Below are 127,734 nucleotides of genomic sequence, written 5' to 3'. Positions count from 1 at the left end.
CCTGAGGGGCCTGCCCGCCCACTCGCTTCCGTCTGTCCTTCTGCTGTACACCTCTGCCCGTCTGCCTCTCACTGAAGCATTCCGATGGCAAAGCTGAGCCCTGGCTGAGGGAGGACAGGCTGGGGAAGGCCAACCTGGGGCAGAGGCATCTGAGCTATGCATCTGGGGCTGGGCCCGGGGAGGAGGTTGTAGGGCAACTGATCGAGTCAGGGGCAAGTCCCTCCTGAGAGAGGGAGGTGCTGGGCTGGGCCTCACTAATAATAATAAGGATAACATAATTTATTAAGGACCTGGGTTCTAATCCTGGCTCTGCTGCTTGTCTACTATGGGACCTTTGACAAGTCACTAAACTTACATGCGCTTCATTTACTTCATCTGTAAATTAGAGATTAAGTCTATGAGTCCCATGTGGGACATGGACTGTGTCCGTCCTAATTAGCTTGAATCTACCCCAGTGCTTAGTACAATGCCTAGCACATAATAAGAGCTTAAATACCATCTTTTTAACAAGTGCTTACTGTGGGTTAAGTGTTGGATAAAAACAAGATAATCGGGTCCGACAGTCTCCGTCCCTCACAGGGTTCAGGCTCACAGTGTTTGGGGGTGGGAGGACAGGTCTTGAGAGGAAACTGAGGCCCACAGCAGTGAAGTGAGTCACCCAATGTCTCACAGCAGGTGAGTGGCAGAGCCAGGATGAGAAGTGAAGTCCTCTGGCTCACAGGGCCGAGCCCTTTTCACGGGCCCCCACTTCTTTCCCTACGGTGGGGAGGGTCTGCCCGACCCCCTGTTTGCCTCGGCCTGGGCTCAGGATGACTTTTGCCACGCATCTCATCTGCGCGTCACTTGTGACTCCACCACGCCCCTGGGATGGCTCAGGGCCCCACCCCATGTGATCGCCAGCCGGAGAAGGGACCCTGCCGGAGCCCCTGACCCATTCCTGCCTGGCCAGAGCCTCAGGCACAATCTATACGCAGACCTGGACTCTGGCCCTGGCTCCACCCTTTAATTGCTGTGTGACCCGAGGAAAGGCACGTAACCGCTTTAGGCCTGTTTCTCTACCAGCGGCTGTCCGAATGAAAGCAGTCAGAGAAGCAGCATGGCTCAGTGGAAAGAGCACGGGCTTTGGAGTCAGGGCTCATGAGTTCGAATCCCAGCTCTGCCACTTGTCGGCTGTGTGACTGTGGGCAAGTCACTTAACTTCTCTGTGCCTCAGTTCCCTCATCTGTAAAATGGGGATTAAGACTGTGAGCCCCACGTGGGACAACCTGATTCCCCTATGTCTACCCCAGCGCTTAGAACAGTGCTCGGCACATAGTAAGCGCTTAACAAATACCAACATTATTATTATTATTATTAGAGCTGGAGGTTGCCGTCTTTAATCACACAATCTGCTGGGGAGAGGGAAGAGGAAAGGCCTAGGAGTTAAAGCAGCTTGCAGAGGGGTTGCCACGGGGGCGGGCTCAACCCGGCTCAACATCTTTTCTCCCTTACCGTCACCTGAGACCCCATCCCCTCCAGAGGGATCTGAAGAAAGGAAGCGGGATTTGGGACCCCTTGGCCCCCTTCCCTCTGTATGCCCGCAGGACCGCTGGATGCTCTCTGACCTTTTAGGGGCAGGAGCGAGGTTGTACTCACCCCACCCAGACACTTGCCCCAGGCATGCCAAATCAGCCACCTGCCTCTCAGGATGTCGGGGAGGCAGGTTGGCTGGGTGGGCATCAGTGGGTTCGGCAGAGGGTCCAGTAGCAGGAAGGGTCCTCTCCCGCCCTCCCCCCCATCAGGGGTGGTCAGAGAAGTGGCTTCCATCCTTTTCAGTGCAGGGAGAGGGGTTCTCTCCCATGGGGTTGAGCAGCACCCTTCTTCCTGACGAGGAGCGGCATGAGGCTCTTAGCCAGGGTGATGGCTGCTGAGTGAGCGTGTTTGTTTGGGGGTGTGTGCGTGCTATCGGCAAGTGATCATGAGTGTTCACATATATGGGTCCAGGCATCTGCTAAGAGGGAGGAGGCAGGCTGGAATGGGGAGAGAATGCAGTCGGGGGTAGGAAAGACAGCAGAGGATTCCCACTTCACTGTGCCCGGGAGAGGGGCTGGCCTATGCCAGACTGTAGCGTCAGGACCCTCAGCAGTGCCTGGCCCTGGAGCCGCAGGCTTGGGCAGCGAGGAGAGCAGCGGGTGACTCCAAATGCCTGTGAACCCCCTGCCAGCCCAGGCCAGCCACTGCAGCTTAGGGGAGTGGAGACAGGGGGCTTGCCATCCCGGGGGGTATCAGTTGCCCTCTTCGAGGACCCTGAGGGTGGCGGGAAGAAGTGTGATGGTGCTACCAGGCATCTCCCTCCTCCACTTGGCCCTCCACCGGGTTCCATCTTTTGGGGGTGGTGGGAAGGGGTCAAGGGGAGGCCCAAGAGCCTTAACTTTCCTTCTGTGCGTTGGGTGGAGCAGCAGGGCCCTCGCTCCTGCTGTCCTCCTGCTCCCCCGTGGGCAGGAACAGAGCCGGGCTGGGGCTGGAATAACGCGGTTTCCTCATGAACGGGAACACTCTGTGGGCAAGAGGAGGGGTGCTGGGGGCTGGGCAGACTGGCAGGCAGGCCCAGCTCCCCGACATCCCGGGGGTGCATGATCCAGGCCCAGGGCTGGGCGCAGGGTGGGAGGAGGGCAGAGTGACCCTTCGCTACAACTCCTGCCCTGGGCTCCCCATCATGGGCTCACTTCCCCTCGTGGTGAGGACAGGTCAGTGATCTCGAGGGGCCACAGTTCCCAGCTGGGGGAGACCCATTTCCCCGTAGACCTCGGCGGGAACTAAGATGGCCAAGGAGAATGGCAGATGGTGAGAGCCACCTGATGGAGCTCGTCGTGGGTCCCCAGACGCCCAGCTGATGGGTGCTGCCCTCACCCCACCTCAGAGCAGAAATGAGCCAAGTGGGTCCCTCAAGCCCAGGCCTCACCGTTTCTTTGCCTCTGGGGGGATGACGGCATCGGCCAGGAGGGTCTTGTACATCTCAGATTTGAGGAACCTGGGATACGAGTCCTGGAAGAGAGCGTGGGCTTGCACGGGCGACGAGAGTCTGGGTTGGGCAGAGGGGAGGGGCAGCGGGGTGGGGTAGGACTCCGCGCTCACGGCAAAAAACTTACTGCCTCGTGGGGTGAGCTTGGAGGTGTCGCCCAGAAAGCTGGGCTCTAGTCCAGGCTCTGCCAGTTGGCCTGCTGTGGGGCCTTGAGCCAGTCGCCTACCTTCCCTGAGACTCAGTTTCCTCCCCTGCGATTTGGGGTGGGGTGAGGGAGGGAGTCCTACCCGAGGTCGGGAAGGAGAACCTATGTGAGGGTGTATGCCGGCCTCGGAGGGGGGCACCCACCTTTTTCATGAGCATGTAAATGTGCATCTGAGCGTCATCCATGACGTAGCGATGTGGGCGCTGGATTCCTTCTAGGGTTCTCTCCATTGTGCGGCTGTCGATATTTACCCAGCGCGTGGCCCCAGGCGCAAGGAATTTCCTGGACCCCAGAAGGGGAAGGGGAGAAGGGAGCGGATCTTGCTCATCTTTCAGAGGGATCGGCCTGAGCCCCTTTGGGGGGACCCCGGGGGAACTTGCTTTCCTGGGAGAGGGCGGGGATGAACTGTTGACGTGGCCTGACCCCAAATTTGCTCTGCCCTGGACGTGGTGTTTTAGTTCCGGGCCGGGGGGCACGTCCTCCCCGTGGGCACAAGGCCAATGGGAAAATTGGTGTCTTGGGGCAGGTGTCGGAGAGGCAGGGTGCTATCCGGGGGCCCTCGGAAACCTTGCTGGAAAGTTGGGTGTGTGCACTTTGGTCCCTCCTGCCTCCACCCCACCCCTCTTCCTCTCTGCTTCTGGCTCTGCCCTCGCCTCCAGGGCCCTTGAGAGGTCAACAAGTCCACAATCCTGCCTTAGTGCCGGGAATTTCAGCAGTTCATTGCCCCTTGCTCAACCTGGACCGAGATTGGGCTGGAAGAGGAGACAGAGGGGAATTGGGACAGGGTGACAGAGGACGTGGTTCAGGCAGTGGGGCATAGAGGAAAGAGTCTGAGACTCAGGGGACCTGGGTTCTAATCCCAAGTCTGCAACCTGCCTGCTGTGTGACCTTGGGCAAGTCACTTGTCTGAGCTGGTTTCCTCATCTGAAGAATGGGAATTAAATACCCATTTTCCCTCTCATTTAAACTGTGAGCCCATGTTGTAAAGGGGAGGTGGCTAATCTGATTATTTTTCATTCAGTCATATTTTTTGAGCGCTTACTGTGGCAGAGCACTGTACTAAGTGCTTGGAAAGAACAATTCAGCATTTGTATCGTACCCTCGTGTTTAGTACAGTCTCTGGCAAATGGCTTAGTGGAAAGAGCATAGGTTTAAGAGTGAGAGGTTGTGGGTTATAATCCCGACTCTGCCACTTGTCAGATGTGTGACTTTGGGTGAGTCATTTCACTTCTCGGTGCCTCAGTTACCTCATCTGGAAAATGGGGATGAAGACTGTGAGCCCCACCTGGGACAACCTGATAATCTTGTATCCCCCCCAGCACATAGAACAGCGCTTGGAGCATATTAAGCGCTTAACAAGTACCGTCGTCGTAGTTATTATTATATAGTAAGTGCTTAACGTATACTACTGTTATTCTAAGCCCAGAGAAGAAGCCTCAGGGCATGGCGCAGGTTAGAACGTAGGCATCCGGATTGTTCCCCAGGATTGGCCTTTCCTCAGTGGCATTTGGTGCCCTGTCCAGCCCCGCCTGGCAGGACTGGTGGAGCCCCCAGGAGGGGTAGTTCCCTGGGGGCTGGAACGGCTGCTCTCTGGAGTGGAGATTAGAGAAGGTCGGGGCCCCAGCCCTTTACCTTGAGTAGAGGTGCAAGCTGTTGGGGGGGGGGGGGAAAAGAGGGCAGCGATCATAAGGTGGCAAAGGGCCGGGAAAGGATGGGCTTCGAAGGACAGGCTGCATAGTTGTCATTTGGGGCCTATTCAGCCCCGCTGGGAAACTCGAATCCTCTCAGAAGCCTTGGGGTGAGCGGGTCCGGCCCAGAGAGCTGTGGGAGCCATCGCCTGCCTTGTGCCCCCACCATCCGTGCCTCTGCACCCGGGAGGGGATGGGCAACTGCTCTGCGGCAGCGGGATAGAGGTGTCTGCCCGATGTGTCTCGGTGGTCCCCCTTCGCCCCCAGCCCGGTCGGCTCACCGGTACACCGAGTCCACAGTCTCGGCAATCCTGGCCTGCTTGCCATAGCGCAGCTCCTCGCAGGCTTCCCAGAAGATCAGGTTCTCAGCTAGCCGCCGCGGGGGAAGGGCCGGGGGTTACCGGGCGGCCAGGCCCCCGCGCCCACCACGGGACTGCCCGGTAGTTGTGCCAATGGCCTGGCCTGGTGGGGCGGACAAGCCTGACCCACGGGGAATCCTGTCATCCACCGACGTGCGACCCTGGGTCCTGGAGGGGTTGGGGATGACCGACCTGCCCCTCGTGTCCCCCGCCTTCCCCCTCCGAGGTCTTGGGCTGAATGGGGGACGGGGGAGACGTGGTGGGGAGGGCCGGGTTTCCTCACCGCTGAACTCCTTCTTGAGAAACTCCATGAGCTGGCAACGTCCCAGCGGGTCTCCCAGGAGCTCCCTGAAGCCGAAAGCCCACCGTTCCACCCGCAGCTTGGTCGGCTTGGGCACCCTGGGGGCAGAGGAGAGGTGGGGGGGAGGGAGCCGATACCCCCCCCAACCCTGCCTGCGCTCCCGCCACCCACCTCCTGTGCCCAGCCGAGCCTCAGCTTACACGGGCGCATTCATGGCCCAGTAGGTGGCATCGTCCGTGATCCAGGGATTGCTGGGAAGGCAGCCAGACATGATGGGATCGTGGGGCATGTACTGCTCGTTGAACTTGAGGTACCTGGGCCGGGAAGAGGCGGACGGGGAGGAGGATGGAAGGGCCAGCCTCCCAATCAATTTTATATATATATCAAGCACTTACTGGGTACAGAGCACTCGACTAAGCGCTTGGGAGAGTGCAGTGTTGATAGATGTATTCCCTGCCCACAAAGAGCTCACAGTCTAGAGTGGGAGACAGACATGAGTAGAAATAAATAAAGGATACTTACAAAGTGCTGTGGGGAGGAGGGAGGAGTGAACAAAGGTTACAAATCCAAGTGCCAGGGCGACACAGAAGGGAATGGGAGAAGAGGAAATGAGGGCTTAGTCGGGCAAGGTCTCTTGGAGGAGATGGGCCTTTGAAAGTGGAGCGAGTAGGATATGAAAGGGGAGGGAGTTCCAGGCCAGAGACAGGATACAGTGTAGGGGAGGGACAGAACGGCAGCTGCGGCTGGCAAGGGAACCAGGGGAGCCCCCTTCTGCCCGAATTTCCACCTGCTTATGCAGGGCAGGGATGGAGTCGTCTTCCTCTATCGCGCTCTCCCAAGGGCTAAGAACAGGGCTCCACACACAGTAGATGTTTGATGGGTTCCAGACCTGGGCTTAGATCTCAGACCAAGGCTCCCCCTCCTCCTCAACCCCAATCAGACAACCGTGGCCCCAGAGACAGATGTCTCTCCCCACCCACTGGCCCACCCACCGACCCTCCTGTGTCCACCACCATCACCAGTGGATCAGGATCAGCGTCGTCCTGCCAGGCTCAGGGAGCAGTGCCTGGTGGGCGGGGAGGGGGTGGCCTTCTGACCCAGGTCTGTCTCCAGTCATAGCCCACTTCCAGCCCACCTCAGGGGGAGGCCTTCAGTGGCAGCGGGGAGCTCTGCGGGCTAAGGCAGAGCGGTCGTGAAGAGCTCCCAGTGGATGGAAGCTACAGGGGAGTGTGGATGATGCTCCAGTGGCTGTCCCCACTATGACCCACTATCCTCAGGGGAGTTTGGCAGCCTCAGAGTTGCAGGGCAGATGGGGGACTCACCCTTCCAGGCAGATGGACGATTTCATGCGCGTTCTCCCCATGGCCTTCTGGCAGTATTCGATCTGGGCCCAGGGGCAGAGTCTGGTGTCCTGTCAGCCCTGGCCCTCGGGCTCCCGGGCACCCCGCCCCTGGAATCCCCACCCCTGCCTCCAGTGCCACCGGACCCATCCTCACCCTGTCTCCAGCCCCCTGCCCTTCCGGTCCGATGGCATTGCCTCTCCTCACCCTCCCTGGGGCTGGGGGCACAGACCCCCTGCACTCACCTCCTGCTTGTAGAAATCCCTGCTCTTGTTCTGGAAAGAAGTGGCCAAGGAGGCAGATCCCAGCAGGAGTTGGCGAAGGGGGAAGATGCCAAGAGGGTAAGCCAGGGATACTCTCTACATCCCCCAGCTATGCCCCTTGATCTGCGGGCAACCAGCTACCAGGGACTAAGGCTCAGAGCGGTCTGGGTCCCGGGGGTGGGGCCTTCAGAGAGAAGACCCCTGCCTCCTGATCAGTGACCCCAGCTCCCTAAGGCAGGAGGCTTCTGCCCCTCTCAGGGATGGGCCATTGGGGACCTCATAGCCTCCCCACGCCAGGCCCCCCAGGGTCGGAGGGGAGTGGCCCACCCTCTTATTTAGGGGAGGGAACCTGGGGAACAGAGAAATGCCCGGGATGGCTTGTCGGGCAGATAGGTTAGTGCCACGTAGGGAAAGGAGAAAGGGGCTGACTCCAACCCCTGCTTGTGGTGTCATGTCATTAGATTAATCAAACGTTGGTCTTTATTGTGTGCAGAGCATTGTACTAAGGGTGCAGGCCAAGAGCTGCCATGCAGGGCCCTGAGGGGTGGCACAGACAACCCATCCCCAACCTTGGGGACAAGGGTCACAAGCCAAGTGTAGGCCACCAAGGGCACTGGCAAGAGATGGGCATGCCCCAGGTACCCCCTGGCATGCTCAGGTACCCGCTAGGCTGAGCAGGGATGGGGGCCGGCAAAGATTAGCTGGACCTTCTCGAATCAGGGACGCCCAAATCTCGCTGGGTTTTCTTCTGGTAGAACCTCCCCGTTTCCTCTCCCCACCAGTGACCCTTGCCGTCAGAATGTCCTTTAAGTCTGACCTAAATCCCTCCTGCTGCAGTTTCAGCCCCTGCTTTGCCAGTTCTGAGCTCTCCATCTCCACCCCGTGGGTGGAGCAGGGCGAGAATTAGTGTGTCTGCTTGCCTGTCTGCCCTTTCCCCCAGTACCCAGACCCCCGGCACTCCCCAGGAGGCCAGTAAGGGGGAGGGGTCCGGTGAGGCAGAGGTGGGGGACTGCGCCCTTTGACCTGATGCAGAGGAGGGCAGACTTCGTGGAGCAGAATACTAGATGGGCTTCCCGTTTCCCATTCCACAGCCTTAGGTGCATTTTAGGGCCACAGCAGCCGGATGGAAGGTGGGGGCGGGAAAGGCTGCTGGGGCCCAAGTGGGTAAGGTGAGGCCATGGGCCCAAACCGAGACCCTCATCTCCCAGAGACAGGCAGGTAGGCAAGCCGGGGTGGGCACCACCCTTACCACGTGCACCCAACCGGTTTGGCAGTTCCCCCTCTCTGGGCCGGTGTCCAACACACTCAAGGTTCCGGGCTGCAAGGGAAGAGGAGTGAGGGTCCCGGATCCCATTGCCAGAGGCTGCCCCTCCCACCACGTTGGAGGGCTGGACCCTTTCCCAGGGCCTCAGCCACGGCTCCACCAGCTCCTTGTGGTCAGGGAACGTGTCTGTTTATTGTTATATTGCCTCTCCCATGCACTTACTACAGTGCTCTGCACTGTAGTAAGCGCTCAATTAATACGATGGAACGAATGACTTCACCAGCTCCTGGCGGAGTTTTGGCTCCGGGGCAGCAGTTCCTGTGCTTATTGTTCTACTGTTCTCTCCCAAGCGTGTAGTACAGTGCTCAGCACATAGTAAGCCCTCGTTAAGGACTGTTGGCTGACTGACTTCACCAGCTCCTGATGATGTACATTCCAAGCGCTTAGTACAGTGCTCTGCACATAGTAAGCGCTCAATAAATACTGTTGAATGAATGAATGAGTTTTGGCTCCTGGGCTGCAGTTCCTCTGGGCTCCAGCAGAGGGAGCATGGGAGTGGGTTTGCGGCTCTGCTTGGTGGGGGGCGGGGGGGGGCAGAGTCCCCATTCTATAATAATAATATTAATAATCGTGGTATTTTAGTGCTTACTCTGTGCCAGGCACTGTATTAAGCCCTGGGGTGGATACCAGAAAATCAGGTTGGACACAGTCCCCGTCCCTCTCGAGGCTCACAATCTTAATCCCCATTTTACAGATGGGGTAACTGAGGCCCAGAGAAGCGAAGTGACTTGCCCAAGGCCACACAGCAGACAAGTGGGAGAGCCGGGATTAGAACTCAAGACCTTCTGACTCCCAGGCCCGTTCTCTAGCCACTACTCCATGCCGCTTCCCCGTGGCGGGTGGGGGAGCTGGGGCCCTCTGACTGACACCCTTCACCTCGTTTCCTGTCAGCCTAGGGTATGAGAAGCCGCATAGCTTAATAGGTAGAGCACGGGTCTGGAAGTGAGAAGGACCTGGGTTTTAATCCCACTTCACCCACATGTTTGCTGTGTGACCTTGGGCAAGTCACTTCACTTCTCTGTGCCTCAGTCACCTCATCTGTAAAATGGAGATTAAGAATGTGAGCCCCATGTGGAACAGGGACTGTGTCCGACCTGCTAAACTTGTATCGACCCAGAGCTTAGAACAGTGCTTGGCGCATAGTTAGCTCTTAACAAGTACCACAGTTATTATAATATGGTGGGAGGGGGCAGGCCAGCGACACAGAGTGATGACCCGTCCGCCTGTCGTAGCCCCCCGACTCCCCCGTAAACGGGGTATGTGACTTGGTCCCGAACTCATCCTGGCACCTACTTTTTTATTGGTCAGACCCAGGAACTTGTGGGTTGGGGGGAGTCATGTGCTGCTGCCCCTCGTGCTGCTGAGAGTTGTGGTCTCAGAGAGTCCCCAGACTGTGGGTTTGCATGGGTCAATCTCCCCAGCCCAAAGGGTCCAGAAAGGGGCGAGGAAGGACCGGGCTTGGAGGTGTCCCAGCCCTCCCTGTCCCCCGCCATCCTAATCGTAATAATAATGTGGTTTTGTTAAGTGCTTACTATGTGCCAGGCACTGTACTAAGCGCTGGGGTGGATACAGGTAAATCAGGTTGGACACAGTCCCTGACCCATGTGGGGCTCACAGTCTCCCCATTTTACAGGTGAGGTAACTGAGACACAGAGAAGTGACTTAACAATGGTCACACAGCAGACAAGTAGTGGAGCAGAGATTAGAACCCATGACCTTCTGACTCCCAGGCCCGTACTCTATCCATTATGCTGTGCTGCTTCGAGGAGAACACCAGGCTGTACCAAACTGGGTAGAGAGAGACTTGCCCAAGCAAGGTGGGCTTAGTGCCTCTGCCTGGAGTTTGCCCGCCATCAGGCCAGCTCCAGTCCAGCAGTTTCTAGGGCTGGGAGCCAATGGGGAGGAAGGGGCAGAAAGGGCTTGGCACTCAATCCCATTAAGGATCAATCCAGATCAAGAAGTCAAATCCTCCCTCCCCCCGATGCCCTGTCCTTCCCATCTCATTTCCTGTGCCAGAATGGAGAACCATATGAGCTGGGCAGGAGCAGTGTGAACCTGGGGAGGGGGCAGAATTGGAGGGGAATTAGGGTGGGGACTTGGTCTGAGGGGTTTCTGCCGCCCTTCGTCTCCCTCAGTGCTGAGGTTGGATGTGGAAGAGATAGGCAGAGAAGTCCCGGGATCTTGGAGGCTGTGGCAGGAAGGTGGAAGTTAGGGGACATTCCCCCATCAGGCTGAGAACAAACCTACTTCCCCTCTTGGACACCCCCAATCACCCCTCAAGAGCCCCAGTACGTTCCCCTCACCTTCACAGATGGTTCTGACGACAATAATAATAATAATGATAGTTGTGATATTCGTTAAGCACTTCATATGTGCCAGGCACTCTACTAAGTGCTGGAGCAGATGCAAAGTAATCGGGTGGGACAAAGTCCCATCCCACATAGGGCTCCCTGTCTTAATCCCCATTTTACAGATGAGGGAACTGAGAGGTCACACGCCAGGAAAGCGGCAAAGCTGGCATTAGAACCTAGGTCCCATGTTTTAGCCAATAGGCCACACTGCTTCTCTTCTGTCTAACCTATTCCTGCTTGCTGCAAAGAATCTTCCTTCCACTTCCCGGGGGCCTCTCGTTCTGCCCTCAGAGAATAAGCCTTCTTATTTAGGATGGCCCCCTCGCCATGTGGGAAGGGCAGAAGGGGAGCCCCAAAACTCTGGTCATCCCGCGGTTTGAACTGAACTACGCCGTAGAGGGAGTGGAGAGGGACACAGTGGGCTGGGCGTTAACACTCACCGGGGGCCTGTTGACCAGCCAGTAGGCCTGCTCCTGGCACTCAATGACTATTCGCTCCCCTTTCCGGCGCTGCTTCGTGGCCCTGTGAAGGAGACAGGGCCTGGATGGCTCAAAGTAACTCTGGGGCTTGAGAGACCGGAGCGGGTTGTGGTGTGAGGGGGAGGTTCCCCTACAGTGATCCCCATCCTTCAATTTCCTTCCTTTCTCCCCTAGGTCCCCAGATGCTAAATCAGGTTAGATGCTAGATTAAATGGATTAGTTTCTTAATAATAACAATAGTAATTGTGGCATTTGTTAAGCTCCTACTAAGTGCTGAGCACTGTTCTAAATGCTGGGGTGGATGCAAGCAAATCAGGTTGGACACAGTTCCTGTCCCACTTGGGGCTCGCAGTCTCAATCCCCATTTTACAGATGAGGGAACTGAGGCCCAGAGAAGTGAATCAACTTGCTCAAGTTCACACAGCAGGCAAGTGCCTGAGAAGCAGCATGGTGTAATGGATGGAGCACAAGCCTGGAAGTCAGAAGGTCATGGTTTCTAATCCTGGCTCCACCGCTTGTCTGCTGTTTGAACTTGGGCAAGTTACTTAACTTCTCTGTGCTTCGGTTCCTCATCTGTAAAAAAGGGGGATTAAGAGTGTGGGGCCAAAGTGGGATGGGGACTATGTCCAATCCGATTAACTTGTATCTAGCCCTGCACTGCTTGGCGGAGTAAGTGCTTAGCAAGTACCATTGTTATGATTACTACTAAGTGGTAGAGCTGGGATTTAAACTCGATCTCCCAAGTGCATAGTAAAGTGTTCTCCTACCACTAAGCGCTCAATATATAGGATTGAATGAACGAATGACTTGTTTATCACAGCGTGGGGCAGGGGCTGTGGGAGAGCAGAGCTGAGATAAATACGGATTAGTTTCAGCAGAGAGCTAAAAATACCCAAGGCCTGGCTTCTCGAGGCAGGCCCCAGCCCAGGGAGCAGCTGGCCAGGCAGCCATCCAGCCCTGCCCCCGGGCATCTACCGCTCCGTCTCCCAGAACACCCCAAGAAAAGGCCCGGCCACCCAACCCAACCCCATCCCGATGTCAGAGCTGTCCTGGAGGCCCAGGAGACCCCTCAGGCCTGATGGCCCCTGCCCCCGTGGGTCTCCGGCTCGCCCCTGAGCTGGCCGCATCCCGGTCACCGCAGACCTCTGGCAATGGTCCGGCCCCTTCCTCCCGCCAACCCACATCCCCTTGGGCAGCGGGAGCCGGCTGGGGTAAGTGGATGGGAGGGCGGATGGGCGGTGGGGGCCTGCTCGGCTCCTGCTCCAGTCTTCCTTGAGTGTTTACGGCAAGGACAGACTCCCGGCTCCAGCCGGACCGAGCGCCGGGCTCCAAGGCCTCCCAGGATTCCAGGGCAGGCAGCCAAAGGGGCCCGCGGCAGAGCCTCCGCTGCCCACACCCCACGCTCCCGAGAGAACCCTGGCCAGTGTAGCTTCCCCCCCCCCCACACACACCCAAGGTTTCCTCAGCAGGGGACGCTCTCTTCCCCAACTGGGCCACCAGCTCCCGGCACCTTTCCGGGGCAGAGCCCAGTGTGGTGCCCATGAAGGTGGGGGGCATAAGAACCCTAAGGAGAGGGGCGGGGAGGACCAGGCTGCCCTGCTCCTACCCCACGGCTGAGCCACTGCAGACGCTGCTTGTCTCTCTAGAAACCAAACCCCTCACCAGCCCGGCAATGACCAAGGCGGAAAGAATTCTCGAACCTGAATGAAATTCCCTTGGCTCATGGGGAGATTTGCAGAGAGGACCGGAGGAGGGGCTGGGAATGGGGCAAAGAAGACCGGAGAGCGGGCAGAGCTGGTCCAGGGCAGAGAGGGTCGTGGCCAGGGTTGGGGCAGGACAGGGAAGACCTGAGACAGGCCTGGGGTAGGGCAGGGAGGACCTGGGATGGGGGTGGGGGTGGGGCTTGGACTGGGGCAGGGCAGGGAAGACCTGGGGCTGGGCTGGGGGAGGGCATCACCTCAGCTGTTCCCGGGCCTGCATCACCACAAAGTCCCACGTGTGGTTGATCTTCTTGTGCAGCCGATTATAATAATCCTGAAATGCACAGGAGGCGAAGAGAAATCTGCTCAAATCCACCTGCTTTGGTCCCAGGCCGGAGCACTTAGTGGGCAGTACTGAGCTGAGCACCCTCCCCCACCCCACCCAGCGGCCCTGCGGAGACTCAGAAAAGCTGATCCTGCCAGTGTCGTGGGAGAGAGGCATATGGTGCCTTTCGTCCTGCCTCAGAAGGGGGTTCTGAGCGATTTCTGCCCACCTCAATCTTCCCCGGTTCCTGGCTGGCCCCCTTCCTCTGCTTCTTCAGGCCCTTCAGCTCCCCTTCTCCCCCTTGGGAGTTGAGGCCATGTGTTTCTCCACCCACCTCTCTTTGGGTGCACTGAGGCCATTCCCCCCTCCCCCCGCCATGCCTTTCTCCTGACTCTCCTCCCTCAGGGAGGTGCCATCCACTGGGGGGCTGAATCCCCTCTTACCTTCTCATGGTCCACCAGGTCTCCCTGTTTGCGTATATTCTTCTTGGTCAGGTAGATGGCTAAAATGGAGAATTACTGCCCCTCTCAATCAGTGAATCAATTCGATTGATTGATTGATTGGGAAAAAGACCACCCCTCTCAGTGAGGCATTGGGCCAGTAGGGCCCAGGGTCTGTTGCCAGGAGACCAATTATTCTCCCTGCCCCACGCGACCCCCAGCCTCACTGAAAGCACATCTCCAAGAGACCTTCCCTGACTAAGCCCTCATTTCCTCTTCTCCCACTCTCTTCTGTGTCACCCTGTCCTGCTCCCTTCATTCATCTCCCCCTCCTACCCCCACAGCACTTACGTCCACATCTGTAATTTATTTTTATTGATGCCTGTTCCCCTCCTCTAGACTGTATATTCCCTGTGGGCAGGGAATGTATCTGTTATCTTTTTGTATTGTCTCCCAAGTGCTTAAACAGTGCTGTGCACACAGTAAGTGCTCAATAAATACGATTAACTGACTGACCACATAACTGGGGCTGCGGTGAGGCCCAGGAGCTCCCAGTGGGCCAGGGAGGGGGACAGGTCCACTTGTCTTAAAGGTCTGCAGCCCCCCGGGGGAGAGCCCCACCCCGTCTGGCTCACCGTAGTCCAGCTCAGCCGCCGGCCACTTGGTGCTCATCCAGAAGTAGGGTGTCTGGAGGAGAGAGGGGGGTCCGGGGGAAGTTGGGGTGGGACAAAACACAGGTCAAAGAGAACCCACCGGATGGGATCCCCTTCTCCCAGCCCCAAACCGCAGTACTCTGCACCCAGTAAGTGCTCAAGGAATACGACTGAACAAACAATTGAATGAACAGAAAGAAACCGACTCTGGGGATCCGGAGACCTGGGTCCTGGTCTTGGCTCCCCCTTCCTCCCCAGACTGTACCATCAGTAATGAAGGCTCAGGCTCTATTCCTGCCTTCTGCGTAACCTTGGACAAGTCACTTAACTTCTCTGTGCCTCAGTTACCTCACCTGTAAAATGGGGATCGAGACTGTGAGCCCCATATGGGACAAGGACTGTGTCCAACCTGATTTGCTTGTATTCACCACAGCACTTAGAACACCACCTGGCACATAGTAAGCACTTAACAAATACCATAATTACTATTATTATTAAAGTTTCTGAGTGAAGATCCTCCTTGGGGGGGCGGGGTTTGCGAGGTGGACAGGCCCAGGGGGTATTCAGAAAACCAACTGGCTAATGGGTGCAGCCAAGGCCACAGAAGCTACCAAGGCAACACCCTGCTGGGTCAAGGTATTACAGCACTGGGCTGTGGTCACTTGGGCTAGTAAGGGGTCCTGCATGGAAAGAAAAGTGCCTGGCAATGGGCAGCAGCCCTGCTGGTGGCCTCCTTTGGGCTCTGAGCCCCAGCACCTGGGCAAAACGGGAGGGAACAAGTACAGGCATCTGGCACTGGGCAAACCATTAAAACTAGAGTCCATCTCTTCAATCAGTCAATGGGACATAATGAGCGCTTATTGTCTGCAGAGTTCTGTTCTAAGTCCTTGGGAGAGGACAATATAACGGAGCTGGTAGGCACATTCCCTGCCCACAACAGGCTTGCAGTCTAGAGACGAACTTAGTCTTCCCACAGATTCTCAGACCTGAGGAATCTGCCATCTTCGACAGGAGGGTCCTAAGGGATGCTTGCCCTGCGTCCCCTCCTCCACTTTCGAACTCAGCTCTGTTATAATTCACACATCCATCTTTGCATTATCTTTTCCTCCTGTCCCACTTCTGGCCTGGGACTCCCTCCCCCTTGGTATCCAACAGACCACCGCTCTCTCCACCGCTGAACCCCTTATTAAGGGCCTCCCTCAACTAAACCCTTCATCTTCCCTCCTCCCTCTCCCTCCCACTCACCCTTGCATACAGTAAGCGCTCAATAAATACGACTGATTGACTTGGATTTGCATTCTTTATTCATCCCACCCTCAGCCCCGCAGCGGTCCCTGTGGGCAGGGAATGTCTCTGCCCACTCTGTTGCATTATCCTCTCCCAAGCATTTAGTGTAAATGCTTAATAAATATGATTGGTTGATCTAGTTCTCCCATAAGACTGATGGGGAAGCCTGGAACATAGTTTGTAATGCCAGAATAATGAGAGGAGTGAGAGAGAGAGAAAGAGTGTGTGTGTGTGTGTGTGTGTGTCGGTCCTGCGTGCTTTGGGTTTCTTATAATAATAATAATAATAATAATGGCATTTGTCAAGTGCTTACTATGTGCAAAGCAGTTTTAAGTGGTGGGCACTGTCCTAAGCTCTTATATGTCTGTCTCCGATGAGACTAAACTCCCTGAGGGAGGGAGGGGTTTGGGTCTTTTAATTCTGTAATCCTCTCCCAGACACTTAGTAAAGCCTATCTTGTCTCCCCCCTTAAGCTGGGAGCAGCCTTGTCTTCCTCCCACCTTGACCATGCAAGGCTTCTGGGACAGACTGGGAAAGTCGGACTTTTCCAAGCCGTATTTGGGAGTTGACATCCGCTCACTGATGGGTGTCAGCCCCTGCCAACCTTCCTGGGGTGCAGTCCGTCCTCTCCATCCTCCTCCCTCTGCTCCACCATCCCTGTCTGAGATGGGGAGTCCACATCATTCATTAGCCGGGTGTTCCACCCGGCTGCTCCTGGCCTTGCTAATAATATTAATAATTATGGTATCTGTTAAATGCTTAGTATGTGCCAAGCACTGTACTAAGCCCTGGGGTGGACACAAAGTATTCAGATTGGACACAGTTCCTGCCCCAACCACGGTTGATATTCTAAGTATGAGGGAGAACAGGTATTGAGTCCCCATTTTACTGAGGAGGAAATGGGGGGCACAGAAGTGAAATAATTGTGGTATTCGTTAAGCGCTTTCTATGTGCCAGGCACTGTACTAAGCGCCGTGAAGTGAAGTGACTTGCCCAAGGTCCCACAGCAGACATGTGGCGAAGCCGGACTTAGAACTCGTTAGCTTCTCTCAGGCCTGTGCTCTATCTACTGGGCCACGTTGAAATGACTTGTCCAGGGTCACACAGAGTGCAAGCGATGGGGTCAGGATTAGAACCCAGGTCCTCTCCCAGGCCACCTGCCTAGTGGGGAAGGGGGCAAGGCACCTCACCCTGCACCCGGTGCTCACCTGGAACCGGTAGGGGGATTCATCGGCTCGGAGGACCAGGCTCTGAGGGTCTTTCAGCGGGTAGATGTAGCCATATTTGACAATGAGGTTGCCCAGGTGCAGGGACTCTGTGGTGGGGGAGACTCAGGAGCCGGGGCGAGGGCAATGGGCACCCTTTCTGGCGACCCTGTGGCCTCTTCCCCTTCAGCCCCAACCGTGCCCTCCCTGCAGCCTCTGGCCCTCCTCCAGTCTTCCTACCCTCCCTCCTGCTGCAAGCCTCCTCTGTTTCAGTTATTCGGCTCTCCTGGGACCTTCTGACTCGGGCTCCATCCTCTCGCTGCCAGGATGAGCCAAAAGAGAGAGTAAGGGGAAGCCCACCGGGTCTTTAGCCGGAGTCAAACTCTTGGGCTGAGCCTGCTGCTCCTCACGAACCTCCAGGGTCCGGGCAAACCTCAGAGTTCATTCCTCCACACCCTTGTCCCGAGCAGACCCCGATTCTGACTACCCAAGAGTAAGCCCCTCCCAATTCTAGCTTCAGTCCTGCCTGCTGCAAGACAAGGCAGGCCGAGGACGGCTGCTCCCTACTTTCCGATGGAGCTCGCGTCCTTAGCGGAACTGCAAACACATTCTGGCAGGGTGGAAATGGGAGGAGGAGGGGAAGAGAAGGGAAGGGTGAGGGAAAAGGGCAAAGGTGAGGTGGGGGCCATGTTGGCATGGGGAGAAAAAACAGCTTGAACCGCTCTTCCACGGTGGCATCTTTGCCCTCCAGGAAGGGCAGGGGGAGCAGGCTGGAGTCTGGTGGGGAGGGGGCAGAAGAGAGGGCGAGGGGTGCCCCACCTGCTTCTCCTCTGCTGGGAACCCCGCCAGAAGTTGGGAAATTCCAGGAAAAGACTGGAAGGCCTCCTGCGCCTTCCCTCCAGTGCCCAAGGGACCACTTTTTCCCTACATCTCCCACACCAAAACTCCTACCCCAGGAGGGCCCTGCAGGACCTCAGCCCACGAGCATGGGGATGCAGCCCCTTTCCTCCCTGTGCCCCCTTCCTCACCTCCCGGGACAAGGTCATCTCTTCCAGAAAGCCCACCCTGATTAACCCCACCGCACTGAAGCCAGGCAGCATCGCCCACACTCCTTCTCCACGCTCTGGCCCCTCGTGCCCCTCTAAGGACTGACGGGCTCGGCGTCCTCTGTGCCCATGCCATTGCCCCTATGTGAGGGCAGCACCTGAGGCTGTCCCGGAGGCTCCAGGGGCACAAGGGGGGAGGCTCTACCACCCCCTGCCTGGGGCAAAATCTGATGAGGGAGGGGTGGCGGGCACTACCCCACGGCAGAAGTCCAGAGCGGGCTGGGAGGGGCAGGGGGAGGCCGGGGTCAGCGGGGGTCAGCCGGGGCTCCCTCTCACCTTCCTCCGAGATGGAGAACTTCTGGATCAGCCAGTCCACGATGTCATTACCTGTGAGGGAGGGGCCGGGGGGGGTGGACAAACATCAGTCGGGGGGTGGAGCGGAGGGGTTGGGCATGACTGAGCCCGGGGCAGGGCTGAGGGTGGGGAGGGGTGGATGGCGGGGGAGGGGTGTTTTGGGGAAGGGGGGCTTCCCCACCTCTGCCCAGGGAGAAGCAGCCTTCGCCAGCCCGATCCCGCGCCCCTCTCCCCATCCCCCTCCACCCGGAACCTGCACTTGATGCATAATTGATGGCCAAACCCATTATTGGAGGAGTCTGGCCAGGGAGGGGGATGGATTGGATGGGGACGGGGAAGAGGGGGGAATGGAAGGAGGGAGGGGGAGGAGCAGCTAACAGGCTGGACTGGGCTGGGCTGGGCTGGGGGGACCCAGGAGATCAGGGCTCTTCGCCCCCTGCCCCCTCCCCCACCATCCCCCTAGATTTCTGCCCTCCAAATTCCTAACCCTCAAGTTCCTCCCACAACCCGATTCCTGCCCTCAAATTTCCTGTCCCCCAGGCTTCTGCCCCCACCCCCTCTTGCCCTCCAGGCTTCTGTTCCCCCTTCCCCCAGCCTCTTGCCCCAAAGATTCCTCCCCCCCCAGCCTCTTGCCCCCAGGCTTCTACCCCCACCCCAGCCTCTTGCCCCCCCAAGATTCCTGACCCTCAAGTTGTGTCCCCGACCCGATTCCTTGCCCTCCAGATTCCTCCCCTCCCAGATTTCTCCTACTCGGGTTCCTGCCTCGGTAGGCTCTTTCCCCAGGCTCCTGTCCCCCAGATTCTTGCTTCCCAGATTCCTGCCCCCCCACACAACAAGTTCATGACCCCCAGGCTCCTGCCCTTCATTGCCGCCCCCCAAGATTCCTCCCCTCCCCACACCAGGCTCCGGTTTCACCCTAAAGCAGAGTTGAATAAGAGGAGCAGATGCCAGCGGGCACCAGATTGTAAAATCCACTGAACTCCAAGCTCTTGGTGGGCAGGGAACTTATCTACCAACTCTTTTGAATTGGACTCTTCCAGGAGTTTAGCTCAGTGCTCTGCACATAATAAGAGCCCAATAAATACCATTAATTGATTGCTGGTCTAGAAGCTGCTGGAAGCCAGGCATCCCTTCCTGTACTCCCTCTCTCAGACCCCCTGGAGACTCCAGCCCAACGTCCTGAACACTGTAGGGGCTCAGCACAGCTATTTAAAATGGGAGGTGTCCAGCACAGTACCTAGCAAGTGGCAGGTGATGCTGAGTCCAGGGGGGTGGGAAGTGGGGGGAAGGAGGGGTGGCAACAATCCCCCTTGGAGGTCCAAGGGAGGGGCATCCGCTGTTTGGGGAGAGGGGACCCCCTCCCTCCCATCTCCTCGAGTCCTGGCAGGAGCCCCCTCACCCGTCATGGCGTGGGGGATGACCGTGATCAGCAGCCGCTGGTTCCGCATCAGGATGCCCGTGTGTGGATCCTGCATGCCCATTACCACACGTTCCATCTGGGGAGGCAGAGGGGAGGATCCTGCAGGCTGCAGTCTTCCCCGTCCAGCCCAGCCCAGCCCAGGGGTCACTCATCCATCCCTTCTACTTCTACCCACACCTGCCCAGCCCGGAGACTCGCCTCCCCCCTCCCCTGGAGATGTCAGTAATAATAATAAATATGATAATAATGGTATTTGTTAAGCATTTACTATGTGTCAAGCACTCTTCTAAGCACTGAGGTAGATACAAGTGAATCAGGTTGGAGAGCATCCCTGTCCCAAATGGGGTTCACAGTCTTAATCCCCATTTTGCAGATGAGGTAACGGAGCCCTAGAGAAGTGCAGTGACTTGCTCAAGGTCACGCAACAGTCATGTGGCGGAGCCGAGATTACAAAGCAGATCCTTCTGACCTCTGGGCCCATGCTCTATCCACTAGGCCATACTGCTTCTCTATAATTATGGCATTTAAGCGCTTACTATGCATTGGGCAGTTTACTACCCACTGAGATGAATACAAGCAAATTGGGTTGGACTGTGTCTCACGTGGGGCTCACAGATTCAATCCCCATTTTCCAGATGAGGTAACTGAGACAGAGAAGTGAAGTGAACTGCCCAGAGTCACAAGGCAGATGAGTGGCGGAGCCAGAATTAGAACCCCTGATCTTCTGATTTCCAGGCCTGTGCTCTATCCACTACACCAGGCTGCTACTTATTTTGAACAACAATTACTTTAATATCCACAGGACTCTGAGCACCTTCCCCTGGTCCTCCAACCTTGCTCCCAAACTCCTTACACAAACATCCCAAACATCCAGCACAAACCCAGACCCGAGACCCCCTTCAGGGCCCAAGCCTGTGCAGCCTGCTCAATCCCACCCAGAGCCTGTTCTGTGGCGGGACTCGGGCGAGGGCTAATGCCACTCATGGATCATCACAAACAGGCACACACAAACACTCACACAACAGCCCTCATTCCCAAACATTCCCCCCCACACACACGAGGCAGATACGCATATGAACCCCCCACAAACGAGCACACAGACGCTCATTTGTGAGGAAGCAGCAAAGCACACTGAATAGAGACCGGGCCTAGGAGTCAGAAGGTCCTGGGTTCTAATCCCATTCTGCCACTTGTCTGCTGTGTCACCTTGGACAAGTCACTTCACTTCTCTTTGCCTCAGTGACCTCATCTGTAAAATGAGGATTGAGACTGTGAGCCCCACTTGGGATGGCGACTGTGTCCAATCCAATTTGCTTGTATCCACCCCAGCACTCAGTACAGTGTCTGGCACATAGTAAGCGCTTAACAAATACCAGAATTATTATTATTAATTTACAAGACATGCTGTGATCTTGTGAATGCTCTTTCTCACACACACATACACACAAACACTCAGCCACCATCAATTGAGGGACCCTTTCTCCTCAAGTTCCCCAAATGCCAAGTGCGAGTGTGCCGGTCACCCCTCGGGGCTCTCAAGAGGTGGGCAGACAGACAGGCGGACAGGGAGTGGGTGGACGGTGGATGAGGAGCAGGCAGGGCCCCCTTCCAGCCTCCGCTTCCCCAAACACCCCAACACTGCAGATGGACCCAGGGCAGAGGGTCAGGGTGGCATCTCCCTTGCCCCAAACCGGTGACATGGGTGAGGAAGGGGCGCCTCTAGACCCACCGCCCCCTCCCTCACAGCCCCTCGGGAAGCCCAGTCAGGCTCGGCCTGGTGACCTGCCAAGTCCCATGGCTGCTGGATGGGAAGAAACCGGGCAACAGGATGGGGCACTCAAGGGAGATAGGAAAATAAATGCAAATGACACGCAAAGGAACCTCTTTTCCCAGGGACGTGAACAGTGGGGAAAGGGAAAGGTCCCGCCCCGCCCAGCCAACATCCAGCACAGAGTTGTCCAAGTGGCCAGCCCCCACTCAAGTGCAGAAGGCGACGCTGGCCCCGAGCTCAGCCCAGCCATAATCCCAGCCCAGGCCTCGAGCACCCCCTCTCTAGCCAGGGCCCAGAGGGCAGAGGCTGGGCTGCCCTTACCTTGGTCAGGCATGGCATCTGGACCTTGTAGCAGCCTCCCTGGTGGAGAGTGTTGATGGTCATGGCGGGCGGAATGGAGGGTCTCCGAGGAGTCCTAGCAGATGCTGCGCTCCTCCCTGCCGGCCTCAGCCCGGTCTGGGCGTGGGGGGCTGGACGAAGTGGGGTGGTCTCCTCTCTCTGCCACCCAGCCCGGCCCTGGACCGGCCTTTCAGGATGCTGCTGCCACCTGCCGGGCACCTCTGGGGCACAACGTTGGGGAAGGGGAGGACCGGTAGGGAGGGGGGGTCTCCCTGGGAACTTAACTCTCTCACGACCGTCGCCGTCCTAGTAATAATAATAATGATGGGATAGAAGTAGCATGGCGTAGTGGATAGAGGGTGGGCCCAAGAATTAGAAGGTCATGGGTCCTAATTCCATCTCCACCACTTATCTGCTGTGTGACCTTGGGCAAGTCACTTCCTAACTTCTCTGGGCCTCAGTTACCTCATCTGTGAAAGGGGAATGGAGACTGTGAGCCCCACTTGGGACAGAGACCGTCTCCAACCTGATTTGCTTGTATCCACCCCACTGCTTAGTAACTTATCCACCCTGGCACGTAGTAAATGCCTAACAAATACCAATGATTATTTATTATGTGACAGGCACTGTATTAAGCTCTGGGGTGGATACAAGCAAATTGGGTTGACACAGTCCCTGTCCCACGTGGGGCTCGTAGTCTCAATCCCCATTTTACAGGTGAGGTAGCTGAGGCACAGAGAAGTGATTTGCCCAAGGTAAGTGGCAGAAGCAGAGCTAAGATTAGAACCCATGACCTTCTGACTCCCAGGCCCGTGTGCTATCCACTAGGCCATACTTCTCTATCCATCCCCCTCCCTTTTTTTTATGGTATTTGTTAATTTTACTTACTACCCCTCAAGTGCTGTTCTAAGCGCTGTTACAAGATAATCCGATTGGACACAGTCTCTGCCCCACTTGGGGCTCATAGTCTTAATGGAAGGGAAGAAGATTTAATCCCTATTTTAGGGATGAGGAAACTGAGGCACAGAGAAGTTAAGTGACTTGCCGAAGGTCACATGGCAAGCAACTGGCAGAACCGGGATTAGAACCAAGGTCCTCTGACTCCCAGACCTGGGCTCTTTCCACTAGGCCACACTACTTCTAGCCACCCACCTAACTCACCCTGGAGTGATGAAAGTCTTCCTGGTACTTAAGCTTGTTATAGGCAGAGAACGTGTCTCCCAACTCTGTCATATTGTACCCTCTCTAGAGCTGGGCACAGTGCTCTACACAGAGTAAGTGCTTAATAAGTACTACTGATTATGATAGTGACTTCAAGTACAAGAGTAGCAGCTTGCCCTATTGATGTCTGTCTTCCCCACTCTAGACTGTGGGCTCACTCATTCATTCAATCGTATTTATTGAGTGCTGACTGTATGCAGAGCACTGTTCTAAACGTTTGGAAAGTACAATTGAGCAACAAACAACTGGTTGTGGGCAGGGGATGTGTCTGTTTATTGTATTGTACTCCCCCAAGCGTTTAGTACAGTGCTCTGAACACAGTAAGCTCTCAATAAATATGATTGAATGAACACAGTTCCTATCCCACATTGGACCCATAAAGGGAGGGGGAACAGGTATTTAACTTCATTTGTAGATAAGGAAGCTCCTTGTATTGTTCTCTCCCAAGCACTTAGACAATAAGCATTCAATCAATGTCAAGCGTATTTATTAAGCACTTACTCTGTGCAGAGCACTTGGGAGAGCACAATATAACAGAGTTGGTAGACGTGTCCCCGGCCCACGAGGAACTTACAGTCTGGAGTGGGGAGAAAGATATGAAAATCAATTCTAGATATGTATGAAATTCTGTGGGGCTGAGGGAGGGTTGAATCCACATCAAGGTTGATTAAATAAATACCTGAAAAATAGCAATGATTGAGAGACAGAGGAGTAAAGTGATTTGCCCAAGGTCACACAGAAGACAAGGGGCCAGAACGGAGATTAAAGCCCAGGTCCTCTCACTCCCAAGCCCAGGCTATTTCCACTAGACCAAGCTGTCTCCCCACAGGGGAGGGGTCCACTGGGAAAAACTTTTGGCTTGGGGGGGATCATCTGCTTGCCAAGGGGAGTCACCAGGGAGAACGGGCCTGTCCATTTTAAATAGCATGGTGTAATGGATAGCGCCTGGGCCTGGGAGTCAGAAGGTGCTGGGTTCTAATCCTGGCTCCACCACTTGTCTGCTGTGTGACCTTGGGCAAATCACTTCCCTTCTCTAGGCCTCAGTCACCTCATCTGTAAAATGGGGATTGTGAGCCCCGAGTGGAACAGGGACTGTGTCCAACCCGATTTGCTTGTATCCACCCCAGCGCTTAGTACAGTGCCTGATACACTGTAAGTACTTAACAAACACTACCCCTTCTGTTGAAATGAAAATCGCCTACCCTGTCATGGAACCTCTCTGACGCGATTTGTAGCACTATCACTCATCTAGAATTGATCGAGACCCCAGTTCCGGGTCATTTTGATAAAAACGAAATGTCTGACCTAGGCGAAATGGACTCCCACTTAAAATATTTCAACTTGGATGGAGTTTTCAAGAACCCATTGCATCCTAAAGTGGAGACTGCCTGTAAATGCTGTTGATTGATTTATGGAATGATTGATTCTGGGAAGAGTAATGCTGAGGAGCCGGTTGGGGGAGGGGAAGGGATGGGGGTGGGAGGGCCTGGACACAGGGGTCTGTGTGACCTCAGATGCCTGGGTTTAAGTAGCCCCTCACCCTCCCCACCCTGGCAGGGCTAATGGAGGCCAACGAGCGAGTCAGCAGAGCCCCCTGCTTGTCTCCATGGAAGCAACACGGCCCAGCGAATAGGGCACGGGCCTGGGAGTCAGAAGGTCCTGGGTTCTAATTCTCACTCTGCCACTTCGGCTCTGTGACCTTGGGCAAATCACTTCACTTCCCTGAGCCTCGGTGACCTCATCTGTAAAATGAGGACGGAAGCTGTGAGCTCCATGAGGGACAGGGCGATTTGCTTTGTATCCACCCCAGCGCTTAGTTCAGGACAAAAACCATAATTATTATTGATTATTATTATTATTATCTTCCCAGCCTATCCCAGAACCGCACGCCAGAGCCACAAGAAGGGAGAAGGGTGGGGGCAAAAGGACAGGATGACCTCCCCCCCCCCCCCGCCCAGCTCCTTGGCCCTTCCTCCCATGAAGGAGGAAGGAGTGCAAGCTGGGGCCAGGCACCTGAGTTCCGATTCTGGTTCCTCTTTGGTCTGCCCTCCCGGCAGTCTCTCTGGCTGCTCCCCTGCCTGGAGGCTCGTCCTTCCAGGTCCTGCCTGGTTCTTGGGGTCTCCAAGGCCATGGGTTCTAATGCCGGCTCCGCCACTTGTCCACTGCGTGACCTTGGGCAAATCAGTTAACTCCTCTGTGCCTCAGTTACCTCATCTGTAAATTGGGAATTGAGACTGTGAGCCCCACATGGGACAAGGAACTGTGTCCAACCCGACTTGTTTGTATCCGCCCCAGCATTTAGTATGGTGCCTGGCACAAAATAAGCGTTTAACAAATACCCTAATTATTATTAATTATTATTCCCAGATGAATTCTAGAATCAATTCTGTAGCCTCAGGATCAGTCCTCTCTTCCCGGACCCTCGCATTCCTTGGTCCAGTGGCCTCTCTGGGCTCAGCGCTCCTTCCCTTTTAAATGGTATTAATTAATCAATTCATTTATTCAATTAATTCAATCGTATTTATTGAGTGCTTACTGTGTTTTGTACTAAGTGCTTGGGAAAGTACAATACAACAATAGACAGTGACAGTCTCTGCGCAGTATGTGTCAGACACTGTAATAATCCACTCTCAGGGTCCCACCTGGAGAGTTTCCAGGATTCCACCAGTCTTGACTACGGGAGGGAGAGTCAAGCAGAGGCCTGCGCATTCCATTCTTAGCTTGGGCAGTGGCTAGCAAGTGGCAGGCCACCTGCTACAAATCAAAACTCCCCCGTGCTGGGCAGCAGCGGCATGGGGAGAGTCGAGGGCGGAAACTCAAGTCGACTGCGTGGAAGGAGGCGATGGTAAACCACTTCCGGATTTTTATGAGGAAAACTCTATGGTCACACTACCGGAATGATTGCAGATGCAGGCGGGGGGGTTCTGGGATCGATGTGTCCGTGGCGTCGCTCTCGGTCGGAGATGACTCGTCAGCATAAGACAAAACAGACTGTAATAATAACGATGGTATCCGTTAAGCGCGTACTGTGTGCCAAGCACTGTACTAAGTGCTGCGGTGGATACAGGCAAATCAGGTTGGACATAGTCCCTGTCCCCCGTGGGGCTCCCAGTTTGAATCCCCATTTTACAGATGAGATAATTGAGACACAGAGAAATGAAGCAACTCGCCCAAGGTCACCCAACAGACGTGTGGTGGCAGAGTCGGGATTAGAACCCGTGCCTTTTGACTCCCAGGCCAGTGCTCTATGAAGCAGTGTGGCTCAGTGGAAAGAGCCCGGGCTTGGGAGTCAGAGGTCATGGGTTCGAATCCAGGATCTGCCACTTGTCAGCTGTGTGACTGTGGGCAAGTCACTTCACTTCTCAGTACCTCAGTGGCCTCATCTGTCAAATGGGGATGAAGACTGTGAGCCTCACGTGGGACAACCTGATTACCCTGTATCTCCCCCAGCGCTTAGAACAGTGCTCTGCACATAGTAAGCGCTTAACAGATACCAACATTATCATTACACCATGCCGTACCAAGCGCTGGGGCAGATACAAGCTAATCAGGGTTGGTCAGTCTGTGTCCCACGTGCGGTTCACAGTCTTAATTCCCATTTTACAGGTGAGATAACTGAGGCCCGGAGAATTCAAGTGGCTTGCCTAAAGTCACACAGCGGACAACGTTCCGGGCAGGGAAAGTGTCTGCTAATTTTGTGGCATTGGACCCTCCCGAGCGCTTAATACGGGGCTCTGCACATAGTTAGGGTTCAATAAATACCATTGTTCGATTGACAAGTGGAGGAGCCGGGGCTAGATCAGTTTTCGCTGATCCCGGCTGTCCCCGACGGTGGCGGGGGGGAGAGGGTCGGGTCGGTGGGACCTGCCCGACAGGTCGGGGTGGGCGGGGGTCCCGGGGTGGGCGGGGGTCCCGGGGCCGGGGAGCCCTCTGATTGGCTGGAAGTTAGCAACTCTCCTCCCCGGCCCCGCCCAGGGCGAAGAGACGACACTTCGGTCCGAGCCGACGGCCCCGCTGCTCCTCGTCCCGCCCTCGTCCGCTCCTCGTCCGCTCCTCCGCAGCACAGCAGGTCAGCAAAGCCCGAAGGGGGCCGGGGCGGCCGGGGGCCAAGCGGGAGGAAGAGGGAGGGAGGGAGGGAGGAAGAGGAGGGGAGGGAGAGACAGAGAGACGGGGAGGGTTGTGCGTGGGAGGACCTGGGATGGAGGGAAAAGTGGCCGTGGGTTGGAAGGGGAGAGTGTCCGTGGATTGGAGGGAGAGAGTGTCCGTGGGATAGAGGGGGAGAGTGTCCGTGGGAAAAGGTGAGTTTAAATCCGTGACTCTCTGCCTGCGCGCCGGCTGACACTGAGGGTGGGATGTGTGACGGTGGGGCCTTTGACGAGCTGTATTGTGTGTGTGTTTGTGTTTTGGGGATCGGGGGAGGCCGCGGCGTCGAGGCTGTAGGTGTGACGGTGTGTGAGTGAGGGAAGGACCTGAGGGGTAACCGCGCTTTTGTGTGTGCACGCCGGAGGGGGCAGGGGGCCACCAGTGGAGTATGTGCGTGTGTGTGTGTGTACACGGGGGAACACAATGAGTGGCTGCGTTTGTGTGCGCGTGAGGGGTCGGTGGAGGGGGCTACAACTATGGGTGACACCCCACGGAGGGTCACGCGGGGTGACTGGTTTTGTGTGTGTGTGCGCGCATGCCAGGGGAGGGGGCACTAGGGAGGACTGTGTGTGTGTGTGTGTCTGTGCGCCACTTTCCCAAGTCTGGGCTTCCCTTCCCCCTCCATCCTGGTTGCCCACCCCAGTCCCCACACCCCCGGCCCAGGTACAGGGCCCCCCTCCACCACCACCTCCCCTTCACCCAAACCCCCAAATCAAACTTCGTGTCCTTTTTTTGTGCTTGATTTACCCCTCCCCACCACCTGCTTTCACCCCCTCACTGCCTGATTTCCTATCCCTCTTTGCCAGAGGGAGCTGCCTGACTCCCAATCCCCCTCACCCCCACCCCACCACCCCTGTTTGCTCCTCACCCCTTGTTTCTTGGCTAGTAACATTAGCTGGCCTTGGTCCTCCCCTCTCCCTGGGCCCAATTCTGTTTCCACATAAATCATCCGAAGCTCCATGTGTCCGGGGGTTGGGCAAGGAGTCGGGCGCCCGGGTTCTTTCCTGCTGCTTCCTTGGGTCATCTCGAGCCGCTGCAGTGTGGTTTTCAAGCCTGGCCCTCTGCAGCCCAGCCGTGGGAAGGGGAAGGAGGAGGAGGAGGAGTTGGAGGAGGAAGAGAAAGAGGAGAAGGATTAGGAGGTTCCTAAAAGGCCCTAAAGAAGGCAGCATGGCCTAGTGGATAGCACATGGACCTGCCAGTCAAAAGGATCTGGTTGACCCAAGATCAGGGTTCTAATCCCAGCTCTTCCATTTGTCTGCTGTGTGACCTTGGAAAGGCACTTCACTTCTCTGTGCCTCAGTTACCTCATCTTTAAAATGAGGATTAAGATAGAGAGTCCCAAGTGGGAGGGACTGTGTCCAACCTGATTAACTTGTATCTATCCTAAGGCTTAGTACAGTGCCTGGCACAAAGTAAATGCTTAATAAATACCATAAAAAGGAGGGAGCCATGTACAAGAGTCTCTCCAGGAGTGGCTGCTTCCTTTCCTCCCTCCCTGGGCCTGGCCTCCGCCCCCGCACGGCTCGGCGGCTCAGCCCGGAACCCATCCGCCCGATCCGGATTGCTCCACCCTCCCCCGATCCCCAGGCCTGCCCTGTCCCCCGGGACCAGGTCACCCTCCTCCTGGTTGCGGTTGGGGCCAGTCCGCCTGGGAGTCAGAAGGATCTGCATTCTAGTGCTGGTTCTGGCGCGTCAGCTTTGTGACCTTGGGCAAGTCACTTCACTTCTCTGGGCCTCACATCTCATCTGGAAAATGGGGATTAAGACAGCATCATGTGGGGCAGGGACTGTGTCCAACCCATTAACTTGTACCTACCCCAGCGCTTAGAACAATGCCTGGCCCACACTAAGCACTTAAGAAATACCATTATATATAATAGTATTATATATGTATATATATGTCTCCCAAGCCACCCCTCACTACTTCTGTGGCCTCTCCTGGGGATCCCACCCCTGACCTGCTGCCCACTGCTCTGTCAGAGGAGTCAGTCACACCTAGGGAAGGATGGCTGTGGGTCTGCAAAGAGTGCACCTTTATGCATGCATGGGTATGGCTGTGTGTGCATGTGTGTACTTGCACGTGTACGCACATTGCTAGGACAAGGTGTCTGTGTGTGCATGCATGCATTGGTCTGGCCAGGGGCGCTTGGGTGTTTGCATTAAATAGGGTGGATGAGTTTTGTATGTATGGGTGTATCAGTAAGGTTTAGTGTGTGGTGTGTGTGTGTGTGAGCATTGGTAGGATTGTATGGCTGTATGCATTGGTAAGGCTGTATATGTGTGCATCAGTAGAGCTCTGTGGGTGGGTGTGCGTGCGTGTGCCTCAGGTGAAGCTGGGGCTCAGCAGTCTCTCGGCCCAGGGCAACGCCGCCCTGCGGCTAGTGGGTGCTCAGCCAGCCCTGGTGATGTGGGTGGTGACGATGGACACGGCGAATCACACTCGGAGCCATGTGGCGTAGTGACAGAGTGTGCCGGGGACCCAAGCACGCCCCGATAGTATGGCCAAACAGGTGTGGCTCCCCCCACCCCTTGTCCAACCCACAGAGGGAGCCGAGGTGTTCTGTGGGTGTTTATGTGTGCTCGCGGGCATTTACGTCCCCCCGCAGACATGCTGGGGGATTCACCGAGGCCTGAGCTGTGGAAGCCGTTTGTATTTGTGGTGGGTGTGGAGTGGGGATGGGGACCGCTGCCCGCCGGGCACTATGGCCGTCACATTTCGGGGTGCCCATGGCCACGGACTCTATTTTTGAGGGGGCTCTTCAGTTGGTATAATTAGTTGTTTTCCAAGTGGCCCCGTTGGGGCTGAGGCTAAATGTCTTCAACTGCAATTCTGGGCTGGCTAACTCAGTTACTGGGGGTCTGTGGGCTGGGCATGGCAACTATCTCAACCACCCAGAGCCGAGCTGGTGCTCCAACCTAATAATAATAATAATAGTAATAATAATAATAATATTTAAGCACTTACTATCTGCCAAGCACTGTTTTGAGCCCTTGGAGTAGATAACAATAATAATAATAATTGTGGTCTTTGTTAAGCACTTTACTGGGGTGGATACGAGCCATTCGAGTTGGGCACATACAAGGTAATCAGGTTGGACACAGTCCCTGACCCACATAAGGTTCAAAGACTTCATCCCCATTTTCCAAATGAGACCCAGAGGAGTGAAGTGACTTATCCAAGGTCACCCAGCAACGAGTGGCAGAGCATGGATTAGAACTCACGTCCTCTGTCTCCCAAGCTCGACCCCACCACCACCTCCTTTCCTTCCAGGTGTCCGGGCCCGGGTATTTGGGAGGGGTGTTTTCTGTGGAGAGGCAGGAAAGGGTGGGTGATAGTTGGAGAGGTTTGAGCAATGCCGGTGTAGCCCCTTGGGACCCTCCCCTCGGCCCCTTCCCCGGTCTTGTGCCCCACTCCTCTTCCCGGGTTTGGGGTCAGAAACTCCCACCCGATTGCTGTGTGCCACGGGGAAGGTCTGTGGCCCTCTCTGGGCCCTGGGCGTGGGAGACACTGAACTCTTCCCTGCTCCCAGTTGAGAGGTTTTGCCTTAGACCCTGCTGTCTTAACACGCTTCCCCCACCCCCCTGGAAGAAATCAGGTGAGTCCAAAAGAAAATAAGGTGGCAGACCCAGGTAGTACTAAGTAACAACTGAGTCCCATCCAGGTTCCAGGCCACTTCTGCCCGGCTTTTGTTGTGGCGGGAGGGGGTCTCTGGGTGGGAGGAGGGAAGGAATAAGCCGGGCATGGTGGGGGCACCCCCAGCTGGAAGTGTCAGCACCTTCTCCCGTTTCCTCCACGGGTCCCTGGGTTTTGGGAGAATGATGGGGAGAGGACGGGCTGGGGGGCTCTGAGTTCGGATTCCGCCGGGCTCCGGCCCCGTAGCCCCATGCACACATTCCTCCTCCTCTGACTCAGCGGGCGCGGCCCAGGGCCTAGCGCCAGGCAGGAAACCCAGGTCTCCTGGGCACGTCTGGCACCGTCTCTGGCCTTGGGCTTGGTTTCCTGGCACCCGCCAGGGACCGAGCTCTTTAGCACTTTAGCATTCTCTCTCCCCGTCTCTGCCTCTCTCTCCCCCTGTCTTTTCCTCTCTCTCTGTCTCTCTGCCACTCTCTGTCTCCGTCTCTCCCCCGACCCACTGCGGGCAGGCAGGAGATGTGTATGTTCTAACATGCTCTCCTTGGCCTGGCACCTGAGCTAGGAAGAGGAGGGGGCGATGGCCTTCATGAACTATGGCCCTGCTGCCCCACTGAAGGCAGTGACCTTGCAACTGCCAGCCTGTGCCTTCCCTCCAGATGGCCTGACATCGCCGGGCAGGTGAAGGCGGGCATGTCGGGCTGGGGTAAGGCATGGCCAGGGGCCGAGCTGAGGGGGTGCTAAGGCTGCTGAGAAGGAGCATGGCTTAGTGAATAGGGCACGGGCCTGGGGGTCAGAAAGTCATGGGTTCTAATCCCGGCTCTGCCACTTGTCTGCTGTGTGACCTCGAGCAAGTCACTTCACATCTCTGTGCCTCAGTGACCTCACCTGTAAAATGGGGATTGAGACTATGAGCCCCATGTGGACTGTGTCCAACCTGATTTGCTTGTATCCACCCCAGCGCTTTAGTACAGTGCCAAGTGCATAGTAAGAACTTCACAAATTTAACAAATACCATTATTATTATTGTCTGCTGTGTGACGTTGGGCAAGTCGCTTCACTTCTCTGGGCCTCATTTACCTCATCTGTAAAATGGGGATGGAGACTGTGAACCCCATGCGGGACAGGGACTGTGTCCAACCTGATTTATTTGTACCCACCCCAGTGCCTAGTATAGTGCCTGGCACATAGTGAGCGTGTTACAAATACCACTATTATTATCATTATTATTATTATTTTTCAACTTGCCCAAGGCCAAACAGCAGGCAAGTAGCAAAATCAGGATTAGATCCCAGGTCCTCTGACTCACAGACCCAGGCTCTTTCCACTAGGCCATGTGGGCAGCCAGATTGGTACGGGGCTGGAGCCCGGGAGGCTCCTCAAGAGGAGGAACGTGATCCCAAACAACTCCCTTCGTGACCCTGTATAACCTACTTGACCGCAAACATTGCTTCTGAGCCAGCCAACGGTTATCCCATATTCCTGAATCCGTTGGAGAGCCATCGTGCCCACCCACACCTGCCCGCATCCCCTGGGGATAATGCCTGGACCTCCCCGGCCTCCACCTCCTCTCCCCAGCTGAGGGGGTCGCCTTCCCCCAGCACGAGGGTGCGGAGCACGTTTTAATAATAATTGTGGTATCTGTTAACCACTTACTATGTGCCAGGCACTGTTCTAAGCGCTGGGGTAGATTCAAGTTTGGTTGGACACAGTACCTGTCCCACATAGTACCCACACTCTTAATTCCCCTTCTACAGATGAGGTCACTGAGGCCCAGAGAAGTGAATGGACTTGCCCAAGGCCACACAGCAGACAAATAGGAGAGCAGGGGTTAGAACCTTCTGACTGCCAGGCCTGTGCTCTGTCCACTCCGCCAGGCTGCTTCCCCATTATGGTTTCCAAAAAGAGGTGGCAGGGCAGGGTGGAAAGGGTGGCCCTCTACGTGGGCAGAGAGGTGGAGGAGGGCAGATGCCCCACCGGGTGCCAGGGCCAAAGACAGGCACCTCGATGGCTGCCAGCTGCCCATCCTGCCACTCGGCTCATCACTGCTGTTGCTCTCGAGTGCCGGACTCCAGCGGGGTCACCCTAAGATTTGGCCTGGGGCCGGACCTTCCCCGGGGGCTGGATCTTTCCCCTGCTGCCCAGCGGCCGGACCTTTCCCCTGATGCCAGGACCCTCCCCTAGGGCCGGGCCTTCCCCCGATGCCCAGCGACCTCCCCCCGGGGCCAGAGTGCCCCTACACCCGGTAGCCACCCCTGGGGGCTGGACCATCCCCGGACAAGCAGCCTCCCCCAAGCCCGGACTTTCCACTTGTGGCCCAGCAGCTTCCCCCAGGGCTGGACTGTCCTGCCTCCCATCAGCCTCCCTTGGGGCTGGACAGTCTCAGTGTGCAGCAGCCTCCCCCAGGGCCCAACTGTCCTATCACCTCCCAGCGGCCTCCTCCGGGGCCGGACGGTCCCCCTGTTGTCCAGCGGCCTCCCCCAGGGCCGGACGTTCCCCGTGATGTCCAGCGGCCTCCCCCGGGGCCGGACGGTCCCCCTGTTGTCCAGGGGCCTCCCCCAGGGCCGGACGTTCCCCCGATGTCCAGCGGCCTCCCCCGGGCACGGCCGGTCCCCCAGCCGCCCAGCGGATGTCGTTGCGCCCAGCCCGGCGTGGGGCGGGAGGGGGGGCGGGAGGGGGGCCGGGGGGGTGGCCGGGGGTGGCCGGGGGTGGCCGGTCCCGTGCGGTGCCCGGGCCTCCGGCGGCGGTCTGCAGGGGCAGGGCAGACATGAGCTCACTGCAGTCTGGCTCTGGCGGATGATGGGGCGGGGGGCGGCGGGAGGAGCCGGCAAATGGGCCTCGTCCCCGGCAGGACCCCGCCCCCCGGCCCGGCCCGGCCCGCCCCCCGGCAGCCAGTCGCGGGGGGCGCCGCCCTGTCCGTCCATGGGCCTCTGAGGAGGAGGGGGCGGCCGGCCGGCCGAGGGGCGCCATGCTCGGCTCGGACCTCTGCGAACTGGGCGGCCAGCTGCTCGACTTCGTGCGCCTCACCGTCTGCGCGCGAGGTGAGCCCCCCCACCGGGAGACCCCCATCCCACCCCACCCCGAGGACATTCCCCACCCTCGACCGGCCCCGAGGAGGACCCCCGGGCCCGCCAGGACCGGCCCCGGCCCAGCCCCGGGCCGGGAGGGGGCCTGCCCGGCCTGTCAGAGCTCTGGGCGGCTCCCTCCACCCCTGGGACCCCCCCCCCCTCCCGCCCCCCACCCCAACCCCGGCCATGTGTTGGGCGCCATCCCCGACCCAGGAAGGGTCCCCTCCTCCCCCGCTCGCCCCCGATCCGGTCCGGTCCGGTCCGGCCCTGCCCAGGTCGGTCGTGCCAACCCGGCTTCCCTCCGTGGGAAGGGTCTGGGCATCCCCGGGCGCCGCCCCGGGTGGGGGCGGGGGACCCTCCTGGCGCGCCCCGAAACGAGAACGGGGCGCGGGCCCCGGCGGGGGGATGGTCTGGCCCCGCTGCTACCCTGGCAGCGCCCTGACAGCGCCCTGGCAGCACCTTCTGGGCTCTTTGTCTCTGGGTGGGAAGCCCGCCGGGCCTCCTCGTGGGCATTGATGTCCTCACCCTAGGGCGGGCCGGCTCGGGGTGGAGGCCGGGGGCACCGCTCAGGAGGGGCTCACTCGGGGTGGGGGGGGGAATTGGGGGGCGAGACGCCCCCTCCCCACCTCAGCCCCCGAGATCTAGGGCTGCCCCGGTGACGGCTGCTGATCTTCACTGACCACCCTCCTCCGCCCGGCCCGGATAATAATTATGATATTTGTTAAGCGCTTACTATGTGCCAAGCACTGTTCTAAGCGCTGGAGTGCTGATGGAAGGAGTGTGAACGGGGGACGGGGAGAGAGGATCCTGAGACTCAGATGTGTGGGGCTCGGGGTTCCCCCATATGCCCCACCGTGGCCAGGGGCCAAGCAGTCATCACCCCTCCCCCGGGATTTGGAGGCCCGGGTCCACCCCCAACATTGTTTGGGGGGATTTGGGGGATCTAGGCGCGACCCCCAACCCGGTAAGTGTCCCCCCACACACACTCCCGTACGGCTGGCCTCCTGTCCGGTCCTGTCCAGGGGATCGTGTCAGGGGTATCTAGAGGGGCATGCATGCCCCCCAGGATTTAGAGGCCCAGCTCCAACCCCAGCAGTGTTTGGGGGGATTTGGGGGAATCTAGAGGGGCTTGCTGCTCAGTCCCCCAGAAGAGTCATGGAGGCTCTGATGGGCTGAGGCGGTTTCCCTTCTTCTAAGCCTCTCCCCAAACCCCGGGGAGAGTCCGGGGAGACGGTTGGGGGGCGCCGAGAGGAGGGAGGAGATGGGGAGTCATCTCTCCGCCGGGCCCCAGGCCTGCCCAGCCAGGGGAGGGACTGGGGATAGTGGGGGTAGAACCCTGATCCCAAACTGGGTGCCTCTGCTCAGTGGGAAGGGTCCTGGGGGATATGGAGGTTGCCCACCTCTCACTATTGTCTGCCCTGGGGTCCCTGGGGCTTCCTGCTTGCCTGTGACCCCCCTCCCGACTGCTTCAGTAGTTGTTGAGACTTGCTGTTCCCAAACAGGGAGTAAGGGTTACTGGGGGGTGGGGGTCCGGGCCCCCTGACCTCCCCCCCGCCGTGGCCGGAGCTGGGGTCGGGACCTACTGGAAAGGGGGCACCCCCTCTCCGAACCCCGCAAATACACCCGATCCTTGTTCTTGGGGAATTTCGGGGAGCGCCCTCCGGGCCCCCCAGTGGGGAAGATGAGTGCCCAGTCGTGCCACCCTCCAGGTCGGGGCGCCGGATGCCCCGCGGCCTGGAGAATGGGTACACCCCCCCCCCCAGGCCCCACCATCCTGTAGACATCTGCCGGGAGTTCTGTTGTGACCCCAGGGGGGTGGTCTTCCTTCCCACCCGCCGACCCCCGACGAGTCTTCTCTCACCCTATTGCATCAGCCACCCACCCACCTGCTCCCTCATTAGCATAGCCAGGTGCCGTTGCCAAGCAACCGAGGCACCGCCCCCGCACAGCCAGGCAGGTGCCCCGTGATTAACTCTGCAGGTGCTGGTTCCAGCGCCCATCTTTCCTCCAGGCGGGTCGTATCCTGTACCGGGGGGGGGGGGGGGGGGGGGAGGTCGGTGGGCCCCCAGCTGGAAGCCAGGGGAAGTGGGGGTGAACTGGGGCCGAGGAATGCAGTGGAAATTGTCATCTCGGTTGCCAAGCACTGCCCTAAGCGTTGGGGTCGATGAAAGATAACAAGGTCCAACACAGACCCCGCCCCGACCTCCCACGTGAGAAAGCTGAGGCCTAGAGAAGTGAAGCGATTTGCCCGTGGTAACAGGGTAGGCAAGAGGCAAATCGGGATTAGAACCCAGGCCTGGGCTCTTTCTACTAAGGCACGCTGCTTCTCAGTGTTTTTGGCCCAGCAGCTGGGGACCTGAAAAGGTACCAGCTGGAGGCCTGTATTTGGGGGGGGAGGTGTCTTCTGGGGGAGACATCAGGCTGTGATTGCCACTTCCCCTTCTCCTTCCCCCTCCCCGCTCACTGGGCTCAGGTGACGGAGGAGAGGTTGAGCTTCTGGCTCACTTCAACCCCCTAGGGCCTAGTGGAAAGAGACTGGTCGGGACTCAGGGGACCTGGGTTCTAATACCGACTCCATCATTTACCTGCTACGTGCCTGTGGATAAGTCACTTCTTGAGGCCTCGGTTTCCTCCCCCGTAAAACGGTAAGATTTGCATCCCTGTTCTCCCTCCCCTTTAGATTGTGAGCCCCTCCTGTTCTCCCTCCCCCTTAGATTGTGAGCCCCACGTGGGTCAGGGACTGTGTCCCACTTCATTTTTTTTTTTTAATCCACCCCGGAGCTTGGTAAAGTGCTTGGCGCGTGGTTAACACTTAACAAATGCCACCCCCCAAAAAAAGGTGTGGAGAGAAAGGCGGAGTGCCTTGGATTGGAAGCAGCAGGCGAGAGGGGCAGTCGACTGCCATTTCGGGTGAGGGAATGGCACAGGTGCCAATTTCCACAGCTGTTTAGGCTGAACCCCCAGGCTTGCTTCCCTCAGGTCCCCTCCCTGACCTGACCGGAGAACTTCCCCCCAGGACTGGAAGCCCCTTCGATCGACTGCTTCCTGCCCTCCTCAACCCTCTCCCTGCTCCGAGTTCCACCCCTCCCCTGCAGTGGAAATTGTCATCTCGGTTGCCAAGCACTGCCCTAAGCGCTGGGGTAAAGGATAATAAGGTTCAACTCAGATAACCTGACCCGCACAGGGCTCCCTCGTGAGGAAACTGAGGCCCAGAGAAGTGAAGTGACTTGCCACGGTCACACGGCAGGCAAGAGGCAAGCCGGGATTAGAACCCAGGCCTGGGCTCTTTCTGCTAGGCCGTGCTGTTTCTTAGTGGCTTTAGCCCAGCATCTGGGGATCTGGGGGGTCACCAGCCCCTTTGCTCCCAGGGAACTGGTGCCCTAAGGGAGCTAGTCACCTGGTGTGGGGGGAGGAGAAGTGTGTGTGTAGGGGGGGAGGAGGGGCACACCCTTGGGCCTTCCCCCAACCCCTTCTGCCAGTCAACCAGGGAATGGGGCAGGAGTCTCCACTGGAAGTTTTTTTTGTTTGATTGTTTTTTTATTAAACACTTATGTGCCAGGCACTGCAATAATAGTAATAATGGTGGTATTTGTTAAGTGCCAGGCACTAAGTGCTCGGTGGATATAGACTAAGCCCCCTCTTCCTCAGCTCCCCTTCCCTTCTGTGTCAACTCGACTCTCTCCTCTTGCTCTTCCCCCGCTCCCCACCCTATATCTATAATTCTTTTTATTTATATTGATGCCTGATTACTTGTTTTGATGTCCGTGCCACCCCCTCCCAGACTGAAAGCCCACTGTGGGCAGGGATTGTCTTTCTTTATTGCCGTATTGTCTTTTCCAAGTGCTTAGTACAGTGTTCTGAACACAGTAAGCGCTCAATAAGTACAAGTGAATGAGTGAATGAATTAATATAAGCAAATTGGGTTGGAAACAATCCCTGTCCCACATGGGGCTCACAGTCTCTATCCCCATTTTACAAATGAGGTAACTGAGGTCCAGAGAAATGAAGTGACTTGCCCAAGGTCCCATATCAGACAAGGGGTGGAGCCGGGATTAGCACCCGTGACTTTGACTCCCAGGCCTGTGCTTTATCCACCAAATCATGCTGCTTCTCTACTTTTGTACTAAGTACTGGAATGGGTACAAGCTTGGACACAGTCCATGTCCTGCATGGGGTTCACTGTCTCGATCCCCATTTTACAGGGGAGGTAAACTGAGCACCAGAGTAGTGAAGTGGCTCATCCAAGGTCACGTAGCAGACAAGTGTCGGAGCCGTGATGAGAACCCAGGTCTTCTGACCCCCAGGTCCGGGCTCTTTCTACTACGTTGTGCCAGTTCTCTATTGGGTCAGACTCCAGAGGGTCCCGACCCAGCCCCTCAACCTCCCCGCCCTTATCTGCCCCCCTTAACCCTCTCGTCCCCTCTCTCCGGGCAGGTTTCATGGCCGACAAGGAGGGGGTGCGAGCGGCCCTGGAGGAGGAAGAGGAGGAGGGGGACGAGGTGGAGCTGGCCTACCAGGCCCCCGAAAAGAAGAGCCTTCAGGAGATTCAACAGCTGGACAAGGACGATGAGAGCCTCACCAAGTATAAGCAGGCGCTGCTGGGGCCCGTGCCCGAGGTCGTAGGTAGGAACCCGGGACCCTGTGGCGGGGTGGAGGCAAAGAGGGGCGGCAGGGGGACCCCCAACCCCACAACCAAGCCATCACCATCACTCAGTGGGATCTGTTGAACACTTACTGTGTGCTGAGCACTGGACTAAATGCTTGGGAAAGGGCCATGCAACAGAGTTGGTAGGTGTGATCCTGGCCTGTAAGGAGCTTACAGTCTATAATCTACAGGAGACAGACGTAATAATAATAATAACTGTGGTATTTGTTAAACACTTACTGCGTGTCAGGCACTTTGCTGAGCGCTGGGGTGGGTACAAGCAAATCGAGGTAAACGTGGTCCCTGTGCCACATGGGGCTCACAGTCTCAATCCCCATTTTACAGATGAGGTCACTGAAGCCCAGAGAAGTGAAGCAACTTGCCCAAGCTCACACAGCAGTCAAGGGGCGGAGCTGGGATTAGAACCCTAGGGTGACTATCAGAGTGTTTAAGGGGGACACAGTCAAATGCGTAGAGGGCAGGGCAGACAGGACCAAGCACACAAACAAGCGATCTAACTTCCTGATTGCCTGCTGTGTGCAGAGCACTGTACTGAGCGCTCGGGAGAATCCGGCAAAGTTAGGAGAGATTATCCCTGCCTTCGAGCTGACTCCCCTAATGGGGTTCTGGGATGTTCCCAGCACTAGGGTGCCTCCCCACCCCTCCATCTGTCTGGGGGATCGGGGTCTTCCCACAGAGCTGCAACCCTGGGGTGACCCCCACCTCCAGCTCTTGGGGCTTCCTGTTTCTCCCCAGCTTGCTGGTTGAGTCCTTTGGCCAACTGGCCCGCCCTCCAACCCCTTCTCCCCGGAGAGCGTGGCAGCCCGGGTGCCTGGCACGGGGTCAGGAGGTCGGGGAGGGCGGCTCTAGGGGAGGACCACCAGGGCCGTTGGGAGATGGTCTGCATCCGGTTCACACCGCTGCCTGCCTCTGTCCCCAGACCCCAGCCTACCTGGCGTGCAGGTGATCCGTCTGACCCTGGTGTGCGAAGAGGCCCCTGGACCCATCACCATGGACCTGGCAGGTAACCCCCACCACCCCAAGGGACCCCCAGGACCCTCTCCTTGGGGTTCCATCCTCTTGAGCCCACCCTACCTCCTTTTTTATGGTGTTTGCTAAGTACTTACTAAGTGCCAGCAGGCACTGTACAAAGTGCTGGAATAGATAATAATCATCATCACCATGGTATTTAAGTGCTTACTACCTTCCAGGCACTGTACTAAGCACTGGAGTAGATCATCATCATCATCATGGTATTTGTTATGTGTTTACTATCTGCCAGGCACTGTACTAAGTGCTAGAATATATAATAATGATCATGGCATTTATTGCACTCTTACTATCTGCCAGGCACTGTACTAAGCACTGAAATAGATAATATAATAATAATAATCATGGTATTTAAGTGCTTACTATCTGCCAGGCATTGTACTAAGCGCTTAAGTGGTTACAAACTAATCAGGTTGGACCCAATCCATGTCCCACATGGGGCTCACACTCTTAATCCCCATTTTACAGATAAAGGGACTGGGACCCAGAAAAGTGAAGTGGTTTGCCCAGGGTCACACAGCAGACCAGTGGTGGAGCAGGGATTAGAACCCTGGTCCTTTTGACTTGCAGGCCTGGCCTCTATCTACTAGGCCACGCTGCTTCTCCTCCCTTCCTCTCCCTATTCCCTCTAGGTTGGGCTTCTTCCCTAAGCCAAGGCTGAAGGCCCGGACGGTGCTGGAGTCCCCAGAGGCTCTGGGCTCTTCCCCTCCCTGCCCTCTGTCCCGGGAAGCGGACGGTTTAGACTGGTGGCAGGGCCAGGTGGAGGAAGTGTCACTTCCCTTCTCCCCCAATCCCATTCCTGGTGTTCCCTGTCGTGGCAGGTGACTTGGAGGCTCTGAAGAACCAGGCTTTTGTGCTGAAGGAGGGGGTGGATTACAGAGTGAAGATTTCCTTCAAGGTGGGTGCCTCTTCGGCCCTTTCCCTCCACCATAAAAGTTGAAATTTGCATATCATTGAAAGCCTAAATTGGCTTATCATTTGCATCCCCCAAACGCAGTCTCTCCCCAGAGTCTCAGTCCCTGCTGGCCCGGATTAGGGGCCCACTTGGATCCCAGTTGGATCTCCAGTTGGGATCGTCATCGGTGACAATGGCGGTCCATACTGACTACCCAGAATCCACTGTGGCTCCCCCTGGGCTGGCAGGCGTGTGACTGTTTCCAGGGCACTGTTAATCCCCCCGTCCCCATTGCCACCTTCCACCCCCAGGTGAACAAAGAGATCGTCTGCGGCCTGAAATATCTGCACCACACGTACCGCAAGGGACTGCGTGGTGAGTTAGCTGGCACGAGGACGGGGAACAGATGGGGAAGAAAGAAAGGGGGGCAAGGGGGTGGGGAGGGATCCCCGGGGTAGCCACCCTCATGTCCAGGGCTCCAGGGTTCTAGACCCCCATCCTCAGTGGAGCAATCTGCCTGCTGTAGGGGGCGCTAGGGGAGGAGCAGAGGGAGGAGGGGGCCACCGTCCTTTTCCCAGAGGGGCTGCCAGGCTGTGGGGAGCACACACGCATGCACACATGCATGCACACAAGCACACTCATGGACCACCCTCCCCCCGGGCCTCTCCCCGCCCGATCTGGTGTCTCTCCCGGCTGGGCGCCTGCAGTGGACAAGGCGGTGTACATGGTGGGCAGCTACGGGCCGCGGGCGGAGGAGTACGAGTACCAGACCCCTCTGGAGGAGGCGCCCAGGGGGGTGCTGGTCCGGGGCCACTACCGCATCAAATCCTTCTTCACCGACGACGACAAGACGGACCACCTCTCCTGGGAGTGGCTCCTCCACATAAAGAAGGACTGGAAAGACTAACCCTGTCCCCCTCCCCCACCTCGCCCGTCCCCCGCGCCCCGCACCAGACCCCCCGGCTCCCCCGAGCGGGAGGGGCCCTTCTGGGGGCGGGGGCGTCCACTCCCCTGGCCTGCGCTCGGGTCCACTCCGCTGGCCTGCGCTCGGGCAGGGAGCGAGGTGACGTGAGGGAGCCCGCCCCTGCCCACCCCGCTCTCTGCCCAGCCCCCGCAGGGACCAACGGCGGGAGGGGGCCCTCACGCCCCTTGTGCTGCCCAGTTATGCAAACCCTGTCTTCTGTGTCCCGGCCCCGGGCCGCCCGTGGGGCAGAGCTGGCCCAAGTGACCAGCCGGTGCCCCTGCCCACTCCCTGCTGCTGCCCGGTGCCTGGTGCCCAGTGGCCCGTGGCACCTGGTGTGGCGGGGTTGGAGGGAAGGCCCTCCCCCTGCCCCTGCAGCCCATTTCCTCTGTACCAAAGTTCCTTTGAGTTGCCTTGTGTGGTTTCTGTCAGGCCCCAGTCCCTTCTCGTCCGCTGCTGCCCAGCTGGCGGGCCGGGGGGCGGGGGGGAGCGGACACGCCAGTGCTGTGTGCGAATGCCATGGGGGCGCTGGCCCCCATTGGGGAGGGTGTCGGGGCCCAGCTCCGGGGCACTGCGTTTCTCCCCCACCCAACCCCTCGCCCACCCGCTGCCCCCCACCCACCCCATCACCGCGCCTGTCTGTGCTCACGTCCACCCCATTAAACTCGATCGGGTTCTGTCTCGTGGCTGCGCTGTCCTTCTCTGAGGCCGCTGCTCAAAGGCCCCTCACCCAGAGCCTCTGTCCTGGAGCTGGTGCCCAGCGGAGCCGAGTGCCCAGCAGGGCTGCGGGCACCTCTCCCAGTCTCTAGTCCCCCCCGACCTGGGCGAGCCTGGACCCCGGATCCTTGTCCTGCATTGCTGCCGGGGCGTGCACCCCTGCTGGGCTGCCCCACTTCCTGCCCCCCAAGACTGGGCCCCCTCCTGCTGCAGTAGCCACGATGGCATGTCCTGATTGCTTGCTGCATGCAGAGGTCACTGTTCTGACTGTCTGGGGGAGACTTCAGACACACACGCATGTTCCTCGCCCACAGGGAGCTTCCATTAATGGGGGTTTTGGTTTCCTGGGTCTGGCCAGAGCAGCCTTTCCCTCCCCTTCTTCCCTCCCTCCCTCTCTTCCTCCTTCCCTCTCTTTCTCCCTGCCCTGCTTGAAGATGGTTCCAGCAGAGGCCACCTCACCGGCTGGAGGGTCTGAGCCGGGCACAGTTGCCAGGGCGGGGCCGAACCCCCTGTTCCTGCAGGTCGGGTCAGCCCAGGGGCTGGTGGAGGTCGGGGTGAGGTGTGCGGGGTCAGGGAGCCGGTGGACAGAAAGCAGGTGGCAGCTACAACTGAGGTAAACCAAGTGTGTGGGGGAGGCCTCCTGCCCGCTAATGCCCCCCAAACCCTCCAAGGCTAGCCAGGGGTCAGGGGAGGGGATGGCACGTGGCCCTGGGCAAGGGCTCAGACCCGCCTCACTGTCAAGGCCAGGGAGAAGAGCGGTCCAGGGCTTCCCACCCTACCCCCGGGGATTCTGTGGCCCGTGGCCCCTCTGCTAGCCTTACCTCCCCACGCCCGCCCCAGGCAGGACCAGCTGCCACGTGGCGCCCAGGGGTTGGTACCAGGCTCCCCTCCCCCCCCGGCCCACCCCCTGGCCTGGCTCTTTCTCCCTGAGAGCGGAGCAGTCCTCCCCACCCGCCTTGCACCTTCACACCATGCACCGTCCCGGGCTCCTGTCGCTGTTGCTGCTGGTGCTGGTGGGGGTCTTGGCCCCTGGAGGGGCGGGCGAGGAGGCCGTGGGAGCGGGAGGACCCCCGGCAGACGAGGAGGCCACCGGGCCGGGGAGACCCCCTGCGGACAAGGTCCTGGAAGAGGGTGACATCCTCGTTCTGCACCGCCACAACTTTGATCTGGCCCTGAGGGCACACCCGTACCTGCTGGTGGAGTTCTGTGAGTGGCGGGGGGGTGGGCAGGGCGGGCGGTGGCTGGGCTGGGGTCTCTACTGCCTCCCTGGGGACCAGAGGGGGCTCCCTGTGGTCGGGAGAGCGTCCATGTGGTCTGGGAGGCTGGGGGGCTGGTCATCGGAGGAAGCATCTGGTCTGGGGGGGCGGGGGGAGCGGCACTCCTTTGCCCGACCCCAACCAGCTGCTACTTTCCCAGAGGTCCAGCTCCTGCCAGGAGAGAACTGGTCACCTCCGCACACCCACCGTCACGTGCACATTCTCACCTAGGCCCTGCAACACAATCACACATCTGCTTGCACAAGCTTGTCAGTCACACGCACTCACACTCCAGCAGTCCCACTTGTTCCCAGAACTTGCGGAGATTGGGTGCAGGGGGTTGAGAGTACATTGAGGAGAGGAGACCCTCAGTGGCAGAGGCCCCCTTGCCCTGTGACCTCATTGGCCAGACACACAGATATGTGCACAGACACTGTACACATCCTGCAGAAAATACATACACCGCAGATAGGGATCTGATGGAAGAGGGGGATTCCCGGACCAGTTCCCACCCCCTGGCCCGGAGGGCGTTGCCTGTGCCCCTTTCCCAGCTTCTCCCACAATCTAGCTTCTCACTTGCCAAAGCAGCGGCCCTCGGCCTGTCAGTGTCCCTCTGTCCTGAGGGCCTGGCATCCCTGGTGGGAGAGACCAGATAACACAAGCCCATGTGTACACCTATGCTTCTGGTGCTTAGAACAGTGCTTGGCACGTAGTAAGCGCTTAACAAATCCCATCATTGTTACTATTATTATTATTTGCCCATGCATCAGTGCAAATGCAGCCATGGGGCTCATGAGTGGAGGCGGAGACAGACGGGTGCGTCCGAGTGGCAGAAACCAGAAAGGGCAGCGATGATGGGAGGGTTGGCTGTTGAAGCTTGAGTCCTCACAGGGCCTGGGCCGGTCCGGAGCTAATCAGGGTGGGTTTCAGGGAGGAGGCGAGTGCTCAGTCCTGTTGCGGAAGAAGAGAGGGATGTGTTTCGGTACTTGTTTGCCACCGGGAAGCGAGGTGTGATCCAGTGTATGCGGTCTAGAGGGGACTTCCCAAGGGCCCCTGGCATGTCCCTGGAGGCCCTGTTGGGGAAAAGGGGCTGGGGCGAGTCCCTCCCACAGGGGCGGAGCGGGGACGGGGCAGCCTGTGGCCAACGTGCTTGGCTTGGCCCCCCAGATGCCCCGGGGTGCAGGCACTGCCAGGCGCTGGCCCCCGAGTTCTCCAAGGCGGCCGCCCTGCTGAAGAACGTTTCGTCCGAGCTGCGCCTGGCTAAGGTGGACGGTGTGGTGGAGAAGGAGCTGAGCGAGGAGTTTGCCGTCGGCGGCTTCCCAGCTCTTAAACTCTTCAAACTCGGCAACAGATCGGACCCCGTGGACTATTTGGGTGAGAGACTGGGGGTGGGCCACCTGGGAGCTGGCTGCCACTGGGGTCAGAGCTGGGGCTCTGAGGCAGGTTGAGCTTAGGCGGGCTGGGATAGGTTGGGGGAGGGCTGGAGTTAAGGCTGGGACTCTGAGGCAGGTTTAGGACTATTTGATTCAATCCAATCGTATTTACTGAGTATTTACTCTGTGCAAAACACGGTACTAAGTGCTTAGGAGAACAGTAGAACAAAAATAGGCTCTAAGCTGAGGATGGGCTAAGTTGGGGGAGAGTTGGGGCTAGGGTCTGTCTCTGGGCAGGTGGGCCTGGGGCTGGGTGAGGCTCGGGGAGGGCTGGGGCTGGAAGGTTGGATTTAGGCTTGCGGCTGGGCCGGGCTCGGGTCCGGGCTGGGGTTCTGGGACATGTTTGGTCTCGGGCAGGGGCTGGACTAGGCTGTCCCAGGCTGGGAGCAGGCTGTCTCTGGCGGTAGAGCCGGGGCTGGGCTAGGCTGGCGGACGGTTGGAGTTGAGGTCAGAGACCCAGGGGGTCTAGGGTAGAACCGTGGTCTGAGCTGGGGCCGGGCTAGGGCTGGGGTCCGAGCTGAGGCTGTCGGTCAGGGCCGGGGCGGACCCGAGCGGGCGTGGGCCGGGGCTGAACGAGGTGGTGACGGGCTCCCTTAGGGCGCCGGGAGGCGGGGGCCATCGTGCGCTGGCTGCTGCGCAAAGCCGGGCCCAGCACCACCCTCCTGGAGGACGAGGCTGCGGCCACCCGCTTCATCGACTCGCAGGACCCCGTCGTGGTCCTCGGATTCTTCTCGGTGAGAGGAGCCACCGCCCCTAGACGTCGGCCGGACCCGCCGCTGGGGCCCCTGGCCAGCCCCTCCCCTCCTCCCCCGGCATCCTCCCTCCTCCTTACTGCTCTCTGCCCCTCACACCTCCTCCCTTCCCCTCTGCTTCCTGTCCTCACACCGTCCCCTCCCCTCCTTCATAATAATAATAATGATGATGGCATTTGTTAAGCGCTTACTCTCTGCCAAGCACTGTTTTAAGCACTGGGGTAGATACAAGGTAATCAGGTTGTCCCACGTGGGGCTCACAGTCTTAATCCCCATTTTACCGAGGAGGTGACTGAGGCACAGAGAAACGAAGTGGCTTGCCCAAGGTCCCACAGCAGACAAATGGCGGAGCTGGGGTCCTTCTGACTCCTAGGCCTGTGCTTTCTTCCACTAAGCCGTGCTGCTTCTCATCCTCCCCTCCCCTCCCCTGGCCTCGGACTCCTGCCCCCTCCCCACCTCTCATCTCTCCCTCGCCCCTCCCCCTGCTTCCCTTCGTTACCATCAGTGGTATTTATTGAGCACTTACTCTGTGCCCAGCACTGTACTAAAGGCTTGGGAGAATACACTTTAACAGAGTTGGTAGACATATTCTGTGCCCACGGTAAGATCCCTCACCACACCCCCTCCACCTCTCATCCTTCACCCGACTCCTCGGTCTTGCTAGCCAAAGGGATTGGGGGGCTCCCCTCGGCCTGACGTGGGGAAAGGCCCAGGTGTTTCTAGAACATTCTGTGCCGTCCCACCGGTTTGCATAGCATGCCGATCCCTCACCTGGTGACCTCGGCTTCAGCACAGCCAATCCCAGGGAAGGATTCTGGGAAGGAGGAGGGAGGCCGGCCAGGTCGGGAGGAAACCCAGACCCGTCCAAGCTCGGTGGAGCCCGGCGGTCCCGAACCCGACGCAGAGGGTCGGCCTCCGTCTCGGGATCTGAGGGGGAGAGGGTAGAAGCGAGGGGTCTGGGGGTCCCCTGGGGCCGGGGGCGGCCCCTCTCCGCCCCCGTACTCAGGCCATGGTCCCGGGGCAGGATCTGCAAGGCGACAACGCAGCCGTGGTCACCACCATAGCGGAGGACGCCGTGGACTTCTCCTTTGGCCTCACCGACCGGCCCGAGCTCTTCCAGAAATATGGGGTCTCCCGGGACACCGTGGTGCTGTTCAAGAAGGTGGGCGTGAGGGAGAGGCTGGGGCAGGTTGGATTCTGGGGGCCCAGAAAACCTGACTCCTCCTTAATGCATTAGGTGAATTTAAGCAAGTCTCCTCCATCTCTGGGCCTTGGGGTGGTTGCAGAGTGTGTATGTGTGTAGAGGGGAAGGTTGGGGGTGGGGGGAGATTCCCCGCCTCCCCTCCTCAGTAATTCTCTCCTCTCCCTCCCCACAGTTCGATGAGGGCCGAGTGGACTTCCCGGTGGACGGGGACCTGGACCTGGAGGAGTTTTCCCACTTCCTGCTGATGCACAGCCTGGAGCTGGTCATGGAGTTCAACAGCCAAGTGAGACCCCTCCCCTCGACCCACGCCCACCTGGCCTCCCAACCCTGTACCCCCAACCCCTCCACCCCCTCTCCTCACCTGGTCTTGCCCCAACGGGGCCCTCCCCATCTGCCCTCCCCTCCTGGCCCCGCCCCGACCACGCCCTGGTGCCCATCCTGACCCCGAGTAGCCTCCCAGGTCCCCCCAAACCTTTCCCTGTTCCTCCCCCTCAGCCCCCCATGAGGGGAGGATCTTGGGATTAAGTTCGGGGTTGGTGGAGGGGCTTGAGCCAGGGTTGGGGACGTGGGTGGGAGGAAAGTAGTGAAAAGAGCCTGGACCTGGGAGTCAGAAGACGTGGGTTCTAATTCCCGCTCCGCCACAGGTCTGCTGTGTGACCTAGGTAGTTGGGAGCTGGAACCCCAGCCCCCTTTAACTCTGTTTGCCTGTGCTCAGACGTCCTCCAAGATCTTTGAGGCAAAGGTTCTCAACCACCTGCTGCTCTTCGTCAACCAGACGCTGGAAGCCCATCGGGCTCTGCGGCCGGCCTTCTACGAGGCTGCCGCGCCCTTCCGCGGGCAGGTATGGCACACCTGGGGGGCCCTCCCCGCCACGCTGGTCTCCCAACAGTCTCTGCGGCCTGCTGCTGTCCATCTCCCCCAGGCAGCGGTGCTCTTTCCCTGCCACGTACCTGGGGACGACATCCTTCTCCCCATGGCACCTATGGTCGGTCTCCCCCAAGCACCTATGGTTCCCCCACATCTACAGACTGGAAGAGGATAGAGCACTTGGGAGGAGAGACCTCCCCTGCCCCGCCCTTGCTCATCTATACTCTGCCCCCCCCCGCAGGCCTCTCTTCCAATCCCGGCGTCCCCTCTGGGGCCTTGCGAGGGGGCTGGGGACGGGGGCAGGGTTGGGAGGGGATGCCGAGACCCCGGTTGGCCCAGGTGCTGTTTGTGGTGGTGGACGTGGCAGGGGACAACGACCACGTGCTGCAGTACTTTGGCCTGAACGCCACGGCCGTCCCCACCCTGCGCTTCATCAACGTCGAGACCACCAGGAAGTACATGCCCCAGCCGGGCCCTGTCACCGCCGCTTCGGTCACCGCCTTCTGCCAGGATGTGCTCGGGGGCAAAATCAAGGTGGGCACTGGGGGGGTGGGCCCCGAATCCCAGCTGTCCGCCTCTCCCCGGGGCTACGACCACGGCTTACCCTGGGTCCCCGGATGGGGGTGGGGGGTACCACCGCTGCCCTGCGGCCGAGAGGGGGGCTACCGGCTCCTGCTCCTAACCCTGACCTCCGACCCTTGGCTCCTCCCACTCAGCCTTACCTCAAGAGTCAGGAGATCCCCCCGGATTGGGACCAACGGCCAGTCAAGGTTCTGGTGGGCAAGAACTTCGAGCAGGTGGCCTTCGACGAGACCAAGAACGTGTTTGTGAAGTTCTGTGAGTGAAGTTCTGTGGTGAAGTTCTGTGGTGAAGTGGGGAAGTTTCTCGGGGTGCAGAAGCAGTAAAATGCCCACGGCAGGACACCGCACCGAAGAGATTAAGGGCTGGGGAAAGTACCATAAGACCACAACATCTGTTCCCTACTTAGCCACAACGTGCTTTCACTCTAACCAGAGAGGAGGCGTGGCTTAGTAGAAGGAGCACGGGCTTGGGAGTCAGAGGATGTGAGTTCTAATCCTGACTCCGCCACTTGTCTGCTGTGTGTCCTTGGGCAAGCCACTTCTCTGTGCCTCAGTTACCTCATCTGTAAAATGGGGATTAAGACTGTGAGCCCCACGTGGGACAACCTTCTATCTCCCCCAGCGCTTAGAACAGTGCTTGGCACATAGTAAGCGCTTAACAAACACCATCATTATTATTGTTATTATTATCAGAATAATAATTATAAGAAGTATTGTATCTGGCAAGCGCTTACTATGTGCCAAGCACTGTACTAAACACTGGAGTAGATCCAAATTAATCAGATTGGACACAGTCCCTGTCCCACATGAGGCTCACAGTCGAAGCAGGAGGGAATAGGATTTATTCCCCATTTTATAGATGAGGACCCCAAAGCACAGAGAAGCCAAATGACTTGCCCAAGGTCACACAGCAGACAAGTGTCGAAGGTAGGATTAGAACCCAGGTCTTCTGACTCCCAGACCTAGATCTTTTCACTAAGCCACAGTTTCATAGAAGCAGATCGTTGTTGAATTATTCCCCAGATCTGTGGAGTAGGAAAACAGAAATTGATAGATGGATTATATTGATGTACACGAGTGCTGAATGCAAGTGCTGGAGGTCACTGTTGGGTTGACTCTGATAATAATCATAATACTAAAAATAATGATAATAACTGTGGCATCTGTGAGAGGGCTTCCTTGACCCAAGCATTCATTCATTCAGTAGTATTTATTGAGCGCTGACTATGTGCACAGCACCGTAGTAAGCGCTTGGAATGTACACTGTACTAAGCGCTGGGACAGGTACAACTTAAGGCAGACACGGTCTCTGTCCCACTCAGTCTAGGGAAGAGGGAGCATAGGTATTCAATTTCCACTGTACACAAGGAAACAGGCTCAGAGAATCAATCAGTGGAATTTATTGAATGCTGTTTGTGTGCAGAGCACTGTATTAAGCGCTTGGGAGAGTATAGTGAAACAGAGTGGAAGATATGGTTCCCTGCCCACAGAGAATTTACATTCTAAAGGGGAAGTGAAGTGTTGTCCAAAGTCACGGAACAGGCAAGTGGCAGAGCCAGGATTAGAACACAGGTCCTTTGACTCCCAGGCTGCTAAGACTCGGGCGTTGATGAGGTGGTGGTTGGAACCAAGGGAATATATAAGCCCCTTGAGGGAGTGGGTTTAGATGGAGACTGTGAGCCCGTCATTGGGCAGGGATTGTCTCTGTTGCCGAATTGTACATTCCAAGCGCTTAGTACAGTGCTCTACACATAGTAAGCACTCAATAGATACTACTGAATGAATGAATGGAGACTAAAAGGGGCAGAGGAGAAGCGATCAGAGAGATGGGAGGAGAAGCAGGAAGGGGTGAGGGGAGGGCTTAGGAGGGAAGATGAGCAGGTCAGCTTCGGGCATCGGGGGTTTGAGGGGCCGGTGGGACATCCTTAGTGCGGCAGAGTGCTCAGTACGGTGCTCTGACTACAATAAGCGCTCAATATTTATCAGTGATTGGTGGATCCGGATGGAGTTTGGTACGTGTTCTGCCCCCGGTAAGCGCTCAGTAAATAGCACTGATTGGTTGATTGGGATAGTAGCGTTGGTGGCACAAGCCGGCCGGCTCAGAGGGTGGCAGGGAGTGACGGGAGCCGCACGCTAACTCTCCCCCTGCCCCTCCCTTCCCCCCGCCCCACTCAACGAGCCTGTCCGCAGATGCCCCGTGGTGCACCCACTGCCGGGAGATGGCCCCGGCCTGGGAGGAGCTGGCGGACAAGTACCGGGAGCAGGAGGACATCCTCATCGCCGAGCTCGACTCCACCGCCAATGAGCTGGAAGACTTTACTATCTCTGGCTTCCCGACCCTCAAGTATTTCCCTGCCGGGCCGGGGAGGAAGGTAGAGGTCCGGGCCAGGGTCCGCGGGGGGCAGAGGGAGGCGTGACGGAAGGTGGGGACCCAGGCTGGGGCCAGGGAGGAAAGTGGATGCCCAGGCTGAGGGTGGGAGGGTGCAGAGGAAGGTGGGGGCCCAGGTGAGGGCCAGAGGCGGGGTCACCTCCTTCAGGAAGCCTTCTCTACTTTCCTCTAAAAGAAGGAACGTGCAGAAAGGCTGTGGGTGTGTTCTGGGGTGCGGGGAAGTTGGGAGTCATGACCTGCAGGAAAAGAGACATTTAATCAGGGATGGCCTCCTGGAGGAGGTGCAATTTCAGGAAGGGTTTGAAGAGGGGGAGAGTGATGGTCTGTGGAGGGATGAAGAGGGCAGGAGTTCCAGGCAGGGGGAAAGGTGTGAGCAAGGCAACCACAGTTAGGGGGTGGGAGGCAGAGGAGGAGCCCGCGAAAGAGACTGAGAAGGAGAGGCCAGAGAGAGGATAAACGGGGAGAGGACGGTGTTGGTGAAGCCAAGGTTGGGTAATGTTTCCAGAACTCCTCTTAGGTCCGTAAGTGTCCTGGGATCGGCAGGGGACGGGGCTGGGGGCGGGGACCACCCACCTGCCACCCTCTGCCCACTCCCCATCCCGCCCTGCAGGTGGTGGAGTATAAAGGTGCCCGGGACCTGGATGCCTTCTCCAAATTCCTGGACAACGGTGGCGTCCTGCCAGCTGAGGAGCCCGAGTCCTCGGTGCGTCGCGTCGCGTCCCTCTTCCTCCTCCTGCCACTCTCCCATCCTTCACTGTCCCGGGGCTCCTCGGGGGTGGGGCAGGCTGGGTCGGGGGTCCCACCCCGGGACACTGAGTGATCCAGGCACTTTGCTGTTTCAGGAATTGGGGACTAACAGCTCGGATGGGAGCAAAGATGAACTGTGAAGAACCCTCCCCCCCCCCCCACCTCCGGCCCCCCGAGGAAGTCCTCCCCTTCTCCTTTGGGGTGACCCTCTCTGACGGGGTCCTCCCTAGGACGGGTGGGGGCTGCATCTGGCAAATAAATCATTCCAATCACTCACAGCTGCTGCTGCTGTCTTGGAGGAAGTGGACGGATGACCCGTTGACGAGGCGACCAGCCCCAGCCTGCCCATCCCCATCCCAGGGGCTCATGGAAAAAGGATCTCAGTGCTTAGGGTGGAGCACGGCATGGAGTAAGTGCTCACAACTCACCGTTATACTAATTAATTATGGGGGGGCTCCAAGAGGGGAGGAACTCAATGCCATGACCTGGGGTAGAGAGGTCCCCAAGGCCGGTCCAGTTCTTGGGGGAGGGGTACAGCCCACCCACTTATGGACGCTGAGAGGGCAGGGCCCTACTTGGGAGCCTGGCGGGGGGTTGGGGGGGGGTTCCTGCCCATTGTGGCCCCGGCCAGCCGGGTCCTGCCGCCTCCCCACCAACGCCTGCCTCGGCAACCCCCGGGATGGGCCTACCGCCCTCCCCACCGGGTGCCCAGGCAGAACAGCAGCCAGGGGGAGGGGTTTCCAAATTTTATTTGATTTTATTATTCTCCAAGTACCTTTGAAAAGATCATTGTACAAGTCATCAGCGCATGAAAAACGGGAAGGGGGAGCCAGGCCCCCCCATCCCCCAAATGTACATATTTACAGCGGCTTCTCCGGCCAGGGTCGGGGGGAGTTGGGGGCGGAGACTCGGACACCCTGCTGGGCCCAGGCCCACTGGCCCAGCCCAACTGGGGCCTCTCGCCACCCTGCTCCCGGGGGAGTGGGGGTTCCCGGTGGGGGACTGCGGGGGGCTGGCGGCCGGGTCAAGGCACTCTGTGACACACGGGATGGACGGACAGGGGCCCGGCTTGCCCGCCTGCCCGCCCGCTCTCCCTAGGTGGGGAGGCGGGGGCCGGGGGGGGTCGGAGCCTGCCAGATCCGGGGGCAGCAGAGAGCAGAGCCCGTGCCCACCCATCTGCCCTCTGGGGAAGGAAGGGCCGGCAACCAAGCCCCGAAACCGGGCAGGGCCTCGCCCTCCTCCGGGGCGCCCCCGTCCGCAGCCGGCTGGGAAGCGGGGGGCGGGAAGGAGGGAGGGGTCAGTGGCTCCAGCCCGGGCACCGCCACTCGACCGACCCCGGCCCCGGGCTCCGGCTCCTCAGCGGTCCAGGCCGGGCGGGGGTCCTGGCCCAGCTCGGGGCGGGGGAAGGGGGTGGAGGGGCAGAGAGCTGTACACATTTGGTGGCTTGCGCGGGCCTGAGCCGGCGAGTCTTCCCTTTACATAAGAGCACTGGGACCCAGGAAACCCCCCTGCCCCGTGTATTACAATATATCAAAAATATGAGCTTTAGTAAACAAGGCCATATTATACTTTCTAATACAACTGTACAGTGCTACATTACAGTGAGCCCCCTTCGGGGAGCACCCTCCTCCCTGCGAAAGGCTGCCCGGGGGCGACCGGGCGAGGCGGGGGTTGTGGGGAGAAGGGGTTGACCACCCAGGGACCACCCGGGCTCCTCGGCCCCCACCCCGTGACCTGGGCCGTCGGAAGGGTCAATCCACCTTCTCCACCTTCCCGATGATCTTCTCCTTGAAGACCGGCAGGGCGGCCTGGTCTTCCCGCACCTCCTCAAACACCACGCAGCAGTCAAACTCGTTGCTCACTTTCTTGAAGAAATACCTGTGGGGGCAGGGAGGGAGAGGTGGGGCCTGACACGAGGCGGTGGGGGCCGGGGAGATCCCCACCCCCAACGTCTCCGCCCTCTAGTCGGGTCAGTGAGGGGAGAATGGATAGAGGCCAGTGGGAAGGGGAGAGGTGTGGACGGTTTGGGAGAGGATGGTGAGGCTGGAGCCACCTGAGAAGAAGACCAAAGGGTCGGAGGGCAGGGCCTCACCTACCTGTAGTTGCCCTTCTTGGTCAGGAGCTCCTTGAACTGGCCCAGGGTGACCACCCGGCCCTTAACGAGTGTCCGGTACGGGATGGGTTCTCCACAGAAGTAATAGGCGACCACGATGCCGTCACAGGGCTGGGAACCTCCCCCGCTCCCGCTGGCCCTCTTCTGCAGCTTCGCCCTGGAACGCAAATGGCGGCCGGGCCGTCGGTCATTCTCCCCGGGGAAGGCCGGTCGGCCCGGGCCCAGACGGTGGCCCTCAGGGACCCGGCTCCTCCCCGCCGAGGCCCTGCGGGTGAAAGTAAGAGGCGGCCGGCCCCCACGCGGGCCTCCGAGCCCTCGGGATCTCCCAGTTTCCCACCGGGCCCGCCGACAGCTATAGACAGGCGGACCTTTTCCTCTTCCTCCTCCTCTCCCTCTCCACAGCAGCCCTTAGCAGCCGTGAGGGGAAGCTCCCACCTCCACCACCCATACCTCGTTATACCGCTCCCTGGCTCGGGGCGGGGAGGTGGCCACAGCAATAGCGGCGGAGCATTCTGATGGCCTGACACGCTCCCAGACAGAGCCGTCCCGGGCAGGGCCAGTGCCTAAGTGCGCCAAGAGGTCTCTCTCAGCTCCCGGCTAGCCTCAGGACCCTCGGGGTCCTCCCAACGTCTGAGCTGGGATTTGGTGTAGGTGAGGTCGCCACGACCCCGGGGAACCCCTCCGGACCTCACCTTGCAGCTGTCCCTGAATCAGGGTTTGGCCTTTTTCTCTGGCTATGAACTGGCACAAGGAGACGGCCAATTCACTAGCTGCTCGCCCTATGCCCCGAGAGCAGTGGAAAAGGGGGCGGGAGGACCTGGACACCAGAAGTCCCACGGCCCCAAGATGTCATCGGGGTGTCCCCGTGGGAGCCTTGTGGTTGGGGGTGGGGAGGGAAGTCCCCCATTCCTCCCCACCCCATCCCGCCCCTCCCCTACCTCTGTTTGGCAGGCAGCTTCCCGGCCCTCTTCTCTTCCTCCTCCAGCCTCCTGCGTGCCTCCTCCAGCTGTGTGAGAGGGTTGGGGGCGGGGTTGGGGGGCATCGTGGGGTCCTGGATGAAGGGGTGGGAAGGCTGGACCACATTCCGCAGCTGGGCAGTGACCCAGGGGTGGACGGCTCCTGGCCGCTCGATTGACAGGGGTCTGGACCCGTCGTGGCTCATCTGCTTCTTTGCTCCCGATGACCTAGAGTCAAAGAGGTGGCAGCTCGATGACCCCGGCCCCTCCGGACCCCTCACCACACCCTCCATGGACCCGGGCTGAGGCACTGGACACCAGGCTCCCGCCAGGCCTGCGAGAAGTGACTTGGGCCAAGAGCCGGGCCAGTTCCCAAACGGGATGACCCTCCCTTTGGGGCGGGGAGTCCTTGGGGGCCTCATCCCGGAAAACTGCTGCCGGTCTGATCCTGACGCTCAGGGCCCAGGGGTCAGGGGACAAACCAGAACCCGCTTAGAGCTTCCAGAGGGAGGGCGACCTTCCCGGTTGCCTTCGTGTTGTAGGAAAAACACATTCTACTGTACATATCGTGGGCAGGGACTGTGTTATATTGTACTCTCCCAAGCGCTTATTACAGTATTCTGCCTACTTCATTCACTCATATTTATTGAGCGTATACTCTGTGCAGAGCACTGTCCATTCCCTTCCCGCAACAAGCTTACAGTCTAGAGAGGGGAGTTTAGAGTCTAGAGGGGCATAGTCTAATAATAATAACAATGATATTATTTGTTAAGCACTTCCTATGTGCCAAGCACTGTTCTAAGCGCTGGGGGGAGATACAAGGTCATCAGGTTGTCTCACGTGAGGCTCACAGTCTTAATTCCCATTTTACAGATGAGGCAACTGAGGCACACAGAAGTTTAGTGACTTGCCCAAAGTCACACACCTGATAAGTGGCGGAGCTGGGATTAGAAATCACGACTTCCGACTCCCAAGCCCGGGGTCTTTCCACTAAGCCACGCTGCTCCTGTCTACACAGTAAGCACTCAATAAGTACCACTGATTGATTGATTTTGGGGGTCTGAGGAAACAAGGGAGGGCCCAGGGGCTTGGTCACTGATGGGGTTCAGGACGAATCCCCCTCTCTCCGTTGGTCTTGCCTCAAGCCTAACGCTTCCTCCCAACCCCAGCCACGTGCTGCCATTTCACAGTACTCAACGGCACATAGTTGCAAAACCGGAAGGAAGACTGAAGGTTAGACAGGAAGACTGAGGCAGAGTCAGGACGGGGAAGCAGTCCAGAGCCCAGGCATCTGATGCCACACACACACGCACACCGCCACGTCCATGTACCCGAAGTGGTGGCCACAGGCCTGAGGCTATGCCCACAGGCCAGACCCTTCTTCCTTGGTCTAATCTCCTGGGACCCCCGCGGGGATCGTGGTCTACCAGAAGAAGCTGATGTGGTGGGAAGAAGGTCCCCTAGCTCTCCTGTCGGGTTCTAGCAAAAGAGAGTGCCAGTCCCGGCAGAGTTGGACCCTCCCAGACTGACTACCAGAGCGTGAAGGGGTGAGGCGGCGGGATGGTTTGGAGAACCCACAGGGAGTGGGCCGGGGCCCCAGGGGGAGGGCAGATCGGGTGACTCAACCCGTTCCATCCCCTGCCTGGCCCTCTGGGAAGAGGGCCTCGGTCTTTCGCTCAACACCACTGCTATCTCACGGCACCTGCTGTAGGTTGGGCCCTGGGCCCCCCTCCGTCCCCCAAGAGAAACGGTGACTCCCGTGTTCTGCTAAGTGACGTCTCGCCCCCCAAGTCACGTGAGGCTGGGGTCGGGGTGGGACTAGCCACTGGCCCAGGAAGCCCTGGATGGTTACCGGATCCCTACCCGTGGACAGTCTTCTTGTGCCTGCTGATCTCCTTCTCGCCCTCTATGATCCACTGCAGGATCTTCTGGTTCCTCTCAGCATCCTCGGGGAAGGCCGGCATCTCGTAGCCTGCCCCGTCGCTCTTTCCCGTATCCGTCTTCTTCGAGTTCCTCTTTGACAGCAAACCCGCTTTCCCGCTGAAAGGGCAAGGACAGAAGAGGGTCACTTCCTCATGTCCCCGGCCCGGGAACCCGGGAATCCCTAGAAATGTTACCCCCTAAAGTCCCAATCTGGGACACCGGGAGCCCTGAGAGACGTCACCCCGGCTCTCCACCGGTATGGGACATTAAGAACTCCCAGAGAGGTCATCCCCCTGAGCCCCCTGGCCTGGGATGGAAGCCCTGAGAGCTATCACCTCCTGCTCTTCCCAGTCCCCAGCCTCCCCCGCCCACCAACCCTGGCCTGGAAGACCAGGAGCTCCCAGAGACCAGGGGGGAGCACCTGACATTCAATCTGGCCCCCGTGCTGCCCTCTCCGCTCAAGGGGAGCTCTGTGGAGGGGTCTAAGGTTTGGGCCGATGGTGTGTGACCCCTGGATCACTGGTGAGTTCCGGGAGAGCACTAGGGGGCCTTAGGGGAACCAGCCCTGGGGACCCGGGGCTGCGACCAGCCGTGTTGGGGGGCAGAGCTGCCTGCCTTTACAAGCCTCCCTGAGGACAAGTTCCTTCGTGTTCGGCAGAACCAGCTCTGGCTGCAGGGGGTCGGGAGGGCGGGATGGAGATGGGACACAGGGGCCGGGGGGAGAAGCGGAGATAGGGGAGGGGGCAGAGAAGGAAGCCAGGATCAGGAGGGCTGGGAAGGAGATGGGGTCGGGGCAGGGGAACACGGTGGAGACAGGAGAGAGGGATAGAGAGGGATAGGGTCTCGGCGTGGTGACGGACGGTGGGCGGCGCAGAGATGGGAAGGATCGGGGCTAAAGGGGGAGATGACAGGGCCAGGGGACGGGGTGCAGAGTTGAAAGGCGTAGAGATGAGAGACAGGAGCAGGGGCTGGAGGGGGAATATAATATTGATAATAATAATTCTGGTATTTGTTGAGCGCTTACAATGTGCGAGGGACCGCATTAAGCACTGGGGTGGATACAGCAGTCTGAGAGGCAGCATGGCCTAATGGCTAGAGCATGGGCCTGGGAGTCAGGAGGTCATGGGTTCTAATCCCAGTTCCACCTCTTGTCTGCCGTACAACCTTAGGCAAGTCACCTAACTTCTCTGTGTCCAACCCGATTATCTTGTATTTAACCCAGTGCTTAGAACAGTGCCTGCCATATAGTAAATGCTTAACAAATACCATAATTATAATTATACAAGCAAATTGGGTTGGACACAATCCCTGTCCTATGTGGGACTCAGTCTCAAAACTCATTTAATAGATGAGGTAACTGAGGCCCAGAGAAGTGAATTGACTTGCCCAATGTCACACACACAGCAACGTGGCTTTGTGGCAAGAGCACAGGCTTGGGAGTCAGAGGTCATGGATTCTAATCCCAACTCTGCCACCTACCAGCTGTGTGACTCGGGGCAGGTAACTTGACTTCTCTGGGCCTCAGTTACCTCATCTAGAAAATGGGGATTAGGCCTGTAAGCCCCACATGGGACAACCTGATTACCTTGTCTCTCTCCCAGTGCTTAGAACAGTGCTTGGCACACAGGAAGAACTTAACAAATACCAGTATTAAAAGCGCTTAGCACAGTGCTCTGCACAAAGTAAGAGCTCAATAAATACAATTGGATGAAGTGGCGGAGCCGGAATTGGAACCCATTACCTTCTGACTTCTGGGCCCATGCTCTATCCACTACACCGCGCTGGGGGAGAGAGTTGGGAGACGGGGCATAGATTGGAAAGAGGAATGGGGCCCAGCGGGGTGGAGAAGGACAGTGCGGAGATGGGAAGCAGGAGCAGGGGCTGAGAGGGGAAAAGGGGGATGGGGCTGGGGGATGGAGGGGCAAGACAGGAACAGGGCAAACTCTCCCCACCAGGGGCACCGACCTGTAGCCCAGCAGCCCGTCCCCGGGCCCGGGGCCCCCCGGGCAGCCCCCGCCCTCGGCGCAGTTGCGAGCCTTGCCGGCGTAGACGTGGGAGTCAGCATTCCAGCCGAAGCCGCCCTGGACCCTCTGGGCGGCCTCGGCCTCGACCTGCTCCTTCGGCTTCAGGGGGCCATGGTGGTGCACGTGGTGGTACACATGCTTGTGGTGGTACGCGCCGGCGGCCTCCGGCTTCGGGCCCGCCTTGCCGCTCGGCTTGCCGTGTCCGGGCGGGCCGGAGCCCGTGGTCCCAGGGCACTTGGAGGTGTGGGCGGCGTCGGGGGAGCGGGGCTTGGGGGAGTGTCGGCCGGGCCCCGGGGACTGGCAGCCCGGCGTCTTCATGACCCGCTGCACGTGCTCGTCGAGGATGCTCTCCGGGTTCTCCTCGTGCACGTCGCGGACCTGCGCCCCGACGCCGCCCGCTTCCGCCGACCGCACCGGGGGGAAGTGGGGTGCCGCCGGGCCCGGGGGCAGCTTGTGGCCGACACCCTGGGGGCCCAGAGACAAGGGAGTGTCCCTGCCTTCTTCTTCCTGCCGGGAGGACAAGAGCAGAGACGTGGAGTCCGTCAGGCCTCCGCCCCTCCCAGGCCGCTGCTCGGGGACCCCGGGGTGGGATTGGCGGGCAGGTCCCTCCCGCAGGTCCTCTACCCCCAGATCCCCCGGCCCACCTCTCCTCCCTCCTCCGTCCCCTCCCTCCTCTTCCGCCCGCCGGAGCTGCCCAGATTGGCCCTCTCCGTTCTTGGGTCTGGGCGGGTGGGGGCTAACCGCCCCCTCTAGTGACCACAAGCACGGCCACAGGGGAGAAGAGCTCCCGGGCACAGGGCTTCGCAAACCCAGGCGTCCCCAGTTCCCCATCTCTCTGGCCCGTCCCCGCCCGGTCTTTCGCTTGGCAGTGGCGAGGGCTGGGTGGCCGAGCCCCAGAGCGGCCGGGGTGGGCCGCTCTTGAGCTGCCTTCGGAGGGCGGCCTCCCTGGAACTCCCACTCCCGAGTCATCCCGCCGCAGAGAGGGCAGCTGGCCGCCTGGGCGGGTGGTGGGGGCGTCAACCGGGCCACGGCGGGCGGTCCCGGAGGGCCGATCCGGCCCGGGGACGCCAGCTCAGCCCTAAGCCCTCCTCGCCTGCTCGGAAGGGAATTCCCAGCCGGGGACGGAGGCATTTCCCAGCAGTCTGGAGCCTGGAATTCCTTCTGGGGGCCGTGCCACCAACCGGAGGAGGCGGAAGGGGTTTCAAAGGTCCTGCTCCTCCCTGAGGCGTGGGTTGGTCCTGAGACTGCCAGGCCCTGGGGCCACTGTCCCCAACTCTAGACGGTGAGCTCTCTGTGGGCGGGGAATGTCACTGTTTATTGTTGTACTGTACTTTCCTAAGCATTTAGTAGAGTGCTCTGCACACAGTAATGCTTAATAAACACAATTGAATGAATGAACCTGCCCTTCCCACCCAGGGAATAATAATAATAATAACAGAAGCAGCATGGCGCCGCGGCTAGAGCCTGCGCCTGGGAGTCCAGAGGTCATGGATTCTAATCCCGGCTCCGCCACTTGGCTGCTGTGTGACCTTGGGTAAGTCACTTCACTTCTCTGGGCCCCAGTTACCTCATCTGGAAAACAGGGATTGAGACCGCGAGCCCCACCACGGGACAGGGACCGTGTCCAACACGATCTACTGGTACCCACCCCAGCGCTTAGTACAGTGCCTGGCACGTAGTAAGTGCTTAACAAATACCATCATTATCATTATTATTACTGTCACCGCTACTCCAGCCACCATCCCTGCAGCTACTACTAGTGGAAAGAGGTTGGGCTTGGGAGTCAGAGGAAGTGGGTTCTAAATCCGGCAACTCCACCTGTCTGCTCTGTGACCTTGGGCAAGCCACTTCACTTCTCTGTGCCTCAGTTTCTTCATCCGTAAAAGGGGGATTCAAACTGTGAGCCCCACGCGGGACAACCTGATGACCCTGTATCTGCCCCAGCGCTTAGAACGGTGCTCTGCACATAGTAAGCGCTTAACAAATACCAACATTATTATTATTATTGCTCGGCACTTAGTAAGTGCTTAACAAATGCCAGGATTATTTTACTTCTATCACCACCACTGCTGTTATTACCACCACCGCTGCTCCTATTTCTATTTCTGGGGGACCCCTTCAGCCAAGGGTTGGTCAGGACTAGCTTTTGGAGGCAGGGAGGACAGAGGTGGCAGGTGAATTGGAAAATATGCCTCTCTTCCCCTTTCTTCCTGGACTCCAGGTTTCAATGTTTCACCATAAATGTGGGGGCAAAGAGGCGGTGGGAGCTTTACAGGGCGGGGTGGGGAAGTGCTGAGGATTGGGAAGGGGCGGCTTCGTAGAGTGATCGGGCCAGGGAGTGGCACTTTTGGGTTTTTTCATCCCTCATGGTCAACTCTCAGATCTGGTCAGAGGGCCGGGCTGAGTGAGGGTGGGTGTCCGACTCAAGACAGCCATGGGGACCACTGCCCGTGATGCCTTCTGGAGTGGGCGCCTGTGCCCGCTGCCACGTGGACCTGGCACTCGGAAGGTGCGTTCCATGCCCTCAGATCTGTGCCCTTTGGGCATTTAGTATTGGCCTCACCCTCGACCCTACAGCACCCACGTAGACATTGATCAATTTATGTTATAAATACTTCTATTAATGGCTGCCTCCACTCTCTAGACCGTAAGCTCCTTGTGGGCGGGGAACGTGACTACTGGCTCTGTTGTACTGCACTCTCCCAAATGATCAGTCCAGTGCTCTGTGCTTAATACACTGCACTGATGGACCGAGAGATCGAGTGATCTCCTGACTGGGAGGCTGCAACTGGCCTGCAGCCTCACCCGCACAGGCGCCAGGCTCTAGGATCTGGGCTCCGGTCCCCGCTGGACAGGGCAGGGCTGACTCACCGCGCGGACCCTCTTCAGGCGCTCCTCCAGCTTCTCCTCTGCTTCCCGAGTCCGCTGGACTTCCTCCAGACGGTTGATGAGCATGGCGGCAAACTTCTGGGGTTCCACGTGGATATCCTTTGGCAACTGGTATTTGCGCTGCAGGCAGAGAAGGTGGACCCAGGCAGGTGAGCAGACGGCGGTGGACAGAGGCAGCCCACCAGGGGCTTCGAGAGGCATCCAGGAGAGAACGAGCACCTTGCTACCTTGCCGGACTGAGGTAGGTCACCCAGTGGAAAACAGTTTATTAACCGCATACTATAATAATAATTGTGGTATGTTAAGTGGTTATGTGCCAAGCACTGTCCTAAGCACTAGGGTACATACAGGATAATGGGGTTGTGCTAAGCACTGGGGAAAAGCTAGGCTAATCAGAGTGGACACAGTTCCACATGGGATGCACAATCTTAGATGGGGGAGAGTAGGTACCTTATCTCCATTTTCTGGATGGAGAAATTTGGGCCCGGAGAGGTCAAGTGACTTATCTGAGGTCACACGGCAGGCCCGTGGCAGAGCTGGGATGAGAACCCAGGTCTCCTGAACCCCAGCCCTGTGCTCTTTCAATCAATCGGTTGTATTTATGGAGCATCTACTGTGAGCCGAGCACTGATCTAAGCATTTGGGAAGGTATTAAAGAGTAAGGAGACACAATTACTGCCTGCTAGGAGGTAAGGCTAGAGAGGGAGACTGACTCTCAAATAAATTAAAAATAGCAGGAGTAATAGAGAATCAAGAGTACAAACAGAGGTTGATATGGTATCTGTAAAGGACCTACTGTGTGCCAGGCACTCTCCTCAGCGCTGGGGTAGAGACAACATAATCAGGTTGGACACAGTTCATGTCCCATATGGAGCTCGCAGCTTTAATCCCCATTTTGCAGATAAGGGAACCGAGGCACAGAGAATAATAATTATGGTATTTGTTAAGTACTATGTGCCAAGCACTGTTCTAAGCACTGGGGCAGATACAAGGTCATCAGGTTGTCCCACGTGGGGCTCACAAGTATTAATCCCCATTTTACAGATGAGGGAACTGAGGCACAGAGAGGTTAAGTGGCCTGCCCAAGGTCACAAAGCAGATACATACTTCACTTCTTCCCAGAGAAGTGAAGTATCTTGCCCAAAGTCACCCAGAAGGTACATGGTGGAGCCAGGCTCAGAACCCAAGTCCTCTGTCTCCCAGGCCCATGAGCTTCCCGCTAGGCCATGCCGCTTCTCAAGTGTAATGACCTCGTGCTCTGTCCTTCTCTCCCTCCTTGCTCCCAAGCCTTCGCTCCCCTCTGCCCCCAAACCAACTCCTGCCTCTCTATACCCACCCATGGACCAGGTCGCTCATCTCCGGGGAGAGATTACTCGGGGGTGGGGGAGCCTTGGAGGCTACCACCTGCAGAACGGTGGGGCTCTCTCCTCCCGGCACCCTGACCGTTCTCATCGGAGCCGGGAAGCTGCCGCCCGGCTCTGAACTCAAGGGATGATCTTGGGGTTGGTCCCGACGCGTTTGACTATAGCGATAGGCCACAACTCACGGCTACTGTCCAACAAGCAAGTAGCATTTCCAGGAAAAATCCCGGAGCTGACAGGGAGAGGAGGGTAGGAGGGAGCCCCAGGCAGCCTCTCCAACCACCCCTACCCCAGGAGAAGAATTTAGAGATGGGAGAAGGGGCCAACCAGTTCCCTCTGCCCAACGATCAAAGCTCCGGGACACCTCTCCAATCGCAAGAAACACTGCTGAATTGTGCAGGCAAAGGGAAATGTGGAAAAAAAACAGGTGAAGGAAAAAGAAGGAAGAGGAAAACAAGGGCCAGGCAGAGAGGAGGGGCCTGTCTCGTTTGGGAAGGGGCGGAAAGTGTCCTTCTTACTGGACATACTGGGGCGTGGCAGACCAGAGAAGACAGGGACCATCTCTAACCACTGCCAAACACCGAAGTCACCCGTGCTGCTCAATGCCGGGCTGTGGGAGCCGGGAGAGGCCTGAGGCTTGCCGAATCTTATCCATGAACCTATTTCTTCTCTCCGGGAATTATTATATTATTATTATTATAATAATGGTATTTGTTAAGCGGTTTCCATGTGCCAGGCACTGTACTAAGCGCTGGGATGGATACAAGCAAATCCGGTTGGACACAGTCACTGTCCCACATGGAACTCACAGACTCAATCCCCACTTTATAGATGAGGTAACTGAGGCCAGGGGAAGTGAAGTGACTTCCTCAAGGTTACAAAGCAGACAATTGGCTTAGAACCCATGACCTTCTGACTCCCAGGTCCTAGCCATTACACCATGCTGCTTACAGTGGGTCAGTCTCCACGGCCAGAAGGAAAACTGCCTGAAGGCATGGATCAGGACTATTCCTTCCATGGGACTCTGCCCAGCGCAAAGTACAGTTCTAGGCACATGAGAGTCACTCCAGAAATACCACTGATGACAGATGCTTCCACAAAATGTCAGGAAAGGCGACCCGTCTCCAAGCTCCTTGTGGGCAGGGACAGTGTCTACCGACTCTATTTTACTGGATTCTCCCAAGCGGTTTGTCCAGTGCTCCGCACCCAGGTAGTGCTCACTAAATACCACCGATGGATAGATGGATTGAATCCAGTATGATTCTGAGAAGGAACGGCAAATGAAGTACGCTAGTTCCCGTATCCATCAACTCTTGCATTTTCTTCTCCCAAGTGCTTAGACCGGTGCTCTGCTTGTGGGCAGACTGTGCCTGTTATATTGTTACACCGTCCTCTCCCAAGTGCTTAGTACAGTGCCCTACACACAGTAAGCATTCGATAAATACAACTGACTGACACACAGAAAGTGCTCACTAAAAACCACTGATCGATTGATCGATCGGCTACAAGATTTAGTCTTATAAAACAGGTAGAGATGGTCCTGACCTTGGATTCCATGTGGTGGGAATTGACCAGGTGGATTCCACCTGTGCTCTTTCAATAGCTTTGGAAACATCTCCCGCCCACGCCCCCGTCCGCCCCCCTCAGCTCCCTTTGAAAGGGCTGGCGACTCCATACCATTTTAGCAGCAACCTCCATGCTGCTGAAAGGTTCTGTTCGCAGCCCTTCCCCTTGTGCCATTCCCAGGATTTGTCAATCTTTTTGGTAACACCTATCCTCCCTTAAGGGCAGGGGCTGGAGCTTTTCCTTTACTGGACCCTCCCAGGGGTTGAGTTCAGTGAGCTGCACACAGTAGGAGCTCAATATATACTACTGGCCAGGATGATGATGACGATGACTGAGAAGGTACTGTATGCTGGGCCACTGTACTGAGCATTTACTGGGTGCGGGACAGCGAGCTGAACATCTACTGTGTGCAGGGTACCTGAGTGCCTCCTATGTGCAGGGCACCAATGGGTGTGTTGTGTCCAGGGCACTATACTGGGTGCCTACTGTATGCAGAGCACCATAATGAGGGCCTCCTGGGTGCAGGGCACTGTACTGAGCACTGATTGGGTGTGGGGCATAGTTCGGGGTGCCTCCTAAGTGCCGACCACTTTAAGAGAAGCAACGGGGCCTGGTGGAAAGAGCTTGGGTCTGGGAGTCAAAGGACTTGGGTTCCAATCCTGGCTCTGCCAGTCGCCTGCTTGTATGACCTAGGGCAAGTCACTTCACTTCTCTGTGCCTCAGTGATGTCATTTGTAAAATGGGGATTGAGACTGTGAACCCTATGTGGAACAGGGACTACATTCAACCCAATTTGCTTGTACCCAGCGCCTGGCACATAGTAAGCGCTTAACTAATACCATAATTATTATTAATTATAGTTCTCTGTACCTCAGTTTTCTCATCTGTAAATTTGGGATTAAATGCAACTCGCTCCTACCTAGACTGCGAGTCCTCTGAGGGACAGAGACTGTGTCCAAACCGATAACCTTGTATGGGCTTGGCATACGATAAGGGCTCTCCCTCCTACTTAGATTGTGAGCCCCATGCAGGACAGGGACTCTGTCCAACCTAATTAATCGGTACCTACCCTAGCGCTTAGAACAGCATCTGACGCACAGTGAGCGCTGAACCCCCAAGTACCATCCTCATTATTAGTCGTCCCTTGGGAGCACTTAAAAACCGGAGACTCAGTCTCTGGCCTCAAGAAGCTCCCGGCTGAAGGGAAGCTGGAAGGCTGAGTGGGGGAAGCGGCGGGGGCGGCTACTTACAGGGATGTGAGGTAGGGGCACCCGCCCGTTCGCTTTGGCGCTCTCCTGCATCTCTCTGCGATATTGCTTTCGGATCCGGTAGGGCGGAATCCCGTCTCTGTTGGGAGAAACAAACAGCGAGCCTGCTTACCTGAGCTCAGAATGAAAGTCGTACGGTGTGAGCTGCTGCCATGGCCGGGGTGGAGATCCGGAATGGTGTGTTTTGTTGCTCCGGCCTCCCTCCTCTGGCAGGGAGGGCCATGCACACGTCTGTAAGCGGGGCCTGGTGGATAGAGTCGGGAGGATCTGGGTTCTGATCCCGGTTCTACCACTTGTCTGCTGTGTGACCTTGGACAGGTCACCTCACTTCTCTGGGCCTCTGTTACCTCATCTTTAAAATGGGGATTAAAGGTGTGAGCCTTACGTGGGACAGGGACTGTGATCAGCCTAACTTGTATCTAACCCCGTGCTTAGAACAGTGCTTGGCACAGAGTAAGCATTTAAAGTACATTTATTATTATTATTATCATTTTCCTGTTAAATGCCCAGGGGCCTCCACCCAAGCTGAGCATAATGCCAAGCAGCTGGGTCTAGAGGAAGGAGCCTTGGCCTGGGACCGAGAGGACCTGGGTTTTCATCCCAGCTCCGCCACTGGTCTGCTGTGTAGACCTTGGGCAAGTCATTTCACTTTGTTGTGCCTGGGAAATTTAAAAATAATTAATAATTATGGTATTTGTTAAGTACTTACTATGTGCCATGTACTATTCTAAGTGCTGAGGTAGATACAAGGTAATCAGGTTGTCCCATGTGGGGCTCACAGTCTTAATCCCCATTTTACAGAGGAGGAAACTGAAGCACAGAAAAGTAAACTTAAAGTTAAGGTCACACAGCAGACAAGTGGCGGAGCTGGGATTAGAACGCATGACCTTCTGACTCCCAGGCTCGTGCTCTACCCACTACGTCACTGTATTCTCCCAAGTGTAGTACAGTCCCAAGTAGTACAGTGCTCTACACACAATAGGTGCTCAAAAAATACCACTGACTGGTGGACTGATTGAGTGATTAGTAGCAGTAGTTGTAAAGTGCCGTGTGCATGTTTGGGTGAGAATGAGACTGGGCAGTTGAAAATCTTTGTAGCTCAGTGAAAGGTATTTGTGTTAAGTGATTACTATGTTCCAGGCACTGTAATAAATGCTGGGGTAGAGAGAAGAAAACCAGACTGAACGCAGTCCATGTCCCACATGGAGCTGACAGTCTTCATCCCCATTTTACAGATGAGGAAACTGAAGCCGGAGAAGTGAAGTGACTTGCCCAGAGTCACACAGCAGACAAGTGGTGGGGCTGGGATGAGAACCCAGGGCCTCTGACTCCCAGATCTGTGCCCTGCCCACGAGGCCTCGCTGTCTCCTAAGGCTTGGCCAAACCTACAAGTCGTTCAGGATGGTCAGCTCTCCCCTTCTCACTTAAGCTCAGTGGCAATCCGGTCAGGGCACTTTTGACAGTCCAGGTTTCACATTATGCCTGCCTGTTGCTGTTTTTTGGGTTGTTTTTTTTTTGGGTTGGCTTTTTTTTTTTTTTTTAAGAAACTGACAGCCGAAAGGAGTTTCTTTTGCAAATCTTTTCTGTACTTTGCTGGATGACAGAATGAGGAATGCAATGCAAGCTTACAGAGCCCCAGCGGGGCTACCCAGGCCTGCTCCCATCCTTTGAGAGGTGGCACCCAGGAATCCTGCAATGGGGATTAGTCTCCCCCATTACAGTAGGAGCTCGTGGTGGGCAGGGAATACGACACTTCTCTGTATGGTACTTCCCAAGTGTCTAATACACTGAGGGCCCTGCGTCCAGAGGACACTCAATAAATAGCATTACTACTACTGTAACAACAGTAGATGAATCCTTCGAAAGACGTTAAAAGAACTTGTCGGAAAAAACATCATAAGGGTCCTCTGGAAAGAGACTGTGAGGTGGGTTTGTTTAGAAATGGGTCCTCTAGACTGTATGCTCGTTATCGGCAGGGAATGTGTTGCTCATTCTGTTGCATTATTCTCTCCCAAGCTCTTAGTACAGTGCTCTGCGCACAGTAAGCGCTCAATAAATACAACTGAATGAACGAATGCATGCAGTGTACCAAGTGCTCGGAAAAGCGCGACAATCCAGCGCCACGTTCCCTGCCTACAGGGAGCTCCCATTCTGCAGGACTTTGTGGGATGCCAGTTAGAGTTATAATAACTGTGATATTTGTGAAGTGTTCACTGTTTTAAGTGCTGGGGAAGATACAGAATCATCAGATCAGACATAGTCGCTATCCCACCGGGGGCTCACAGTCTATGTCATCCCTGCCTCCTTTTCTCAGCCACTGAGGCATTGGGGCCCCTCTCTCTCAGCCCAGCTGGACCCCCATGGTCCTACCTGGTTTCCAGGGCCATTAAGCACACAGACTCTCAGGTCTGGAAAACCGTGAGAGCGCCAGGGTGGACCCCACCGTCCACACAATACTCTCAGGGGCTGGGGTGGTGGTGTACTAGACGGGAAGCTCTTGGATGGCAGGGATCGTGTCTATCGCCTCTATTGCACCGGGCGCTCCCAAACGCTTAGTCCAGTGCTCAGGACCCAGGAAGTGCTTGATAAATACCACTGGCCTTTGGCTGAGCCCACCAGTGGGTGGTGAGTGCCCTCCAGGGGCAAGCACTCTCCCAAGCACTTAGTACGGTGCTCTGCACACACTAAGCACTCAGTGAATATGACTGACTGATTCTCTGTCATCCACATGAGATGGCAATCTTCAAGATTCCTGTTGGGGCTATCCGACCAGCAAAATGCGAGGGAAACCCTCCAAAATGTGCACTGAACCCAATGCCGGAGGTCTGAGAGGGTGAAGATAATAATATTTATAATAATAATTATATTTGTTAAGCGGTTACTATGTGCCAGGCACTATACTAAGCACTGGGGTAGATACTAGTTAATCAGGTTGGACCCTGTCCCTGCTCCACATGGGGCTCTTGTCTTAGTCCCCATTTACAGATGAGGTAAATGATGCTCAGCACTGAAGTGACTTGCCCAGGTCACACAGCAAACATGTGTGGCGGAGCGAGGATTACAACTCAGGTCCTTCTGACTCCCAAGCCCGGAGCTCTATCCACTAGGCCACCCCGAGTCAACACATCCCCATGGTTCTTGTTCTATCAAAGTGGCAGGCCGGAGGCTGGCTCCAAGGGAATGGCCTGGGCTGACAGTGCCATAGCTATGGATTACAAGGGCAAGACCAACAAGCAATCCCTGCGCAGGCAGCCCCTGACACTGGCATCTGGATTTCTTTCCTACCATTTCCCTGAGCGCTGAGGTGGCTACCTGAGAATCGTGTCGGACACGGTCCCACCCAGAGCTCACCAGCTCACAGAGAGGGAGGGTAGGTCTCTTGTCCCCAGTTTTTTTTGTCTTGTCTTGTTTCTGACCCATGGTGACTCCCTGGACACATCTCTCCCAGAATGTCCCACCTCCACCTGCAATCTTTCTGGTACTAGTCCCAGAGTTTTCTTGATAAAAACATGGAAGTGGTTTACCATTGCTTCCTTCCACATACCAAACAGAGGGTCGCACCCGAGGGTGGCTTCCCACAACAGCTTTTCCCCCACCTAAGACTACGCCCCAACCGGAGGTCGGAGGACTCACACGCTGCTGTCTGTGAGGGACATCGTGTCGGCATCACTGGACATGCTCTGCTGCTCGCTGTCGTTGGCGCTGGTGGCGGGCGCGAGGGCGTACCCTGTGTTCACATAGTAGGGGTTCACTGGCTCTCTCCAGGACCCGGGCCTGCAAAACACAGAGATACCCCAGAATCAGTCCTCTGATCTCCTCCTTCAGACGGCTTACAGACCCTGCTGGGTCTTGTCCGAGGGTCTACGGCTTCTGGGGTGAGGCTCGAAGGGTTCAAGCTGGCTTCTTTGATTGGAAACGGGGGTGAGGGAGAGAGTTCTGACAAGGTAAAATGCACTGATCATTCATTCATATTTACTGAGAGCTCATTGTGTGTAGAGCACTGTACTAAGCGCTTGGGAGATTACGATACAACAATAGACAGAGAAGCAGCGTGGCTCAGTGGAAAGAGCACGGGCTTTGGAGTCAGGGCTCATGAGTTCGAATCCCAGCTCTGCCACTTGTCGGCTGTGTGACTGTGGGCAAGTCACTTAACTTCTCTGTGCCTCAGTTCCCTCATCTGTAAAATGGGGATTAAGGCTGTGAGCCCCACGTGGGACAACCTGATTCCCCTATATCTACCCCAGCGCTTAGAACAGTGCTCGGCACATAGTAAGCACTTAACAAATACCAACATTATTATTATTATTACGTTCCCTGCCCACAACGAGCTGACAGTCTAGATGAGGGGGGAGCCAGACCTGAATACAAATAAATAAAATTACAGATGTTGGTATTTGTTGGTATTTGTTAAGCGCTTACTATGTGCCGAGCACTGTTCTAAGCGCTGGGGTAGACATAGGGGAATCAGGTTGTCCCACGTGGGGCTCACAGTCTTAATCCCCATTTTACAGATGAGGGAACTGAGGCACAGAGAAGTTAAGTGACTTGCCCACAGCCACACAGCCGACAAGTGGCAGAGCTGGGATTCGAACTCATGAGCCCTAACTCCAAAGCCCGTGCTCTTTCCACTGAGCCACGCTGCTTCTCCTACAGATACGTACTTAAGTGCTGTGGGGATGGAAGGGGGGAAGAGCAGAGGGAACAAGTCAGAGCAACGCAGAAGGGAGTGGGAGATTAAGAAAGGTGATAATGATGATGATGATTATGATGATAATGCTTACTGTATTTGTGAAGTGCCTGGCACATAATAAAGCAGTTACAAGATAATCAGGCCAACAGAGTCCCTATCCCATGTAGGGCTCACATTCTAAGCAGAAGGAGTGGGTTTAAATCCTCATTTTACAGAGCAGGGATCTGAGGCCCAGAGAAGTGAAGAGACTTGCCCAGGGTCACACAGGAGGCAAGTGGCGGAGTCGGGATTAGAAGCCAGGTCCTCTGATTCCCAGGCCCAGGCTTCTTCCACCAGGGCCAGCTGGAGATGGATCCAAACAGTATATTTTTAAAGTGGCACAGGATCCAGGTGCCATACAAATGTGCAACAAAAATAAGGTATTTCATTCAATTTTTCAAAATATGTACCTATGCAAGTATTTGATTTTCAATAGTTGGGCTCAGGGATTGGAGAGATTGTTATCTATGCCATATTGATCTGCCCATAAGGGTGCAAAATTTAAATGGGCTTTAATCACTCAAGTCAATTTCGGGCAAAATATTTCCAGGGCCGAGGAGGCCAGGAGGAGAGATACTAAAACCAACATAGTCTCTTGAAGGGACAGCTAGAATGACAAAATGTCAACCCTTAAAACTCGATGACTCTAATAATAACAGTATTTGCTAAGTCCTTACTATGTGCTTCCTATGCGCTAAGCACTGGGGTCGATACCGGCTGACGAGATGCCCCATGTGGGGCTCGCCGTTGATTTTATCCCCGCTTTACGGAAGGGGAAACTGAGGCCCAGAGAGGTGAAGCGACTTGCCAAGGTCACGCAGTAGGAATGGGGCTGAAACCCGGGTGTCGTGACTCTGGTCTGGTGGTCTTTCTTGCTCAGCTCTGCTAAGCGTGCTGGCGGAAGAGCTTTCTGGTGGGGTGGCTTCCCTTGCTTTGCTGGGGCAATGGGGAGGAGTGGCGAGCTCAGCTGTTTGAGCCAGACCCTGGAACTTGCCCATCCCAGTTCCTGTCAGAGGCCACTTTTCATCCCCATGCTCAAAATGAAAGCCGGCCCCTATGGCCAGAAAAGAAGAGATATGACCCCCTTCTCCCCGGTCCTCCAACATCCAAGGTTGGGGTGGGGGGAGGCTGGCCCTAAACCTGGCTTCCTGAGCCCACCAGTCTGTGCCCCGAGGGACCTGGAGCATCTCAGTTTGTTCGCCATCCCAGGGCGGGGGTCTGGTTTGACTGGGACCATTTGGCTCGGATGCAGGGTCGTACAATGAGCTGTAGGCTCCCCGTTGCTTTAACTCACGTCCATTCTGCTTCTAGCACTGCGGGCTGCCCGAGAGACCGAGAAATCCTGACCCGGGAGGACGGCCGGACTCCCCCTCCGGGCAGACGGTAGCCTTTGTGGGCGGGGAATGTATCTTGGGCCTCTGTTGAACCTTCCCAAGGGTTTAGGATGGTGCCTTGCCACCAGTGGGCGCTCAATAAATACAATTACCGTAATGCCTGTGAATGACCCCAAGGGGGTCAGGGACTGGGTCCAACTTGGTTATCTTGCACCTACCCCAATGCTTAGTACAGAGCTTGGCACACAGTAAGTGCTTAACAAATACCACAATCATATTATTATCATCTTTTAGACTGTGAGCCTCAGGTGGGACCGGGTCTATGTCCAACCTGGTTATCTTTTATCAATCCCATTGCTTTTCATAGTGCTTAACAAATACATTATCATCATCAATGATAATAATAACACAACCACACAACGTGTGACCGCCACATAGCTCACTCAATGGCGTTTACTGAGAGCACTGTACTAAGCACTTAGGAGAGGTCAGTTAGAATCAATCCATCAAAGCATTGCTTGAGTGTCTACAGTGTGCAGAACACTGTACTAAGTGCTTGGGAGTGTGTGATAAAGTTAGAATCGATCTATCAATAGTATTGATTGGGTACCCACTGTGTGCAAAGCACTGCCCTGTGCAATTAGAGATTAAAACAGAGGTAGAAGACACATCCCTGCCCTCAAAGAGCTCCTAGTCCGATGGGGCTAAAAGTGATGATAATAATAATAATAATAATATTTAAGTCAATCGTATTTACTGAGTGCTTACTGTGTGCACAGCATTGTACTAAGCGCTTGGGAGTACAATATAAGAGTCATATTCCCTGCCCACAATGAGCTCACAGACAGAGGAGACTGCTTACTATGTGCCAAGCACTGTACTAAGTGCTGGGGAATATCTAAGACTATTAGGCCCCACCTGAGGCTCTCAGTCTAAGAACAAGGGAGATCTGGTCCTGGATCCCCACTGGAAGTGCAGAGCAGCAAAGTGACTTGCCCAAGGTCACAGAGCAGGCAAGTGGCGGAGCCGGGATTAGCACCCAGGTCCTCCGCCTCCCAGGCCCAAGCTCTTTCCCAAGAAAGTGCATACAGCATGGGCCTCAGAGTCAGAATGTTAGGGGTTCTAATTCCAGCTCTGCCACTTGCCTGCTCCGTCACCTTGGGCAAGTCACTTCACTTCTCTGGGTCTCAGTTACCTCATCTATAAAATGGGGATTGAGATTATGAGCCCCACGTGGGACAGGAACTGCGTCCAACCCGATTTGCTTGTATCCACTGTGGCACTTAGTACAGTGCCTGGTACATAATGAGCACTTAACAAATACCGCAATTATTATTATAATTATTTCCTTCCACGAGGCTGGCCAAAAGAGTTCTGGATTCCCGTGTGTGATACGTAGTTGAGTGGGCCTCCCACCTCTCACCCGCCCCGTCACAGCCCCTGCCCCGCCCAGGGGCACAGAGGACAAGGACAGGAGGGGGAATGCCAAGAAAGGACAGGGAGTTTTCCTAAGACAAACAAACAAGTGGGAGAAAGCAAACTTTTCATTACCAGACCCAAAATGGGTGGCAGAAGGAAGGGAGGGAGGAAGGAGAAGGGGACAGAGGGAATGGAAGCTGGATCAAATGATAATAATAATAATAATGATGGCATTTGTTAAGCGCTTACTATGTGCCAAGCACTGTTCTAAGTGCTGGGGGAGTTACAAGGGAATCAGGTTGTCCCACCTGGGGCTCAGAGTCTTAATCCTCATTTTACAGATATGGTAACAGGCACAGAGAGTGAAGTGACTTGCCCAAAGTCACACAGCTGGCAAGTGGCGGAGCCGGGATTAGAACCCATGACCTCTGACTCCCAAGCCCGGGCTCTTTTCACTATGCCACACTGCTTCTCATGTTGATGATGGCGGTGACGAAGATGACAATCATTACAACAAGGCTAACTGTGGTGTTTATGGTCAGTGGGGCGGGAAGTTGGGGGACTCGATAGAGACGAGCCGCGCCGGCTCAGGAAACCACACTTTGCCAGCAACTGAATGATCGGTCGGTCAATCGATCGGTCGGTTGATGGGCCAATAAGGTGCCGGGCAGCCCACGAGGACTCGGTAAAGCATGCTGCCGGGTGACGGCATTCCGGGGAGCCCTCCTCCCCTTCCATCCAGGAGTGTCCCCCCTCCCGCAGGGGCCAACTGCCAGCAGAGAGGGTCTCCCAGCTTCCTGCCGGGTGTGGGGAGGACTGGTGGGGGGCTGGAGTCAGGAGCCAGGCCCCTGGTGGACACCAGCCAGGAGAGGCTATCCGACACCCGCCTCACCCTCTCACGGCAAGGAGGAAGGCCATTTGTCTGGGATGACACCTCCCGGTCAGTCCCTCCATCCCTTCAGGCTGGGATTCAGACGACCTGTGTTCTAACCCCGGCTCTTGTCTGCTGGGTGACCTCGGGCAAGTCACTTCACTTCCCTGGTCCTCGGTTCTCTCATCTGCAAAATCAATTGCGGGCTCAGTGGAAAGAGCACGGGCTTTGGAGTCAGAGGTCATGAGTTCAAATCCCAGCTCTGCCACTTGTCAGCTGTGTGACTGTGGACAAGTCACCTAACTTCTCTGTGCCTCAGTTACCTCATCTGTAAAATGGGGATTAAGACTGTGAGCCCCATGTGGGACTACCTGATTCCCCTGTGTCTACCCCAGCGCTTAGAACAGTGCTCTGCACATAGTAAGCACTTAACAAATACCAACATTATTATTATTACTTAGACTGTAAGCCCCATGCCTTGTTTCTACCCTAGTGCTCAGAACAAGGCTTGGCATATAGTAAAATCGTTTAACAGTTACCACAATTATTACTATTATTATTACTGTGTGCCCAGCACCGAGCTACCGGTGACTCGCTGGGGAAGCAGTATGGTCTAGTGGAAAAACCACAGGCCAGGGAGTCAGGAGTACTGGGTTCTAATCTTGCCTGTGCTACTTGCCAGCTGTGTGGCCTTGGGCAAGGCACTTGGCTTCTCTGTAAAAAAGGGGTATGATACGTGTTCTCCCTCCCCCTTAGATTGGGAGCCCGGACCCCCCAAGACTGTGAGCTCATTGTGGGTAGGGAATGTGTCTGTTTCTGTTTATGGTTATAGTTTACTCTCCCAAGCGCTTAGTACAGTGCTTAGCACATAGAAAGTGCTCAATAAATACAACTGAATGAATTAACTATCATCTTGCATCAAACTCGGTGCTTAGTCCAGTGCTTGACATATAGTAGGCACTTCACGAATACCCCAATTATTATTACTACGACGATGAGGATTATTTTTTGGTCTTTCTCCCATCTCATCATGTATTATCCTGTCATTTAGCAGGTGAGGCCCGATTCCTTGTCCAATTTAAAAATAGGCTGCTTTGCGGGTGAATGAAACATCTGGAAATATTGGTTCCTCTTTATGCCCATTTCTTCTATTAAATGGGACAGCTTACAGGTCCTGTACATTTCCTAAAATAGACTTGGACTTGTTTACTTTCCGTTGTGTGCGGCTCACTCTTCCTACTTCAAAATAAACTCCTTCCTTGCCTGGGGGAGAACTATAAGAAGGAAGCAAACAAAATCTGTTTCTTCTTACATCGAACAAGCAGATAGATTTTTCCCTTTTTTCTCTTCCGCCATCAGGCTGAAAATCACGACTGACAGCACGGTCACAGATGATGACCCTCTGCCCCGCTCCCCTGTGTCCTTCCTTCTTTTCCCTGCCACTCCGTCCAGAATGGAGTTTCAAGTCCTCAGTTGAACTGCCTGGCTGAATTCTGTCATATCCCTCACTTCCTCATTTTTTTTTCACTATCCTGGGATTCAGAGGACCTGGGTTCTAATCCGGCCTCAGCCGCCTGCTGCCTGTGTGACCTGGGCAAGTTGCTTCAGTTCAACATGCCTCTGTTTCCTCATCTGTAAAATGGGGGCTTGATACCTGTTCTCCCTCCTACTTACAATGGGAACCCCAAATGGGGCAGGGACTGTGTCCGACTTGACAGATGGTCATAATCTGTCCCGGCGCTTAGTACAAAGCACTGTACACAGTAAGCATTCACTTAAGTCCCATTGATGGATTAACTGTCATTCTCCTGGGTTCAGGGCAATGCCCAGCTCCAGAAGTTGGGGATATATTTATTTGACATAATAATATAAGCTCCTTGCAGGCAGAGAACCCATTTTATGCTTCTGGATTATTTCCCAATCAATCAAACCTATTTATTGAGCACTTACTATATGCAGTGCACTGTGCTAAGCGCTTGGGAGAGTGCAACAGAATAATATAACAGACACATTCCCTATCCATATGAGTTTACAGTCTAGAGGGGAGACAGACATTAATAGAAATAAAAGTTACAGATATGTATATAAGTGCTGTGGGGCTGGGAGGGGGGATGAATAAAGGGAGCAAGTTCAGGGAGACTCAGAAGGGAGTGGGAGAAGAGGAAAGGAATAATAAAATAATGTCGGTATTTGTTAAGCGCTTACTACGTGCAGAGCACTGTTCTAAGCGCTGGGGGAAATAGAGGGGAATGAGGTCGTCCCACGTGAGGCTCACAGTCTTCATCCCCATTTTACAGATGAGGGAACTGAGGCTCAGAGAAGTGAAGTGACTCGCCCACAGTCACCCAGCCGACAGGTGGTGGAGCCGGGATTCGAACCCATGACCTCCGACTCCCAAGCCCGGGCTCTTTCCACCGAGCCACACTGCTTCCCGAGACTCAGAAGGGAGTGGGAGAAGAGGAAAGGAAGGCCTAGTCAGGGAAGGCCTCTGGGAGGAGATGGGCCTTCAATAAGGCTTTGAAGGGGAGAGTCATCGGAGGAGGGAGGGTGTTCCAGGCCAGGCCAGAGCAGGACCCCCCTCCATCCCCTAACTGTAGAAGTTCCTCAAAAGTCAGTTCTTGGTCCCCTTCTATTCTCCATCTACACTCACTCCCTTAGTGAACTCATTCACTCCCATGGCTTCAACTATCATCTCTGTGCAGATGACACCCAAATCTATATCTCCTACCCTGTTCTCTCCCCTTCCCTCCAGGCTCGTATCTTCAGGACATCTCCACCTGGATATCTCCCCGCCACCTAAAACTCAATATGTCCAAGACTGAGCTCCTTATCTTCTCTCCCAAACCCTGTCTTCTAACTTTCCCATCACTGTGTACGGCACTACCATCCTCCATCTCACAAGCCTGCAACTTTGGTGTCATCCTTGACTCCACTCTCTCATTCACCCACACATCCAACCCGTCACCAAAACCTGCCGGTCTCACCTTCACAACATCGCCAAGATCTGCCCTTTCCTCTCCATCAAAACTGCTACCTTGCTGGTACAACCTCTCATCATATCCCGATTGGATTACTGCATCAGCCGCCTTTCTCATCTCCCATCCTCCTGTCTCTCCTAGCTTCAGTCTAAACTTCACTCCGTTACCCCGTTTATCTTTCTACAAAAGCACTCTGAGCATGTCACCTCCCTCCTCAAAAACCTCCAGTGGTTGCCTATCAACCTTTGCATGAAACAAAAACTCCTCGCTATTGGCTTCAAAGCTCTCCATCACCTTGCCCCCTCCTACCTTACCTCCCTTCTCTCCTTCTCCATCCCAGCCCTCACACTCCGCTCCTCTGCCGCTACCCTCCTTACTGTTCCTTGTTCTCGCCTGTCCCGCCGTCGACCCTGGCCCTCCTCCTACTCCTGGCCTGGCATGCCCTCCCTCCTCACATCTGCCAAACTAGTTCTCTTCCCCACTTCAAAGCCTCAATTTCCTCCTCTAAGTAGGAGGGAGAACGGGAAAACTGAGGCCCAGAGAAGTGAAGGGACTTGTCCAGGGTCACACAGCAAGCAGTTGGCAGAGCAAGGACTCAAACCCAGGTCTTTTGACTGTCAGGCCTGGGCTCTTTCCACTAGCCTATGCTGCTACTCCTCTTGCACGCTCTCCCCAGCGCTCAGCGCAGTGCTCGGCACCCACCAGGCACTCCATCAGTACTGCCAGTTGATTTTTCTTTCCGCTAGAATTTCCCGCCACTCTGGAACCCTGGGTCTGCGCTTTATTCTCTCGGCCCAAAAGTCTACAGTGTCCTCTCATCTGGAAGATGTTACTGGAAGGGAAACTAGAAATCGCAGTGAATCCATGCTACCCCAGAGGGTCGCTCTGAGTCACGTATTCTGCTCCCAAAGACGTGGCTCTGATTAAGACAGTATGTGGGCCAGTTGGAGAGGCGAGCTGGGAGGAGAAATGGGCCCTTGTGCAGCAAAGATCACGACAGTGGTTCCAAGGGGAAGGCTGCTTTTGAACTCTCCTGGCTCTGGCGAGGCAGAGACTCTGCCGGGCCCTTTGACAGGCTGCAAATTCAAATTTCACTGGGCCATTTTGCCTCAGGATTCTGGGTGGCAAGGAAGGAGGGAGACCTGTGTTCTGGGTGGAACTCAGCCCCTGGCCCGCTGAGCAGTCAGGGACAAGTCACCACTCAGAGCCTCAATTTCCTCCTCCAGAAAATGGGGTTAAGATCCCTGCTTGCTCCACCTCCTGGGCTTGGAGCCCCTGGCGTAGCTGGGACTGGGTCCGATCCTGTCCGATCGGACTACCTGGGCCTCCTCCAAAGATTAGCCTGGTTCTTGGGCACCTCGGGAGCACCTGAGGGATGGGATTCTTCCTCTGTTCATCCTCTACGTCTCTAGGGTCTACTGTACTCTCCCAAGCGTTTAGTATATGGTAAGAGCTCAATAAATACCACTGATAGACTGATTGATAGCAATTAGGTGGACAGCCGGGATGAAAACCAGCAGCATACTGCAAACGCTAGCCAGGACTGAGATGGCAATGTGCTGAGAAGCAGCATGACCTAGTGGATAGAGTCCGGGCCTGGGAGTTAGAAGGACCCGGATTTTAATCCCACCTTTGCTACCTGTCTGCTGTTGTGTGACCTTGGGCTAGTCACTTCACTTCTCTGGGCCTCATCTGTCAAATGGGAAATAAGACTGTGAGCCCCAAGTGGGAGGTGGGTTGTGCAAACCTGATCAGCCTACATCTACTCCAGTGCTTGGTACAGTGCCTGGCACATAGTAAGCGCTTAGCAAGTACCATAAAAAAAAATAAGTAAACTTGATGGATGACCGCTTCAGGCCCAATACACAGAGCAACTCTGAAAATAGGGGTGGCCTGGTGGTCCCAGTGTTCTTGGAGAAAATTTCTCCTAGGCAGATTTTATATGGTACCACCTCTTCTATAACCTAGTACTCATTCATTAATTCAATCGTATCTACTGAGCGCTTACTATGTGCAGAGCATTGTACTAAGCACTTGCTTCGGCGCTAATACATGGGCATAGTTTTCATTCCTTCTTCCTCCTCTCTGTAAATCAGTTTAGTGTTTGCCTGTCGGTCCACCAGTGATAGTATTTGTTAAGCTAGACTGTGAGCTCGCTGTGGGAAGGGAATGTCACTGTATATTGTTGTATGGTACTTTCCTAAGTGCTTAGTACAGTGCTCTGCACACAGTAAGCACTCAATAAATACGACTGAATGAAGCAAGCTAATCAGGATGGACAGGCCCTGTACCCGACCTGGGCTCTTAAGTGGAAGAGAGAAGAGGTAGTGAATCCCTGATTTACAGATGGGGAAACCAAGGCCCAGAAAAGTGAAGTGAGTTGTCAGAGATTGCTCAGCAGGCAGAGCTGGGATTAGAACCTAGGACTTCTGAATCCTAGGCCAGGGCTCTGTCCATTAAGTCACACTGCTTCCCAAGGGCAGGGATCGTACATTCTTTATATCATGTCATATGGGGATTAAGGCTGTGATTAAGACTCCTTACCATCGGCTTCAAACCAATCACCTTATCCTCCTCCTACCTTACCTGATTTCCTAGACAACCCAGTCCACACACTTGACTACTTTAACACCAACTTACTATACCTCCTTTTTGTGAGCAACCAATCAATCATTGGTATTTACAGAGCACTTCCTGCATGCGTAGCACTGTACTAAACGCTTAGGGGAATCCACTACAATACAGCTGGCAGATACGATCCTTACCCACAAGAAGCTGAGAGTCTAAAGGAGGAGACAGACATTATAAAAGGGAACATGACTTTTGCTTTTGTTATACTTTCCCTGCGGCTTGGTTTCATAGTTGAATGTGTCAGTTTACTGTTGCATTGTCCTCTTCCAAATGTTTAGTGCAGTGCTCTGCACACAGTAAGTACTCAATAAATATGAAGGAATGAACAGTAGTTTCGGACCCATCAGATACTAAATACCACTATTTACTGCTATTATGGCTACAACATTTTGTAAATATTTTTCTGTCTCCCTGCCAGTGTAAGCACCTTGTGGGTAGGGAACATGCCTTGAGCTGCTGCTGTTCTTTCCCAAACACTAGGTACAATGTATTACTCCCAGTGGGTGCTCAGTATATACCACGGTTACTCTTTCTACGACTTTTTGTAAATATTTTTATGTCTATTTCCCTCCAAATATAAGCTCCTTGTGGGCAGGGAATGTGTCTGTGCTTCTGTCGTATCTTGGCGAGATGCACAGTTCAGTATGTTGCACCTAATGGGTGCTCAATAAATACCACCACCACTACAACTACTACCATCAGTCAATCAATCGTATTTTTTTGAGCCCTTACTTTATGCAAATCACTGTACTAAGCACTTGGTACAGAGTCGGTAAACACATTCCCTACCTATAGAGTTTACAGTCTAGATGGGGAGACAGACATTAATATAAATGAATAAATTATGGAGATGAACTCGAGTGCTGTGGGGCTGAAGGAGAGGGGAATAAAGTCTGCAAATCCAAGGGCCTGGGCGACGCAGAAAGGATTGGGAGAAGCAGAAAAGAGGACTTAAGCGGGGAAGTCCTCTTGTGGAGATGGGCCTTCAATGAGGTTTTGATGGTGGGGAGAGTAATCGTCTGTCGGATGTGAAGAGGGAGAGCATTCCAGGTCAGATGCAGGGTGTGGGCAAGGGGTCGGTGGTGAGATAGAGAGACTGAGGTACAACAAGTAGGCTGGCATTAGAGGGATGAAGTGTGCGAGCTGAATTGTAGTAGGAAACCAGAGAGGTGAGGTAGGGAAGGGGGAAGGTGACTGTGGGCTTTAAAGCAGATGGTGAGGAGTTTCTGTATGATGAGGAGGCGATGGGCAACCACTAGGGATTCTTGAGGAGTGGGTAAACATGGAATGAACGTTTTTGTAGAAAAATGATCTGGGTAGCATACTCCAGTATGGACTGGAGTGGGGAGAAACAGGAGGCTGGGAGGTCAACCAGGAGGCTGATAAAGTAATCAAGGCAGGATAGGATAAGTGTTTGGATTAACATAGAGCAGTCTGGAAGGAGAGGAGAGGGTGGATTTTAGGATTGTGACATTTAAACTGACAATCTGGTGACAGACTATGTGGGTTGAACAAGAGAGGGAAGTAGAAGATAATGGCGCAGTTACTAATCATTCAGTCGTATTTATTCTATCATTTTATTGAGTGTGTACTGCATGCACAGCAGCATACTAAGCGCTTGGGAGAGTAGAATATGACCATTTAACAGACATGTTCCCTGCCCGCAACGAGCTAACAGTCTAGAGGGGGAGACAGACACTAATGTAAATAAATAAATTACAGATGTGGGCATGAGGGCTGTGGGAAACAGCTAGCAGAGGATAGTTTCGATCCATCGACTTGATCCAATCCGGCTTCTCTCACTGCGTATTTGGAATAAAGGATGAACAGAGAAGGTCATAAGATTCATTCCACAACTACTACTATTACTACTAAAACAACCCCCACTGTTACTACTACTAATAATAATAATTATGGTATTTGTTAAGCACTCGCAATTGTGCCAAACACTGTACTGAGCGGTGGGGTAGATATGGGATCATCAGGTTCCACTTGGGCTCAGTCTAAATAGGAAGGACAACAGGAATTGAATCCCCATTTTGCAGTTGAGGGAACTGTGGCACAGAGAAGTGTTACCATTATCGCCAATACTCCTATCACTATCACTTCTACTATCTCGACTCTCCCTATTACTATCACTACTAGCCTAGTGGCAGGAGCCCATCTTGGGAGTCAGAGGACGTGGGTTCTAATCCCGGCTCCACCATTTGTCTGCTGTGTGACCTCAGGCAAGCCACTTGGGCCTCTGGGCCTCAGTAACCTCATCTGTAAAGTGGAGTTGAAGACTGTGAGCCCCATGTGGGACAACCTGATTACCCTGTTACTACCCCAGTGCTTAAAACAGTGCTTGGGACCTAGTAAGCGCTTAATAAATACCATCATTGTTATTTTAATTATTATTATTATTCCATTACTATCATTACCATCACAACTATTCCTACTACTAACTCGGCTACTACTCTTAGCCCCTTCCTGCCCCCTGAAGACCCTCCAGCCACAAGCGGTTGACCGCACCCAGGAAAATAAAATGCCACAAAAATCAAGGCCCAAAGGGAGAGAAAACACCAGGCAGAGACCGCTAGAACGTGAACTGGGGGTGCTGGCTCCCACTTAGACAGAGGACTTGAGTTTCAAGCTTGGACATTTCTTTAAATGATTCTCATTTCTTTCAAACCAGTGTGACCCAGTTTCCCTTACACATGCGCCAAATATTAAACACAAAACAGCTGAAGTTGAAAAGCTCCAATTTCCAGGCAGCTCAAAGGATAGTTCACCATTCACCTTGATTCCTCCCCCAGTGGTCTCTCTCTGTTGCTGAATTGTACTTTCTAAGTGCTCAGTACAGTGCTCTGCACACAGTCTAAGCTCAATAAATATGACTGAATGAATAACTGGGGTAAAGCTCACTGTGGGCTAGGTACATATCTGCTAACTCTGTCATACTGTACTCTCCCAAGTGCTTAGTACAGTGTTCTGCATAGAGTAAGCACTTAATAAATACCACTGGTGACGATGATGATGGTATTTGCTAAGAGCTTACTATGTGCCAAGCACTGTTCTAAATGTTGGGGTAGATACAAGATCATCAGGTTCCACATGGGACTCACATTCTAAGTAGGAAGGAGAACAGGTATTGAATCCCCATTTTTGCAGGTGAGGGAACTGAGGCCGAAGGAGTTAAGTGACTTGTCCAAGGTCACACCACAGGTAAGCGGCAGAACTGGGTTGAAAACCCAGTTCCTCTGACACCCACGCCCGGGCTCTTTCCACTGCAACCATTAGTATTTATTGAGTGCCTGCTGTATGCGGAGCATTCTACTTGGAAGAGGGCCAGTGAGGTAAAAAGCATGCGATCCCTTCCCTCAGTGGGCTGACATCTAATGGGGAGATCGACGTGGACAGAATTATTTAGTTTTAGGAGGAAAAAGAGAACTGTCACGGGTTACAATGTGACAAGAGAAAGATGGGTAAGTGAACAGGTGCATCGGGGATGACGGCCACCAAAATGGAGTCTCCAGAGGAGCCCAGGTCCAGTCACGAAGACTCCGGGAACAAGAAGTGCAGGAAGAAACTGGTTGAGGTGTGGCCTAGGGGAAAGAGCCCAGGCCTGGGAGTCAGAGGGCCTGGGTTCTAATTCCAGCTCTGCCACCTGCCTGCTGTGTGACCGCAGGCAAGTGACCTCACTACTCTGGTCCTGAGTTTTCTCAGATGTAAAATAGGGATTCAACATCTGCTCACCCTCCCACTTAGCAGGTGAGCTCCGGTGTGGAGCAGGAACTGAGTCCAACCTGATTATGTGGTATCTACTGCAGCGCTTACTACAGTGCTTGGCACATAGAGAAGCAGCATGGGTTAATGGCAAGAGCACAGGCTTGGGAGTCCGAGGTCGTGAGTTCTTATCCCACCTTCACCACTTATCAGCTGTGTGACTTTGGGCAAGTCACTTAATATCTGTGTGCTTCAGTTACCTCATCTGCAAAATGAGCAAGTCGCTTGATTTCTGAGGGCCTCGATTCCCTCATCTGCAAAATGGGGATTCCATACCTCTTCTCCCTTCCGTGGGAGGCCCATGCGGGACCAGCTCATTGAGGGCAGGGAATGTGACTGCTTATTGTGTTGTACTCTTCCAAGTGCTTAGTAAAGTGCTCTGCACACAATAAGCACTCAATAAATGCGACTGAATGAATGAATTTCTCCCCAGCATTTAGTGACTTGTAGCTCAGAGCTAAATAATAACTGTGGTATTTGTTAAGTGCTTACTATGTGCCAAGCAGTGTATTAAATGCTTGGCTACAGACAGACATTCTTGCAGACACACACAGCCCTGTTATTCAGTTCAGTGTTGTCGGTCAGACTTTCCCCCAATTAGAAACAAAGCTGGTTTAATGACAGACTTAAAGGCAGCTGAATTCTCATTTGAAATCTGTGGTTTTAGGTTCAGATGCTGAGGGGGAGGGATTAAAGGAGTGAGGTGAACCAACAAACTTGCGATTTATCGGCTCTGTCCTGGTTTGTATTTTTCAATGGTGTTTGTTAAGAGCTTGCTATGTGCCAGCCACTGTACTAAGCCATGGGGTAGATACAAGCTTATCAGGTTGGACACCGGCTATGTCCCACATGGGGCTCACAAGCTTAATCCTCCTTTTACAGAGGAGGTAACTAAGGCCCAGTGAAGTGGTTCACCCAAGGTCACACAGCAGACAAGAGGCAGAGCTGGGATTAGAACCCAGCTCCTTCTGACTGCCAGGCCTGGGCTCTATCCCTTAGGCCATGCCGCTTCTCCTAAGATTTGTACCTTTGAAATGATTTGGGTCTCAGAATGGGTGGCCTGTGAGTACACCAAGACGTCGGAGTAGGCATTGGGAAAATATAATAATAATTATGGCATTTGTTAAGCACTTACTATGTTCCAAGCAATGCTGTAAGCACTGGGGTAGATACAAGATAAGCAAGTTGTCCCACGTGGGGCTCACAGTCTTAATCCCCATTTTACAGATGAGGTAACTGAGGCACAGAGAAGCTAAGTGATTTGCCCAAAGTCACACGGCTGGCAAGTGGTACAGCCACATTAGAACCCACGTCCTCTGACTCCCAAGCCCGGGCTCTTTCACTAAGCCACGCTGCTTCTCAGTGTACAGTGCTTGCACGCAGTAAGCGCTCAGTAAATACGAGTGAATGAATGAAAACTTGAAATCGGGAAGCTGGAGTTGAATTCTTTCCTGCATAGCCTGTTACACTTCTATCTTATCATTAGACTCTACATTATTCTTATATCACTCCAGACCCAAGGCACTCAAGTCCATATTCCTCTAATATCTCCCTTATCTGTTAGTGCTCTGCACACTGTAAGCACTCAAAAAATACGACAATGAATAAATGAATGAAATGCTGTGTGACCTCGAGCAAGTCACTTTACTTCTCTGTGGCTCATCTGTAAAATGTGGGTTAAATCCTACTCCCTTCAACTTAGACTGTGAGCCCTGTGTGGGACAGGGGCTGAGTCCAACCTAATTACCCTGTATCTACCCTGATGCTTAGTAAAGGGCTGGGGATATAGCAAATGCTCAACAAGTACCATTAGGTAAAACAACAACAACAACAGAAAAAACATTGCTCAACTTTCACTCTGGACCCATAGATCAGCTTCTCTCCACAGTTAGGGAAAAGAAAAAATAAAAATCTCAGTCACTGAAGTGCCGAGGACCTGTCCCTTTCCTCCCGCCCTACCCAGTCAACCCGTCAATCGTTTTCATTGAGCGCTTACTATAAAATTCTATAAATAAAAATATTTATATATTTATTATATAAAGCGTTACTACTGAGCGCTGGAGAGAGCCCAATACAACAGTAAGCGTCCGTATTCTCCGAAACGTGGCCGGGGCCCTTCGTAGGCCCCCGTGCCCCGCGTCTGTGAACACGAAGTGGTGGCGAGGGGGTAGCTGGCTTTGCGAGAGGGCCAAGGTGTCAGCTCTCCCTGTGCCAAACCATTATGGAGTCTATTTATAACTCAAATGTTCCTCCCAGGCTGCAGGCGCAGGTGATGTCATGTGCTCCACACACAACATTCTATTCATCCACTGGGAAAATACAACATATTCAGGGTTTCTTTGATCCCAGCCTCAACCATCAGATTAGAAGTCAGAGATAACCAAGTCTCCACAAGATGAAAGGCCCACAGAAAAATAAATTACCAGTTAAGTATGAAGCAAGATGTATCCTCCCCACCCCACCCGCCAACAATCAAGTTATCTGTGCGCAGAGGATTTTGACCATGTGATTTCAAGCTCCTGGCAGGCATTTTATTTACTTTTATAGTACCCTGCCCAGAAGGACACCCCACCCACCTACTCCGAAGGTGGCCTGCACATCAAAGCGGTTTTATGACCCAAATTAAACAATAAGATAGGCGGGAGATGGTGAGTTTTTCTGAACTCTGGCTTGTCTCGGGATGGAGGAAGGGGGTCTAGCACAGTCCGGGTTGGAGCAGCAAGGTTCCAGGATCCACACGCCCTGGAGTTACCTGCATGGTAGATCACCAGCATCATTTAGGGGGGCTTTTAAATGATTTATATATTTTAAAGTCTGTCTCCCCCTCTAGGCTGTAAGCCCCCTTATGGGCAGGGATTGTCCCTCTTCATTGCTGTATTGTACTTTCCAAGCGCTTAGTACAGTGCTCTGCACACAGCACTCAATATGACTGAATGAATGAACAGACTGTTGTGCACTGGGAAGGTGTCTACTGGCTCTGTTGCAACCCGGAAGCGTTCAATGAATACCACGGATTGAATGATTAAGGCCGGATGGGAAGGTAGGCTTAGCCCCAAAGGAAACCCCAGTTGGACTGAAGTGGTTTAACCAAGTCAATGATAATAATTATTATTATTATAGTATTTGCTAAGCGCTTATTTGCCGAGCACTGTTCTAAGCACTGAGGTAGATACAAGGTATTCAGGTTGTCCCACATGGGGCTCACAGTCTTATTCCCCATTTTACAGATGAGGGAACCGAGGCACAGAAGTGAAGTGGCTTGCCCAAGGTCACCCAGCAGACAAGTGGCGGAGCTGGGATTAGAACCCACGTCCTCTGACTCCCAGGCCCATGCTCTTTCCCCTAAGCCACGCTGCTTTTCCTGCTTGACATGCCAGAGTCCTATGTCAGATCAATCAGTTGGTAGTATTTATTGAGCGCTTACTGTGTGCCAAGCACTGTACTAAGTGCTTGGAAAGTACAATTCGGCTACAGGTAGAGACAATCCCTACCCAACATGGGGCAGCACTTATGTCCATATCCGTAATTTATTTATGTATATTAATGTCTGTCTCCCCCTCTAGACTGAGCTCATTGTGGGCAAGGAATGTGTCTGTTTAGTGTTGTATTGAACTCTCCCAAGCGCTTAGTCCAGTGCTCTGCACACAGTAAGCGCTCAATAAATAGGACTGATTGAATGAGTGATGAGCCTTTATAACCCAACACAAATAGAACAGACTCACGGGCTCAGCGGCGAAAGGCGAGTCACGTGTGAGAGCAACTTTGATCCCTACAGGGAGCATGCCAGGATCATAGTGGGAGCATGCTGGAAGTGTGTTGGGAGCACGCTGGGAAGAGAGACGCCTCGGCGGCGGGAGCCTTCTCCTTGCCAAGGACCTTTTCCCAAGCTGCAGACTGGGATGGAGAAGGAGGGAAGGGAGGTGAGGTAGGAGGGGGCAAAGGGATGCACAGCTTTGAAGACAATAGGGAGGAGGTTTTGTTTGATAGGAAGGTGGGTGGACAAGCACTGGAGATTTTTGGGGGGGAGGAGGGGGCGACATGCCCAGAACGTTTCTGTAGAAAGGAGAATCTGGGCAACAGAGTGAAGTATGGATTGAAGTGGGGAGAGACAGGAGGTTGGGAAGTCAGAAAGGAGGCTGATGCAGTAAGGATTTACGGAGTGCTTACTGTTTGCAGAGCACTGTACTAAGTGCTTGGGGGAGGACACAACACTAAAATTGGAAGACGTGTTCCCTGCTCACAAAGAGCTCAGAGTCTAGAGATGGAGACAGACATTAAAATAGATTACGGCTATGGACATTTAAAGGCTGTGGGACTGAGGGTGGGGGGAATATCAAGTGCTTAAATGAATCAATCAATGACATTTATGGAGTGCTTACCGTGGGCCAAGCACTGTATTAAGTGTTTGGGAGAGAGTCCACTACAACAGAGTTGATAGCAGATTCCCTGCCCATAGCGAGGTTTAATGACCTGGAAATTGAGGGAGCCCGAAATGCACTGAAAATTCCAACCTGGGTCTTGGGAGAGGACACACCTTGGATTAGCGCTGGACTAGTTCTCTCCCTTCCCTTCAAATATCCTCACATTCCCCCTCCTTCTCAAGTGTGGTGGCTGTGGTATATGTTAAGCACTTACTCTATGCCAAGCACTGTACTAAGTGCTGGGGTAGAGAAACAGCGTCGTTTGTGGAAAGAGCACGGGCCTGGGAGTCAGAGAACATGGGTTCTAATCCCAGCTCCTCCACTTGTCTGCTGTGTGATCTAGGGCAAGTCACTTAACTTCTCTGGGCTTCAGTTACCTCGTCTGTAAAATGGGGATTAAAAGTGCGACAACCTGATTACCCTGTATCTACCCCAATGCTTGGAACAGTGCTTGGCACATAGCAAGCCCTTAACAAATACCATAATTATTATTATTACATGATCATCAAGTCCCACATGGGGCTCACAGTCTAAGTAGAAGGTACAACACGAATTGAAACCCCATCCAACCTGATTAACTTGTAACTACCCCAGTGTTTAGTACAGGGCTTGACACATAGTAAGCGCTTAAAACCATTTTTTTACACAGCCTTTTCACCCATCTTCCTACCTGTAAATTACTTCAATGCTTGTTCCCCATGCTAGACTGTCAAGAGCAGAGATTGTGTCTCCAAACTCTATTATCCCCGAGTTCTCAGTACAGCGCTCTGCATGTGGTGGGCACTCGGAAAGTACTGCCAATTGAGTGAGAGTGCACAGAAGTGAGGCACAAGTTCCCTGCCCTCAAGGAGTTTACGAACTAAATCTCATGGCCACTGTGGGTTTGCATGGAAGATGGAAAGGCATTTAATACCTCTGGGCTGTGTTAATCTAAACCAGATGAGAAGGTGCAAACCGGCTCTACTCTTCACCAGCAGTGGGATTCCCAGTGATAGTGAAGATGAGACAGCGTGGCCTAATGGATTGAGCACTGGCCTGGAAGTCAGAAGGTCCTGAGTTCAAATCATGGCTCTGCCACTTGTCTGTTGTGTGACGTTGGGCAAGTCATTTCACGTCTCTGGGCCTCGGCTCCCTCATCTGTAAAATGAGGATTAAGACTGTGAGCCCTTTGTGGGACAGGAACTGTGTTCAATCTATCTTGATCTACCCCAGCCCTTAAAACAGTGCCTGGCACTTAGTAAGCGCTTAAATGCCATAATTTTTTTTTATTATATAGAAGCTCTTTGTAGCCAGGGAATGCGTCTCCTGCTTCTATTGTACTTTCCCAAGCGCTTAGTACAGTGCATTGCACTCAGCAGGTGCTCAATAGCCACCCTGACTACTGGAACTTAGTGGATAGAGCCTGGGCCTGGGAGTCAGAAGGACCTGAGTTCTAATCCCAGCTCCCCCACATGCCTGCCGTGTGAACCTTGGGCAAGTCTGTTCATGTCTCTGGGCCTCAGTTACCTCACTGCTAAAATGGGGATGAAGACTGTGAACCCCATGTGGGACAGGGACAGTGTCCAACCTGATTAATTTGTATCTACCCCAGTGCTTAGAACAGTGCTTGGCACAAAGTAAGCACTTAACAAGAACCATAATTATTACTATTCTCTGGGCCTCAGTTACCTCTGTAAAATGGGAAATAAGACTATGAGCCCCATGTGGGACAGGAACTATGTCTAACCTGATTAACTGTATCTATCCCAGCGCTTAGAACATGGCTAGGCTCATAGTAAGTGCTTAACAAGTACCATTTCTCTGCAGTAAGAATAAGTAGTAATAATAATAGTGTTTATTAAGCACTTACTGGGTTCAAAACACTGTACTAAGCATTGAGAGATACCTTATAGGTGGAAATTAGACACAGTCTCCATCTCCTGGGGACTCACAATCTTGGAGTTAATAATAATGTTGGTATTTGTTAAGCGCTTACTATGTGCCGAGCACTGTTCTAAGCGCTGGGTAGACATAGGGGAAGCAGGTTGTCCCACGTGGGGCTCACAGTCTTAATCCCCATTTTACAGATGAGGGAACTGAGGCACAGAGAAGTTAAGTGACTTGCCCACAGTCACACAGCCGACAAGTGGCAGAGCTGGGATTCGAACTCATGAGTCCTGATTCCAGGGCCCGTGCTCTTTCCACTGAGCCACGCTGTTGATGTGGGGAGAAGGGATTGGAGACACAGCCAGAAATGATGAACCACTAAAACCAACAAAAACAAATTCACAAAATAGGCTCAAAGTCTATTTGGGGATGGAAGAGTCCGAGAGCATGTGAAAGCAAGCCAGGAGTAGGGATTTTTGTGGGTGGGAAGGAAGGAGGCAGTGATCGAGCTTTTCTGGGAGGGGTTGAAAGAGCTCGAGAGCTCACAGGAGCAGCGATCATCTCTGGCCCATCCCTCTTGGAGGAAGCTGGGAGCAGAGACCCTCAGTGGTGGGAGGAAAGGCAATGGTGACCACAGAACTTTTCTGGGCCGTGATGGAGGGGCCTAAGAGTGCAGGACAGCAGCGTGGAACTTGTCAGGAGCAGGGATTCATTCATTCGATAATTTATTGAATGCTTACTGTGTGCAGGGCACACCACTAAGGGCTTGGGAGAGTAAGATGCAACAATTCCCTGCCCACCACGAGCTTACAGTCTAGAGAGGGCGAGGCAGACATCAATACAAATAAATTACACCCTCAGTGGTGGGTGGAAAAGAGGTCCGAACAAACCCTCTGGCCTTCTCTCCCAGCTAAGCAGTCCAGAGAAGAGGCCTCCTCCGGAGAAAGAAAACAAGAGCGGGAAAACATCAAGAAGGCGGCAGCTTGAACTTCAGGGCGAGGGCAACCCCTTGTCGCGTGTCAAATGCCCGAGTCAGGTGAGTTCAAACTCGTTTCCGTGCCAGTTGGACTAACTCCAGGGTTGCTTCGCCCTTAAAACCAGTCTTAGGTGGTTAAAACACAAGCCGAGGCCTCGGAGTCACCAAAGAGACAGAGCCGACTTGACTCCGACGGCTGATAGGGGCACCTATACCTCGAAAGACTTGAAGCAAATCGGTTCTCGGAAGGAGGAGAAACCCAAGTTTCAAGGCTGGCGCCATCTCAGGGAGAAGGCTCCGCAGATGTTGGCTCATTTCACCAGTTTGCCTTTGTTTGCTTCTGATCTGCCGTTGGCTTATCTGCAGACTGTAAGCTCCTTGAGGGCAGGGAACATATTTACCAACTCTGCCTTATTACACTCTCCCAAGGGCTTACCTTAGTACAGTGCTCTGCACACAGTGAACCTTGAGGCTTGGTTTTTAGGCTTTTGATGCTTCCCTATCTCCGCTGCTGTGTTTGCCAACTACAGAAGGAATTGCCCCTTATCAACCTTGCTTTTTCACATCACTGATATGAAGGGCTTATTTGAGGAGCCAGCTTATCAAGCTTGTTTATTTTCCCCCTTTGTGCAAAACTGACACCCTTCCCACTGAAATCACCTTCTTTTGTGATCAACCTCAGCCATATTCATTTAGGATGTTGCTGGATGTTTGAACTACCAAGAAAAAGACTTTTTGAAACAAACAAAAAAACCTGACTCCAATTACATCCTGAGCCCCTTGAGGGCTGATGACGGACCACTGTGCCAATCCATATGGGCGGCATTTTAGGCGACAAAATTGTATTCCTGTGGACAAAAAAGGAAAAGATGACTTTTGTATGTATCTTTTCCCTGGAGTAATTGCTTATTATTGATGTGGCATTGGAGACTTCGAGATACTGTTTAAGTGTCCCTGGGCACTCTGAAAAAGAAAAATCTACAGTAACGATGATGATGAGTTTAAAGCTTACCGTACTAAGCTCTGGGATAGATACAGATCATCAGGTTGGACACAATCCATGTCCCACTTGGGGCTCACGTCTAGGTGGAAGGGAGAACAGGTACTGAATCCCCATTTTACAGAAGAGGACACTGAAGCCCAGAGGAGTGAAGGGAGAAATAATGATGATGATGATTAGGCACTTTATCATGTATTAATAGACACCTTATTATATACTATGTATCCACCTCCTTGCTGACCTCCCAGCCTCCTGCTTCTCCCCAACTCCAGTCCAAACTTCACTCTACTATGTGGATCATTTTTCTAAACAAACGTTCAGTACATATCTCCCCACTTCCCAAGAACTTCCAGTGGTTGCCCATCCACCTCTGCATCCAACTGAAACTCCTCACCATCAACTTCAAAGACCTCAGGTCAGCCTGCCTCCTCCTACCTCACCTCACTGATTTACTGCCCAGCCCGCACACTCCGCTCCCCTAGTGCCAGACTGTGCCCCAATCTCTGCCATCTCACCACCGACCCCTTTCCCACATCCTCCCCCCAAGCCCTCCATATACACCAGACCACCGCTCTCCCCACTTTCAAAAGGCTTATTAAAGTTGCATCTCCTTCCCCTATTAAGCCCTCTTTCCCCCCGCTCGCTCTCCCTTCTGTGTCCTCTACGTATTTGGACCTGTGGCCTTTGGGCATTTGATATTCACCCCACTCTTGGCCCCACACCAAAATGATTATAATAATAATTATGGTATTTGTTAAGCACTTACTATGTGCCAAGCACTGTTCTAAGCATCGCGGTAGACACAAGGTAATCAAGTTGTCCCACATGGGGCTCACAGTCTTAATCCCCATTTTATAGATGAGGTAACTGAGACACAGAGAAGTGAAGTCGCTTGCCCAAGGACACACAGCAAACAAGTGGCGGAGCAGGGATTAGAACCCACATCCTTTGACTTCCTAGCCCGTGGTCTTTCCGCTAATCCACACTGCTTCTCTAAAAGTGCCAGACTTTTGAAACTTGTTCACTCATTCGTTCATTTGATCATATTTACTGAGCATTTACTGTGTGCAGACACTGTACTAAGTGCTTGGGAGACCACAATGCAACAATAAACATACTCCCTGCCCACAAGTAGCTTACAGTCTACAGAAACAGCAGGATATACTGGATAGAGCATGGGCCTGGGAGTCAGATGGTCATGGGTTCTATTTCTGAATCCACTACATCTGCTGTGTGTCCTTGGGCAAGTTACTTAACTTCTCTGTGCCCCAGTTACCGCATCTGTTAAAAAAAAAAAATGGGGATAAAGAGTGTGAGCCCAATGTGGGACAGGGACTGTGCCCAACCTGATTAACCTCTATCTACCCCAGTGCTTAGAACAGTTCTTGGCACATAGTAAGCACTTAAATACCACAAATATTATTGTTACCCTTGGTGGGGGTGGGCGTTCCAATTCTACTTCTAATTCTATGTCAGACTTCTCCGGCTCAAGCAGGAGGGTATTTTCCTTCCAGGAAAAAGAACCAACATTATTCCTTCTTAAGGGAATTTTTTATTCCTGGGAGTTGGGCAGGGGATCCAATAGGAGAAAAACCCAAGATTTCAGGAAGAAAGGAGAGTGCTTTCTTGGGCTACTTCTTGGGCTTCCTGAAGACCCTACTTCCAACCAGGAAGTAGCCACTGTAACATCAAGAGCAGTACCTAAGCTTCTCCAAACCACTGCCTCACTATGGAGTAGGAGTGGCTGCCGACACCCCTTGTGGCTACCAGGCACTGAGATGCATCTCAGAGGACCTGGTTTCTAATCCCGGCTCTGTCACTTGCCTGTTGTGTGATCTTAGGCAAAAAACAAGAGCTGTCAATAGCCACCCTCTTATCCCCCAGGGACTGAGATACACCTCAGAGAACCTGGGGTCTAATCCCAGCTCTGCCAATTGCCTGCTGTGTGCCCTTGGGTAAATCACTTCATTTCTCTGGGCCTCGGTTCCTTCATCTGCAAAAATGGTGATTCAATAATTGTTCTCTCTCCTACTTAGATTGTGAGCTCCATGGAAGACCTGATGATCTTGTATCTATCCCCACTGCTTAGTACAGCACTTATCTGTAGTAAGAACTTAAAAAATACCACAATTATTATTATGCAAGTGGTGGAACCAAGGCATATCAAACATTCAGGAGAACAATTATGGTATTGTTAAGCGCTTTCTACGTGCCAGGGCCCTTTTCTAAGCGCTGGGGTAGCTACACGTTAATTAAGTTGGACACAGCCCCTGTCCCACATGGGACTCACACTTTTAATCCCCATTTTACCCTGTGGGATGGTCAGCCGCTCCCTCCCCGGAAACTGAGCTTGCAGCCTCAACCGAGGGAGGAGGTCACTAGCTTGGTTCGAAGCTTTACCCGCCACTGCCCTCCACGTTTCCTGAAATAGGTGAAAACAGGACCGGCTCAAGACTCCTGCTTTTTCCACTCATCTGATTCTAGAATGGCTGAAATAATCATGTGTCCCCTCCCTCAGCCTTGTGACTCGCCGCAAGACCCCAATCGCCGCAAGACCCCAATCGCTCAGGGGGCGCGACCAAACAGGAGCGGCGTCCCTTTGGAGAGAAGGCGTCTGAGAAAGTTCCGAGTGAGTGAGGACGGAGGCGGCCCGGAGGGGCGGCTTGGGGCCTTTCCCACCGCAGGAATCACCGCTATAAACATGCAGGGCCAGGAAACGTGACCTCATGATCGGCGGCAGCAGCCAACAACCTCTAGAGGAGAACATAAACATCAGAGACACCAAAGCAAGTTTGCTGGGCAAGTGAGGGTTGGGGTGGGGGGCTGAAGTAGAACAGAGAACAGGGAACAGCCTCTCTTCAACCCCCAAATCCCTGTTGCCTGTTCCCCCTTCTACTTAATAATAATTATTATTCTTATTATAGTATTAAGCACTTACTATGTGACAAGCACTATTCTAAACACTGCAGTAGATACAAGGTAATCGGGTTGTCCCACATGGGGCTCACAGTCTTAATACCCGTTTTACAGATGAGGTAACTGAGGCACAGAAAAGTTAAGTGACCTGCCCAAGGTCACACAGCAGACAAGTGGTGGAGCTGGGATTAGAACCCTCGTCCTCTGACTCCCAAGCCCGGGCTCTTGCCACTAGGTCATGTTGCTTCCCACTTAGACTGAGAGTCACGGTTGGGACAACAGACTGAGTCTGGCCTGATGGTCTTCCCCTGGCTTAGAGGAGTGCTTACCACATAGTGAATGCCTGACAAATACCATAATTATTATTATTACCACTGATTGACTGATTGATGCATCAAGCACTGGTCGAAGCACCGGGGTTGATACGCGTTGATCCGGCCAGACACCGTCGCTGTCCCATACGGGGTTCGCAGGCTTTGTTCGAGCTATGTGTGCTAGCCAGTTCAATTCCCTTAACTTTTTCACAGGAAGCAGGATGGCCTAGTGGACAGAAGCCGGTCTGAGTCTCAGAGGGACCTGGATTTTAAACCCAGCTCTACCAATTGTCTGCCACCTGACCTTGGGTAAGTCACAACTTCTCTGAGCCTCAGTTACCTCATCTGTAAAATGGGGATTAAGACAGTGAGCTCCACGTGACACGTGGACTGTGTCCATCCTAATTATCTTATATCTGCCGCAGTACTTAGTACAGTCCCTGGCACCCAGCAAACCACTTTAACAAATCTCATTTAAAAAAAAAAAAAAGAGCTACTCCACACAAATGTCTTACTCTATTTTCTTTTCCAGCCCTTTAATAAGTGAATAGGTCGAATTATTTTGCTTCAGTTTCAGTGGACTTGGTTACGACTCCAATGTTCTTCAGTCCTCGATTTAGGAAAAAACAAATAAAATCCCCAAACCCCAAAACACTTCCCTATTTCCTGTTAGCTGCTGAGACTTCCTGTTTTATACTTACTCTTTCTTTCGCTTTCACTATCTGGGCATAATTTTTTTCAGCCCCCCACATTAAACTGAGAGCTCTTCGAGGGTAGGGAATGTGTCTTGTTGCTTTTAGGCTCTCCTTGATGCTTAGTACAGCCCCTAACACTTAGTGGACACTTGATAAAACAGGAAGCAATGTGGCCTAGTGGAAAGCGCCCGGGACTGGGAGTCAGAGGACCTGGGTTCTTATCCTGGCTATGCCACTTGCTTCCTATGTGACTGAGGGCAAGTCACTTTAACTTCTCTGGGCCTTGTCTACCTCATCTGTAAAGTGGGGATTAAGACTTTGAGCCCCTTATGGGACAGGGAATGTGCCTACCCAATTAGCTTGTCTCCACTCTAGCACTTAGTACAATGCCTGGCACATGGTAAGCACTTCACAAATACCATTTTTAAGAAATTAATAAATGCCACATTTTGACTGCAATATTCTCCATAATCCTGAGGCCTCTTGCCTTCTCTCTTCCCATTTTTTTTCTGAAGACCTCAACTCTCCTTTGCTCAATCTGCCAACATAGGTTGGGCGAATAAGTCCACCTTGGGAGAAGCCCTGGCTCCTGCCAGAAGGTTCCGGGTGACATCTGCCTCACAGAGTTGCCTGGGCACACCTCGGGCCGAGCCTGAGGAGAATGTCCGACTGCCCAACGGCTATCTACTGGAAAACACTGGGCTCGAGGCCAGAAATCCAGTTGCTCCCACTAAATGGATTTCCTCTTCAAAGGAGACCGGTTGATAAGGAGCAATTGGGTTCTCGCAGTCCTCTGTCTGGGGGTTGGGCAGTTCCCAGAATGCCCTTGGCCTCTGGCGCCATTGGAGCCTCCCAATCAATCAGTGGTATTTATTGAGTGCTTAATGTGTGCAGAGCACTAAACTAAGCGCTTGAGAGAGGACAACTGGAAGGAGTTGGGAGCCACGCCCTTCCTGTCCGGAAAGGCCAGGCGAGCCTCGGTGCCCCCGATAAAGGCAAGAACCTGAGCACCGGATTCCCGCATGGTGCCACTCCTGACCTTTCATCACTGCCTGGTGCATTCCTGCGGAGGCCTGCAGTGCCACGGGCACACACACATCCAGGGCCGGGCCCCAGGGCCGCAGGGTCATTTGCCGGAAATCCTCTCACGGTTGGCAGCCTCGTCTTCAAACCGAAGGGCAGCTCAGCCGCCGCCAAGCCTGCAAACTCCACTCTAATCACTTAGCCCAATCATCATCATCACCATCATCATCATAACTGCGGTATTTGGTAAATGCTTATTAAGCACTTACAGTCAAGCACTGTACTAAGTGCTCGGATAAGACAAGAGCATCAGGTCCCACATGGGGCTCACAGTCTAAGTGGGAGGGAGAACAGAGATTGAGTCCCCCTTCAGCAGATGACGGAACAGAGGCCAGAAGTGAAGTAGCTTGCTCAAGGTCACCCAGCAGGCAAGTGGTGGAGTCAGGCAAGTGATGGAGGCAGGATTAGAACCCAGACCCCGGGCTCTTTCAACAAGGACACGCTGCTGCTCAACATGTGGACAGGCACAATTATCATGCGGTGGCAAAAATTTGGAAACTCGACTGTTCTGGAAGCATATACTCACACAAGCATACACACACCTTCAGTACGAAGAGCTAAAAGGCCAATTACCCTTACACATCAGATAGGAAGACACCTCCAAAAGAATTCTAGTATTTACAAAGGGCTCAATAGGGCCAAGCACTGCATTAAGCACTGGGGCAGACACAAGAACATCAGATCAGCCCGAGTCCCTGTCCCTGAAGACGTTCCCGGGCAGGTGACATTGGGTTGAAGAAATGTACACTCGGCTTTGACCCCTTTAAGTTTATGAAGGTTCTAGGAGATTTTAATAGCGCTCCAGAGTCATTTCTTCCTACCCCTTGAAAAAATCCTTTTTAATCTCTTCTCAAAATATAAAGAAGGCAGTCTAATGAAAATGTCCCTCGGAATTCATTTCCAAAGCTGGAAGGCTGGGACCCTTCCAAATTTCCCTCTATGAAGCCGACAATCGATAACCAATTCGCAATTCATTTGTAATTCCTGCAAGCAGGCAATAAGCAGCTGGCCTAGTTTGAGAAGCGACGTGGCCCAGTGGATACAGCATGGGTCTGGGCATCAGAAAACCTAGATTCTAATCCTGACTCCACCACATACCTATTGTGTGACCTTGGGCAGGTCGCTTCACTTCTCTGTGCCTCAGTCACCTCATCTGTAAAATGGGGATTAAGACTATGAGCTCCATGTGAGACAGGGACTGTGTCCAACCTGAATAACTTGTATCTACCCCAGCACTTAGAATGGTATTTTAACAAATACAATTAAAAAAAAAAAAAAAGAGCCAGGTCTTCACCCAAACATGGCTACTTTTGGGGTGGAATCATTTCTCCAGGGTCACCGTCTCAATCCAAGCTTTCCGCAAAATTTAAGAAGCTGGTTGTGGTTTGACGGCAGAAGTTTCTAAGGAACGTTTGCTCACTGAAATTCCTTTCCTTAAGCTAACACTGCCGGCCCCTTCAAGTAGCGGTGGCCCAGATCAAAGTCCGAATTATGACCAGGGCACCTGGATGGAAAAAATTATTTTAGAAAATGACCTACGAGGGTGGCTTTGTCAGCCGTTACTGGTGACTGGAGAGGTCAAGAACTGGAGCCCCCGGGAGACTGCAAAACAGGTGAAAGAGACTCTGTCCAGGCTTCTGAGAGCTCTAAAACAGCGTGGCCCAGTGGAAAGTGCGTGGGCCTGGGAGGCAGAGGACCTGGGTTCTCCTTCTGGCTCTGCCACGTGTTGGCTGTGGGACTTTGCTCTTTGCCTCGGTTTCCTCATCTGCAAAATGGGGATTAAATCCTTCTCTCTCCTACTTTAGATAGTGAGCCCCATGTGGACAGGGAATGGGGTCCGACCCAATTATCCTGTATCTATCCCGGTGCCCGAAACAGCGCTTTTTTTAAATGGTACTTGTTAAGCACTTACTGTGTGCCAAGCACTGTTCTAAGCACGGGGGTAGATACAAGTGAATCAGGGCAGACAACAGTCCCTGACCCACAAGGGGCTCCCAGTCTAAATGGGAGGGAGAACAGGGATTTCATCCCTGTTTTAACAGTTGAGGCAACTGAGGTACAGAGGAAGTGAAGTGACTTGCCCTAGGTCACACAGCAGGCAGGAGGCGGAGGTGGGGTTAAAACCCAGGTACTCTGACTCCCAGACCCAGGCTCTGTCCACTAGGTCACACTGCTTCCTAAACTAGGCTACACTGCTTATTATGTGCTTTGCACATACGAGGTGCTTGAGTAGTGCTATAATTATTATTATTAAAGAGAAAAGATAAGCCTGTCCGTCTGACGCCCCACTAGTCCATCAATCCGTGAGTGCTATTTATTGAGCATTTACTGTGTGCCCTGTAGCAATACTAATAATAATGGTTATGGAATTTAAGTACCTACTATGTGCCAGGCACTGTACTAAGCACTGGGGTGGATACGTGCTAATCGGGTTGGACACAGTCCCTATCCCACATGGAGCTCACAGTTTCAGTGCCCATTTTACAGATGAGGGAACTGAGGCCCAGAGAAGTAAAGTGACTTGTCCAAGGTCACACAGCAGACAAGTGGTGGAGCTGGGATTAGAACCCATGATCTTCTGACTCCCAGGCCCAAGCTCTAGCAACTATGGTAGAGACAGGGCAGGGACTGACTGAGCGAGTCTTCTAGTGTCCCTGATTGCTCCAGGGCTCGGCACGCACTAAGTGCCCAGTCTGGCATTCTGTGTGGGGAGGGGTCCAGTACAACGCTCCACCCAAAGAAAGCACCCAATACGACACTTTACACATAGTAAGGACCCAGTACAAGATTGCACAGAATGGAAGAGCACACAACTGGGAGTCAGGAGACCTGGGTTCTAATTCTAGCCCTCCTTCCCCCCCTGCCTGCTGTGTGACCTTGGGCAAGTCATTTCACCTCTCTGGGCCTCAGTTTCCTCATCTACACAATGGGGACTGAATATCTGCTCTTCATTCTCCCTTAGACTGTGAGTCCCACGTGGAATGGGGACTGTGTCCAATCTGATGGAAGTCTACCTACCCCAGTGTTTAGCACAGCGCTTGTCACATCAAGCTCTCATCTGCTTACCCTAATTTCCCTCCCTACTGCATCACTTATGTATTTAATCCAACCCGCTAAGCACTAAATTACCTGCTCCACCCCTACTGCACTTACGTCCATATTCTTGGGTTGCTTCCCCTACCTGTAATTTATTTTAATATCTAACTCCACCACTAGACTTAAAGCTTCCTGAGAGTGGGGACTGAACCTACCCTCTGCGTAATAATAATAATGGTATTACTACTTACTATGTGCCAGTCACTGTACTAAGTGCTGAGGTGGATACCATCACACTGGGTTGGACATAGTCCCTGTCTCAGAGAGGGCTCACAGTGGACCGTATGGGACAGGGACTGTGTCCAACCTGATTAACTTGTATTTACCCCCAGCACTTAGAATAGTGCTGGGGACATAGTAAGTGCCTAACAAATACCATAATTATTATTATTCTTCTCTGGGCCTCAGTTCACTCAACTGCAAAATGGGATTCATTCCCTGTTCTCCCTCCTCCTTGGACTGTGAGGTGGAACCTGATTCTGGTGTATCTACACCAGTGGTTCAATCCAGCGCTGAGGCTGATACAAGTTAATCAGGTTGTCCCAAGTGGGGCTCACAGTCTCAAACCCATTTTACAGATGAGCTAACTGAGGTACAGAGAAGTGAAGTCACTTGCCCAAGGTCACACAACAGACAAGTGGTGGAGCTGGGATTAGAACCCATGACCTTCTGACTCTCAGGCTTGTGCTCTATCCACAACGCCATGCTGTTTCCCTAAAGTTAAGAGAATTTAAATGATTTCCCAAAGTCAAACAGAAGGCAAATGGCAGAGCCAGGATTAGAACCCTGGTCCTTCGGCTTCCAGAACTGTGCTTTATTCACATTCATGTCTGCCCCCGCTTCTAAACTCTACTCAAAGGACTTGGGTTCCAATCTTAATGGGGATTAAGACTGTAAACCCCATGTGGGACGACCTGATTACCTTGCTTAGAACAGTACGTGGCACATCGTAAGTGCTTAACAAATACCATCATCATTAATTATTATTATTATTATTAAATCTCCCTTTTACAGATGAGGGAACTGAGGCACAGGAAAGTGAAGCGACTTGCCCAAGGTTTACACAGCAGACCAATGGCAGAGCCGGGATGAGAACCCAGGTGCTCTGAGTCCCAGGCCAAGGCTCCTTGCCCAAGGTCACACAGCAGACAAATGACAGAGCCGGGATTAGACCCCACATCCTCTAACTCCCAAGCCCGGGCTCTTTTCACCAAGCCACGCGGCCTCTGTTCCGCTCTCCCAGTTTCCCTGGCAGCCGCCCCCTTCTCCTCCCTGGAAAACAAGTTTGAAGACAACTCTCCTCCGTCATCTGATAGGGACGGCCCTTTCCCACTCAGTAGGGGCAGGGGAAGGTGACAAATCAAGAGAGATTCTCTTGCCCCCATCCCTTGGCCCCAAGATGGCCTTCAATTTGATGACCAATTTCACCCCCAAATTCCAAGAGTCTATTTGAGGCTGCTAACCCCGGCCGGGGGCAAGGTGGAAACGGACCCATCTCTCTTTAGAACAGCACCAGCGGCTCCCGTCCCCGCAACTCCCAGAGGCCTTTGCTGAGAGAAACCGCCCCCCAGGCTCCAGGGAAGTGGGGTCATCTCCCCCTCCCAACAGCCACAGTTGTTGAATCAGACACGGGCCCGGCTCTTCCCGGACCCATTCGTTTGAAGGGAACGGATCTCGGGGTGATCGGGCAGAGGGGGGGAAATCCGCCCCGTCCCCCCTCAGAGCATCTTCCCCTGCTGAGTCAGAAAGGCCGATGGCCACCGGTCCCCGAAATCCGGAGGCCTGGCTTTGCGGAGGGTAGGATCACCCGCCCATCCGCAGACCACCAAGACAGGCACAGAGACACACACACTGCCGCCCAACGGAGCCTTACCTGAACTCTCTCCCTTCGCTGTACCTCCGGGAGGAAGCGGCCCGCTGGGTGGCGGTCTCCATGAGCAGCTTCTGCGTGAGCTGGCTGGATGGGGCCAGATCCCCGAGCCCGTCCTCACCCGGGGCCTGGTCACACTTCCACTCCTCATCCTCGTTCAGCGTGGGCAGGTAGCCGGGCCCGCTCTTGCCCGCCCCCGACCCAGAGCTCTGGTCGCTTGGAATCTTGGGGCTCTCCAGGCCCGTCCGTGTATACTCCAAATAAATATCCGACTTGAGGAAGAGCGGGTAGGTGTTGTCCTCCATCAAGGCCTGGATCTCCGTCTGGGCCTGGTCGAACATGGCCGGGTCGACCTGCTGCCTGACGATGCAGTCCTTGATGAAGCTCTTGGTGGCCGGCTTGATCTGCCGGGCCACGATCCCGCCGCCGGCCAGCACATACTTCCGGTAGATGGCCTTGGCCAGCTTGAGCCTCTTCTCCTCGTTGGCGTCGCAGGGCTCCAGCTTGCGGAAGCCGCTGCAGGCGAACCAGAAGTCCAGCAGGTCGGCGCAGTCTTCTTGCTGCAGGAACATCCGGAACAGGCTGATCCCATCCTGGTCGTCTAGCAGGGAGTGCAGGGACTCGGCCCACTTCAGGTAGGGGGGCGTGGGCGAGGCGCTGCCCTCCGGCTCGTAGCCCAGGTCCAGGTCCGACCTCCGTGGGGTGGCCGTTGAGGTCTCGCTCTTGGCCCCCTCGCCTTTCCCGCAGTAGGGCCCGTGGCTCGCCGGCCGCGGGTCCGCGGAGACCAGCTCGCCCTCCTCACCGGGGACCGGGGGTCTGGGGGCATCTTCCGTGAAGGGTCCCCCGAGGTCCAGGGCGAAACTCGGCTTGGGGCCGTTCATCTTGGGCCCTGGGGGCCTGTCCGGCAGGTGCCGGGGATGCGGGGGCTGTCCTAGAGTCCCGCTGGGCCGTGCTTCGTCCTGTCGAGACCAAGGACGGGACAGGGGTTGGGGCGGGTGGGGAAAGATGACCCGGAACCAACCCCGGGGGTAAGGAATCCGACCACAGCCATGTTCGAGAACACACTTCCATTTCCCCGGCTACCAGGTGAATGCTCACTCTGCCACCGGAATGAGGAGGGGTGAGAGAGACAGGGGTTGGGAATCGCCAGGGCGGGTAGGACACCACAGAGGGACAGGGGCAGAATGGCAGAGGCAGGAGGATGGGGAGAGGGAGGTCAACCCCACATTCTGATTAGGAAACCCGGGAATCTAAAATGACAGATGGGAGGCTCGGAGGCCCACTGAGGCTCCGGGCCCTGCCGACACCTGGCCATCCAGGAGGACTGGGCCACTAAAAAGGGTCTCAGCAGACCTGTGGAAAGCTCCCTGTGGAAGGGGCCCTGGAAGAGGGCCCGGCAGCCCCAGCCTTCCTATGGGTGAGAGTGCGCTACCCTCACCTTTCAGCTTAGCTTAAAACAGTCGGTGTCCACCAACCCCACCCAATGCAGAGTGGATTTTCCAACCTCCCAACATGTGAATTCAAATTCAGCTACCAGGAAAATTTCTTCCAGGGGCAATCGAGAGCAACCCGAGAAATATGGGGAGAGGCGCGGGGGCGGGGGTCGCTTCCAAACTTTGCCTCTGTTGCGGCCTACAGCTGACCACAAGCCGTCATTCGCTGCAGGCGTGGAGCGGACCCTCGACGACCATGACTACTCCACTAGACTTTCCATTATGCCTTCTGATCTCTCTGTCAGTAAACAGCCAGGCCGCTGGCTCCCGCAATGGGACTGGAAGCTCTCATCCTGGGAGTGGAAGCACTCAGTACAGCCCGTTGCGGTGGCTGAGCCCTTGCCAGCTACCACTACTGCCACTACTACGAGAAGCTTTCTCGGGGGTCCCTGGGCTTCCAGAGGCCCATCCTGCCCCACTGGGAATTTCAACAAGCATTCCAGATACAAGAGGGGGCCACGGTCATGTGTCTGCAGCCCCGGGGCCCAGAAGGGTTCAGCCACTTGGCCGCCCTTCTTGCTTCCATCTTGGTCTCTCCTCAGGGCCCCCGTTTGTGGAAGATCACGGGCTGTTTCGGGGAAGCCTGCAAGCTGCTCATGGGCAACGATCGCAGCTACCAAAACTAATGGATCGGACTCTCCCAACAGCTTAGTCTCCCCTTCTAGGCCGGAAGCTCATCGTGGGCAGGGAACTTGTCTACCTACTCTGCTGTACTGTCCTCACCCAACTGCTTAGTCCAGCGCTCTGCACACGGTAAGCGCTCAATAGATACCACTGATGGACTGATTGACTGCACCCAGTTGGCCCGCAACCCATGGCATTGACTGGTTGCGCAACTGATCGCCTTCGGTTAGCCTGGCAGAATTGGGAAAGGGGCTCAAGGGGAGGAGTCCACGGCACCTTCATATTCGAGCAGGTTGGCTTCATGGAAAGGATACTGCCCCTGGGGGAACCACGTTTGACTCCCAGCTGTGCCCATGGGTGGCATGTGGCCGTGGGCAAGTCTCTGTACCCTTCCTGGGCCTCCATTTCCTCCTCCATAAAATGGGGACAAGATCCTGGCCAACCCTCCTTCTTCAAAGGGGGGTGCCCCTTGTGAGACAGAGACTTTCTGATTGAGTTATTCCATCAATGATATTTATTTATCCCTCTAGACTGTAAGCTCCTGGTGGGCGGGGAATGTGTCGTATTGTACTCTCCCCAGCGTTTAGTCCATTGTTCTGCATACGGTTGGTGTTCAATAAATATGACTGATTGACTGAACGCTTACCGTGTGCAGAGCACTGGACTAAGCGCTTGAGAGACGACAGTACAAGAGAGTCCTTAAAGTCTAGACATGAAAGTAAATTACAGGTATAGACATAAGTGCAGGTGGGTCCAAGTGCATAGGGGAGGCAGAAGGGAAAGGTAGAAGGGGAATTGAAATGAGTTTGGACCTCAACTAGTTAGCAGCTCGTTAGCATCTGATAGGTCAGGTCATTAATAACTATGTCAGTGTGAAAAGACTCAGTGGTAGTTTCATGGGGATGGGCAAAGGCTTGGAAAACCTTTCTCTGGGCTTGAAAGATCATTTTCCAAATCTCCAGTGGAGCCTGGGAAAGGCCAACTTCTTAAAGATAACACCTCAGTATTCTATCCCACGCAAGGGAAAACAGGCGTACCCCACCATGTGCCACGTCCGCTAGACGGAGGAGAATCGTCCATCTACCGATGGTACTTATTGGGTACTTATTGGGTGCTCGCTCTGTCCAGGCTATGGACTGAGCTTTGGGGAGAATACAACAGTTAGTAGACACTATCTCTGCCCCCAAAGAGCTTTCAATCTAACTCCCTACCTTCTATCCAAAGCTTGAGGTAAAAACACGCACTGTGGGGGAACTGAGTGTACAGCCAATCATTGGTGTTTACTGAGTGCTTCCTGGGTGTAGAGCACTGTACTAAGAACTTGGGACTCAACACTCTTGAGTTGGTAGAAACATTTATTGCTTACAGTCTACATCATGTTTATAAGGCGCTTTTTGTTCCAGGTGAATTTGAATTTAAATTACAGTGCCTCCATCCACACTGCAAACTCTATCTTGGCTTAAGCACTTCTCTTCCCCTCCCTTTGAAGGAGTCTGATTGACTTGAATACAGTGATTAGAGCTCCTTTCAATTTAGCATAGATAATGGCAGATCTATTTAGGACAGATAATGGCATCTCTTGCCTGTTGGCACAAACTGCCTTTTTTGCTGAATAGGAGAGGAAAGGGAATGCTTTGAAAAGTACTTAACTGCATTTACACATGGAAGCACAAAAATGCTAAGTCAAAATCTTTCATTATTGGTACCCATTTCCAATGCTATTTGATCCTGGAACTTTCAGTACTGTGGTTTTTGTCAGCTGTTTTGTCATACAGTTGGTTCGTTTTGCTCAGTTTTCTGGACCTTGGGAATAAATTAATGCACTTTACATTCTTTTTCCTATTACTATTATTATTACTGGATGGCATTTGTTAAGTGCTCACTAGGTTCCAGGCACTGTACTATACTAGAGAAGGAGTGTGGCTTACTGGAAAGAGCATGGGCTTGGGAGTCAGAGGTCGTGGGTTCTAATCCCGGATCCGCCACTTGTCAGCTGTGTGACTTTGGGCAAGTCACTTATCTTCTCTATGCCTCAGTTACTTCATCTGTAAAATGAAGATTAAGACTGTGAGCCCCATGTGGGACAATCTTGTATCTACCCCAGTGCTTAGAACGGAGCTTGGCACATAGTAAGCACTTAACAAATACCATAATTATTATTATTATTATTCCATTACTATCACTACCAGCAGTGTAATACATAGATAGTAGGTTGGACACAGTCCCTGCTCCAAATGGGGTTTAAAGTTTTAATCCTTATTTTACAGGTGAAGCAACTGAGACCCAGAGAATGTTCTACCCTACCTCTCACAGCAAACAAGTGGTGGAGCTTGGGTGAGAAAACCAGGGCCTTTACTCCCAGGTTTGGGTCCTTTCTATGAGGCCAAGAGGCTTCCCCTATGGGACACTGGACTTGTTTGGCACTTTCCCGCTTAGAACTGTATTTTCACAGAAACATGAAATGCAGTGAAGTAGCGCAGTATCTTGAATATGTAAAAGTTTTCCCCTAGTGCTGTCACATCAATTACTTCATTTTATCTGAACCACAACTCTTTGAGGTAGGGAGAGACAGGCATACTATTAACTCCGTCTCTATTTTACGGAGGAGGAGGAATCTAATGCCCAGAGAGAGAGGTGAAGTAACTTGCATAAAGTCACACACAGCAGGCCCGGTCAGGACTAGAACCCAGGTTTCCTGATTCTCAGACCTGGACACTGCCCCCTAGTATACACTGTCCCTGCTATGTCTGATCTCATTTTTTTGTCTCTCCCACTGTGCTGAGCACAGTGCTCTGGCCCCAGGTAAGAGCCTGAAACTATGATTATAGTAGTTCACTAGACCCAGAGCTGCTTGAGGGCAGAGATCATATCTACCAACTCCATTATCTCTAGACTGTAAGCTTGTCATGGGCAGAGAATGTGTCTGCTAATTCTGTTGCATTGTACTCTACCAAACGCTTAGTACAGTGCTCTGCACATAGTAAGCACCACTGATTTCATGACTGGCTGTCCCAGGCGCTCAGTATAGTGCTCTGCAGATCGTAGGCAGTGTGGCGTAGTGGATACAGCCTGGACCTGGGAGTTCTAAACCCAGTTCCACCACTCGTCTGCTGTGTGACCTTGGGCAACTCACTTGACTTCTCTGGACCTCGGTCCCCTCATCTGTAAAATGGGGATTCAACTGGCAAGCCCCATGTGGGACATGGACTGGATCCAATCTGATTAGCTTGAATCTATCCCAGCGCTTAGTACAGTGCCTAGCATATAGAAAGCGCTTAACAAATGACATTAAAAAAAATCAGCTCTTAATAAATACTCGTGATTAGTGAGTAAGAATAGTAGTACTAAGTCTACAGTGCTGCATGCTCTGACCTCAGCTTTCCATGGCCCAGTTCAACTGAAAAAAAAAACTGTATTTATACTACCAAAAAGAGATTTGGTCATTAAGAAATACCTTATCCAGAGGCTGTAAATAATCATCTTGCAGGCTGGATGTAGGCCGTGAATTGCCGAACGGCCATCTCCGAGCCTGACAACAGGCTCTGCGGCTGTCCTGGAGAAATCACTCAATCGCAATCTGCACGGAGGAAAAAAAAAAGTCACAGACTTTATCTAAAGCTGACCACGACATTGTTTAGATCGCTGTCTGAGGCAACTGTGCTTTACGCTCCTTCCTCCGAAACCTTTCAAAGCCCTGTCCATGGTGGGGGCAAAGGCTCCCCCCAGCCTCCTTACTAGACCCAAATGGCAGTGCTCTTGCCCTGTTTGCTCTTGGAAGCCTACCCCCTCCCAGGCTTCATCCCTCCAAAAGTCTTGATCCTCTGCCACCCCCCCCCAACAACTCAAAATCCCAGGTTGGCACCTCTGCCATCCAGAAATTGCCACAAGGGATCACACCTAAATCCCATATGCTGCTTTTTCCCTAGAGGAGTAGCGTGGTCAAGTGGAAAGAGCTCAGGTCTGGGAGTCAGAAGGTCATGGGTTCTCATCCCGTCTCTGCCACTTGTCTGCAGTGTGACCTTGGGCAAGTCATTTCACTTCTCTGCGCCCCAGTTTCCTCCTCTGTAAAATGGCTATTAAGACTGTGAGTCCCATGTGGGACATAGATTTTGTCCAACATGATTAGCTCATATCTACCCCAGCACTTAGTGCCCAGGCCATAGAACGCATTTAACAAATACTATAAAGAAAGAAAAACAAAAAACTGGTGATCTTGTACTGTCAGGTCAACCAAAGACAAATTTGAACGTCCCCTTGTTGACACAATTGAGGCACCCAGTTGTATTTATTGTGTGCAGAGCTCTGTACTAAGCACTTGGGAGAGTATGATACCCTATCCACAATAAGCCAACAGTCCAAAGGGGGAGATAGATGAGGACTGTGCTCCTCAGAAAAATCAGACTGGACCCAATCTCTGCCCCAGGTAGGGATACCCAACCTAAGGTTGGGGAGAGCAGAGGGAGCTCTCATCCCCATTTTACGGGTGAGAAAACCGAGGCACAGAGAACTCAAGTGACTTGCCCGGGGACCCTCTGCAGACCATGGAAGAGGCCTTACTACGTTCTTACTAAAATGGATGCCGTCATATGATTCTTCCTGCTCTGTGGTGCTCTATCTTACAACTCTCGGGGCCTCAACGAGAAAAGTCAACTGATTTCCTCTACACCATCGAGCGAGAACTAAAACGTGAAGCGAGGCGGCCACTAGAATCAAGGTTGCCCCAGGAAAGGAATGTGCTTTCTGATAAGTCTGATAAGCCTGTATAATTTAGTTCCCAGTCACCACCTCAGCGCATTCCCTGGGTCCACCGAGTTTCGGAGCACAGAAGTGAGATGGTCGCTAATTCGATTTTTCCCCAAAAGGTTTTGTGCTGAGTGCCTTAGGTCCGAGATGGAAAATTCTCTGCGCGCTGAAAATCAAACGGGAACACTGTGTTTTAAGGGGCAGTGTAACCCTTTCCCCACGGTTCCCCAGGGGAGAAGATTCCTGTGGGGGCGGACAGCTCTTCCCCCCCAATCCGACAGGATAGGGAGCTTCTAGCGCCCATCCCGTGAACCCCAGTAAACTTGAGCTACTTCCTGAGGAGGAGAGGAACCTCGGACTGTATTGAGCGAGAAATAATGGCTAAAATCTCCACAATAAAAACCCTTTGTAAATGATCAGAGCCTCTCCATGAAGGAGGAAGGCTTGGTGCATTTCCTCTACTGTCTCTTGCAACCAAGAAGAAATCTTCCTCTGGCTTTGAGGCTGCCGGGTTCCAGCAGGAAAGAATCAGTCTCGACGACCAGGCCTGGGTTTCTGGTCTTCAGCTGTTGACTGGCTGAAGCACGGGCTTGTCTGCATTCCATCCATCAATACATAGTATTTGCTGAGCACCTACCGGGTGCAGAGCAGTAGGGTACATGCTTGGGAGAGTAGAACAGAGGCAGGTGACCAGATCCCTGGCCTCAAGAAGGTTCCGGTCCAGCTGGCAGGGTGAGTCAGATGCTAAATTAAATTACAGATAAGAGAAAAGAGAAGGAGTATGGCCTAGTGGAAACACCCCAGGCCTGATTTCTATTGCCGGCTCTGCCCCCTGCCTGCTGTGTGAACTTGGGCAAGTCGCTTCACCTTTTTGTGCCTCGGTTTCCTCAACTGTACAAAGGGGATTCAGTATCTGCTCTCTCTCTCTCTCTCTCTCTCACCCTTAGACTGTGAGCCCCCTATAAGACAGGGACTGTGTCTGACCTGATCATCTTGTTTCAATCCTAGGGCTTAGAACAGTGTTTGGTATATAAGATAAGCACTTGACCACTACCACAATTATCATTATTAATAGTATTAATAGTGGTAGTATAAATATGAGTTAGAGCTTAACAAATCAGGCTTTACAAACCTTTTCAGTCTCAAAGCTTTGAATCCCCTGAGGGACAAGGGATTGTGACCACTTCTCAAATGTAAATTCTTTCAACCAGTGGGACTGATTGAGCCCTTACTGTGTGTACAGCATTTTACTAAGAGCTTGGGAGAATTCAATACAATAGAGTAAGCAGATGTGTCCCCAGCCCAAAACAAGCTTACAGTCTAAAGGGAAAGTCAGATATTAATATAAATGAATAATTTACAAATGTGTGCTTTCTCAGAACTTGGTTCAGTGCTCGGCACCCAAAAAGTGCCTAAAAATACTACTACTACTACTACTACTACTACTACAGTGCCAAAGTACTACAAAAATCAAGTACCAACACATGACAAAGGACAACCTTTTTATGTGGCCAGAATTGAGAGTCCCCTCCCTGGCCTTTTCAGCCACATACATATTCCTAGGTGAATGAGAAGGACAACCATATACATATACTACTAAAGTATGTTATCCAAGTGCTATTGGAAGCAACAAGGCGTAGTGGATGGAATACAGGCCTGGGAGTCGGAAGGTCATGGGTTCTAATCCCGGTTCAGCCACCTGTCTGCTGTGTGGGCGTAACTTCTCTGTGACTCAGTAACCTCATCTGTAAAATGGGAATTGAGACTGTGAGCCCCATGCGGGACAGGGACTGTGTCCAACCTGAATAACTTGTATCTAACCCAGCACTTAGAACAGTGCCTGGCACATAGTAAGCGCTTAACAAATACCATTATTATATTATGTTGCACGTATTCGGGAAAGCTAAATCCTGGGAGTCACACCACGGCAAAAGAGACCCACCCGATCCGAATCTGATGAGGGTCCCCAGCTCCTGACTTTCTCTCTCTCACTCAGGGCCACCCTGAAATTCTTCCCCAGACTCTGGCAGGGCCCCCGGCTGGTTCCTTCTGCCAAGCTGCCCACATCTCGTCCCCTTCCCCTAACACCACCCTGCCAGGGGGACTGTTTCTACCTCTGTTCCATCCAGTCTCTAGATCCCGCCACTGGCCACCCTGGGCCTGGCCTCGGATGTTCGCAAGCCCACCGGCGGCTAGCCCGGCTACTCCTCCAATAGTCTCCATGGCCAGGTGGTTTACCGCTGAAAACATCAGGAAGCTCCTCACATCCCTATCCCTACATTCTTCTCAGAGCCGCTACCTGCCTCTACAACTCCCTCCGCACCGCCTTTAGTCTGAAGGGGCCATACACCCAGGCCCTCCACGTTTCTCCCCATCTCAGGTTCCCTAAATCCTCTTTATATCCTGACTCTGCCCCTTGTCAGCTGTGTGACTGTGGGCAAGTCAGTTCACTTCTCTGTGCCTCAGTTCCCTCATCTGTAAAATGGGGATGAAGACTGGGGACAACCTGGTGACCCTGTATCTACCCCAGCGCTTAGAACAGTGCTCTGCACGTAGTAAGCGCTTAACAAATACCAACATTATTATACCCCCCTCCTACTCTCCATGCTCTTCGTTCCCATCCAGCCCTTCCACCCCCTTCCACAGTCCCCCTCACAGGCCTCTTCTCTACCCCCTCCATCACCTCATACACCCACCCGTTCCACCTCCTCAGTCTCTGCACAGGTCTTCCAACCCGTCCCCTCACATCCTCTTCGTCCCCTCAGTCTCCTTGCAGGCCTCTTCTACCCCACGGTCCTCAGTCTTTTCACTGGCTTCTTCCAGCCGTCCAGCTCCTCACACATCTCTTCGATCCTCATTCTCCTCATCCACCTCTCCCAGCCCACTCAAGTCCCCTAAGAGACCTCTCTCCGCTCAGTCTCCCTGCACGCCTCTTCCTGCCCTCAGTCTCCTCACACACCTCTTCCACCTCCCGTCTCACACTGGCCTATGCCGCCCCCTCCATCTCCTCACACGCCGCTTCCGCCCCTTGGTCTCCTCTGCCCCTCAGTTTCCTCACAGGCGTCTTCGGCTTAAGAAGTCACTTAACTTCTCTGTGCCTCAGTTCCCTCATCTGTAAAATGGGGATTAACTGTGGGCCCTACGTGGGACAACCTGATTCCCCTGTATCTACCCCAGCACTTAGAACAGTGCTCTGCACATGGTAAGCGCTTAACAGATACCAACATTATCATTATAATTATTCGGCCCCTCAGCCTCCTCACAAGCCTCTTCCACCCCTCGGTCCTCTGGCTTCTCAGTGGTCTCTTCCACCCTCTCCAACCCCTCACAGATGTCTTTGATCCTTACCCTCCTCAGAGGCCTCTTCCACCTCCTCAGTCTCCTCACAGGTCTCTCTCTTCCCTCAGTTTCCTCACAGGTCTCTCTCTTCCCTTAGTCTCCTCCCAGGCCGCTTCCACCCGCAGTCTCCTCGTGGACCGCTTGCATCCCTCGTGTCCTCACGGGCCTCTTCCTCCCTCAGTGTCCTCCGCAGCTCTTGCACCCCTCAGCCTGCTCAGACCCCTTCTGTCTTGTGCCCCGTCGGTCTGCTGGCAGGCCTCTTCCACCCCCCAAGATCCCTCACAGCCCTCTTCCTCCCTTGAGTCTCCTCTCTTCACATGCTCCAGTCTTCTCCCCGGCTTCTTCCGCGGCTCCATAGCGTCGCCCGGCTCTGCTAGCCCCCTCCGCCTTCTCACAGGTCTCTGCCTCCCCTCCGTCTGCTCCCAGGCCTGCCTCTCCCCTCGGTCTCCTTCCAGGCCTCTTCCTCAGCGGGTGTCCTCCCAGGCCTCTCTCCTCTTCCCTCAGTTTCCTCCCAGGCCTCTCTCCTCTTCCCTCAGTCTCCTCACGGGCGGCTTCCACCGGCAGTGTCCTCGGGCACCTCTTGCTCTCTCAGTCCTCTCACGGGCCTCTTGCTCCCTCAGTCCCCTCCGCGCCCGTCGCAGCCCTCGGACCCCTTCTGTCTGGTGCCCCGTCGGTGTGCGGGCAGGCCTCTTCCACCCCTCAAGTCTCCTCCTCCCCTCGGTCTCTTCCCAAGGCCCCTCCAGCCTCCTCGGAGGCCTCTTCCCGGCCTCGGCCTCCTCCCCGCGCCCGCCCTCCATGCTTCCAGGCCCCTGGTATTCCCTCCGTCGGGCTCGGCCGTCCCGGGCCGAGTTGGGCTTCCTCCGACCCCGGCTCCCGCTGTTCCTCCGCCTCCTCCTTGGCTGCCCCGGGCCGGTGGGCCTCCCCTCCGTGTGTGTGTCTGTGTGTGTCTGTGTGTGTCGACATCCCCCCTCGGCTGAGGCTCTCCTCCGACCTCGGCCTCCCCCCGCTGCCCTCCTCGTCGTGCTCCTCTTCCTCGTCCTCCTCCCCCGAGTCCGTTGCCCCTGTGCCCGCCTCTGCCGGGCCCCTCACCCTCCGCCCCGGCCTGGCCCGGAGCCCGGAGCCCGGAGGCTCGGAGCCCGGAGCCCGGAGGCTCGGAGCCCGGAGCCCGGCCTGACTGCGAGGGCGCCCCCGACCCCGGGCCGGTCCTGGCCTCCCCGCCGCGCTCTGCTACAATGGAGCCGGCTGGGCTCCCGCTCCCGGCCCCGCCGCCCCCGCCCCCCTGAGGAATGCGCGGCCCCGGCGGACTCACCCGCGCTCGGCGGCGACGGCGGCGTTGGCGGCGGCTCCGGGGCTGGGGCGGGGGCCCGGCCCATGCGGCCCATGCGGCTCAGGAGCGGCCCGCCGGGCGGGCGGGCACAAGGCGGCGGCGGCCCCGGGCGGCCCCCATCGCGGCGGCCGCTCGGACCCAAGAGCCCGGGAGCGGCCGACGGCGACGCTTCGACCAGCCGGGCCGGGCCGGGCCGGGCCGGGCCGGGCCGGGCCGGGCCCGACCTGCTCCGATCGGCTCCCGCCGCCGCCGCCGCCGCCTTCGCCGCCCGGGCCGGGAGCTGCCGGCAGGACCAGCCGGGAGAGGCCGGGGGCCGCGGAGCGAGGGGCGGGGAGCCGAAACCGGGGAGCGACCACCGGGGAGCGGGACACCGGACACCGGACACCGGCCGAGCTCAGCCACGCCCCTGCCGGCCGCACCAGGTACTGCGCCGCCGGGGCCGGGGGGGCGGGGCCGGCGGGCGGGGCGCCACCACCGGCCGCGCCGGGAACTGCGCCCGGGGAGCGGGGACCGACGGCGCTCAGCCGCGCCCCTGCCGGCCGCGCCGCGTACTGCGCCACCGGGGGCGGGGCCAGGGGCGGGGGCGGGGGGGGGCGGGGCCGGAGGCGCGGCGCCACCACCGACCGGGCTCAGCCGCGCCCCTGTCGGCCGCGCCGGGAACTGCGCCACCGGAGCCGGGGGGCGGGGCGCCATCACCGATCGCGCTCAGCCGCGCCCCTGCCGGCCGCGCCGGGAACTGCGCCCAGGGAGCGGAGACCGCCGGCGTTCAGCAGCTCCCCTGTCGGCCGCGCCAGGTACTGCGGGCCGGGAGCGGGGACGGGGACGGGGCGGGCCGAGAAGAGTGGACGGCAACGTCCCTCTCTCCATCTCCATCTCCAGCCCTGATCTCTCCCTCCCGCTCCCCGGGCTCGCATTTCCTCTTGCCTTGAACACATCTCTACTTGGAAGTCCTCCCGCCACCTCATGTCTAAAACTGAACTCATCTTCACACCCAAACCCTGTCCTCTCCCTGACTCTCCCATCACTGTAGACGCCACCACCACCCTTCCAGTCTCACAAACCCGTAACTTTGGCGTAATCCTTGACCCCTCTCTCTCACTGAACACACATATTCAACCCATCACTAAATCCCACTAGTCCCACCTTCACAACATCACTAAAATCCACCCTTTCCTCTCCATTCATTCATTCAATAATATTTATTGAGCGCTTACTATGTGCAGAGCACTGTACTAAGCGCTTGGAATGGACAAATCGGTAACAGATAGAGACGGTCCCTGCCCTTTGACGGGCTTACGGTCTAATCGGGGGAGACGGACAGACGAGAACGATGGCAATAAATAGAATCGAGGGGAAGAACATCTCATTAAAACAATAGCAAATAAATAGAATCAAGGTGATGGACATCTCATTAACAAAATAAATAGGATAATGAAGATATATACAGTTGAGCGGACAAGTACAGTGCTGAGGGGATGGGATGGGAGAGGGGGAGGAGCAGAGGGAAAGGGGGGAGAAGAGGGTTTTGCTGTGGAGAGATAAAGCGGTGGGTAGAGGGAGTAGAGGGAAAAGGGGAGCTCAGTCTGGGAAGGCCTTTTGGAGGAGGTGAGCTTTAAGTAGGATTTTGAAGAGGGGAAGAGAATCAGTTTGGCGGAGGTGAGGAGGGAGGGCGTTCCAGGACCGCGGGAGGACGTGGCCCAGGCAGGGGTCGACGGTGGGATAGGCGAGAACGGGGGACGGTGAGGAGGTGGGCGTGCGGGGTGGGCAGTGGAAAGAGAGAAGGGAGGAGAGGTAGGAGGGGGCAAGGTGATGGAGAGCCTTGAAGCCTAGAGTGAGAAGTTTTTGTTTTGTGCGGAGGTTGATGGGCAACCACTGGAGGTTTTTAAGAAAGGGAGTGACATGCTCCATCCAAAACTGCTACCACATTAATACAATCACTCATCCAATCCCGCCTGGATTACTGCATCAGCCTCCTTGCTGACCTCCCAACCTCCTGTCTCTCCCCACTCCAGTCCATAATTCACTCAGCTGCTTGGATCTCATCCCAGCTCCACCACTTATCAGCTGGGTGACTTTGGACAAGTCATTTTACTTCTCTGGCCCTCAAGTTCCCTCATTGGCAGAAAGGGAATTCTTTTTTTTTAATGGTATCTGTTAAGCATATCCTATGTCCCAGGCACTGTTTTAAGCTCTGGGATAGATACCAACTAATCAGGTTGAACATAGTCCATGTCATAGTCCAGGAGCTGGGATTAGATCCCAGGTCCCTCCAACTCCCAGGCCCATGCTCTATTCACTAGGCCATGCTGCTTCAATACCTGTTCTCCCTTCTACTTAGACTGTGAGCCCCATGTGGCACCTGATAGCCTTGTACCAAACCCAGCACTCAGTGCAGTGCTTGCCATGTAGTAAGCATGTAACAAATACCTTAATTATAATTATTCTTCTTATTATTATTACTATTCGAACCCTAGACTCCCCAGTCCAATTCCACCCATCCCCAACACTCTAATGCTAACCTTCTCACTGTGCCTCAGTCTCATCCAAAATCTGCCCTTTCCTCTTCATCCAAACTGCTACCGTGCTAATACAATCACTCATCTTATCCCGCCTAAATTATTGCATCAGCCTCCTTGCTGACCTCTCAACCTCCTACCTCTCCCCACTCCAGTCCTTACTTCACTCTGCTGCCCGGATCATCTTTCCTCAGAAAAGTTCAAGGCATGTCACCCCCTCCTCAAAAATCTCCAGTGGCTGCCTATCCACTTTCATATCAAACAAAAAGTCCTCACCATTGGCTTTAAAGCCCTCCACCATCTCTCCCCTTCCTACCTCACCTCACTACTCTTCTACAACTCAGCCTGCACACTTTGCCCCTCCAGTGCTAATCTTCTAATTGTGCCTCGGTCTCACCTGTCTCGTCTTACTTCCTACCCCTGGCCCACATCTTCCCTCTGGCCTGGAACGCCCTCCCTCCCCATATCTGCCAGACAATTACTCTTCCTGCCTTCAAAGCCTTACTGAAGACACATCTCCTCCAAGAGGCCTTCCCAGACTAAGCCCCATTTTTCCTCCTCTTCCACTCCCTTCCTGACTCACTCCCTTTGATCTTCCCCCTTTCCCTGCCCCATTGCACTTATGCATATATCTGTAATTGTATTTATGTATATTAATTGATTGATTCATTCATTCAATAGTATTTATTGAGTGCTTACTATGTGCAGAGCACTGTACTAAGCACTTGGAATGTACAATTCGGCAACAGATAGACAATCCCTGCCCAATGACGGGCTTACAGTCTAATCGGGGGAGAGAGACGGACAAAAACAAAACAACATAATCACAATAAATAGATGTCTGTTTATTTGTACTGATATCTGTCTCCCTCCTTCTCACTGTGAGCTTGTTGTGGGCAGGGATTGTCACTCTTTATTGCTGTATTGTACTTTCCCAAGCGCTTAGTACAGTGCTCTGCACACAGTAAGCACTTAATAAATACAGTTGAATGAATGAATGAATGACAGGGACTGTGTCCAACCTGATTACTTGTGGTGGCACTTGGTAAGTGCTTAACAGTTACTTAGCACTATGTGCCAAGTAATGATTATTATCATTATTCTTATTATTGCTATTATTAATAATAATAATTGTGTAACCTCATCAGCCAGGCTTCAACTTGGTGTATATACATGACTTTAAATAATATATTATAAATTACTTATTCATATTAATGTCTGTCTCCCCCTCTAGCTCCCTTTATTCACCCCACCTCAGCCCCACAGCACTTATGTACATATCTGTAATTTATTAATTTATATTATATCTGTCTCCCCTCCAGACTGTAAAGTCATTATGGGCAGGGAATATGTCTACTAAATCGGTTTATTGTTATATTGTACTCTTTCAAGTGTTTAGTGCAGTTCTCTGCACCCAATAAACAATAAATAGGATTGATAGATTAATTGATTGATTGGAATGTGTCAGTTAACTCACTTGCATTGTACACTGCCAAGCAATTAGCACAGTGCTCTGTAGCAGGGACTAGGGAATAAAGCACAGACCTGGGAGGCAGAAGGACCTGAGTTCCAATCCCGAACCCACCACTTGTCTGCTGAGTGAACTTGGGCAAGACACCTCACTTCTCTGGACCTCAGCTCCCTCATCTGTAAAATGGGGATTAAAATGGGGAATAAATGTGGGACACAGACTGTGTCCAACTGGATTAGCTTGCATATACCCCAGGGCTTAGTACTACTCTGCCGGCACCTAGTAAATGCTTAACAAATGCTATAAAAAAGAGTAAGCGTTCGATACTGTAGATAGATTGATTCAAGGCCCTCTGCCCTTCCCTTTTGCAAATTTGGTGGGGACAAGGGCCCTGAGGCCAGCAGGAAGTAGCTCCTCCCACAATCTCATTCTATTCTTGTAAAAGTAGTCTGCAGTGTCCTAGAGAAGGGAGGTGGGTAACTACTACTACTAATATGTATTTGTGAAGTGCTTACTATGTGCCAAGCTCTATACTAAACACTGGGGTAGACAGAAGATCACCAGATCGGACACAGTCCTTTCCAATGGGAAGCAGTGTGGCCTAGTGGATAGAGCCCCGGGCCTGGAAGTCAGAGGACCTGAATTCCAATTTTGGTCCGTCATTTGTCTGCTTTGGGACCTCGGGTAAGTCACTTCACTTCTCTGTGTCTCAGTTCCCTTATCTCTAAAACAGAGATTTAATACCTGTTCTCCTTCCTACTTAGACCGTGAGCCCCATGTGGGACCTCATTATCCTGTATCTATTCCATCTCTTAGTACAGTGCTTGGCACAAAGTAAGCACTTAACAAATATCTTTTTTTTTTTTTAAAGGGCTGGGAGGAGGACACTCCCTGCCTGCTCTTCGTGATGCTCCTCCTCCTCCCAGCCGTCCCAAGCCCCCGACCAAAAGTGGGAGTTGGAATGAGTCGTGCCAGTCCAATAAACTCTGCTGGAAGGCGAGTGTCCCCACTGACCACCTGGACCAGGTGGACAAAGGGAGCCTGTTGGGTTTTGACTGCCCTTTAGTGGTGCCCGGGTGCACTGAGTCTCTGGGCGCTAATTCGTCCCCTTCTTTGTTTTTAATTGATTTATTTGTTTTTATGGTATTTCACTTCATTTCGATTCAGTCGTATTTACTGAGCTCTTACCGTGTGCAGAGCAGTGTTCTAAGCGATGGGAGAATACATCTCCCACTCCTTTCTGCGTCACCCTGACTTGCTCCCTTTGCTCTTTCCCCACTTCCCTGCCCCAAGGCACTTATATATATAACTGTCATTTAATTTATCAGTATCGATGTCTGTCTCCCCCCTCTGCACTGTGAGCTCGTTGGGGGCAGGGGTTGTCACTCTTTATTGTTGTATTGTACTTTCCCAAGCACATAAGCACTTAATAAATAAGACTGAATGAATGAATGAATGAATGAATGAATATAACGCTATAACCGACATATTCCCTGCCCATAAGAAGCTTAGAGTCTTGTTAAGCACTTACTGTGTGCCAGGCACGATGTTAAGCTCAGGGGTAGATACAATATCTCAGTTTGGAGACAGTCCCTGTCCCACAGGAGGCTCACAGTCTTAATCCCCAATTTACATATGAGAGACTGAGGCCCAGAGAAGTGAAGTGATTTAACCAAAGTCACACAGTAGGCAAGTGGCAGAACCCAGGATCAGAGGGTGAGGGTGGGGGCTTCAGCATTCATGGACTGGGGGAGGGGACAGGCTGACCAGGCTCCCCGTTAGCAGAAAGAGAAGCATGCGGTTAGCAGAAAGAGAAGCATGGAAGCAGTGTGGTCTAGTGGATAGAGCACAGGCCTGGGAATCAGAGGACCTGGGCTCTCATCCCGGTTCTGCCACTTGCCTACTGTGTGACCATGGGCAAGTCACTTAATCTCTTTGGGCCTCAGTTACCTCATCCGTAAAATGGAGATTAAGACTGTGAGCCCTATGTGGGACAGAGACTGTATCCAACCTGATTAACTTGTGTCTACCCTGGCACTTAGCTCAGTGCCTGGCACATAGTAAGTGCTTAATAAGTACCATTTAAAAACAAAAACAAAAAACTGCTCAGCATACAGTAAGTGCTCAATAAATACCCTTGATTGATTGATTAGTATTCCCAGGGGCATAATGGGCAGAGTTTGAGAATTAATCCTTCCAGTGCCCTGGTCTTAGATCTGGCCTGACCTGCTTGGAGACAGGGGGCTGAACCAGATGACCTCACAGAGGCTCTGCCAGCAATAAGATTTGAAGGCTTAGTACCTTAGGTCAAAGCAGAAAATGTGGTGAAATAGTGGACCTATTCCAGATGGGTCAAAGGTCAGTGGGGGAGTAGAGTGGGGGGCAGGATTCTCTCCAAAACACCAGCACGCCAGGTATGAAGCGAGAACCTTCAAGCACGCAGTCACTCCAAGGCCAAGGTCCCTCCTGCCTTCTGCCCTAGGAGAGCAAGGTCCAGCAGGCAAGATCTCCTGAGGCCTCAGCCCTGCCCACTGCTCACCGCCTATTGATACATTTGCTCCGGGCAGAGTCCACGGGAGAAGGGCTAAGGCCCGCCCGCTCCCTCCTCTTCCCCACCCACCCACCTTAGTTGACCCTTGGCCCCTGGGTGTGCCAGCCTTGCCCGGCAGTGCCGACAATGAGTTGAGGGGAGGGAGGGAAGGAAGGAGCGAGGAAACCGGCTGTTGTCTGGAGAAGACACCAGTGCCTGGTCAGAGAGCTAACCTCCCCTGGGGTGGGAGCTCTGGCTCGGTGGCACAGAAGACCAGTAGGCCCCAGGGGGAGGGAGGGATGGAACCCTTTCACCTCTGCATCAAACAGAAACTTCTCATCATCGGCTTTAAGGCACTCAATCTCCTTGCCCCCTCCTACCTCACCCCGCAGCTCCCCTACTACAACCCAGCCAGCACACTTCACTTCTCTAATGCCAACCTACTCACTGTACCTCGATCTTGTCTATCTAATAATAATAATAATAATGTTGGTATTTGTTAAGCGCTTACTATGTGCAGAGCACTGTTCTAAGCGTTGGGGGTGATACAGGGTAATCAGGTTGTCCCACGTGAGGCTCACAGTTAATCCCCATTTTACAGATGAGGTAACTGAGGCACAGAGAAGTTAAGTGACTTGCCCAAGGTCACATAGCTGATAAGTGGCAGAGCTGGGAGTCGAACCCATAACCTCTGACTCCGAAGCCCAGGCTCTTTCCACTGAGCCACACTGCTTCCCCTATCTCCTATCTCTATCTATCCCCTATCTCTTCGCTGATCTCTCGCCCACTTCCTGCATCGGGCCTGGTATGCCCTCCTTCTTCATTTCTGACGGACAATTACTCTCCCAACCTACAAAGCCTTATTAAAGGCACATCTCCTCCAAGAAGCCTTCCCTGACTAACCCCTCATTTCCTCTTCTCCCACTCCCTTCTGCATCTCCTTGATTTACTCTCTTGAGTCACCCCTCCCTCAGTCCAACAGCACTTAATTACAACCCCACCAACCCTTAGGTACCACTCCTGCTCTAGACTGTAAACTCACTGTGGACAGGGAATGTGTCTATTATATTGCTATATTGTACTTTTCCAAGTGCTTAGTATATTGCTGTGCACACAGTAAGCTCTCAATAAATGATTGATTGACTGATACCCATAATTTATTTATTTGTATTATTGTCTGTCTTCCCCTTTAGACAACAGGTACTCAATAAATACCACTACTACAAATTTTAGCAATAACATCCTCACAGACCTTCCTGCCTCCAGCCTCTCCATCTTTCCTACACTCCATTGCCCAGGTCATCTTTCAAAAATACCTCCTCAAAAACTTCCAATGGTTCCAGTTCTCTCCACATCAAACAATAACTCCTGCCCATCATAATCATAACATTGAGAAGCACTGTAATCTAATTGGGGTTCTAATTTGGGCTCCACCTCGTGTCAGCTGTGTGACCTTGAGCAAGTCACCTGAACAATCAATCAATCGTATTTATTGAGCACTTAATGTGTGCAGAGCACTGTACTAAGCACTTGGGAGAGTATAAGACAACAAAACAATACACATTCCCTGCCCACAACAAGCTTAGAATCTATAGGGGGAGACAGATATTAATATGAATAAATATTGGATATGATATAAGTGCTGTGGGGCTGAGGGTGACGAGAATAAAGGCAGCAAGTCGCCCACATCTTGCCTCTGGCCTGGAATGCCCTCCCTAACTGCCATCTTCAACTGTTCACTCTCCAGTGGCCTCTTCCCCACTGCTTTCAAATGTTCCTGTGTCTCCCCTATGCTAAAAACCCCTCCCTTGACCCCATGGCTCCCTCCAGTTATCACCCCTTCTCCCTCCTACCATTCCTCTCCAAACTCCTTGAGCGAGTTGTCTACACCTGCTGCCTCAAGTTCCTCTCCTCCAATTCTCTCCTAGATCCTCCAATCTGGCTTCTGCCCTCTTCACTCCACAGAAACAGCCCTCTTCAAAGGTCGCCGATGATCTCCTTCTGGCCAGATCCAACATCTCTACTCCATCCTAATCCTTCTCAACCTCTCAGCTGTGTTCGACACTGTCGACCATCCCCTTCTCCTGGAATCATTATCCAACCTCGGCTTTACTGACACTGTCCTCTCCTGGTTCTCCTACCTCTCTGTTCACTCATTCTCAGTCTTTTTCGTGGGCTCTTCCTCTGCCTCCCACTCCCTAACTGTGGTGTCCCTCAAGGTTCACTTGTGGGTCCCCTTCTATTCTCCATCTACACCCACTCCCTTGGAGAACTCATTCGCTTACATGGCTTCAACTACCAACTCTTTGCGGATGATACCCAACTCTACATCTTCTGCCCTGATCTCTCTCCTTCTCTGCAGCCTCACATTTCCTCCTGCCTTCAAGACATCTCTATTTGGATGTCCTCCTGTCACCTCAAACTTAATATGTCTAAAACAGAACTTATCTTCCCGCCCAAACCCTGTCTTCCCTGTGACTTTCCCAACAATGTAGATGACACTACCATCCTTCCTGTCTCACAAGCCCATAACCTTGGTGTTATCCTTGACTCCTCTCATTCAACCCACATATTCAATCCATCACTAAATTTTGTCGGTTCAACTTTCGACACATTGCTAAAATCTGCCCTTTCCTCTCCATCCAAACTCCTACCATGTTAATCCAGTCACTTATCCTATCCCGCCTTGATTACTCTATCACCCTTCTTGCTGACTTCCCAGCCTCCTGTCTCTCCTCACTCCTGTCCAAACTTCACACTGCTGTAAAACATTAAGTCCATGTTTCCCCACTCCTCAAGAACCTCCGGTGGTTGCCCATCCACCTCTGCACCAAACAAAAACTCCTTACCATTGACTTTAAAGCAGTCAGTCATCTTGCCCCCTCCTTCCTCACTTTGCTACTCTGCTACTACAACCCAACCTACAAGCTTTGCTCCTTTAAATGCCAACCTTCTCACTGTACCTTGATCTCATCTATCACCTCCGACCTCTGGGCCACATCCTGCCTCTGGCCTGGATTGTCCTCCCTCTTCATATCCGACAATTAGTTTCCCCTTTTCAAAGCCTTATTGAAGACACAGCTCCTCCAACCCTTTCGTTCATTCCATCGTATTTACTGAGCACTTACTGCGTGCAAAGCACTGTACTAAGCAGTTGGGGGAGTGCAGCACAACAACGAACAGATACATTCCCTGCCCACAATGAGCTCACAGTCTAGAGGAGGAGACTAAGCCCTGACTAAGCCCTCCTCTTCTCTTCTCCCACTCCCTTCTTTTGCCGTCTTGACTTGCTCCCTTTATTCATCCCCCCTCCCAGCCCCACAGTACTTACATATATTCATTCAATTGTATTTACTGAATGCTTACCGCATGCAGAGCACTGTACTAAGCGCTTGGGAAAGTACAATACAACAATAAACAGTGACATTCCCTTCCCACAACGAGCTCACAGTCTAGAATAGGGGAGACAGATATCAATACAATATCATGTTTATGTGGGACATGGACTGTGTCCAGCCTGATTAGCTTATATCTCCCCCAGCACTTAGTGTAGTACCTGGCACATAGTAGGTGCTTAACAAATACCATTAAATAAATAAAGAAGGGGACAGTGATGGATGATGGGACTTCAGGAATTGTCTGCATCTCAGCCACATTCCTGGGATTTCTGGTCAGGGCAAAGCCAGCAGCCATGGGGCACGAAGGTACGGGGGCATAGGGAGGGGGTGTTCATCTGGCACTCGGGGACAGGAGGGGTGGGCCCAAAGGCTGCCAATCAGGTGGTATGGGATGCAAGGCCAAGGGCTGGCAATCAGGTGATATGAGGGGCAAGGCCATACGGCTGGAGTTCTGGTGGTATTGGGGGGAGGGAGGGCAGGGACACAAGCAGGCACTAGTTGGCACACGGCTGGGATACTTGTGGCATTACCATCCCCAGCCCTCAAACACATCTGCTCCAAGGAGCCCTGCTGAAGGAATACGGGTGGCAAATGAGATGTGGCCTAGTGAAAAGAGCCCAGACATGGGAGCCAAGAGATCAAGGACTCTAGTCCTGGCCCAGCCACTTGCCTGCTGGGTGACCTTGGGTGGGTCATTTTACTTCTCTGTGCTGCAGTTTCCTCACCGTTAAAACAGGGGTAAAATATCTGCACTCCCTGGCGCTTAGACTGTCAGCCCCAGGAGAGCTTGGGACCTTGTCCAGGCTGAATCACCTTGAATCCATGCAAGCCCCCAGCACTAGGTTTGGCATTGTAATAAGCATTTCATAAATACCAATATCATTATTATCTAGACTGTAGGCTCGTCGTGGGCAGGGAATGTGTCTGTTTATTGTTATAGGGTCCTCTCCCAAGTGCTTAGTTCAGTGATCCGCACACAGTAAGTGCTCGATAAATACGATTGAATGAATTGTTACTGTTGTAAGGGCCAAGGTAGAGGGTCGAGGAGGAGCCCTGCCTGGCCCAGCAGGGGAGACCTCTCCAAGGGACCTGAGTCCACGAAAGGTCACAGGTGTAACCCTGTACATGGGACAATTAGAACTCGACGCCATGGGAGTCCTCCTCCTCCTCCTCTTCATCCTCAGATCCTTCCCACACCTGCTTAGGCCAGGGATAGACAACATCCCCAGAGAGAAGAAGCCTCACCACTCTTTGATGGCTTTTACACCATGAGACCCCAAAGCTCTTACTCCACATGTCATCGCCTCTGTGAAGGGCCTTCACTACCCTAGCCTCTACATTGTGGGGCTGTTATCCCCTGGCTCCTCCACCGTGTGGCTCCTATCCCACGTGGCTTCTCAATCATGTAACCTCTCTCCACCCCATGGCTCTTACCCCACCTGGCTCCTACAATTCATGGCTTCTCCACCTCGACTCACTCCCTGTGGCTCCTTTCCCTCCTGGACCTTCCCCCCCATGACTCCTCCACCCCGCCGCCTTTGCCCCTCTTCCCCCTTGACCGCTCCCGCGGTCTGCTACTCACTGTGGCGTTTCCGGCAGTTGGAGGGCTACTCTGGCCCCGGCCGGGAAGCGTTCTGCTGGGGAGAACTCCGGGATGCCCTCCCTGGGCGGCCGTCTTCAGGGTGCCCGGTCCCGGGGGGCGACCCAGAACTCACAGGTCCTCCAGAACAGGGCCTTGGGAGGCCGTAAAGGCCGTGGGCGAGGACACTCGGATTGATGGCTTGGCCCAGCCCTCCGTCTACCCCGGCCTAAAGGCCCCAGGGTTAAGAGAGAGAATGAGAGACAGAGTGAGGGAATTCTGGGGCAAGGGCTGGGTCCTTTGCACCAGCTCTTCTGGTTTCCCTGGCCGGGGTTGAGTCTCAGCTGGAGGCCATCCAGGGCTCGGGTCCTCCTCTCTAACTGTCCGTCCTCCCCAGCCTGTGGGAATGTCCCCCTGGAAGGGACAGTGGTACGCAGGGATCTGCTCGGTTCAGAGTCCAGGTCCGGTGGCTTCTCCCGAACCGCTGAGGACCCGGAGACTCGGGGCCTTTCCGGGCTGGAGGCCGCCCCGACCCCGTGACCCGTCAGGGTCTGTCTAGAACAGCCCCTCTGCGGGCACTCAGGGCTCTCCCTGCCTCCCGCCGCGGGGTGGGGGCCTCCGGGCGCGGGCGCCATTGTGTGTCCCTCTGGGGCCGGGGCCTTTGTTGTCCGGGCTGCGGGGTGACGGTGGTGGAGGCTGCGGCGGCAGCGGAGGAGGAGAAGGCCGGATTAGCCACACTGGATTAAGAGATTCGCTTCTTCGCCTCTTCCCTAAGACCGGGACAATCACTGGGACGCGTTCTCAAAGTGGCACCCCCGGGGTGCCGCCATCTGCTCTCGGCGCCGAGCCGGCCGGCCGGAAGGACAGACACTCTGGCCTCCAGCCCGGCCCCCGCAATGAAGATCTGGGGAGGGGACGCGGGGAGCCTCCCGTGTCCTCAGCCTCGCCCCTGGGCCGCGCCCTGCCTGGCGGCTCCAGGCCAGAAGAGTTGGGAGCCCAGCGGCCTCGGGGTCCAGGAGGCCTCCCCCTTCCCCCCCGCTGGGTTCCATCGATCGGGAGGACAGATGGACAGATGGATGGACCAGAGGGCCTCCTCTCCGGCCTCTCTGGGGAGAAGGAAGGGTACGTGGCAGGGCCCGGCGTGGGAACCTCCTCTCTCCCGGGCCGCCACAGAGAGTGGGCTGACTGGCCACCTCCGCCTCCTTCGCCCCTGGCCGTGGCCTAGTGGCTTCCGCCGCCCGCCGTCCACCCCCCACAGCTCAGGCCGTCACGCCTTCCCCACCCCCTCAGCTCGGGCCATCTCGCCTCTATCACCCCACCAGTCCCCTCTCAGCTTGGGCCGTCACACACACGCATGCACACAAACATGTCCTCCCCCGGACTCACGTACACATCCACTCCCACCCTCCCTTACACACACGCACACAGCCCCGTCCATACCCCTACCCACCCACCATTTACCCACAAATACACACGTACACGCACACACTTACTCCCCCATTCACATACATCTACTTCCACCCACATGCTCACAGGTCCACACACATACACACGCACATGTATGTCAGTATGCCCCCCCACTCCCCATACATACACATGCACATTCACCTGTATACACTCATACCACACAGGCACGCCCATTTACCTGCACACATACACACGTACGTGCGTGCAGACGCACCTCACCACACACACCCTGGCACCCCAATGCTACCCGTCCAGAGCCCCCAGCCGACCCAGGCCTAGGCCGAGAGCAGCTCGGCACCGCGGACGCTCAGGTCAGCGCCAGGGAACCGATCCGGGGTCGCGGTCCGGACCCTCGAACTCAATGTCTGGGTGGGTCCCCTTTCGTCGTCGTCGTCCTCCTGGTCGTCCTCCTCCTGGCCCACCGCTCTTCCCGCTCCGTGGGCTCCACAATGAGCTGCCGCCCCGTGCGCGCGGAGAGCAGCAGACCACCAGGTGGGGGGTGGCCCGGGGGGCCGGTGGGGGGGAGAGGCCTGGGCGCCCAGCGGGGGGTCTTTGATGCCGCTCCTTTGCAAAATTGGCGTTGAAAGGCCGGAGCCAGCCGCACCGTCTCTCCCGAGCGAGCGGGGGGCTTTGTCTCCCGCCCTTGTCCCCCTCCTCGGGCTGCCCGGCGGGGGGCGGGCCAGGGTCCGCGCGCATGTGCGAGCGTGGGCGCGGGAGGCCGGGGTGCGGCCGGCGGTGGGGGGCCGGCGGGTGAGCAACGCTGTGGGCGTCTGGGCGGCCTGGCCCGCTGGGCCCATCGTGGCTCCCCCGGGCAGGAGCCGGTGCGGGCAGGGGGTGGCCACCCGGACCCGGGCCGAGACCAGCCGGGCTCCTGGGGTTGGGAACTGTGGGGCCGGATCCGAGATTCTTCACTTTATCCTGCGGCTCGGGCGGCCTCCCCGATTGGCTGGGGCGAGGACCAGATGACGGGCCTCAGAACCCCACCGTCGCCATGACAACTGGCTTCGGAGGGCCTCGGCGGGCGGCCGGGCGGCCGGGCGGACTGGCCCCCTGCTGTCCGACGGCTCTCCGGATCACCGAGGTCGGCCTCAACTGGAGCGGGGCTGCCCGTGCTTGGGTTTGCACATGTATGTGTGTGTGTTTGTGCGTGGGTGGGGGGCTCTGGGAGATTGGGGGTGGACCCCCCATCCCCGCTTCCCAGCCTTCCGGGTCACCTCACCTCACCGATCCCGCAGGGACTGAGCCCCGGCTCTGCCGGTCCCAGCTGGGACACCCAAAGTCACAGACCCCCAAGTGATTTCCACGCTGTGGGCAATGAGGAAGCACGGGGGGTCAGCAGGAGTGCAAGCGGCGCTGGTGTCCTCGGAGGCCAGAGTGTCTACACGCTCCGTCCGGGTCTTCCCACCCTCCCGAGGGTCCCCACTCCCCCATCCCCAGGCCGGACGGTGCAGGCCCACCGAGCGGCCCGGCCCTGCCTCCACCGCTGGGCCGCCACTCCTACCGGGGCCAAGAACTCCAGGCCGCATTTACAAGCAAGCAAGCAAGCACACGTATTCAGGCCTACGGGCACACGGGGTGTGCACACAAACACACACACAGGGACGGGAGGGGAGTCCCCAAGTTGGCACCACCCGAGACAGGCTTTCGGTACCTTGAAAGCTCCGCCTTGGAAGTGGCCCAGCCCCCTGACCCTGGGGGATTGCCACCCTCTTCTCACCCAAGCGCGCCATTGCGGGCCGAGGCCTCACGTCTCCCGGACGGGAGCTGAT

General features: G+C 54.5%; 4 protein-coding genes across 6 annotated transcripts; 2 read left to right on the top strand and 2 right to left on the bottom strand.

The window, feature by feature from the left end:
• Positions 1-1,347: 1,347 nt before the first annotated feature.
• On the bottom strand, positions 1,348-19,817 carry RGS11 (regulator of G protein signaling 11). Its single transcript, XM_029049263.2, has 16 exons — positions 19,721-19,817; positions 18,304-18,354; positions 16,925-17,031; positions 14,412-14,463; positions 13,780-13,838; positions 13,269-13,345; positions 11,273-11,354; positions 8,407-8,475; positions 7,140-7,169; positions 6,877-6,938; positions 5,755-5,868; positions 5,537-5,652; positions 5,176-5,263; positions 3,350-3,488; positions 2,942-3,024; positions 1,348-2,536 (listed from the first exon to the last, which is right to left on the bottom strand). The coding sequence occupies exons 1-16, from the start codon at positions 19,815-19,817 to the stop codon at positions 2,407-2,409; spliced, it is 1,356 nt and encodes a 451-aa protein (XP_028905096.2). The 3' UTR covers positions 1,348-2,406.
• A 7,230-nt stretch (positions 19,818-27,047) lies between these two features.
• Positions 27,048-42,145, top strand: ARHGDIG (Rho GDP dissociation inhibitor gamma). Of its 2 annotated transcripts, none has more exons than XM_001515441.5 (6): positions 27,048-27,141; positions 38,349-38,537; positions 39,500-39,583; positions 40,431-40,507; positions 40,816-40,879; positions 41,212-42,145. In XM_001515441.5, the coding sequence occupies exons 2-6, from the start codon at positions 38,354-38,356 to the stop codon at positions 41,409-41,411; spliced, it is 609 nt and encodes a 202-aa protein (XP_001515491.2). In that variant the 5' UTR covers positions 27,048-27,141; positions 38,349-38,353; the 3' UTR covers positions 41,412-42,145. The 2 variants fall into 2 exon arrangements, with proteins under 2 accessions (XP_001515491.2, XP_028905109.1); XM_029049276.2 differs by lacking the exon at positions 27,048-27,141 and adding an exon at positions 33,733-33,887.
• A 103-nt stretch (positions 42,146-42,248) lies between these two features.
• On the top strand, positions 42,249-51,689 carry PDIA2 (protein disulfide isomerase family A member 2). Its single transcript, XM_029049262.2, has 11 exons — positions 42,249-43,388; positions 44,606-44,812; positions 45,469-45,605; positions 46,648-46,785; positions 47,000-47,110; positions 47,543-47,668; positions 48,034-48,228; positions 48,411-48,531; positions 50,466-50,647; positions 51,275-51,367; positions 51,507-51,689. The coding sequence occupies exons 1-11, from the start codon at positions 43,154-43,156 to the stop codon at positions 51,549-51,551; spliced, it is 1,590 nt and encodes a 529-aa protein (XP_028905095.1). The 5' UTR covers positions 42,249-43,153; the 3' UTR covers positions 51,552-51,689.
• A 453-nt stretch (positions 51,690-52,142) lies between these two features.
• Positions 52,143-125,396, bottom strand: AXIN1 (axin 1). 2 transcript variants are annotated; one of them, XM_029049253.2, is made up of 11 exons: positions 124,502-125,396; positions 107,050-107,172; positions 101,482-102,437; positions 69,145-69,285; positions 65,494-65,590; positions 61,299-61,436; positions 58,369-58,934; positions 56,344-56,520; positions 54,463-54,708; positions 53,508-53,681; positions 52,143-53,289 (listed from the first exon to the last, which is right to left on the bottom strand). In XM_029049253.2, exons 3-11 carry the CDS (start codon positions 102,357-102,359, stop codon positions 53,163-53,165), a joined length of 2,544 nt encoding a protein of 847 aa, XP_028905086.1. In that variant the 5' UTR covers positions 102,360-102,437; positions 107,050-107,172; positions 124,502-125,396; the 3' UTR covers positions 52,143-53,162. The 2 variants fall into 2 exon arrangements, with proteins under 2 accessions (XP_028905086.1, XP_028905085.1); XM_029049252.1 differs by lacking the exon at positions 124,502-125,396 and adding an exon at positions 112,987-113,024.
• Between the last annotated feature and the right edge of the window lie 2,338 nt (positions 125,397-127,734).

This window comes from Ornithorhynchus anatinus, chromosome 21 (genome assembly GCF_004115215.2).
Source record: "Ornithorhynchus anatinus isolate Pmale09 chromosome 21, mOrnAna1.pri.v4, whole genome shotgun sequence".
Taxonomy (NCBI): domain Eukaryota; kingdom Metazoa; phylum Chordata; class Mammalia; order Monotremata; family Ornithorhynchidae; genus Ornithorhynchus; species Ornithorhynchus anatinus.
The sequence above is the reverse complement of the archived record's forward strand: the minus strand, read 5'-3'. Positions and strand labels throughout refer to the sequence as shown.

What these genes read in the sequence shown, in the direction of transcription:
- RGS11 (XM_029049263.2), bottom strand. Translation starts at nt 19,817, where the DNA reads ATGGAACGTGTGGTAATGGGCATGCAGGATCCACACACGGGCATCCTG. An exon ending in GTTCTCCATCTCGGAGGAAG is followed by an intron (nt 17,032 to 18,303) that starts GTGAGAGGGAGC and finishes CCCCCACCACAG; the next exon opens with AGTCCCTGCACCTGGGCAAC. An exon ending in ACTGTGGACTCGGTGTACCG is followed by an intron (nt 3,489 to 5,175) that starts GTGAGCCGACCG and finishes TCTGGGGTCCAG; the next exon opens with GAAATTCCTTGCGCCTGGGG.
- ARHGDIG (XM_029049276.2), top strand. Translation starts at nt 33,815, where the DNA reads ATGCTCGGCTCGGACCTCTGCGAACTGGGCGGCCAGCTGCTCGACTTC. An exon ending in GCCCGTGCCCGAGGTCGTAG is followed by an intron (nt 38,538 to 39,499) that starts GTAGGAACCCGG and finishes CTCTGTCCCCAG; the next exon opens with ACCCCAGCCTACCTGGCGTG. An exon ending in GTACCGCAAGGGACTGCGTG is followed by an intron (nt 40,880 to 41,211) that starts GTGAGTTAGCTG and finishes GGGCGCCTGCAG; the next exon opens with TGGACAAGGCGGTGTACATG.
- AXIN1 (XM_029049253.2), bottom strand. Translation starts at nt 102,359, where the DNA reads ATGAACGGCCCCAAGCCGAGTTTCGCCCTGGACCTCGGGGGACCCTTC. An exon ending in GACGGGCTGCTGGGCTACAG is followed by an intron (nt 56,521 to 58,368) that starts GTCGGTGCCCCT and finishes TTGCCCTTTCAG; the next exon opens with CGGGAAAGCGGGTTTGCTGT. An exon ending in ACCAAGAAGGGCAACTACAG is followed by an intron (nt 53,290 to 53,507) that starts GTAGGTGAGGCC and finishes CTGCCCCCACAG; the next exon opens with GTATTTCTTCAAGAAAGTGA.
- PDIA2 (XM_029049262.2), top strand. Translation starts at nt 43,154, where the DNA reads ATGCACCGTCCCGGGCTCCTGTCGCTGTTGCTGCTGGTGCTGGTGGGG. An exon ending in GTACCTGCTGGTGGAGTTCT is followed by an intron (nt 43,389 to 44,605) that starts GTGAGTGGCGGG and finishes TTGGCCCCCCAG; the next exon opens with ATGCCCCGGGGTGCAGGCAC. An exon ending in GAACGTGTTTGTGAAGTTCT is followed by an intron (nt 48,532 to 50,465) that starts GTGAGTGAAGTT and finishes GCCTGTCCGCAG; the next exon opens with ATGCCCCGTGGTGCACCCAC.